Source organism: Thermobia domestica, chromosome 11 (assembly GCF_964235325.1).
Source record: "Thermobia domestica chromosome 11, izTheDome1.hap1.1, whole genome shotgun sequence".
Lineage (NCBI taxonomy): Eukaryota > Metazoa > Arthropoda > Insecta > Zygentoma > Lepismatidae > Thermobia > Thermobia domestica.
This window is the reverse complement of record NC_137464.1, coordinates 142292437-142436615: the sequence shown is the minus strand read 5'-3', so window position 1 is coordinate 142436615 and position 144179 is coordinate 142292437.

Below are 144179 nucleotides of genomic sequence, written 5' to 3'. Positions count from 1 at the left end.
TGTGGTACTGAAATAAATGAAAATCACTTTTCGGAGCAGTAATGTGGTAGCGGAATATAGAGCATAAACAGGTGGTCCCTATATACAGGCAGGATCCGTACATGGTACATGATACTTCATTTCCCTCGAGATAGGGCTGGTTTTGGCTTGGCGTCAATAAATATAAACTAATTCACTTATAGTAAGTGGGGTTGGAGTCTGTGTTAGCTGTTGCTCCTTAGTTGTATTATTGGTATTAAATGTTTCCAATGGAATAGGAGATGAAATTTCTATGCGGTTCGTTCTAGATTTGTTTGGTAACGAGCGAAGACGACGATATAATATGTATAAAATAATAAGTTAGAATTATTAAAAAAGCTGCTATAGACACTGAGATATAAAGATAATTTATATTGGAAAGTTCTGATTCGAACGGCGTGATTTCTTGGTCACCCTGTATAAGGTGTAAAAGTTTCTAAAATATTTGCACTAAAGATATGTATTTCAATAAAATACTCCAATTTTAAATGTCAATGACAATAGTAATAATGGTCCTGAATTCCTGATCATCCTGTATAATGTAAAAGTGGTCATAACTTTTGGAACATCCTGTACAATATTTATGTTTCATAATGTCGGTGACAATATGTAGTTCACAGAAGAAAAGAAAAATGTATAGATGAAAATGTAGAATTATGTTAGCTGTCCTTGTAAAAGATCAGTTGCCTTTTTAAATGCGGAAATGCTAACGTCGGCATTCTTTCCATTAAGTTGCAGAATAATGATTCAGCTTTTTATAAAACAAAGAGGAAATGAATGTTTGTGTCGTTATGAAAAGTGTTTTTATCTGTTGAAGTCGTCTTTGTATTTCTTTCTTTCTAGTGTGAGTAGTGCACTTTTTTTTTTTTCATGTAGAGAATAAAAATAACTTATTTATCCTGTTCTATGTCTTGTATTTCTTGATAAAATGGCTTGATTCGGTCTATTGAGATTTCTTGTATTTTCTTCCGAAAAGAATTTGGAAATTCTATCTTATAAAGGTTAGGATTCAGTCTATCCAGGATTTGAACGGGTCCAACATAGGAAGCTGAAAAACTTTCCGGCACTCCTATTTCCCGATTAGGAAAGTAGACTAGTACTTTTTGTCCCTTTTCAAATTGAGTTTGTCGGTGTCTGCTATCGAAATACTTTTTCTGCTTATTATAGCTAGCGATCAAGTTATTCTGTACACTCTCACGTATTTTATTCAAATGTTCTTTGTTGACACATAATGTTGGAGTTGACGCTAACGCAATATCAGAGATGGTCTTAGGTTCATATCCATACATGAGGAAAAAAGCAGAATATTTAGTTCCGGCTTGCACAAATGTATTAATAGCGAATGTAATATATGGTATCAGCTTCGGCCAAAGATTTTGGTTTTCTTGCACGAAAAATTTAAGTGCATTCTGTATTGTCTTGTGGAATGTTTCCACTATGCCTAAGTTTTTATGGTCGTATGCGGGGCAAAATTTAAATTCAAAGTTATAGCATTTTGCCAAATTTTGTAGCCTCTTAGCGTTACGTACTGGATGCCTATCCAGATATAAATATGAAAAAGGTCCAAATTTGAGTATGATGTCATATATAAGAAATTGTTCAATTTCTTCCGCTGTTATGTTGTCCACCACCTTGGTCACACAATATCTTGTGGACATTTCTATGGCCACTAATATGTGTTTAAACTGTCCATTTCCCACTGTTATTTTCCCAATAGAATCATATTGCCAAGCTGTTGCGATCGGCTTAGGTGGGTGATGGAGTAATTGACCCGCTGGTTTAACTGGTAATTTCTTGAGTTTCTGACAGGAAATGCATGTTTTAATTCTGTTGGCAATGTACGCTTTCATATTAGGAAAGTAGTATTTCCTAAGCGCCGAATGATATGTTTTGGTATATCCAAAGTGTGGTGCCATTGGGTTATTGTGTAAGGCATCAAACCACTTACTTAATAAAGATTTCGGCACACAAAGTAGATATAACAATCCTAATTTGGGATGCTTCTGTGTTCTGTATAATATCCCGTCCTTTAGAGAAAAGTATTTTGCGGCTCGAAAAGTAGACAACTTATTAGGTTCCTTATTTTCCAAAACAGTGATGATGTCAGAGAATGAAGGATCTTTCCTTTGTTCTTCTCCTAAATTTGGTAGGATTATAGGTTGTTCAATTTGGAGAGTAGTGTCTAAAGAATGGGATGCAAATACTTTAGCATCTTCCGTGTCCGAGAAATTGTCAATTTCTTGTTTTTCTCCCTGTTTAATCTCCTGTTTATCTTCTAAACGACTAAAGATGTCCGCTGGGTGTAATTGACTTTTAATGTGTTGTATTTCGAAATTATAATCTGCTAAGAATATTCGGTAGCGACTAAATTTCCCAACTTTGTCCGCTTGTGTTGTGAGAGATGTCAAGCATTTGGCGTCTATAAATAATTTAAATCTTCTATTTAGTAGGAAGTATCTAAATTTTCCCAAAACATATATTAAGGCGTACAGCTCTTTTTGCCAAGTGGATGCTTTCCTTTCACTTGGTGTAAAACGTCTACTAGCATAGGCAACAACACGTTCTTGTTTCGTTTTTTGGTTATAACATGCTAATAAGCCTCCTGCGGAGATAGAGGAAGCGTCGGTATACACACGTATTTCCAGTGAGGGATCGAAGTGAAACAAAGATGGCGCGTGTATGATGTCCGTCTTAAGGTTCTCAAATATTTCGTCATGCTGAGAGGTCCATTTAAATTTTGAATTCTTGTCTAAAAGGCACTGGAATGGTTCTATTTTTTCCGAGAAATTTTTGATATGTGCTCTTAAATAGGAACATAATCCTAAAAAGCTTTTCAGAGTTCTTTTAGTAGTTGGTTTCTTAAAATTTCGAATCTTGTTAGCAATTTTGGGTGAAATCTTGATTTCTTTCCCACTAACTGTGAAGCCTAAAACGTCCAATTCTGTGTATAGTAAGTGGGTCTTCTTTGGACTGGCACGAAAATCATGCTTTCTTAATCTTTTAAAAAGTAATTCTAAATCCGATAACTGTTGTTTCCAATTTTTACTTCCTATGACCAAATCATCAGCAAAGGCAGTTATACGGGGTGGTAGGCCCTCTAAAAGCATGCGTACAGCTATACTGAGTCCGGCGGCGGAACTGGAGTGACCCATGGTACACCTCTGGAATTTATATGCCTTTCTAGTATGGTTGACCTCAAAAGTCATGTATTTTTGGCTTTTGGGATGCAACAATAGCTGGAAATAGGAGGATTTTATGTCAATTGTGGATATAGAGTTTTTTCCTCTTAAAACGTGAATATCCTCCGTAGTTTGAAATGGTATACTTAGGTAATGTGAGAACCTATTACAAGCCTGGAGGTTCAAGACTAACCTGAATTCCGAAGTCCCTGGCTTCTTCACAATGAGCAATGGCGATGAAAACGAACTATCGCTAGTTTCCTTGATAATATTAGCGTCTAAGAGTTGCTTAATTTGTAAGTCAATTTGAGGTCTGACTGCTAATGGAACCGGAGGAGATCTTTGATGGAAGGATGCTCCTTTGTCTATCCGTATTTTATGTATATAACCTCGGAAATATCCAATGTCTGTTGGTGTGTAGGAAAAAACATCTCCATATTTAAAGAGTAAATCTTGTACGGCTTTCTTTTTTTCTTCTGATAAATCCGGGTTTATGTCAAATAAATTAATGTCAAAAAATTATTTTGTTTCTTCTAATCGATCCTGAATTTCTTTTTCTGATCTATAAAAAGTTTCGTCATCATGGCCATTATCTTGACAATTACCCTGTAAATCTACTTCTTGAAGATTCTCTTCTACGTAAGCAATTGGGGTGCTCTTTACTAACGTTACCGGTCTACTAGTAGGATTTGATATTAATAAAGTCAAATTATTCTTAGGTACCTTAGTAGGCAACGTTTGTAGTCCGTATTTGTCCAGCAAATTTTCTAATGGAGAGATGAAAAAATATTTATTATTCTTTTGCCGATTCTTGACACTAATTGGTAAAAAGAAATGTGACCTGGCTGGTATGGTAACCTTCCGAGTTGTAAAAACATCAGCCGACTTGTGCTGTTTTATTGTATGCATAGCGTTAGCAGATAATTTTTCCTGGGTATCAATTTCAATTGGATACTGCGGAGGCCGTGGTTTCTTGTATACTGACAACATGTTATTCTTTAAGTCAATTTTGGTCTGTAATCGATTTAGAATGTCTTCACCGAATAAAGGCAAAAAATCTACATGCTCTAAAATTCTGAAATAATGAGAAAATGTTGTTGAGCCAATTCTAAATGTAATCAAAGCTATATAGCGTAAATTTACGACAGAATTCTCAATTCCTCGTAGATTAGTGCTAAAAGGAATCAATTTTGTGTTTGGTGGAAGCCAATTTTTAGGCCAAAGACTCAATGAACTGCCAGTGTCTATGATTACAGGATACTTTTCTTTATTAATTGTTACATTAATTAATAATTTATGTTCCTGATTTAACATTTTAATGTTCTCCCTTCTATCTGATAACGGAGCTACTGCATAAAGTGATGTATTTGCCAATTTTTGTTGTTCACTTATTTCCTGTTTCTCGGCCCTCAGAACATGTTCTTGAGAGGGTTTGTCCTGGGGCCCTCTTAGGCGTTTCCCTGCTGATTATTCTTATAACATGTACTGGAAGAATGACCTTTTTTATAGCACGTACCGCATACCGTAACTGTTTCCGGCCTAGGATTACTATTATTATTTTTAGAATTGTTCTTATTTCCATTTCTCTGCCGATTTTGATTTCCATTATTTGTATTTTTCGACCTATAATTGTTACGTCCACCTCTCCTAAATTGTGAGTTCTTAATGGCATTTTGAGATACAAGAAGAGATAGTTCAGCCATTTGATTTGCTAATTTAGTGAAATCTAATGAATTACTTGCACTGGAATTACTAGATGTACTAGGCGCGGGGGGTTCGGGAGGGGGATTCGGATTAGCAACTTGGGGGGAAGGATTTGGAATTATCTGATTTTGTGATGCACCCTGTAGTTGTGGTGCTGAAGGTGTAGGAAAAACTGAAGCTGGTTGCTGGTATTGATTCCAACTAGGTGTTGGGTTACATATTGGATAGGTCAGTTGTTGTTGATGCACAGGGAAGGAAGCGCCAGTGGCTGCTGATGAATGTAAACTGCTGACTGGTGAACTCTGATCGCAGAGTGAATAGAATGCCTGTTGTAATTCCACATAGTCACGTTTCTTCATTAGGTCATTTGCTTTCTCGAGGTTGTGTAAATGCGTTTGTAAGGCGTGAACAGTTGTAAATGTTTCTAACGCTATCTTTTGCAAAAAAGTTTTCTTTAAACCTAAGGATAAATAATTTATTTTCTGCTCCTCGGTGGCCTGAGGCAAAACTTGTCTAATGACCCTTAATTTTCTGAGAAAATAAGCATCTACTGGCTCGTTTTCACCTTGTTGGACTTGAAAAATTTCAAATTCCTCCCGGTATGCCGGTAATCTTGGTCTACTCAGTGCAACTAATTTGTCTTTTAATTGTTCATAATTAAGCGCGTCTAACTGATTCTGGGCCTTTAACTGTAGAACTAAGTCAAGTGCTACGTCTTGTAAGTACATAGGTAATAGTTCTTTCTTCTTTTGTTCATTCCATGAATGTAATAGTGCCAGATGGTCAAAGAGCATAAAAAATCTATCGGGGTCTTCCGTAACGTGTCCCGAATACTTAGTGAGGTGTGGTATATTAAAAGAAGGGCGCGAATTCTGCTCCATGTTAAAATTGTTTTCTGGGAAAGTGTTTTTACCAGTTCTAGTTTGAGGCATAAACAAAATTCACTTCACTAAAAGCACTAACCCTTAAAAATTCACATACCTTCCAAAAGAAAAAAGTCCACTTCCGATTAATAAAAATACTGTCCGGTAGGGGAGTATTCAGAGCTTATTCTGAGTCGGTCAAGCCTCTACCATGTAAAACTTTGTGTAATTTCGTCTCATACAAGGAAGAGGTAGAGCAGTTAATAAAAAGAGTGTCCGGAATCGACTCCCACTACCAGTTTTTATTATAAAAATCCACTATAAGAGTATTTGTACAAAAATACTATACAATTTGTTCTCTACTTTAAAAGGGTAAGTGAAAGGTAGTCTTTGACCGTAAGGTCGCAGACAGGATCTCCAACAGAGCCCCGAAGCAGGCAAAGTGGAGTGGAATTAGGTTCCCAAAGCTCCGAAGCAAGCAGTGGGTAGGTTAGATGGCCAACAGAGCCCCGAAGCAGCAAAGTGGCCGAGGTTTGGATTCCCAGACAGAGCCCCGAAGCAGGCGAAGCCAGGAGAAAGGATAGGCGTAGTCCCGTAGCAGACTAGAGGCCCTGGGATAGGTTACTCCTAAAGTCCCGAAGCAGACAGTAGGAGGGTCACCAGAAAACTGGTACTGAGCTGGATTCTTCTGCCCAATTTACAGCGTCCCTTGGGTGGCGGTGGCGCTTCTGCTTTGATTTTGTCTTCTGCTCCGTGGGAGGGACTAAATGTCGTCTGCAGGTGATTGCAGGTCCTCCTGGTGGAAGTTCCTCTGGTGGAAGATCCTCTTGCCGAACCATGTGGTGTTGTTTGTAAACATTGAAGCGTGGAACTGCTTGTTTACGACATCACATAGGATATTACAATATTGTTGTAGAACTGGGCAGGGAACTCCATGTTACCTATTTCGACCGTTCATCGCCATCTACAGGATCTTAAGTACGTGTGAAAACTCGGTAAATGAGTATCCCATGCACTAACGCCTCAACAGAAGCAGCAGTTAGTGACATTTACAGTTTCTTTTCATCTGTCAAAGACATGAGCCATTTCTGGACACAATTGTGACAAGGAATAAAAAGTTAGGCCTCTACCTTAACATTACACGTAAACGTCAGTGAGTACCTAAAGAGGAGATGACCACAGGAACTGGGCCAAAACAGGACCTCCATCCCTGTGAAGTAATATTGAATGTTTGGTGGGATATCCATGGTATAATCCATTTTGAGTTATTGCCACGTAATAAGATCCAATCAATGCAGGTGACTACTGTCAGCAACTTGAATCCATACGGACTGCATTGTTGAAGAAACGTCTTACTCCGGTTCTTGGCATGGTGTGCTCTTCCACGCCCACTCACGTCAAGGAAGACCTGTGATAAGATCGAGAAATGTGTTTGGAAGAAAATCCCCATGCGGCGTTTTTACCACATCTTGCACCAACAGACAACTATGTATTTTGCAGCCTATAAAACCACCTTTCAGGTGAACATTGCTAGATAAGGATGGCGTGCGACGAACTGTGACCCAGTTATTTGCCTCCAGGACTGGTGATTTCTTTCAGCGGTGGATTCGACAACCGGTTGACAGGTGCCAGAGTGTTGTGGAGTCCGATGGAAACTATTTTCCTAGCTAACGGTAGTGTTATCGTTGTTTTCCTCACGGTGCAATTATATGCCATTGCTTATGGGATGACGCAGTAATAATGTGCCCATATCTCAGAATCTCTTAAGATTAGAGGCCTGAAATTTTGTATTTGGACTTCTCATTTTAAATAAATAGATACGCGTTTTAGCGTTTTCTTTTTTCCATATTTGATTTAGAAAAGTAGAAAAGAGGTTGGGAATAAAAAGAGACGGGGATTATAATTATTATAAGGAATCCATAACTCGAATCTATAAGGTTAGGGACATAAAATTTAGTATTTACACCCCTCACATAAAATAATAAGTCATGTACTTTAGCGTTTTTCTTTTAATATTTCACCTAGAAAGGAAGAAAACAAAGTGAACAAGAAACGAAACCTGTGGGATTACAATTACTATCATAAAAGTCCCCTATATGATAAGATGGCCATATCTCGGAGTTTCTTAACGTTAAAGGCATAAAGTTTGGTATTTAGACTTTTTATTTAAAATAATTTATTACATGTTTCGGCGCTTTTTCGTATTTGTCCTAGGAGGCAAAAAAAAAAAAAAAAAAAAAAAAAGAGAGAGAGAGAGATAAGAAACATATCTCGGATTCCTTTAATGGTATAGACATGAAATTGAGTGTATGGACCCATCATTCAAAATAACTGAATAGGTGTTTCGTTTTTTCATACTTGTCGTAGAATAGAAGAAAAGAAGGGAGAAGAGAAAGGAGTGGTGCTTTTTAATTTCTTTTACTCAGATATCCACATTTCGGAATCATTTAAGGTTAATGATATGAAATTTCAACAATTATAACTCCTCACAAAATTCAGATAGAAACCTCATTCTGATCAAACTATAATGAATGGTAAAAGTATCTTTGGTTAGTACAAATCTTATATAGTGTCGCCATCTTTAAACATGGTGTTATTATACTTGCTTTGTGACGCATAACTTAAACTATTAGAAATAAGGTAAAAACGCCTAGAAGTAAACGTTATTGAGAAGAATCTCACTTTTCTAACTAAATTATAATAATATTATTTCCCTGACTTTGAAACTCAGGGAACTAGTTCATTTTATGTACAGTATGCGGCAAAATAAACAGTACTGAAATTCGCGTACGGGTGGCGCTCAGATGGAATGTGGTATGAGCTGTGTGTGCCACATGTGTGCTCTGTTGTGTGTGGACTAGCGTAGTTTGCAGTTGGTGCGAAGATAATGTTGCTCACAACAGAGGAGAAGGTACTTAGTTTCGAGCAATATTTCCGCTCATAAGGTGAGGGGCAGCGTCTCACTGCAAGAGATTAGCGTGGACGTCTACTGTATTGCTCTGGAGTGTTAGCTATGGCATATGAAGATTAAGATTTCATAAGTAACATATGGTTCAGTGATGAAGAGCCATGTGTACTTTGATCGCCATATCAATCGACAGTTGATTATTGACTCTGTCTTGTATGATTTGTGCGGCTTTTACCACACAAAAATCTGTCTTTAACAACAATGGATGCAGCAAGACGAAGCTATTGCCCACACTGCAAGTGAGTCACGTACCCTTCTGCTCACAAGCGTTTGGACATCGCTTGATTTCCTGTGGAACGGATTTTCCATATCCTTCCCACTCCCCTCACCTCATGACTCGAGATGCCTACATACGGGGTATACTGAAGGATTCAATTTTCCTAACAGATAACTTCTTACCACTATACCGGAGTTAAGAGAAAAGAGTCGGTCATTTGCTTTGTCATTCCACCAAACCGTGTTCACTAACATTTTCTTCGATCTACAGGACCGCTATAAAGAATATGTGCGACATAATGTTCAACATTTTGAATACACAATGTACAAAAATGCTTCCTTGTAAATTTACTATAAGTGTTGAGTAACATTTAATTGACATCCAGTTGCCAACCTTTCTTATGTTTCATTATGTTGTGCAAAAAATAAATAATTGTCAACGATGTGATTTCAGTGCCGTTTGTTTTGCCGCATACAGTAGAACAAAATGTTAAAGTTTGTGACGTTGGGTTACAATGAAGCCTACTTTGCATTTTTTTAAAGAATAGATTTTACAATTGATTGAAATGAAAACAATATTGAAAAGGTATTGAACATATATATTACCGTCCTATGAAAACGTCTGATAATCACTTAAAAAATAAATAAATAAATAAACACGATATGGGCGCCGAGTAGCCAAGGGTGGACATTGTGAGTAGGGATGCGCTCGAGTCGAGACATGTCTCGAATCTCGACTCGACTCGACTCGAATTCGAGTCGAGATTCGAGTCGAGACACACTTTGTAAAACTCGAGATGAGTCGAGACAAACGTATTTCTCGACTCGAATTTTCGAGTCGAGACACGAGTCGAATCGAGACGGCTCTTAAAAATCTCGACTCGACTCGAATGTCTCGAAAATCTTTCTATAATTTTTAATATTATTTTGAAGAAAGTATTCACTCAGAAACAGCCTTGAAACCAATTCCAGCTTTTATTCTTCAGAAAGGTACAGAACGCATAAAATTAATAGTTAATCTTTAAAGATCAAGATTTAATTTTCAGCTCAATTCAGTTAATTAGAACTAATAGTTAATGTCGTTGTATTTGGTTGTACTGCAAATATAATGATAATAATAATAATAATTGATTATCTAGTTTGTATAAAAGTATTGTATAAAACTTCATAAATTCTCTGAATGAGCTGTTGGTAGTCTATAGTAATTTAGCATAGTTATAATTATTGTGTTTTCGTTCCCATGAATGCAATAGGGTTACGTAAATTTTGGATTATTCGCTTGCCCAACTATTCTGAGGCTTTAATGTGTTGCAGCATATCACGAGCTACGGTTGTACATCACATATTATGATACGAGACTATTTTACATAGTATATCTTATCTAATATAAATAAAATAAAGAGTTTGTTTGTGTGTTTGTCTGTCTGTCTGTGCGACCTGGGGACCAGACGAGTGGACCGAGAGTTCCCAAAATTTGGTCACGGGTACCTTAGTCCAGGCCCCAGATCAAGACGAAGCGTTTTTTTTTAATTTCGAACCAGGGGGGTCTCGGGGGGGGACGTTTACTGGGACCGACCTGGGGACCAGACAAGTTGACCGAGAGTTACCAAATTTTGGTCACCGATACCTTGGACCAGGTCCCAGTCTAAGGCGAAGCGTTTTTGTCAAAATTGGAACCAGGGGGTCTCAGGGGGGCGTTTAGCGAGACATGTAGTAAAAGTAATCCAAATTGATCGACATTAGTGTCAAATCCATAGTTTTCACGGTCGCTGAGATCAATGGTGACACTTCCATCAGCGATCATTTGCAAATTCAGCAACTACTGTATGTGGGCAGGGTGTCAGCGGGTGAGGAATAGCGAGACATGTATAAATAGCGCATATTGATTGATACCAGTGTCAAATCCATAGTTTTCGCGGTCACTGAAATGAATGGTGATACTTCCACAGGTGTTGACTTCCAAATACAGCCCCCATGCGAAGAATGGGTATATTAAGCTAGTATTACAATAAATGGACTGCTTGAATGCCAAGAACTAGTACAGATAAGTACCATTCACTTCTATGAATAGGTATTTTTTAAAAGGATTTTTGTAATGGTTCCCAACATAAAAGAAATATGGATTGTTCATGAGATATGGATACTTCAACTTTCACTCCTGGAAAATTTCAATTTTGGAGTTAGGCCACTTGGCATCAAAGCAGTTCACTGTAAGATAAATACATTCCGCACATTAGTAACATAGTTGTTCAGGGGCCTTCGATTTCCATCCTCTCAAATGAAAGCTGAACGATTGCTTGATACATGCTGACTATATAGGAGAAATAGTGTATTAAGTTTTCGAGCTTTGGTGCGTATCCGTATTTACACTCTGATATAACTTTAAGTTCACACTCAAATCGAGCTAATTGTTTAATTTATTTCGAAAGCTTTTGTTTTTATGCAGCTCATTAAGGAAAATCTATTTCATAATCGTAACATTTATGTACTAAGAAACTATGAACGTAAAGTGGACTCGACCTAGCCCCGTGGCCGCTGTGACTCAGTGGCACAGCTCTCACCCTTGGAGTGTGAGGACTCTGATTGTGTGTGTGTGTGAACTCCGCGGCTAGTGTATGCGTCTTTGCCGTGGAAGACTCGGGTTCAATTCCCGGCGCGAGCTCATGTAGTTCGGATTTCACGTTAATCAGTAGGTCTACATTTCATATATCCTCGCTGCTGAAAGAGACGGTAAAGTCAACATCAACTCAACAATATATATGTGTGTGTGCTTATGTGAATTTCCTTGTGGCTGTATGGTTAACACATACGCCTTGATCGCGGGAGACTCTGGTTTGATTTACGGTGGAAGCTCATGAAGTTGTTACCGGTATCCCACTTTAAACTGTAGATCCATACCTCATATAACCATACATATAATATATATGCCTTTGATACACTTATTTTCCGACTTGGAAGCCATCGAAAATTTCCGGACACAGAGTCCCGTAGACCGAAAATGAGAAACATGGGTACAGAGTAAAACAGCCATAGAAATTTAATCCTTACATATAATGCAACTAGCTTGGCCAAGTTATAATGGAGGAAATGCTATCATTGCAACACTCTGAGAATAGAAAATGTTCGTCAGGTATTACTATCCCCCCCCTCTCCTGCAGAATGAAAACCCTGACTAAAACTCAATATATATATATATATATATATATATATATATATATATATATATATATATATATATATAACTATTTTGTGTAATGTAACAAACAGTGGCGGATAGTATTCATGTTTCCTTACGAGGGTTCGCTTCCATCTTCCTCTCCCCAAGAACTAAAATAAATTTAAAAAAATGCTATTACTTGTTAATCTTGTACAAAGGACGCAATTAAAGTCCCAGTGTAACACCCCTTCACATTTAGATTTTTCCCCTGGAAGAAAACCAGTTATTATTGTTTCTTGATTTCTCAATCTCACCTACATAAACATACGAATAGAATTACAGGATAGGACATGTTTAGAGTGCTTGCACGTGACATCTAACTATATTTCTCATCAAATGTGTCACAGATGAAAATTTCCGTTTGTACTGCCTCTATTTTCTGGTGTTTCATTTATGTTATGTTGCTAAAATTCGTTAGGAAACAAGTACAGATTGCGCCTGTGTGCCTGACAATACGTAAATGTACTGGATAATTATTTCTTCACTTTCTTCCAGAAAAAAAAGTAACCCATCTCATGTCGGCTAACAAAAGGAGGTAGCGGACCAAAGATAGCCGTTGTTTACCTAAGGTCGTTACACAGTAGGGGTTTCATTCAGTCAGAGGGAAAAGAAAAAATAATTTAAGGTTTCTACATTTGTTTTGAACTGCAATACACTTCTTCCTTTTATTTTAAGAACCATTTCCTTCTCATTTGTCTGCATCAGAAAAAAAATGCAAAAAAATCACTAGAATGTGCCTATTTACCCAAAGTACGTACTAGATCACTAGTTCAATAGTAAAATCAGTAAATCTAGTACGAAATCATAAATGTGGCATCCCTGGGTTGGAGCGAAAGTAATGGTTGGAGTAAAAACTAGTCCGTATTTCTACTGCGTTCTGTTGTTGAATTCACAGAAATGTTCAAAAATAAATTCAAGAAGTAAAACACGATCCTACAAAAGACTGTTTACTTGCTCACTGGTTTTAGTGTTGTGAACTGAAACTCAAGTGCGCAGTCATGTTGAATACTTCTGTCCCTTTCTACTTTACAACTTGAGGTGGGATGAGGGTCAGGATAGATCTAGTGATATACCGCTAAAGGAAGTGCTTCAGTACAGAGTCGGAAGCGGTATGTATTGTTTATACTACTTACAACGTTACCCCCCACATAAAATATAAATTCACCCTTTCTCCCTTCCCTTTTTCGAATACAATGAACCGACTCTTTTGCTGAAGAAAGATGCTAAAAGAAAATTGAAACATCTGTGCCTAAACTTTCTTTGAAGCGCAGTCTTTTGTATTTGTAAGGTTTTGCGAGTGTTTTCGAGATAGCCAAATCTTTTACCATGGACTCCTGCTGCGAACTGACCGTGAGTAAACACCCGATCTCGCTGTGCTCAATTTCTCTCGCACACGTGAAATGGGTTTGTTGTTTCCAAAACAAATAGGAAGTTACCTTGTGCTTTTGCATTTCTTCACGCACACATTTACCATTGTTGTTTTAATGATCAGAAGAAATATCAAAACCATCCGATATATATGATATAAAACAGCTAACAGAGGGAGGCAAAGATAAAAGTAGGCCTATACCAAGTTTTCCGCGTAGTACCATTATGGAGAATAAATATTTGATAAAGTCACGTAGATGCGCTTAAACCTATTCCATCTGTCCTTATAATTTTTCTGGTCTCATCAATTCTCAGGAGAATACGTACAACATATGTCCAAATTCCATATATACTCTTTCTAAACTAATGAGTAAACTCATTAAGAACACCAACTCATATCAATGAACAGGAAAGAAAACAATACTTTATACTTCTATCATTTGGTACACATCTCTATGAAGCACAGCTTGTTTCTTTTCGAAATAGCTCCTTCGTGTCACAGCTGTGGTTAGTTTTGTTTTGTGTTAGGATGAAAGAGAGAAATGCAACATTTGCTTCGCGGTGAAGTTATATATATTATTAAGATGAGCGGTGATAAGCGAGGTTTAACAAAGAGTGCCTTTCGGATGCACAATTTAACGGGTAGTTGCAGTCCGTGTTGAGAATCGAACCAAAGCTATGTAAGACATGTTAATATTGAGCTCTTTTGTGGTAAAAGTGAACTTCAGAAACACACAAAAGACTTGAAACATCAAGCTAATGTAAAGTAATTGAAAAATAGCCTACCTATCGCTGCATCTTTTCTGTGGCTAGGAACATGCAGTGTGTAGCAACAAGAATCGTGTTAAGGACTTTTTTTTCGAACATAACATTTCCTTCCACACCATAAAAGACAATATAATGTTTGTTAAAAGAAAGTGCCCATAATATTTTTAAATTTTGTTTGTGATCCTATCATGCATAATTATAAATAATGCCTTTCATACTACGAGAATGAGTTCAACTATACGTCATAGCCCCTCTAAAGCGGGGCCGCGGTGGCTCAGTGGTAGATCGTTCACCTCTGGTGCTTGGGGACCCTGCTTCGATCCCAGCTCGCACCAAGTGAACTTTGTGGTGGACAAACACCGTGTGCGTGGGTTTCCTCGGGGTTCTTCCGTTCCTCTCACTTTCTTCATCCCACGATTTCACTAATTCTCATCATTACCCCTCTCCTTTAGCCTAACCGGCATAATCGTGGGACGTAAAACTCAAAGATTTCACTTCATTTTTTCCATCGAAAGCGATATCTTTCAAAATTATTTATTGTTAGATATTGTAAATTTACGGTATCTATTTTAGTGGACGGGAAATTTTGCATCTAATCGGATAATTTCATGGCTTCTAACAGGAATTCGCAGTTACGAAATTTGCATCACTGTCTTTTGAAAGGATGCCTAGAAAAAATACTACTAGAAAATAACTGAAAACACAAAATGGATTTGATAGCCAAATTCACGTCATCTTAGTGCGTCATCATTTTTCTTTAAATATTTGTATTTAGTATTAGATTAGAGTTTAGTGGCCCTTTCAGCATCAAAGCTATATGAGACGTGAACTTACAAATTAACGTGGGTTCAGAACCACAGGAGTTCCCATCGGAAATCGAACCTAGGTCTCCCACACCAACGACGCGTACACTAATCATATGGACAAGGGTGTTCGATATTTAGTAATGTGTACATAAAGTTGTGAAATTGCGCTTGTATAATGGAATGCAATTCCTTCTACTGACATAAACCTTCACAATACTTAGCTGGACAAAGTATCTTTAAAAAGAAATTGTCACTCTTTATGTTTCAGTTCCTGGTTCGACTGAAGGATGGAACAAATTGCAATGAGCGTTTTTGGATCCTACTTTGTGTAGTTGATTCATCATAAACTTGGTATTTGATATGGATATGAACTATTACACTTATTTGGTGTTTATTTCTAAATAATAAGTCCTAATACAATTTCGTAAAGTTGTAATTCTTCTTTAGTTTGTATCACTTTACACAATGACAAATCCAAAAGGTGTGTTGTATCGGTGCAGTACCAGTTTTTCACGTTTTTGAAAATGTTCCAAAACCCAAAGAATAATCTTTAATTTCTGATATTTTAGTCGTCACAAATTACAATTTTATAATGTAGTCAATGTTTATAATTACTGGGCAGTTGGGCGTTTAAACTAATGACATCATAATAAAGTCAAAACCATAATTTTGAGTTGAATTGATTCTGAGTTTAACGTCTCGTTCAGCAGCGAGGCTATGTGTGACGTGGACCTACTGATTAACGTGGAATCCGAACCACATGAACTCCCACCGGGAATCAAGCCCAGGTTTCCCACGCCAAAGGCAAGTATGCTAACCGTTAGCCACGAAGGAGCTCCACCATAATTTTAGTGGGCGATAAGAAATATCTCGCCAGTGCTTTTACAATAAATAAAATTTTATAAGTATTAAAAAATAGTGGTAAGAGATTTTATAATAGCTCTTTTATTTATGATATATGAGTATTTTAAAAAAAACAACTAAAGAATAGGTTGGCGGAACCACAAAAGACTCGTAAAATAAACTTTCTTATAAATACATACGCACCTTACTCACCTTTTATAATTGCTATGCTTACGTTCTCCATAAAAACAGAAATTCTCTTTTAGTGATACTTTACACAAGATCATGAAGTGGGTTCAAATTTAATTAAAGGCAAAATACAATACAATAATCCACAAATATTGCCTCAAGTGAGTTTAAAGATTTCTAAACACTAGTGCGAAACCGGGCTCTGCCGTTGCATCGATTTACAGGTCTTGAGACGAAAGTAAGAAGGGGCTTACGCACACAGTAAGTAAAAACAATTAATATGCCTGTAACTTTCCCCAAAATGGGTGTATCTTAAAACTAACCTCACCATTATTTTTCTAATTAAATTCTAGCCCGAAATTATGTATCATATTACCCTATTCCCATTTTGAAAACTTGACCTTAATTCAAAATGGCGGATTTCAAGATGGCTGCCATCAAGGTCATATCTACCATACGACTTCCCCCCAGGACTTATATGTATACGCATGGTTTTTCTTCACTTTTCTTCATTAACGCTCCGTTTACAAAGGGTAGCAAGGGACTTCTGTAGTAATCTCTAATAACCACATCACAACTCTTAAAAGTTATTTAAAAAAAATAGAAAACATGCACCATGGCAAAAATTTGTCATCACAAGTAATGATGCATACATGCCTTCTATCAGCAAAAAAAGTTTCATTGAAATTGGAGCCGGACATTTGAGTGATGTCCCTTGTGGGATGTGATTGAACGTGACGTCAGAACACATAGCCCCCCTTCCCGGAATTTACGGGAATTAGGTGACCTGAGTGAGCACATGTGGTGCCAGCTCTCTCCAGCGACCTATCAAGGATCATTGCGTGTATGCCAAGACGTGTCGCCGTTTTTATCCATGCCAAAAGTCGACATAGTGACAATTAGGTAGGTAGTCATGATGGTCTGGCTGATGTGTGCGTATATTTTAACTCGTACATTTTGTCTCGACTCGAATTTCGAGACGTCTCGACTCAATTCGAGTCGAGTCGAGACAGAGACTGTCGAGTCGAGACACGAGTCGAGACAGAAACATATTTTCGAGTCGAGACAACATTTTCTCGAGACGAGTCGAGACAGGCTTAAGTCTCGACTCGACTCGACTCGAATGCATCCCTAATTGTGAGTAGCAATGGTTTGTACGACAATGTTTGTTCTGCATGAAGTTATAAAAAATAAAATTTCGAACAACAAATAGTTACAAATATACTGAGAGAAGTTTATTTACTGTTGTAAATTTCTTAAGAATGTAGTAATCAATAACCGATATTAAAACTTCACATTGTTTGTTAGAATATTTGGTGCTGCAATATCACAGATATTTGCTCTATGCTTACTTTCAAAATAGTTATCATAGTATGAATACACAGGGATAAAGATGGAATAAGGACTACAATGAAATTAGTAATACAAACTGATCAGTCATTAGAAGAATCATTGTCACGAGGTGGATCCGGTGACAGAGAACGTTCCTGGTTTTTACATAATACGCACGCACAAACATCAATATATTGAAGCCTCTGTATGACACATACACATGGACACTCCTCTGTTCTAAACATTTTGGTCTCTGTGCAAGAACAGCTAACCGTTTCCAATATTTCTTCTTAAGTAATATTTTCTGTTGTCCATTTTATTTGGGCCACTCACCACTTGTACATTAACACTAAGGATGCATTTCTTGATTCTAAATATTTCAGTGCTTTTCCTGCGAGGATTTCTTTTTGGAATATATCTACAGTCAATATATCCTACAACTCTAGGAAAACTAGCCATTTGATGAAATTGAACTTCAGGAATGGGGAATCAATCACATATATCAGGCGACGAGCAAAGACTGATAATACTTTCCTCACAATCTGGCAAATTGTTGGGTGGCTCATGAAATTGGTTATCTTCAATGTGTATCTGTAAAACAAGCACAGAAATACGTTACATTAAAAAAACATCAGGAATATTCTTACTGAAATTTTTTTGCTAATTTTGCAACTTCAAAATTTATTCAGATGCACCTTTCCCGTGTGAAACAACGCTACCTATAATTATGGAAAGTCACATTTGTGTCTACTTTTGATTGTAGGAATGAGTAGATGGAAAATGGTAAATATTAGCTAATTTTTAATAAAATCCCTTTTGGAGCAGCCTTACTGCCATTAAGTTTAACAACCCTAATTTACAGTTGTTTTTGTTTATTATCTGTAAAATAAATTAAATTAATCAGAAAATGAAAATTATAACTAAGTTTCTTAGATTATGTTATTTTGCATCAAATGCTGTAGGTAAGACTCACCTACATAATTTTATCAATTATGAGGATGCAATGGGAGAATAAACTAGTTTTATTATTCTCGAAAGAGAGTTTGCTAAAATCCGAACAAGAACCTGAAGGTATAATCTTGACATCATTTCGCGGATTGTTGATAGGAAGAAATACCTACGTGTATATTCTTTTCTTTAACAACTTGTATAGTTCTTTATCTTGTTGAAAATCATGGAACTATGAATAAATTGATTTATTCTGTTGTTATTTTTGTTCTAAGCTATTTTCTAAAAGTATGATATAAATTAATTACGAAAGTGACTTTGATATTAACAAAGAGTATTGCGAATTATGCGATTGATTCATCGGAGATAAATTTTGATATCTACCACTGAATCGTGGTTTTCAGCTGCAAAACTTTCAAGAAAAGAAAAGAGCAATTATGGAAAAGATTGAAATATTGATTATTAGGAAAGATAAGACAAAGATAAGAACATAAACCTTTTTTGTATAATTCGCCATTAAAATATAATCACATAATCGCTGGTACCTACTGTTTATGTGACAAATAAAATTTTGCTGTGAAATGTTCAACACCATTAAATAATCGAAATTGTACCGTGTGTTTGGTGCTGTAACATTTTATTGGGGACTACAAAGTTCTATATTTTCTATTATACGAAGTGTAACCCAGTACGAGGGTCACAACGAAAGTTTTGAGATACGCATTGTTGTGGCACAGTGTTTGAATTCCAACAACTGCGTTCGGTAGCGGTATCCAGAGCGAAGAAGCGAAGCAAGTTTCAACTCACCTCGCCTATCGGCGTGGCCATATCGCCTTCGCTTGTTTGTTGATGTGAGCAGTATATTCGGCTGTCTAGAATGGAGCTCGAAAGGGAACATTTTCGGGCAATGATCCTTTACGATTCCAAAGGTGGTATGAACGAGACACAAAGCCTTGACCGTTTGCAGGGGGCATTTGGGGACCTTGCTACTTCCCGTGCTACATTTTTTCGGTAGTTTGTTGAATTCAAAAGAGGCCGAACATCGCTTAAAGATGAAGAGAGAGCTGGACGTCCGGCAACAGCTGTGTCAGATGAAAACATTGCTGCTGTGGAACAAATGATTCGAGAAAATCCTCGAACAACTTTCAAGGATATTGAATCTACAGTGAACATTGGATCGCCAGCAGTAACAAAAATTCTTCATGATCATCTTCGGCTCAGGAAGGTTTCATCTCGTTGGGTGCCTCACACTTTGACTGAACAGCAGAACCGCGTTCGTGTGGAATGGTGTGAAGAAATGCTTGCAAGATTCGATGGAAGCAATTCTCGACGCGTCTCTGGCATTGTTACTGGTGATGAGACTTGGATCTAACAATTTGTCCCTGAAAATAAACGCCAGTCTACAGTTTGGATCTTTCCAGACGAAAATCCACCCACGAAAGTGAAGCGACCGCGAAGTGTGGGGAAGAGGATGGTCGCAACTTTCTTTTCCAAATCTGGCCATGTAGCAACTGTTCCACTTGAAGAACAAAGGACTGTTACTGCTCAGTGGTACACCACTGTTTGCCTAACAAAAGTGTTCCAGAAGCTTCGGGAACGGCGTCCAAGAACTGGATTGCGTGGGATCCTGCTTCATCATGACAACGCGCCCGCACACACGGCCAACATCACAATTTAGTTTTTAGAATCTACGGAGGTCAAACTTATGACTCATCCGCCATATAGCCCTGACCTGGCCCCGTGTGACTTTTTTCTGTTCCCCAGGATCAAAGATCGCATGCGTGGGAAGAGATTTTGCAGCCCTGAAGAAGCTGTAGTGGCTTACGAGAATGAACTTCCAACACTTGAAGAAAAAGACTGGCGACACTGCTTCCAAAAGTGGTTTTCGAGGATGCAAAAGTGTGTACAGTGTAAGGGTGAATACTTTGAGAAAATGTAAGTGTTAAATTGATTTTAAGTATGTAAGTTATTTCATATTTCAAAGCTTTCGTAGTGACCCTCGTATATAATAGTATGGTCTGAAAATAATGAAACAAAAACATGATTTTACTACTGGTAATATTCAGCAATAAAATATTAAACTAGTTTTTGAAGAAAACATAGTGAAAATGGCAGACTACATTTTTTTTAATTCATATGTTATGTGGTTCAAAGAAAATAGCGGCTACCTGATAGTTCCCATTTACATAGAATCTTAAAACCGTGAGTACTTTCAGAATTGCTGGTAGTGAACGTTCCCACAAAATAATATTTTCTAAATCGTCTCCCAGTAATGGAAAAATTTATCTCAGAAATATTACTTTCGAAAACCTGGAACGAGAAAAGAAAACAGCTTAAAACCAAAACCTGAAACGAGAAATGAATACAGTTTGAAACTAAAACCAAAATCGACACACTTTGTGTAATAAACCTATGATCAACAGAAATAAAACCTAACCTAAACATTTCTAGTTAATACTTGAAAATCAAATGAGCGTGTTAGCGGACTTTAAAGGTGGAAGACAGGCCATGACCAGTATGGAGCACGAAAGTAAGTGTGGCGTTAGTAGCTAGGTTAGGTTACTGTCGTTTTATTTCATACTTTAAAATTCTACATGAAATTCTACTTCTGCGTAGAAGTCATGCTACAGAAATGACTAGGGCGAATATATGAACAATGGAAGCGAGACCTGTTTTTGAGTACATGAACCTTTGTACAATACGCATGTGCAGGAGACATGTTACGGAAATAACCAGGCGCGGAGATATGGATTACCGAATAGGCATTTATGTCCGCTCCTCATAATTTCCTTAACATTACTCCTACACAGGTGTATTCTGTGAAGGTCCCTGTATCCCTGCTGAAAATGAGGAATATCACAATGGTAAATGACACTCAAGTCGAGCAGCGTATATTTGACGTACAAGAATATGGAGCAAACCAAAGCTTCAAAAACTACCAACCGTCACTGACGCGCCTGCTCCCTTCGGACGTAGCCCCTTGCTACAGAGCGGGGCCATTAGTTTCGCCCTGCCCTGACTCGTTTAGATAACATTCGTGCTTTTTAAAGGCTATCTAGCACAAATTGATTTTTGATTTTTGAACTGTCGTTTTTACAGCATGTCTGCACAGAGTATGTCATATAATGTTTAAGTCCCCCTAAAATTAATCTACACATATGAATGGAATTCCTTCCATAAGAAACAATTTACAAGAACCATTTCCTGAGCAAAAGAAGTCATAATTAATGAATTTAAACATGGATACTTAATCTGGAATAGTACCAAATTATGAAAATTTTACATTGTGTACAATTAATGCCTACCTAACCTAATATTGTGTCTACTTCGGTAACAAATCGTAAACATTTTACATTTTATGTAATTAGTGTCTGCTTCCCTTCTATAACACAATTGTTTTATACTTCTTGGCTAAAAACAACAAAACACTACATCCTTAATCTAATTATATGAACGTGCCGATATATTGAGATACAAGTTGAACACGTAAATAAATTTCCTTCTGACAATTTAATTTTACACAAACACAAATCGGTATCAAGTATAAGATTTGTTTATACAAGTAATGAATTTTGGTAATAGGCTATATATAAAGTCCTACTTCCTTTTATCTTCATGTTCCCTGGCTCCTGAGTTGCATGATTTTCTGTCTTAACCTTGTGCAGCACCCATGCGTATGGTTCTTATGTTATTGTATCTTGCACTAGATGTATTACAAGGATTTACTGTGAAAATTAATAAAATAAGCTATTCTAACCTAAACCATCCCAACCTATTTTGTTATTGCAGTTAAATTTTAAAATAATATGTAGGTAAACTTGAAACTATAAATTATATTAGGAATTTTTTTTTACACATGGCTAAATAAAAATTATGATTAGAGCAATTTAAAGCCTGTGTGAAGTTGGCCCCCCAAAAGTTTGGGCTACACGAGATATTTATTGGGCCAGAAAGTACTTCATTTGGGCTGTTTGGGCTAGCAACTTTTAGCGTTTGGGCTACTCTGGAAACAAAGTTACAGCCTCCCAAAGTTTGAGGGGCCAACTTCACGTTAGCCCCCCAAGTGTTTGGGCCAGACGAGATTTTTATTGGGCTGGGTAGTACTTCGTTTGGGCTGATTGGGTCAGCAACTTTTAGCGTTTGGGCTAATATAGTTTCCGAAATATGGGCTATTAAACTTTTTGAAAAGTGCTTTTCGTGCTTCTTTTGTCGGGGCCAACTTCACTAATATGACATTTCTGACAAACATGTTTATTGGAATTGACAGTACTTTGTGTCGACTAGCAGTATAGGTAGTTTCAAGATATGGGCTGTTTTCGAAACAGAATTAGAGCTTCACAATGTTTGGGGGGCCAACTTCACATTAGTCCCCAAGTGATTGGGCCAGACGAGATTTTTATTGGGCTGGATAGTACATCGTTTGGGCTGATTGGGTCAGCAACGTTTAGCGTTTAGACTATTATAGTTTCCGAAATATGGGCTATTAAACTTTTTGAAAAGTGATTTTCGTGCTTTTTTTTTTTTTGTCGGGGCCAACTTCACTAATATGACATTTCTGACAAACATGTTTATTGGAATTGACAGTACTTTGTGTCGACTAGAAGTTTAGGAAGTTTCAATATTTGGGCTGTTTTCGAAACAGAATTAGAGCTTCACAAAATTTGGGGGGCCAACTTCACATTAGCCCCCAAGTGATTGGGCCAGACGAGATTTTTATTGGGCAGGTTAGTACTTCGTTTGGGCTGATTGGGTTAGCAACTCTTAGCGTTTGGGCTATTATAGTTTCCGAAATATGGACTATTAAACTTTTTGAAAAGTGATTTTCCTGCTTCTTTTGTGGGGGACAACTCCACTGATATGGTATTTATGACAAACATGTTTATTGGAATTTACAGTACTTTGTGCCGACTAGCAGTTTAGGAAGTTTCAAGATTTGGACTGTTTTCGAAACAGAATTAGAGCTTCACAAAGTTTGGGGGCCAACTTCACATTAGCCCCCAAGTGATTGGGCCAGACGAGATTTTTATTGTGCTGGATAGCACTTCGTTTGGGATGATTGGGTCAGCAACTATTCTAATATGATATTACTGACAAACATGTTTACTGGAATTTACAGTACTTTGTGTCGACTACCAATTTAGTAAGTTTCAAGATTTGGGCTATTATAGTTCCCGAAATATGGGCTATTAAACTTTTTGAAAAGTGATTTTCCTGCTTCTTTTGCCGGGGCCAACTTCACTAATATGATATTTCTGACGAACAAGTTTATTGGAATTTACAGTACTTTGTGTCGACTACCAATTAAGTAAGTTTCAAGATTTGGGCGGTTTTCGAAACAGAATTAAAGCTTCACAAAATTTGGGGGGCCAACTTCACGTTAGCCCCCAAGTGTTTGGGCCAGACGAGATTTTTATTGGGCTGGATAGTACTTCGTTTGGGCTGATTGGGTCAGCAACTTTTAGCGTTTGGGCTATTATAGTTTCCGAAATATGGGCTATTAAACTTTTTGAAAAGAGATTTTCGTGCTTCTTTTGTCGGGGCCAACTTCACTAATATGATATATATGACAAACATGTTTATTGGAATTTACAGTACTTTGTGTCGACTAGCAGTTTACAAAGTTTCAAGAGTTGGGCTGTTTTCGAAACAGAGTTAGAGCTTCACAAAGTTTGGGGGGCCAACTTCACGTTAGCCCCCAAGTGTTTGGGCCAGACGAGATTTTTATTGGGCTGGATAGTACTTCGTTTGGGCTGATTGGTTCAGCAACTTTTAGCGTTTGGGCTATTATAGTTTCCGAAATATGGGCTATTAAACTTTTTGAAAAGTGATTTTCCTGCTTCTTTTGCCGGGGCCAACTTCACTGATATGATATATATGACAAACATGTTTATTGGAATTTACAGTACCTTGTGTCGACTAGCAATTTAGGAAGTTTGAAGATATGGGCTGTTTTCGAAACAGAATTAGAGCTTCACCAAGTTTGGGGGGCCAACTTCACATTAACCCCCAAGTGATTGGGCCAGACGAGATTTTTATTGGGCTGGATAGTACTTCGTTTGAGCTGATTGGGTCAGCAACTTTTAGCGTTTGGGCTATTATATTTTCCGAAATATGGGCTATTAAACTTTTTGAAAAGTGATTTTCGTGCTTCTTTTGTGGGGGCCAACTTCACTGATATGATATTTATGACAAACATGTTTATTGGAATTTACAGTACTTTGTGTCGACTACCAATTTAGGAAGTTTCAAGATTTGGGCTGTTTTCGAAACAGAATTAGAGCTTCACAATGTTTGGGGGGCCAACTTCACATTAGCCCCCAAGTGATTGGGCCAGACGAGATTTTTATTGGGCTGGATAGTACTTCGTTTGGGCTGATTGGGTCAGCAACGTTTAGCGTTTAGACTATTATAGTTTCCGATATATGGGCTATTAAACTTTTTGAAAAGTGATTTTCGTGCTTTTTTTGTCGGGGCCAACTTCACTAATATGACATTTCTGACAAACACATTTATTGGAATTTGCAGAACTTTGTGTCGACTACCAAGTAAGGAAGTTTCAAGATTTGGGCGGTTTTCGAAACAGAATTAGAGCTTCACAAAATTTGGGGGACCAACTTCACGTTAGCCCCCAAGTGTTTGGGCCAGACGAGATTTTTATTGGGCTGGATAGTACTTCGTTTGGGCTGATTGGGTCAGCAACTTTTAGCGTTTAGACTATTATAGTTTCCGAAATATGGGTTATTAAACTTTCTGAAAATTGATTTTCCTGCTTGCTTTGTCGGGGTTATCTCCACTATTTTGAGTGTTCTGATAGATATCTTTAGTGAACCACACATGATTTTTATTGTGGAAGATAGTACTTCGTTTGGGGTGATTGAGTTAGTAACTTTATACGTTTGGACTATTTTAATTCCGATATATGTGCTATTGCAATTTTTAAACGTGATTTCCTGTTCATTTTATCGAGTCGGCTCTCGGTACTGTCGCTACTAATATCACTATGTATTACATTTATTGGGCTTAAAATGCTTTCCGTATACTAGTAGGGTAGGAAGTTTGAAGAATTTGGCTGACTTTGAAATAACCACAGTTTCAGAAATTTTTGGGCTAGACATGTTTTTTGTTGTATTGAATAGTACTCCACTTGGACCAATAGAGCTATTTTTTGTATTCGACATTTGGGCATTGCTTTCCATAAATGGGATATTATGTCTTTTAAATATGATTTTTTTTCACAGGTATCTTCACTAATATGATTTGTCTACCAAATAGTATATGTTTATTGGTCTTGATCAAGGTAGTATTTCAGTCTTTTTTTATTCATTCATCTGTCAACTATTCTTTAACATTTTATTTTCTCATTACAAAGAATAACCATTATTTTTCTAATTTAAACTCTTCATTGTTAACCTTACATTTCTTTAACATCAGAAATTCTTAACTAGAAGAACAATCAGTGAATGTAACACAGCCTTTGAGCTTACACTTATCCAGTAAAATTATAGTTTTATTAAATCGAGTATAACAACAATCTTAATTGGATTGTGCGAGTAGCTGCTACTGGATTTGATTTCATTTTAGTGTCATCTATGTGTTCCCATCTTGTATTCTTTCGCCGACAAAATGCTGTATAGTGGGCAGATTTTTCTTCTATACATCCTCTTAAAGTAAACCTATAAAAACAAAAATATGATTGAATTACTTATTTACATTGAGTTCCTTGGACAGTATTAATTTATTTGGATGAAATTGTTAACTACTTTTTCGTGCGAACGTAAGGAAGAGACATTAGGTCTACTTTCTTGTCTACTTTTTAATAAAAGGCCTTGTATAATATTTCATTAGCTAAATACCGACAAGTGTGGTTGAAGACAATCACGCATAGACAGAGTTGTAGATGAGAATGACAAAATATATTTTCTACTGACTCCCCATTTCGGGATGTAATTGTAGTAGTGAAAGTGTGACCAGCCAAAATCAACTGAAATACTCATTTGTATACTCGCTACGGAGTAATTTTTTCCGCCATTGGGTACTTTATATACTTTTGATATACGTAGAGGTAAGAAAATTCGATAAGGCTGATGGAAATTCGATAAGACTTCTCGAACTTCGGTTTTGAAAATTTATTATCCGGCACTCGAATCCTTTCTAGTATTTAAGATTGTCGAAATTTCGTGTCATATCTAAACTTCCAGTATCATAGAAACAAACTTTAGAAATTTTGGATGAGAAGCTCCCTATAGATCGTGCTGTCTGTTTGTATGTAACGTCCGACGATAACTTTCGAACAAATTGTACAATTTTGACGGATTTACTTTGAAATGCTCCTCTTTGCCTTCATCATTCACATGGGTGCCCAAAGGGGAGAGGGAACGCCCCCTGGCTCACGAAAATATGTACGTAATATAGCAAACCACGTATATTAAATACCAGATGTAATATTGCAACCATGGAGATGCTCCCCACAGAAAATCTTCTTAAGGCGCCCATGATCATACACCTATTGTTTTTCTTTGTCTTTCGACAAGGAGAACTCTCTTGAATCCAAGCATTTTTCCTACTTTGAGCTTATTCGTGATGTTACTACTATTATTAATATTACTATTTTATCACTATTAATAGTACTGCTACTTCTATTACTATTACTACTACTACCACATAATCTTATACTGTCAGTTTTGCAACTGACATTTGGTACGTTTCAGTAGTCTTTTTTTCTTTCTTCTTTGTCGACTTATGGTATTATATAGGCTATGTGAAGTAGATAGATTTTACAATAAATTATTGATATGGTTTACAATAGATCTCTTTTCTCCACATATTTGCTGCATGTGCGGGTAAAACAAGCTAGGTCTGCCCAGGCCCGTAGCCAGCCCAAAAATTTAGGGGGGGGGTGGTAGAAGTTAGGAGGAGCCCTACCCAATCATATTATACTTCATCACCATATTATAGTTCATTTGTAAGCCTACCGTGAAATTTTATGGGGGCCAGCCAAGTTTAGGGGGGCCGTTCCCCTTGCCCCCCTGTGGATACGGGCCTGGGTCTGCCCTTCCGTCAGTGTTCGTATTTTCTTTTTTGCCTTGAGGCCACAGTGGCTCAGTGGTAGAACGTTCACCTCTGGTGCATGGAATCCCAGCTTTGATCCCAGCTCGCGCCAAGTGAACTTTGTGGTGGACAAACACTGTGTACGTGGGTTTTCTCGGGGCTCTCCCTTTTCCTCTCACTTTATTCATTCCAGCATTTCATTCATTTCTCATCATCACAGTCTCCTTTAGCCTAGCCGGCATAACCGTAGAACGTAAAACTGAAAGATTTCATTTTTTCCTTTTTGCCATCATTTTGTTGCCCGCCATTTTTTCTTTGCTGTCATTTTGAAATTCCTATAATTACGTACTGAATATGTAACGATTAGAAATCGGGACTTGAAACCGCCTTTCTATTTTTAGCGCGCTTTTCTATGGTCAAAATTTCCGTCTTGAAACCATCTTGAAATGCATATGACTACATACCACAGTAATCGGATCCATTCCCCCCTCCGATGTGAAAGTCGCAGAAGAAACCTTAGTTTTGCCGTTTTTGAACATTTCTTTTCGCATCCGACGGAGAACTCGCCTCATGAAATTATAAGTCTCTAACCTGTAGATGACTAATGTCAGTAATCGTGCAAAGAATCATTCGATTCGGTTTACTAGTTTAGAATATTAGCGCAATTATACATCGTCACTTTCCCGTTGCCTCCATTTTCTTTTGGCCACCATCTTGAAATGAAATGGCGCTACTGACGACTTACCGTGCGGATTCTGTTGTCTGTGGCACTAATTTACAATGTTAGATTGTGAGCAAAAACGCATCACTCTATCTGGTGCCCTTTGCATGGCACAAACACACACATACACGGCCCGAGCAATTACATTAGCCGGTCTTTTCTTATAGGGCGGACTAAAAGAACAGAAAAAATGAGTCAGAGTGGAGGGTTCGACTTCTATAAGGTTTGGATCTGAACCACCCATTTTTTCGGAAAGCAATATTAACATCTAGTATTCACTCTGTCCTATAGGGCGACATTGATAAATTCTAATTGTTTCAAATTTCAGGTAATATGTGAAGCATTAATAAACACTTTTTTCCTCCATACCTGACATGCTAATTTTCACATTAATACCAGCATTTAAGATCTCATGCCGATCTTGGTAGCAGAGGGGGTTCTCTTGCTGCACTTCGAAGCTAGGAGTCCAATATTTGAATATTAGTCAGGCATGTACATTTTTTTTTTGGGGGGGGTATTAGCATTGCGCATAAGAGGCGTTCCTGAAACCACTTTTAAAAAGTCATAGTTGACAAAATTTGGTGACATTCAAAAATTTTCAATATTCGACGAATGAAGTTTAGTAATGTTTCGACAATAACCAAAATGTCACGATAACACCCGAAGTTTCGAGAATACTAGAAATTTTGTTCATATTTGAAGTTTAGAATATACCCAACATTTCTGTAATAATCAAATTTTCAAAATTACCTGATATTTTTATGACACTAGGACCAGAAACGTATTTACGACTTTGTTTCGGGGGGCTTTGCTAACTTTATTTCTGGAAATGTAAAAATTCTGCAAGATATTTCATTTGTTTAAAATAGTAAATAAAATTTCGGGAGATTAAGCGGGAAGCCCTCTTACATACGCCACTGACTAGAACTTTCAAATACCCGAAACTTCGACAATATTGGAACTTTTGATAATACTCAAACTTTAGATAATACCCGAAACTTCGATAATACTGAAACTTCGATAATTTCAAATACTCGAACGGTTTCGAGTAACCGATGACAACTCGATAAATTTTCACTCTCGAAATTCGATAGGTCCTCAGCCTTATCGAACATCTCTATTCAGAACGAAGTGACAAATTGGAATAGAGTTTGCGACAATAGAAAAAAATATCTCTAAACTGAATACCAACGTTTACCATTAACACTATCAGCAGTGTGTAAAATCAGTTAACTGGAGCACCTATTTCAAAGGTTTTGAGTAGTTTTGAAAAAATAGGAAGAGTAATTTTTTTTTTTTTTCTGAAAGGAGTGGTTGATGCATCTAGAGCAACCAGCCTAAAGCTCACAGAATCATCATCCAAATTTATAAACCTATTATTTTAGTTTCACAATATGAAGCTTCACATTAAATATGGGTCACCAAACATCATACTGATAAAATCGAGACGTCTGAGATGGGCGGGACCTTCGCTCGCATGGGAGATATCCTTGGTTTGTATAGAGTTCGAGTGGGTAAACCTGTGGGAAAGAGACGTTTAGAAAGGCCAAGAAGGAGATGGAAGAATAATATAAACAAGATCTTTATAAGGTGGGTCGTACGAATTGAGATTGGATTGGAGTGTTCAGGGTAGGATCAGATAGAAACGTTATTTCTGCGGCGGTGAACCTTCGGGTTCTTTAATCCATAGAGTGAGTGACTGAGTGAATTATTTTAGTTTCCGTATTGATGACGAGATAACCATATTAAACTTTTATCACGTACTCATGAAACGAAAATTTACGTTCTTTTTCTTTCAGAATGAAAAAAATTAGATCATTTTTTCCCACAAAAATGCTGTAATTATAACTTCATGCATTTAGAAATTTATCATTTATTTTTACATGTATGCTATGGCATACAACAACACCACAAGACTAAAACTGTATCATTGATTGTAGTTATTTCACTTTATATAATAATATGGAAGTTTCCATAAGTGTATTCCTCTTATACATACAGGGTGTCCCAAAAGTAATGGTAAAAAATGAAACCACAGATTCCTATCACCAAAATAAGAAAAAAGTTTATATGACCTAAGGTCCGGAAGTGGTCAGAGGCGGAGCTAGACAGCTTTCAATGCGTGGAGAAAGGAACTTTACACTTAGAGAATGGAACTTGTCGACTTACAAAACCGCATTGAAGATGCGTGTGAACAGTTACGGAACACACTGGCAGTGGTGGAATGCATTCAAAACTCACGATTAGCACGTTGCATAGGCGTAGGAAGACAGCACTTTGAACATCTGTAGGTACGTTTATTATTTGCACGTATTACCTAGCCTACTCTGCGTAAGATACTACGCTATAAACAAAGTACGTCGTTGTGTATTCCGCCTGTTAATTCATTACATTACATGGCTAGTTATACTTGTTTTTATTTCTACCTCTATCTGCAAGTTTCTATCTGGGATACCAGTTTCCATTGCCCTCTGATATTATGTAACCATGCTAAGTGGTCTTTGCTTTGATTTCCATTGTACATGTGCGCGCCATCCTGCCACGGATAACTACTTTTTCCTGCATGGTTTCCATCTTTATTGCACCCTTTCAATACCTCTGCCGTACAAACATTCGCTGAATCCCTAAATGACGTATGGAGAATCTCTGATGCAGTTATGTAACATGTGTTTAACATATCAAGTCAAGATGATCTTTATGTATTTATGAACCCCCTTCCTAGCTCCTATCAATGGCAGGTGTGAAGTTCTTTTCCCTCCAATCTCTAAGCTATCTACTTCCACCCCTGTCCAGTTCCGGATTATAGGACATATAAACTTTTTTCTTGTTTTGGTGCCAAGAATCTGTGGTTTCATTTTTTATCATTACTTTTGAGACACCCTGTATAGTCAGTGAAAAGATAAATTTTGAAAAGCATCATACACTACTATTCGGGATTATTGTATAATTTAGTAAGTTAACTGTTCATAACAAATGTCTTCTACGCAGATAATACGCAGCTGAAGAAAAGTATAAATGTTCAATGTTAAAATATATCCAAGAGTTGATTACAATGTTTTAAACTTCGCTTAAATGCCTAGATACAGGGTCGTAGTTACAGTAATACGTTCATGTTCTAAACATTCTGACCCTTACAGATTAATTCAAGGATCTAATCTTTCACCTCTAGCTTATAATATTTAGTATTTTACCCCTTGCTTGTTGTAGTATAATATTTAGGAATAAAATTAAAATTTCTAATAAATTAAGAAATAAATTATTTTGCTTGTCACAAATTTAATTTCCGCCCAGAAGCGTTAATATAGAACTTAATTATTGTGATATAAGTATGAGAATAAAAGGAATAGTTACCTTATTTATAGCGATTTCCAAATTGGTTGGTATTGTGCTTAGCTTCGTAGAAATTGGAGTTTCACTTATTGACGCCTGCTCTGGTCCAACGTGAATAATAATTGGTGGGATATTTGATAGCAATAACTTTACAGTGCCAGGACATACAAGTCCTTTGTAATTCTTGGGATCAATCAAGTATGTGTCATGTGGCAAATATTTTACCTGTTCACTTTTAAATGGCCTGCCACAAAAATCAATGTTTTCATCTCTTAGAAGTTCAGTACACTTTCCCTGAAGATTCAATAAATCTGTTTCATCTTCAATATTCACACCAATAGTTTTTTGATGTATAGTTTTCTTTTCATCAGGGCAAACGAAACTCGAACATTGCCTCGACCATTCTACATTTATATCACTAACGCGAGTTGCCATAGCATGTAGTGTCATATAACCTGTAAATGTATGTATATTATAATAATATAACTTTATTTTTTATGAAAGTTGCACTACATCTGCTAATTACTCTCTTGCAAATGAAGAATTTAAAATTAAGACTCCGTCACTATACTAATGCTTAATCAATAACATACACAAACAATTCCCCCACGCACATACACAGGGTATATAAGAATTGCATCTATGTACATACGTTGAGAGATGGTTCCTTACATCAAATGGAGTAAAAATCCCTAATTAACATTTGTTGAAACCATCAGTTGCTAGAGTTTCAGTTCAGACACCGAAACTGAAAAAAGGTCAAATTTGAAATCGCCAACACTTCTGAACTATGGGACTAGATGAAGCAGTTCAAAGAATCACATAGGAATGGATAAGAGCTCTATCTAAATATCTATGTTTCAATATCCTACAGTACCTGCTTATTAAAATTTCTAAAGGAGGTCTGAGTATTGAGAGGCACTATCAAGTATTAATTAGGCATAAATATTAATTGTTTTCATAAAATTTAAATTTTAACTTATTTAACTGTTGCTGATAACAAATGATTAATATCACGTTCTAATTTCATGTTAAATATTTTTCACTTCAGAGTTATGCAACCACACACAACATTATTAAACATCAAAGTAGTGCCTTTTCTTTGTCCGACTGCCTTTATAGAAGTTAATTTGCAGGTACTGTAAGACACTGAAACATGGATATTTAGGTGGAGCTCCTACCAGTTGCTATGTAATTCACTGAACCGCTTCAGCTAGGTCTCATGGTTTAGAAGTGTTGGCGATTTCAAATTTGACGTTTTTTCATTTTCGGCGTTATATAACTGTGACAGGTGGCGTTTTTCAACAAATGTTCATTAGGAATGTTTACTCCATTAGATGTAAAGAATCATATCTCAACGTATGTACACTCATGTCCAAAATGATTTCGCATATCTATGACTGTCTTCTTGTAAGAATATAATTTGATAGTGATCTTGCAGGGTACTTTTAATACTGATACTACGTGTATAATCGGGAAATGTATATTTGTGGTAAATTTCATAGGAAAAGAAGTATAAATACGAAAATTAGAATGAGTAAAACAAAATGACGCTAAATGAACAAGAAAGTTTTATTTTCGTTTTATTGTTCTTATTTACTGCTCTTTTAACATGAAATTTGCCACATACATGTCTTTGCCGATTATACACATACCAACATATATAAGAAATACCGGGCGAATTCGTTATCAAATTATATCCCTACAACAACATATTTATAGACATGCGACAATAATTTTGGATATGACTGTTCATGCAATTCTGACACACACGGTTCAACTATTTTTCTTTGGCGTGATTACAAGATTCTTGTCATTTTTATATAATAGAAATATTGTGTCAATAACATAACACTGCGATTTAAGAACTGTTTTAAGTACAGAAAACCTTAACTGGGACATCGGTCCTACCCATCCCAACCGTGTGTGCTTCCATAAAATTCAGTTATGTTGTAGTACAACTTACGGGAAATACGTTTTGAATTTTGTACATCACAGTCTTAAGAATTTCCATATAGGCCTATAAAAATATCTTAAAATACTCTTAAGTAGACCTTCGTTATTCAAGCTGAAATTACCTTTTGCAATGAAAATAATGAACTAAGACAGGCAGGATCAATTCTCTCCTATTATGAAATATATTTAAAATTTACTGTAATTATTACGAATTTATTTGCATTACATATGCTCATTTTAACGTATCGTTTCCCTAGAGAATTGTATAACACATAACTAACTAACTCTATGGCGTATGGAACCCGGAGGTTCAATGCCGCGTTCACAAAAGCTCTCCACTGACTTCTATCCTTAGCTAACTGCATCCAGTTTCTACTTTGTATTCCAATCTCTGCGGGATCCATCTTAATATTGTCCTCCCACCTGCGCCTAGGTCTTCCTAATGGTCGTTTTCCGATTGGTCTTCCTGTCAAGACTTTGAAAGCGTTGCTACTTTCTTCCATTCTAGCTACATGACCCGCCCACCTAAGCCTCCTAGATTTCACGACCCTAACAATGTTGGGTAAACCATATAAATTATGTAGTTCCTCGTTATGAAGTTTCCGCCATTCCCCATTCCCGTTCCTCTTGGGCCCGAATATTCGACTCAGGATCTTGTTCTCAAATACTTTCAGTCTATGTTCTTCCCTCAGAGTAAGTGACCATGTTTCGCAGCCATACAAAACAACGGGCATGATTATCGTTTTGTACATTTTAAGCTTCAAATTCCTCGAGAGAATTCGCGATGACAAGAGATTTTGAACCGAATAGTAACACATACTTTTGTTTAAAACTAACAGTTGCACAATATTGATGTATGAACAAACGCAGAGTGAGTAATCAGTTCTTATTTCTACTGCTGGTGCGCTGTGCGCTCTCGTTTTCATTAATCTCTAAACTGAATTCAATGTCTATGTGAGATTGCAAGAGCGGATCCAGGAAACAGGAAAGAACCGGTGTAGCAGGAAAATCAGACCCCAGGAAAATTGTCACCCCAGGGTGCTATTTTCCCAGGAAAATAAGACCCCAGGAATCACCTTTACAGGGGGAGATACTTTTCCTAGGAAAAATATCACCCCGTGGTGCTAATTTTCCCAGGAAAATTGTTACCCTAGGGCCATAAATTTCCCGAATATCAATTAAAAATGTACATATGAGGGTATAATTTTCCTGGCCAGAAAAAATAGACCCCCCTAACATACACTAAATAAAACCTAAAAATTCAATCTTTTGTAATTTTATTGGTCTTTTGAAAGGAGATTTGTTCACACAGTAAGTTGGGGGTATAATTTTCCTTGCCAGGAAAAATGGACCCCATCTAAAAAACGCTGTAAATAACCACCAAAAAATTCAATTCTTTGTCATTTCATTAGTCTTTAGAAAGGAGATTCGTCCACAGAGTAGGGTGGGGGTATAATTTTCCTGGCCGGGAAAAATGGGCCCCCACCTAAAAAACGCTGAAAAAAAACACCAAAAATTTCAATCTTTTGTCACTTCATTAGTCTTTAGAAAGGAGAATTGTCCAGACAGTAGGGTGGAGGTATAATTTTCCTGGCCAGGAAAAATGGACCCCCCTAACAAATACAGTAAATAGAACCTAAAAATTCAATCTTTTGTAATTGTATTAGTCTTTTGAAAGAAGATTTGTTCACACAGTACGTTTTTGGTATAATTTTCCTGGCCAGGAAAAATGGACCCCCATCGAAATAATGCCGTAATTTACCACCACAAAATTCAATCGTTTGTCATTTTATTGGCCATTAGGAAGGAGATTTGTCCACACAGTAATGTGGAGGTATACGTGGCGATCCATTTTTACTGACCAGGAAATTTATACCTCCATCCTACTGTGTATACAAATCTCCTTCCTAATGGCTAATAAAATGACAAAAGATTGAATTATATGGTGGTTATTTACTGCGTTTTTTCGCTGGGGGTCCATTTTTCCTGGTCAGAAAAATTACACCCCCAACCTACTGTGTGAAAAAATCTTCCTTCAAAAGACCAATAAAATTACAAAATATTGAACTTTTAGGATTTATTTACTGTACTTGTTAGGTGGGGTTTTACTTTTCCAGGCCAGGAATATTATACCCCCACCCTACTGTATGAACAAATCTCTTTTCTAAAGACTAATGAAATGACAAAAGATTTAATTTTTGGTAGTTATTTACTATGTTAGGTGGGGTTCCATTTTTCCTGGCCAGGAATATTATACCCCCACCCTACTGTATGGACAAATCTCCTTTCTAAAGACTAATGAAATGACAAAGGAATGAATTTTTTGGTGTTTATTTTCAGCGTTTTTTAGGTGGGGGTTCATTTTTCCTGACCAGGAAAATTATACCCTCACCCCACTGTATGGACAAATCTCTTTTCTAAAGACTACTGAAGTGACAACAGTTTTATTTTTTTGGTGGTTATTTACAGCGTTTTTTAGGTGGGGTCCATTTTTCCTGGCTAGGAAAATTATACCTCCACCCTACTGTCTGGACAATTCTCCTTTCTAAAGACTAATGAAATGACAAAATATTGAATTTTTGGTAGTTATTTACTATGTTAGGTGGGGTTCCATTTTTCCTGGCCAGGAATATTATACCCCCACCCTACTGTATGGACAAATCTCCTTTCTAAAGACTAATGAAATGACAAAGGAATGAATTTTTTGGTGTTTATTTTCAGCGTTTTTTAGGTGGGGGTTCATTTTTCCTGACCAGGAAAATTACACCCTCACCCCACTGTATGGACAAATCTCCTTTCTAAAGACTACTGAAGTGACAACAGTTTTATTTTTTTGGTGGTTATTTACAGCGTTTTTTTTTAGGTGGGGTCCATTTTTCCTGGCTAGGAAAATTATACCTCCACCCTACTGTCTGGACAATTCTCCTTTCTAAAGACTAATGAAATGACAAAAGATTCAATTTTTGGTAGTTATTTACTATGTTAGATGGGGTTCAATTTTTTCTGGTCAGGAAAATTATACCCCCATATGTATATTTTAAATTGATATTCGGGAAATTTATGACCCCGGGGTGACAATTTTCCTGGGAAAATTAACACCCCGGGGTGACAATTATCCTAAGGTCTGGTTTTTTGCTGCTACACCGGCTCTTTCGGGTTTGTACGTACTTGACCTACTCCCCCATTCTGCAGATTCGATTTTAATTGATAGTTAAAAGTTTACGTTTTATACGTAAAATATCAATGTGAGTCCAACTGCCACATCAAAGTGCTTAACATTTACATTGTTGATACTCTTTTTAATTTATTCATGCCAGAGGTACAAATACACCAAGGTAACGCTTAACGCACATTTGCCGAACTCAACTGAAAAGGCGCTCGCCATAGTGAGAACCAGTGAAACTACCCCTCCAAAACAACAACTGACTGAACCAACCAACAAAATTAAAAAGCAAGAGGGCGGTTCGCGAGTGAGCGACATACAAGATTCACGTTCTCCAAACATTGTCACTCCTAAAGAATCGTCCCTTCCAGAGAACAGTGGTTCAAAAAGAACCATGACTCCTGAAGAACTACGACTCCCCAAGAACAATGACGGATCACGACTCCCAAAGAATCATGATTCCCGAAGATCCACGACTCCCAAATAACAATGACTCTCGAAGAATCGTTGCTAATTTCTAGTGAACAACGACTCACTCACTCATCCAAAAGAGTTAGTCACAAGAGTCGGCTCATTCGCGAGCGATACATCACTACTCTTAACTCCAATAACATATGTCAGACCGGTCATATTAGTAAAGTTAGCTTCCAGAATATGAGCAGGAAAATCACTTTTCAAAAAGCTTGATAGACCATATTTCGGAAACCATAATAGCCCAAACGCTAAAAGTTGCTGACCCAATCAGCCCAAACGAAGTGCTATCCAGCCCAATAATAATATCCTCTGGCCAAATCACTTGGGGGCTAATGTGAAGTTGCCCCCTAAGTTTGTGAAGCTCTAATTTTGTTTCGAAAACAGCCCAAATCTTGAAACTTCCTAAACTGCTAGACAACACAAAGTACTGTAAATACCAATAAACATGTTTGTCATAAATATCATATCAGTGAAGTTGGCTCCGACAAAAGATGCAGGAAAATCACTTTTCAAAAAGTTTAATAGCTCATATTTCGGAAACTATAATAGCCCAAACGCTAAAAGTTGATGACCCAATCAGCCCAAACGAAGTGCTATCCAGCCCAAGAAAAATCTCGTCTGACCCAATCACTTGGAGGCTAATGTGAAGTGGCCCCCCAAACTTTCTGAAGCTCTAATTCTGTTTCGAAAACAGCCCAAACCTTGAAACTTTGTAAACTGCTAGTCGACACAAAGTACTGTAAATTCCAATAAACATGTTTGTCGTAAATATCATATCAGTGAAGTTGGCCCCGACAAAAGATGCAGGAAAATCACTTTTCAAAAAATTTAATAGCTCATATTTCGGAAACTATATTAGCCCAAACGCTAAAAGTTGCTGACCCAATCACCCCAAACGAAGTACTATCCAGCCCAAGAAAAATCTCGTCTGGCCCAATCACTGAGGCTAAAGTGAAGTTGGCCCCCCCAAATATTGTGAAGCTCTAATTCGGTTTCGAAAACAGCCCAAACCTTGAAACTTTGCAAACTGCTAGTCGACACAAAGTACTGTAAATTCCAATAAACATGTTTGTCATAAATATCATATCAGTGAAGGTGGCCCCGCCAAAAATGCAGGAAAATCACTTTTCAAAAAGTTTAATAGCTCATATTTCGGAAACTATAATAGCCCAAACGCTAAAAGTTGATGACCCAATCAACCCAAACGAAGTACTATCCTGCCGCGTAAAAATCTCGTCTGGCCCAAACACTTGGGGGCTAACGTGAAGTTGGCCCCCCAAACTCTGTGAAGCACTAATTCTGTTTCGAAAACAGCCCAAATCTTGAAACTTCCTAAACTGCTAGTCGACACAAAGTACTGTAAATTCCAATAAATATCTTTGTCAGAAATGTGATATTAGTGAAGTTGGCCCCGACAAAAGAAGCAGGAAAACCACTTTTCAAAAAGTTTAATAGCCCATATTTCGGAAACTATAATAGCCCAAACGCCAAAAGTTGCTGACCCATTCAACCCAAACGAAATACTATCCAGCCCATTAAAAATCTCGTCTGGCCCAAACACTTGGGGGCTAACGTGAAGTTGGCCCCCCAAATTTTGTGAAGCTCTAATTCTGTTTCGAAAACAGCCCAACTCTTGAAACTTTGTAAATTGCTAGTCGACACAAAGTACTGTAAATTCCAATAAACATGTTTGTCAGAAATATCATATTAGTGAAGTTGGCCCCGACAAAAGAAGCACGAAAATCTCTTTTCAAAATGTTTAATAGCCCATATTTCGGAAACTATAATAGCCCAAACGCTAAAAGTTGCTGACCCAATCAGCCCAAACGAAGTCCTATCTAGCCCAATAAAAATCTCGTCTGGCCCAAACACTTGGGGGCTAACGTGAAGTTGGCCCCCCAAACTTTGTGAAGCTCTAATTCTGTTTCGAAAACAGCCCAAATCTTGAAACTTACTAAATTGGTAGTCGATACAAGGTACTGTAAATTCCAATAAACACGTTTGTCACAAATATCATATTAGTGAAGTTGGCCCCGACAAAAGAAGCAGGAAAATCTCTTTTCAAAAACTTTAATAGCCCATATTTCGGAAACTATAATAGCCCAAACGCTAAAAGTTGCTGACCCAATTCGCCCAAACGAAGTACTATCCAGCCCAGGAAAAATCTCGTCTGGCCCAAACACTTGGGGGCTAACGTGAAATTGCCCCCCCAAACTTTGTGAAGCTCTAATTCTGTTTCGAAAACAGCCCAAATCTTGAAACTTTGTAAACTGCTAGTCGACACAAAGTACTGTAAATTCCAATAAACATGTTTGTCAGAAATGTCATATTAGTGAAGTTGACCCCGACAAAAAAAGCACGAAAATCACTTTTCAAAAAGTTTAATAGCCCATATTTCGGAAACTATAATAGCCCAAACGCAAAAAGTTGCTGAACCAATCAGCTCAAACGAAGTACTATCCTGCCGCGTAAAAATCTCGTCTGGCCCAAACACTTGGGGGCTAACGTGAAGTTGGCCCCCCAAACTTTGTAAAGCTCTAATTCTGTTTCGAAAACAGCCCAAATATTGAAACTCCCTAAACTGCTAGTCGACACAAAGTACTGTAAATTCCAATAAACGTGTTTGTCAGAAATATCGTATTAGTGAAGTTGGCCCCGACAAAAGAAGCACGAAAATCTCTTTTCAAAAATTTTAATAGCCCATATTTCGGAAACTATAATAGCCCAAACGCTAAAAGTTGCTGAACCAATCAGCCCAAACGAAGTACTATCCACTGCAATAAAAATCTCGTCTGGCCCAAACACTTGGGGGCTAACGTGAAGTTGGCCCCTCAAACTTTGTGAAGCTCTAATTCTGTTTCGAAAACAGCCCAAATCTTGAAACTTTGTAAACTGCTAGTCGACACAAAATACTGTAAACTCCAATAAACATGTTTGTCAGAAATATCATATTAGTGAAGTTGGCCCCGACAAAAGAAGCACGAAAATCTCTTTTCAAAAAGTTTAATAGCCCATATTTCGGAAACTATAATAGCCCAAACGCTAAAAGTTGCTGAACCAATCAGCCCAAACGAAGTACTATCCAGCCCAATAAAAATCTCGTCTGGCCCAAACACTTGGGGGCTAACGTGAAGTTGGCCCCCCAAACTTTGTGAAGCTCTAATTCTGTTTCGAAAACAGCCCAAATCTTGAAACTTTGTAAACTGCTAGTCGACACAAAGTACTGTAAATTCCAATAAACATGTTTGTCAGAAATATCATATTAGTGAAGTTGGCCCCGACAAAAATGCACGAAAATCTCTTTTCAAAAAGTTTAATAGCAAATATTTCGGAAACTATAATAGCCCAAACGCTAAAAGTTGCTGACCCAATCAGCCCAAACGAAGTACTATCCAGCCCAATGAAAATCTCATCTGGCTCAAACACTTGGGGGCTAACGTGAAGTTGGCCCCCCAAACTTTGTGAAGCTCTAATTCAGTTTCGAAAACAGCCCAAATTTTGAAACTTTGTAAACTGCTAGTCGACACAAAGTACTGTAAATTCCAATAAACATGTTTGTCATAAATATCATATCAGTGAAGGTGGCCCCGCCAAAAATGCAGGAAAATCACTTTTCAAAAAGTTTAATAGCTCATATTTCGGAAACTACAATAGCCCAAACGCTAAAAGTTGATGACCCAATCAACCCAAACGAAGTACTATCCTGCCGCGTAAAAATCTCGTCTGGCTCAAACACTTGGGGGCTAACGTGAAGTTGGCCCCCCAAATTTTGTGAAGCTCTAATTCTGTTTCGAAAACAGCCCAACTCTTGAAACTTTGTAAACTGCTAGTCGACACAAAGTACTGTAAATTCCAATAAACATGTTTGTCAGAAATATCATATTAGTGAAGTTGGCCCCGACAAAAGAAGCAGGAAAATCTCTTTTCAAAAAGTTTAATAGCCCATATTTCGGAAACTATAATAGCCCAAACGCTAAAAGTTGCTGACCCAATCAGCCCAAACGAAGTACTATCTAGCCCAATAAAAATCTCGTCTGGCCCAAACACTTGGGGGGCTAACGTGAAGTTGGCCCCCCAAACTTTGTGAAGCTCTAATTCTGTTTCGAAAACAGCCCAAATCTTGAAACTTACTAAATTGGTAGTCGATACAAAGTACTGTAAATTCCAATAAACATGTTTGTCAGAAATATCATATTAGTGAAGTTGGCCCCGACAAAAGAAGCAGGAAAATCACTTTTCAAAAAGTTTAATAGCCCATATTTCGGAAACTATAATAGCCCAAACGCCAAAAGTTGCTGAACCAATCAGCCCAAACGAAGTACTATCCACTGCAATAAAAATCTCGTCTGGCCCAAACACTTGGGGGCTAACGTGAAGTTGGCCCCTCAAACTTTGTGAAGCTCTAATTCTGTTTCGAAAACAGCCCAAATCTTGAAACTTTGTAAACTGCTAGTCGACACAAAATACTGTAAATTCCAATAAACATGTTTGTCAGAAATATCATATTAGTGAAGTTGGCCCCGACAAAAGAAGCACGAAAATCTCTTTTCAAAAAGTTTAATAGCCCATATTTCGGAAACTATAATAGCCCAAACGCTAAAAGTTGCTGAACCAATCAGCCCAAACGAAGTACTATCCAGCCCAATAAAAATCTCGTCTGGCCCAAACACTTGGGGGCTAACGTGAAGTTGGCCCCCCAAACTTTGTGAAGCTCTAATTCTGTTTCGAAAACAGCCCAAATCTTGAAACTTTGTAAACTGCTAGTCGACACAAAGTACTGTAAATTCCAATAAACATGTTTGTCAGAAATATCATATTAGTGAAGTTGGCCCCGACAAAAATGCACGAAAATCTCTTTTCAAAAAGTTTAATAGCAAATATTTCGGAAACTATAATAGCCCAAACGCTAAAAGTTGCTGACCCAATCACCCCAAACGAAGTACTATCCAGCCCAAGAAAAATCTCGTCTGGCCCAATCACTGAGGCTAAAGTGAAGTTGGCCCCCCCAAATATTGTGAAGCTCTAATTCGGTTTCGAAAACAGCCCAAACCTTGAAACTTTGCAAACTGCTAGTCGACACAAAGTACTGTAAATTCCAATAAACATGTTTGTCATAAATATCATATCAGTGAAGGTGGCCCCGCCAAAAATGCAGGAAAATCACTTTTCAAAAAGTTTAATAGCTCATATTTCGGAAACTATAATAGCCCAAACGCTAAAAGTTGATGACCCAATCAACCCAAACGAAGTACTATCCTGCCGCGTAAAAATCTCGTCTGGCCCAAACACTTGGGGGCTAACGTGAAGTTGGCCCCCCAAACTCTGTGAAGCACTAATTCTGTTTCGAAAACAGCCCAAATCTTGAAACTTCCTAAACTGCTAGTCGACACAAAGTACTGTAAATTCCAATAAATATCTTTGTCAGAAATGTGATATTAGTGAAGTTGGCCCCGACAAAAGAAGCAGGAAAACCACTTTTCAAAAAGTTTAATAGCCCATATTTCGGAAACTATAATAGCCCAAACGCCAAAAGTTGCTGACCCATTCAACCCAAACGAAATACTATCCAGCCCATTAAAAATCTCGTCTGGCCCAAACACTTGGGGGCTAACGTGAAGTTGGCCCCCCAAATTTTGTGAAGCTCTAATTCTGTTTCGAAAACAGCCCAACTCTTGAAACTTTGTAAATTGCTAGTCGACACAAAGTACTGTAAATTCCAATAAACATGTTTGTCAGAAATATCATATTAGTGAAGTTGGCCCCGACAAAAGAAGCACGAAAATCTCTTTTCAAAATGTTTAATAGCCCATATTTCGGAAACTATAATAGCCCAAACGCTAAAAGTTGCTGACCCAATCAGCCCAAACGAAGTACTATCTAGCCCAATAAAAATCTCGTCTGGCCCAAACACTTGGGGGCTAACGTGAAGTTGGCCCCCCAAACTTTGTGAAGCTCTAATTCTGTTTCGAAAACAGCCCAAATCTTGAAACTTACTAAATTGGTAGTCGATACAAGGTACTGTAAATTCCAATAAACACGTTTGTCACAAATATCATATTAGTGAAGTTGGCCCCGACAAAAGAAGCAGGAAAATCTCTTTTCAAAAACTTTAATAGCCCATATTTCGGAAACTATAATAGCCCAAACGCTAAAAGTTGCTGACCCAATTCGCCCAAACGAAGTACTATCCAGCCCAGGAAAAATCTCGTCTGGCCCAAACACTTGGGGGCTAACGTGAAATTGCCCCCCCAAACTTTGTGAAGCTCTAATTCTGTTTCGAAAACAGCCCAAATCTTGAAACTTTGTAAACTGCTAGTCGACACAAAGTACTGTAAATTCCAATAAACATGTTTGTCAGAAATGTCATATTAGTGAAGTTGACCCCGACAAAAAAAGCACGAAAATCACTTTTCAAAAAGTTTAATAGCCCATATTTCGGAAACTATAATAGCCCAAACGCAAAAAGTTGCTGAACCAATCAGCTCAAACGAAGTACTATCCTGCCGCGTAAAAATCTCGTCTGGCCCAAACACTTGGGGGCTAACGTGAAGTTGGCCCCCCAAACTTTGTAAAGCTCTAATTCTGTTTCGAAAACAGCCCAAATATTGAAACTCCCTAAACTGCTAGTCGACACAAAGTACTGTAAATTCCAATAAACGTGTTTGTCAGAAATATCGTATTAGTGAAGTTGGCCCCGACAAAAGAAGCACGAAAATCTCTTTTCAAAAATTTTAATAGCCCATATTTCGGAAACTATAATAGCCCAAACGCTAAAAGTTGCTGAACCAATCAGCCCAAACGAAGTACTATCCACTGCAATAAAAATCTCGTCTGGCCCAAACACTTGGGGGCTAACGTGAAGTTGGCCCCTCAAACTTTGTGAAGCTCTAATTCTGTTTCGAAAACAGCCCAAATCTTGAAACTTTGTAAACTGCTAGTCGACACAAAATACTGTAAATTCCAATAAACATGTTTGTCAGAAATATCATATTAGTGAAGTTGGCCCCGACAAAAGAAGCACGAAAATCTCTTTTCAAAAAGTTTAATAGCCCATATTTCGGAAACTATAATAGCCCAAACGCTAAAAGTTGCTGAACCAATCAGCCCAAACGAAGTACTATCCAGCCCAATAAAAATCTCGTCTGGCCCAAACACTTGGGGGCTAACGTGAAGTTGGCCCCCCAAACTTTGTGAAGCTCTAATTCTGTTTCGAAAACAGCCCAAATCTTGAAACTTTGTAAACTGCTAGTCGACACAAAGTACTGTAAATTCCAATAAACATGTTTGTCAGAAATATCATATTAGTGAAGTTGGCCCCGACAAAAATGCACGAAAATCTCTTTTCAAAAAGTTTAATAGCAAATATTTCGGAAACTATAATAGCCCAAACGCTAAAAGTTGCTGACCCAATCAGCCCAAACGAAGTACTATCCAGCCCAATGAAAATCTCATCTGGCTCAAACACTTGGGGGCTAACGTGAAGTTGGCCCCCCAAACTTTGTGAAGCTCTAATTCAGTTTCGAAAACAGCCCAAATTTTGAAACTTTGTAAACTGCTAGTCGACACAAAGTACTGTAAATTCCAATAAACATGTTTGTCATAAATATCATATCAGTGAAGGTGGCCCCGCCAAAAATGCAGGAAAATCACTTTTCAAAAAGTTTAATAGCTCATATTTCGGAAACTACAATAGCCCAAACGCTAAAAGTTGATGACCCAATCAACCCAAACGAAGTACTATCCTGCCGCGTAAAAATCTCGTCTGGCTCAAACACTTGGGGGCTAACGTGAAGTTGGCCCCCCAAATTTTGTGAAGCTCTAATTCTGTTTCGAAAACAGCCCAAATCTTGAAACTTTGTAAACTGCTAGTCGACACAAAGTACTGTAAATTCCAATAAACATGTTTGTCAGAAATATCATATTAGTGAAGTTGGCCCCGACAAAAGAAGCAGGAAAATCTCTTTTCAAAAAGTTTAATAGCCCATATTTCGGAAACTATAATAGCCCAAACGCTAAAAGTTGCTGACCCAATCAGCCCAAACGAAGTACTATCTAGCCCAATAAAAATCTCGTCTGGCCCAAACACTTGGGGGGCTAACGTGAAGTTGGCCCCCCAAACTTTGTGAAGCTCTAATTCTGTTTCGAAAACAGCCCAAATCTTGAAACTTACTAAATTGGTAGTCGATACAAAGTACTGTAAATTCCAATAAACATGTTTGTCAGAAATATCATATTAGTGAAGTTGGCCCCGACAAAAGAAGCAGGAAAACCACTTTTCAAAAAGTTTAATAGCCCATATTTCGGAAACTATAATAGCCCAAACGCCAAAAGTTGCTGAACCAATCAGCCCAAACGAAGTACTATCCACTGCAATAAAAATCTCGTCTGGCCCAAACACTTGGGGGCTAACGTGAAGTTGGCCCCTCAAACTTTGTGAAGCTCTAATTCTGTTTCGAAAACAGCCCAAATCTTGAAACTTTGTAAACTGCTAGTCGACACAAAATACTGTAAATTCCAATAAACATGTTTGTCAGAAATATCATATTAGTGAAGTTGGCCCCGACAAAAGAAGCACGAAAATCTCTTTTCAAAAAGTTTAATAGCCCATATTTCGGAAACTATAATAGCCCAAACGCTAAAAGTTGCTGAACCAATCAGCCCAAACGAAGTACTATCCAGCCCAATAAAAATCTCGTCTGGCCCAAACACTTGGGGGCTAACGTGAAGTTGGCCCCCCCAAATATTGTGAAGCTCTAATTCGGTTTCGAAAACAGCCCAAACCTTGAAACTTTGCAAACTGCTAGTCGACACAAAGTACTGTAAATTCCAATAAACATGTTTGTCATAAATATCATATCAGTGAAGGTGGCCCCGCCAAAAATGCAGGAAAATCACTTTTCAAAAAGTTTAATAGCTCATATTTCGGAAACTATAATAGCCCAAACGCTAAAAGTTGATGACCCAATCAACCCAAACGAAGTACTATCCTGCCGCGTAAAAATCTCGTCTGGCCCAAACACTTGGGGGCTAACGTGAAGTTGGCCCCCCAAACTCTGTGAAGCACTAATTCTGTTTCGAAAACAGCCCAAATCTTGAAACTTCCTAAACTGCTAGTCGACACAAAGTACTGTAAATTCCAATAAATATCTTTGTCAGAAATGTGATATTAGTGAAGTTGGCCCCGACAAAAGAAGCAGGAAAACCACTTTTCAAAAAGTTTAATAGCCCATATTTCGGAAACTATAATAGCCCAAACGCCAAAAGTTGCTGACCCATTCAACCCAAACGAAATACTATCCAGCCCATTAAAAATCTCGTCTGGCCCAAACACTTGGGGGCTAACGTGAAGTTGGCCCCCCAAATTTTGTGAAGCTCTAATTCTGTTTCGAAAACAGCCCAACTCTTGAAACTTTGTAAATTGCTAGTCGACACAAAGTACTGTAAATTCCAATAAACATGTTTGTCAGAAATATCATATTAGTGAAGTTGGCCCCGACAAAAAAGCACGAAAATCTCTTTTCAAAATGTTTAATAGCCCATATTTCGGAAACTATAATAGCCCAAACGCTAAAAGTTGCTGACCCAATCAGCCCAAACGAAGTACTATCTAGCCCAATAAAAATCTCGTCTGGCCCAAACACTTGGGGGCTAACGTGAAGTTGGCCCCCCAAACTTTGTGAAGCTCTAATTCTGTTTCGAAAACAGCCCAAATCTTGAAACTTACTAAATTGGTAGTCGATACAAGGTACTGTAAATTCCAATAAACACGTTTGTCACAAATATCATATTAGTGAAGTTGGCCCCGACAAAAGAAGCAGGAAAATCTCTTTTCAAAAACTTTAATAGCCCATATTTCGGAAACTATAATAGCCCAAACGCTAAAAGTTGCTGACCCAATTCGCCCAAACGAAGTACTATCCAGCCCAGGAAAAATCTCGTCTGGCCCAAAAACTTGGGGGCTAACGTGAAATTGCCCCCCCAAACTTTGTGAAGCTCTAATTCTGTTTCGAAAACAGCCCAAATCTTGAAACTTTGTAAACTGCTAGTCGACACAAAGTACTGTAAATTCCAATAAACATGTTTGTCAGAAATGTCATATTAGTGAAGTTGACCCCGACAAAAAAAGCACGAAAATCACTTTTCAAAAAGTTTAATAGCCCATATTTCGGAAACTATAATAGCCCAAACGCAAAAAGTTGCTGAACCAATCAGCTCAAACGAAGTACTATCCTGCCGCGTAAAAATCTCGTCTGGCCCAAACACTTGGGGGCTAACGTGAAGTTGGCCCCCCAAACTTTGTAAAGCTCTAATTCTGTTTCGAAAACAGCCCAAATATTGAAACTCCCTAAACTGCTAGTCGACACAAAGTACTGTAAATTCCAATAAACGTGTTTGTCAGAAATATCGTATTAGTGAAGTTGGCCCCGACAAAAGAAGCACGAAAATCTCTTTTCAAAAATTTTAATAGCCCATATTTCGGAAACTATAATAGCCCAAACGCTAAAAGTTGCTGAACCAATCAGCCCAAACGAAGTACTATCCACTGCAATAAAAATCTCGTCTGGCCCAAACACTTGGGGGCTAACGTGAAGTTGGCCCCTCAAACTTTGTGAAGCTCTAATTCTGTTTCGAAAACAGCCCAAATCTTGAAACTTTGTAAACTGCTAGTCGACACAAAATACTGTAAATTCCAATAAACATGTTTGTCAGAAATATCATATTAGTGAAGTTGGCCCCGACAAAAGAAGCACGAAAATCTCTTTTCAAAAAGTTTAATAGCCCATATTTCGGAAACTATAATAGCCCAAACGCTAAAAGTTGCTGAACCAATCAGCCCAAACGAAGTACTATCCAGCCCAATAAAAATCTCGTCTGGCCCAAACACTTGGGGGCTAACGTGAAGTTGGCCCCCCAAACTTTGTGAAGCTCTAATTCTGTTTCGAAAACAGCCCAAATCTTGAAACTTTGTAAACTGCTAGTCGACACAAAGTACTGTAAATTCCAATAAACATGTTTGTCAGAAATATCATATTAGTGAAGTTGGCCCCGACAAAAATGCACGAAAATCTCTTTTCAAAAAGTTTAATAGCAAATATTTCGGAAACTATAATAGCCCAAACGCTAAAAGTTGCTGACCCAATCAGCCCAAACGAAGTACTATCCAGCCCAATGAAAATCTCATCTGGCTCAAACACTTGGGGGCTAACGTGAAGTTGGCCCCCCAAACTTTGTGAAGCTCTAATTCAGTTTCGAAAACAGCCCAAATTTTGAAACTTTGTAAACTGCTAGTCGACACAAAGTACTGTAAATTCCAATAAACATGTTTGTCATAAATATCATATCAGTGAAGGTGGCCCCGCCAAAAATGCAGGAAAATCACTTTTCAAAAAGTTTAATAGCTCATATTTCGGAAACTACAATAGCCCAAACGCTAAAAGTTGATGACCCAATCAACCCAAACGAAGTACTATCCTGCCGCGTAAAAATCTCGTCTGGCTCAAACACTTGGGGGCTAACGTGAAGTTGGCCCCCCAAATTTTGTGAAGCTCTAATTCTGTTTCGAAAACAGCCCAAATCTTGAAACTTTGTAAACTGCTAGTCGACACAAAGTACTGTAAATTCCAATAAACATGTTTGTCAGAAATATCATATTAGTGAAGTTGGCCCCGACAAAAGAAGCAGGAAAATCTCTTTTCAAAAAGTTTAATAGCCCATATTTCGGAAACTATAATAGCCCAAACGCTAAAAGTTGCTGACCCAATCAGCCCAAACGAAGTACTATCTAGCCCAATAAAAATCTCGTCTGGCCCAAACACTTGGGGGGCTAACGTGAAGTTGGCCCCCCAAACTTTGTGAAGCTCTAATTCTGTTTCGAAAACAGCCCAAATCTTGAAACTTACTAAATTGGTAGTCGATACAAAGTACTGTAAATTCCAATAAACATGTTTGTCAGAAATATCATATTAGTGAAGTTGGCCCCGACAAAAGAAGCAGGAAAACCACTTTTCAAAAAGTTTAATAGCCCATATTTCGGAAACTATAATAGCCCAAACGCCAAAAGTTGCTGAACCAATCAGCCCAAACGAAGTACTATCCACTGCAATAAAAATCTCGTCTGGCCCAAACACTTGGGGGCTAACGTGAAGTTGGCCCCTCAAACTTTGTGAAGCTCTAATTCTGTTTCGAAAACAGCCCAAATCTTGAAACTTTGTAAACTGCTAGTCGACACAAAATACTGTAAATTCCAATAAACATGTTTGTCAGAAATATCATATTAGTGAAGTTGGCCCCGACAAAAGAAGCACGAAAATCTCTTTTCAAAAAGTTTAATAGCCCATATTTCGGAAACTATAATAGCCCAAACGCTAAAAGTTGCTGAACCAATCAGCCCAAACGAAGTACTATCCAGCCCAATAAAAATCTCGTCTGGCCCAAACACTTGGGGGCTAACGTGAAGTTGGCCCCCCAAACTTTGTGAAGCTCTAATTCTGTTTCGAAAACAGCCCAAATCTTGAAACTTTGTAAACTGCTAGTCGACACAAAGTACTGTAAATTCCAATAAACATGTTTGTCAGAAATATCATATTAGTGAAGTTGGCCCCGACAAAAATGCACGAAAATCTCTTTTCAAAAAGTTTAATAGCAAATATTTCGGAAACTATAATAGCCCAAACGCTAAAAGTTGCTGACCCATTCAGCCCAAACGAAGTACTATCCAGCCCAATGAAAATCTCATCTGGCTCAAACACTTGGGGGCTAACGTGAAGTTGGCCCCCCAAACTTTGTGAAGCTCTAATTCAGTTTCGAAAACAGCCCAAATTTTGAAACTTTGTAAACTGCTAGTCGACACAAAGTACTGTAAATTCCAATAAACATGTTTGTCATAAATATCATATCAGTGAAGGTGGCCCCGCCAAAAATGCAGGAAAATCACTTTTCAAAAAGTTTAATAGCTCATATTTCGGAAACTACAATAGCCCAAACGCTAAAAGTTGATGACCCAATCAACCCAAACGAAGTACTATCCTGCCGCGTAAAAATCTCGTCTGGCCCAAACACTTGGGGGCTAACGTGAAGTTGGCCTCCTAAACTCTGTGAAGCACTAATTCTGTTTCGAAAACAGCCCAAATCTTGAAACTTCCTAAACTGCTAGTCGACACAAAGTACTGTAAATTCCAATAAATATCTTTGTCAGAAATGTGATATTAGTGAAGTTGGCCCCGACAAAAGAAGCAGGAAAACCACTTTTCAAAAAGTTTAATAGCCCATATTTCGGAAACTATAATAGCCCAAACGCCAAAAGTTGCTGACCCATTCAACCCAAACGAAATACTATCCAGCCCAATAAAAATCTCGTCTGGCTCAAACACTTGGGGGCTAACGTGAAGTTGGCCCCCCAAATTTTGTGAAGCTCTAATTCTGTTTCGAAAACAGCCCAACTCTTGAAACTTTGTGAACTGCTAGTCGACACAAAGTACTGTAAATTCCAATAAACATGTTTGTCAGAAATATCATATTAGTGAAGTTGGCCCCGACAAAAGAAGCAGGAAAATCTCTTTTCAAAAAGTTTAATAGCCCATATTTCGGAAACTATAATAGCCCAAACGCTAAAAGTTGCTGACCCAATCAGCCCAAACGAAGTACTATCTAGCCCAATAAAAATCTCGTCTGGCCCAAACACTTGGGGGGCTAACGTGAAGTTGGCCCCCCAAACTTTGTGAAGCTCTAATTCTGTTTCGAAAACAGCCCAAATCTTGAAACTTACTAAATTGGTAGTCGATACAAAGTACTGTAAATTCCAATAAACATGTTTGTCAGAAATATCATATTAGTGAAGTTGGCCCCGACAAAAGAAGCAGGAAAATCTCTTTTTAAAAACTTTAATAGCCCATATTTCGGAAACTATAATAGCCCAAACGCTAAAAGTTGCTGACCCAATTCGCCCAAACGAAGTACTATCCAGCCCAGGAAAAATCTCGTCTGTCCCAAACACTTGGGGGCTAACGTGAAATTGGCCCCCCAAACTTTGTGAAGCTCTAATTCTGTTTCGAAAACAGCCCAAATCTTGAAACTTTGTAAACTGCTAGTCGACACAAAGTACTGTAAATTCCAATAAACATGTTTGTCAGAAATGTCATATTAGTGAAGTTGACCCCGACAAAAAAAGCACGAAAATCACTTTTCAAAAAGTTTAATAGCCCATATTTCGGAAACTATAATAGCCCAAACGCTAAAAGTTGCTGAACCAATCAGCTCAAACGAAGTACTATCCAGCCCAATAAAAATCTCGTCTGGCCCAAACACTTGGGGGCTAACGTGAAGTTGGCCCCCCAAAATTTGTAAAGCTCTAATTCTGTTTCGAAAACAGCCCAAATATTGAAACTCCCTAAACTGCTAGTCGACACAAAGTACTGTAAATTCCAATAAACGTGTTTGTCAGAAATATCGTATTAGTGAAGTTGGCCCCGACAAAAGAAGCACGAAAATCTCTTTTCAAAAACTTTAATAGCCCATATTTCGGAAACTATAATAGCCCAAACGCTAAAAGTTGCTGAACCAATCAGCCCAAACGAAGTACTATCCAGCCCAATAAAAATCTCGTCTGGCCCAAACACTTGGGGGCTAACGTGAAGTTGGCCCCTCAAACTTTGTGAAGCTCTAATTCTGTTTCGAAAACAGCCCAAATCTTGAAACTTTGTAAACTGCTAGTCGACACAAAATACTGTAAATTCCAATAAACATGTTTGTCAGAAATATCATATTAGTGAAGTTGGCCCCGACAAAAGAAGCACGAAAATCTCTTTTCAAAAAGTTTAATAGCCCATATTTCGGAAACTATAATAGCCCAAACGCTAAAAGTTGCTGAACCAATCAGCCCAAACGAAGTACTATCCAGCCCAATAAAAATCTCGTCTGGCCCAAACACTTGGGGGCTAACGTGAAGTTGGCCCCCCAAACTTTGTGGAGCTCTAATTCTGTTTCGAAAACAGCCCAAATCTTGAAACTTTGTAAACTGCTAGTCGACACAAAGTACTGTAAATTCCAATAAACATGTTTGTCAGAAATATCATATTAGTGAAGTTGGCCCCGACAAAAATGCACGAAAATCTCTTTTCAAAAAGTTTAATAGCAAATATTTCGGAAACTATAATAGCCCAAACGCTAAAAGTTGCTGACCCAATCAGCCCAAACGAAGTACTATCCAGCCCAATGAAAATCTCATCTGGCTCAAACACTTGGGGGCTAACGTGAAGTTGGCCTTCCAAACTTTGTGAAGCTCTAATTCAGTTTCGAAAACAGCCCAAATTTTGAAACTTTGTAAACTGCTAGTCGACACAAAGTACTGTAAATTCCAATAAACATGTTTGTCAGAAATGTCATATTAGTGAAGTTGGCCCCGACAAAAGAAGCACGAAAAGCACTTTTCAAAAAGTTTAATAGCCCATATTTCGGAAACTATATTAGCCCAAACGCTAAAAGTTGCTGACCCAATCAGCCCAAACGAAGTACTACCCAGCCCAATAAAAATCTCGTCTGGCCCAAACACTTGCGGGGCTAACGTGAAGTTGGCCCCTCAAACTTTGGGAGGCTGTAACTTTGTTTACAGAGTAGCCCAAACGCTAAAAGTTGCTAGCCGAAACAGCCCAAATGAAGTACTTTCTGGCCCAATAAATATCTCGTGTAGCCCAAACTTTTGGGGGGCCAACTTCACACAGGCCAATTTAAACATGGAATACAACGCCATGAAGTGAATGTCTCTTGGTTCAAAAAATAAGACGAAATAGTTAAAACGAAAGGTCCGAAGAGAGAAGTGCCCAACGAAAGTAGGATCTACGACCCATAGAGAATATAACTGTAAAAACTCCCAGAAAAGTAATGGAAAATAAGTGGAACTACTCATACTTTGTGTGTACAATGAATATTTGTTATTTTTGTCACTATGTTACTGTTATTAAAATTAGCATAAAAGTTAAAATCAAGATGCATAGTTCACTTACCTGAATCTCTCAAAGAATTGATTATCGTCTCTCAAAGAATTGAGGCCTATATTTAAAAACACTCCTTAAGGCTACCTTAACTCAAGGATTCCTTGAGAAGCCTCCCTTGACTGAAATCGGTATTTATAATCCTTCCTTGATGTCAAGGAACCCTTGAGTTCAAGGAAGCCTTAATGAAAATCTCTCCTTGACTCAAGGTAGCTATCGACTAACCTTAAGCCTTCCTTGAGTTCTTTAACAGTATAGAAATTCGTTTTCTGGCATGGAAGTAAATGATTTTGTTGAATGTGTCATGTATGCGGAAGAACAAATATTAAAAAAAAATATTACTTTGCGATGACTAATGATGCGTCAAGACATACGAGGCACATGGAAAATCCACTTGAGCTGTATGACGATAATCAATTCCTTGGGAGATACAGGTAAGTCAACTATGCATCTTGATTTTAACTTTTATGCTAATTTTAATAACAGTAACATAGTGGCAAAAATAACAAATATTCATTCTACACACAAAGTATGAGTAGTTCCACTCATTTTCCTTTACTTTTCTGGCAGTTTTTACAGTTGTATTCTCTATGGATCGTAGATCCTAATCTCGTTAGAAACTTCTCTCTTCGGACCTTTCGTTTTAACTATTTCGTCACATTTTTTGAACCAAGAGACATTCACTTCATGGCGTTGTATTCCATGTTTAAATTGCTCTAATCATAATTTTCATTTAGCCATGTATAAAAAAAATTCCAAATATAATTTATTGTTTCAAGTTTACAGCAAACTTCTTAACACAATACCTACATATTATTTTAAAAATTAACTGCAATAACAAAATAGGTTAGGATGGTTTAGGTTGGGATAATTTAATTTATTAATTTTCACAGTAGATCCTTGTAATACATCTAGTGCAAGATACAATAACATAAGAACCATACGCATGGGTGCTGCACAAGGTTAAGACAGAAAATCATGCAACTCAGGAACCACGGAACATGAAGAGAAAGGGAAGTAGGACCTTATATATTGCCTATTACCAAAATTCATTACTTGTGTAAACAAATCTTATACTTGATACTGGTTTGTGTTTGTGTAAAATTAAATTGGCAGAAGTAAATTATTTACGTGCTCAACTTGTATCTCATCCTATCGGCACGTTCGTATCATTAGATTAAGAATATAGTGTTTTGTTGTCTTTAGCCAAAAAGTATAATGCAATTGTGTTACAGAAGGGAAGCAGACACTAATTACATAAAATGTTTACGATTTGCTACCGAAGTAGACACAAGATTAGGTTAGGTAGGCATTAATTGTAAACAATGTAAAATTTTTACAATTTGGTATTATTCCAGATTAAGTATACATGTTTGATTTCATTAATTATGACTTCTTTTGGACAGGAAATGGATCTTGTAAATTGTTTCTTATGGAGGGAATTCCATTCATATGTGTAGATTAACTTTAGGGGGACTTAAACATTATATGACATACCTTGTGCAGACATGCCGTAAAGACGACAGTTCAAAAATCAAAAATCAATTTGTGCTAGATAGCCTTTAAAAAGCACGAATGCTATCTAAACGAGTCAGGGCAGGGCGTAACTAATGGCCCCGCTCTGTAGCACGGGGCTACGTCCGAAGGGAGCAGGCGCGTCAGTGACGGTTGGTAGTTTTTGAAGCTTTGGTTTGCTCCATACTCTTGTACGTCACATATACGCTGCTCGTCTTGAGTGTCATTTACCATTGTAATATTCCTCGGTTTTCATGAAATTTTCAGCAGAGATACAGGGACCTTCACAGAATACACCTGTGTAGGAGTAATGTTACGGAAATTATGAGGGGCGGACATAAAGGCCTATTCGGTTGTCCATATTTCCGCGGCTGGTTACTTCTGTAACATCTCTCCTGCCTATGTGTATTGTACAAAGGTTCATGTACTCAAAAACCGGTCTCGCTTCCATTGTTCATATATTCGCCCTGGTCATTTCTGTAGCATGACTTCTACGCAGAAGTAGAATTTCAGTTTGAAGTATGAAATAGAACTACAGTAACCTAACCTAACTACTAACACCACACTTACTTTCCTGTTACAAACTGGTCATGGCCTGCCTTCCACCTTTAAAGTCCGCTAACACGCTCATTTGATTTTCAGGTATTAACTGGAAATGTTTAGGTTAGGTTTTATTTCTGTTGATTATAGGTTTATTATCACAAAGTGTGTCGATTTTGGTTTTAGTTTCAAAGTGTATTCATTTCCCGTTTCAGGTTTTCGTTTTAAACTGTATTCTTTTCTCGTTCCAGGTTTTCGAAAGTAATATTTCTGAGAAAAATTTTTCCATTACTGGGTGACGATTTAGAAAATATTATTTTACGGGAACGTTCACTACCAGCAATTCTGAAAGTACTCACGGTTTTAAGATTCTATGTAAATGGGAACTATCAGGTAGGTGGTATTTTCTCTGAAGCACATAACATATGAATTTAAAAAATGTAGTTTGCCATTTCCACTGTTTTCTTCAAAAACTAGTTTAATAGTTTATTGCTCAATATTACCAGTAGTAAAATCAGTTTGTCTTTTATTATTTTCAGACCATACTATTATATACTGGGTTACATTTCCTATAATAGAAAATATAAAACTTTGTAATCCCCAATAAAATGTTACATCACCAAACACACGATGCAATTTCGATTATTTAATGATGTTGAACATTTCACAGCAAAATTTTATTTGTCACATAAACAGTAGGTACCAGCGATTATGTGGTTATATTTTAATGGCGAATTATACAAAAAAAAAAAGGTTTATGTTGTTATCTTTGTCTTATCTTTCCTAATAATCCACATTTTAATCTTTGGCCTATGTTTAGCAGAAGGGGTCCAGCTCTTTTCTCTAAAAAATGTTACAATTTAGGTAATTTCTGTTCACATTCGGTTAGTTTAGGGTAGGGTTGGTTAGTTTAAGTTCGGTTAGGCTAGTTTAGGATACGTTAAGTTAGTTTAGTTTATGTTATATTAGTGTAGGAGTCTCGCATAATTTTCTAAAAACATGATAGATTTCGCTTATTTCCACTAATATTACATTAGTTTAGATTAGTTCAGGTTAGCTTACGTTAGTTTATGTTAGGTTAGGTTAGATTTGGTTACGTTATGTTACGTCTAAGTACTTGCATCACTCATTTCTCCTGTAAATTTTGTGTTTTTTACTTGCTTCTGGACCCCTTGTACTAAACATACCCCTAATCTTTTCCATAATTGCTCTTTTATTTTCTTGAAAGTTTTGCTGCTGGAAATCACGATTCAGTGCTAGATATCAAAGTTTATCTCTGATGAATCAACCGCATAATTCGCAATACTCTTTGTTAATATGAACATTACTATCGTAATTAATTTATATCATACTTTTAGAAAATAGCTCAGAATAAAAATAACAACAGAATAAATCAATTTATTCATGGTTCCATGATTTTCAACAAGATAAAAAATTACACAAATTGTTAAAGAAAAGAATATACACTTAGGTATTTCTTCCTACTCTCCCATTGCATCTTCATAATTGATAATTGATAAAATTATGTAGGTGAGTCTTAGCTACAGCATTTGATGCAAAATAACATAATGTAAGAAACTTATTTATAATTTTCATTTTCTGATTAATTTAATTTATTTTACAGATAATAAACAAAGCAAACTGTAAATTAGAGTTGTTAAATTTAACAGCAACGAGGCTGCTCCGAAAGGGATTTTATTAAAAAGTAGCTAAACTTTTACCATTTTTGATCTACTCATTCCTACAATCAAAAGTAAACACAAATGTGACTTGTCATAATTGTAGGTACCGTAGCGTTGTTTCATACGGGAAAGGTGCATCTGAATAATTATCAGTTTAAACATCTGAATAAATTTTAAAGTTACTAAATTAGCAAAGAAAAAAATCCAAAAAGAATATTCCTGACTTTTTTTATGTAACGTATTTCTGTGCTTGTTTTACAGATACACATTGAAGATAACCATTTCGTGAGCCACTCAAAAATTTGTCAACTTGTGAGGAAATTATCATCAGTTTTTGTTCGTCGCCTGATATACCTGATTAATTCCCCATTCCTGATTGTTTGAGGACAGTTCAAGTTCAATTTCATCAAATGGTTAGTTTTCCTAGAGTTGTAGGATATATTGACTGTAGCTATATTCCTAAAAGAAATCCTCACAGGAAAAGCAGTGAAACATTTAGAATCAAGAAATGCACCTTTAGTGTTAGTGTACAAGTGAAGAAATATTGGAAATGGTTAGCTGTTCTTGCACAGAGACCAAAACGTTTGGAACAGAGGAGCGTCCACGTGTGTGTGTCATACAAAGGCTTTTATGTTGATGCTTGTGCGTGCGTATTATGTGAAAACCAGGAACGTTCTCTGTCATCGGATCCACCTCGTGACAATGATTCTTCTAATGACTGATAATTCTGTATTGCTAATTTGATTGTAGTCCTTATTCCATCTTTATCACTGTGTATTCATACTATGATAACTATTTTGAAAGTAAGCATAGCGCAAATATCTGTGATATTGCAGCGCCAAATATTCTAGCAAACAATGTGAAGTTTTAATATCGGTTGTTGATTAGTATATTCTTAAGAAATTTACCACAATAAATAAACTTCTCTCAGTATATTTGTAACTTTGTTGTTCAAAATTTTATTTTTTATAACTTCATGCAGAGCAAACATTGTCGTACAAACGATTGCTACTCACAATGTCCAGGCTTGGTTACTCGGCGCCCATATCTTTTTTTTTTATTTATTTATTTATTTATTTTTATGATTGTCAGACGTTTTCATAGGACGGTAATATTTATGTTCAATACCTTCCCAATATTGTTTTCACTGCAATCAATTGTAAAATCTATTCTTAAAAAAAAAAAATGCAAAGTATGCTTCATTGTAACCAAACATCATAAGCTTTAACATCTTGTTCTACTGTATGCGGCAAAACAAACAGTACTGAAATCACATCGTTGACATTTATTTATTTTTTGTACAACATAATGAAACATAAGAAAGGTTGGCAAATGGATGTCAACTAAATGTTATTCAACACATATTGTAAATTTACAAGGAAGCATTTTTGTACATTGTGTATTCAAAATGTTGAACATTATGTCGCACATATTCTTCATAGCGGTCCTGTAGATCGATGAACATGTTAGTGAACACGGTTTGGTGGAATGGCAAAGCAAATAACCGACTCTTTTCTCTTAACTCCTGTATAGTGGTAGGAAGTTATCTGTTCGAAAAAATTGCTTCCTTCAGCATACCCGTCTGTAGGCATTTGGTGTCATGAAAACAGGGGAGTGGGAAGGATATGGAAAATCCGTTCCACAGGAATTCAAGCGATGTCCAAACTCTTGTGAGCAGAAGGGTACGTGACTCACTTGCAGTGTGGACAATAGCTTCATCTTGCTGCATCCATTGTTGTTATAACGACAGATTTTTCGTGCGGTAAAAGCCCCACAAATCATGCAAGACAGGGTCAATAATCAATTGTCGATTGATGTGGCGATCAAAGTACACATGGCTCTTCATCACTGAACCATATGTTACTGATGAAATCTTCATTTTCATATGCCATAGCTAACACTTCAGAGCAATACAGTAGACGTCCCCGCTAATCTCGTGGCAGGGAAGGAGGTCCTGTTTTGGCCCAGTTCCTGTGGCCATCCCTTCTTTAGGTACTCACTGACGTTTGCGTGTAATGTTAAGGTAGAGGCCTAACTTTTTATTCTCTGTCACAATTCTGTCCAGAAATGGCTCATGTCTTTGACAGGTAAAAAGGGAACTGTAGATGTCAGTAACTGCTGCTTCTGTTGAGGCGTTAGTGCATGGGATACTCATTTATCGAGTTTTCACACGTACTTAAGGTCCTGCAGATAGCGATGAACGGTCGAAATAGGTGACATGGAGTTCCCTGCCCAGTTCTACAACAGTTTACATTGAATTTGTCTTCACTGCTGTTCGCAGGGGTTCTTGCTCAGCTGCATAGATGTCCCTTCTCGTTGCTCATCGATGAGGCTATTGTGCTGCCAAAATGTCTTGAGCCATGGCAAAAATGCGAACTAAAGCACACACCTACGCGTTGAGCCAATAAGGGTTCAGCTGTTGCTAAGCGAGAGAAAGCGAGTGGAATTCTTTCAGCCGATAGCAGCGCTTGCAACGAAAGACTAGGGATCAAGTCAATGTGGTATATTTATAGTATCCTCAGACTAATGTGGTACTTCCGCACATCCAAACTATCCTAACTGTATACGAAATTGATGTTTCGTGTCGCTACGCTGACTGATATCCCTAGTGTAATTCATCCAACATAATATGCCGTATGTGATCCGGTCCTCCGACGCTGCCATAATCAAACACAAGCAACAAATCGTTCTTCTTCTGGGTGCTTGCCGTCATTTCTCGTGCCGACTACTTCACTAGTCGTCAGATGGCATTATAGCAGTCATCGAAAAGACGACATTATTTATGGAATAAGCCGTTGAAATAATTGTAATTCTCGTCCTTTTTCCTTCTCAACCATTTACTTCCCTTCTAGGTCAAGTATCAAAAAAACGCTTAAACATGTGAGTAATTATTTTCAATGAAAAGTTCGTATGACAAATTTCATGTCACTAAACTTCAGAGATTTCTTGATATGGGATCTTATTTCAAAAATTGTAATTCCTAAATCTTTTTCGTTCTCAGCACTTTATTTTCCCTTCTAGATAAAATATCAAACAAATCTGAAACACGTGTCTAATTATTTTAGATGAGAAGTTCACATAGCAAATTTTATGTCTCTAACCTTCAGGTATTGCAAGATGTTTTAGTATCATTTCTTTACTTTATTTCTCCCTCTTTTCATCGAATTTTCAAAAATTTTCCCTTATCGGTACCTTATGTCACATGTCTATACACGGGGCAAAGTGGCTCAGGTATAGAATACTCGCTTACCTCTTATGCGTGTGGTTTCTGGTTCGACTCCCTACCAATTAAGATTGTGGCGAAAAACATCGTTTTAGTGGGTTTTCTCACGGTACTCCCGTTTCCTCTTATATTCTCATTCCACCAATTCTTCTATCATCATTCATTTGCCTTAATTATTCCTCTCCCTTAGCCTAAAGGGTATAATCGTGGAAAGTTAAACTGAAAGACTTCATTCCATTGTCATTTCTATGCACTCTCAAAATTGGAAGTTTCTAGGTTAAGCGGTTTGGCCTAGGCGTTGATCAGTCAGTCTGTCACTCAGGACTACTTATTATACAAGGTGATACTTTATAGAGTTTAAAACTTCAATCAGTTATAATTCCATGGAACTACATACAGACTTAGTTTATTTCATTATACTGCAAAACATTTCAAGTTTTTTTTTTTTTTTTTTTTTTAATGACAAATCCAATATGGCTCAATGTGTGCACCTGCGGTCATCCTGGACACATTGCAACAAAAGTCGATTTCCTGCTAAACAGTAACCAGCATTTCGGGGGTAACGTCCGCGATGGCTGTTGTGATGCGATTTTTCAGTTCATTAACATTATCAGGCAGGGGAGGGGTGTACATTTTATCTTTCACAAACCCCTACAAAAACAAGTCAAGTGGCGTGTAATCTGTAGACCACGGCGGCCAGGCAATTGATTCACCACGACCTATCTACTGATTTGGGAAACGCTGATCAAGATATTCTCTTGCGTCTATCAGGTAGTGCGGCAGGGCGCCATCTTGTTGCCACCATAAGCGGCTATCGTGGTCATCTTCATCTAACTGTGGAACAACGAAGTTCTAGAGCATATCAAGATAGGCGATGCCGGTGATGGTGCTCTCAGCAAAGGTCTCATACACCTTTGCTCTGGAAACAGTGCAAAACACGTTCACTTTGGCCCTCAAACACGAACCAGCTCCACGTGCGCATGTGGATTTTTCGTGCCCCAAATACGACAATTGTGTGTGTTGACTCGGCCGGAAAGGTGAAAAGTTGATTCATCACTGAGTATCACATTTTTCAAGAATGACTCATCACCACTAATGCGATCCAACATGGTAACACAGAATTCATGTCGGGTATGTTTATCCGCTTCATTCAGTGCTTGAACCAAGTACAGTCTTCTTGTATGACTTCATGGACAAACGTCTACGCAATACGAGCCAAACAGTGGTCTGAGGGATACCAGTTTCTTTTAATGCACATCATGTAGAGTTTCGAGGACTGTGGACAAAACTGTCCCTAACTGCTTCCACCACATCGTCAGTCACGGGTGAGCGCCCTGGAGCCATTGTGTGTCGCACAGAACAACGTGTTTCAACATTTGCCTGGTGCCATTTGTACACTGTTGGTCTGCTTGGTGTTTCTTTGCTGTATTGTATGTGAAACTTACGCTGTACACTCGTTGCTGACTTCGTTCCTTCAAACCAAAACACGCACTTAGCTCACCAGCGAAAGTCTCCATTTTCAACGAGTGACCGGTGGCGCCGCGTGTGGTCACCTCCGCAACTACTCACTACGTGAGTTAAACTTGAAGTGTTTTGCAGTCTGTATAATGACACATAAACCAACTCTATATGTGGTTAAAATCAAGAATTATAACATTGAATTTGTAAACCCTATAAAGAATCAGCCTTTTATATATTCAAATAATAATGGCTATTACTTTGGCATTTGATCTGCCAAGATCTCTGGCTGCTTGAACTTAGGAAACTGGAAGGCACCATGTGTAAGATGTTTGCTATCACTTCGTCAGGGTAATTTTGATATTTTTGTTAACATTTTATTATTGTTATTATTATTATTTCGGTACAGAGGATTGCACTGGAAGTTCCGCCTCAAGGGATGCTGAAATAGATACTGTAGCTTTTAGGTAGAACGTCAATTTGAACTCGGCTGAAAGATCCTGCACACGTGAAACAAGCAACGGCGATTATGGTGCTCAAGTTTGTGTTTTCTTCAGAAGTTCGTTCCTCATGGTTTTTCCCGTCCAAGATTTAAAAAAAAAAAAACATATTGAGAGATTAGGAAGATGTACTAATAGCGTTAGTAGGTACAGCCGCAATTCAATATGAAAATTTATACCAAAAGAAGAAAGAACTGTGTTTAATGTGCATTATTATGTTCAGGAGAGGTAAAGGCACAAGAGATGCAGTTTGATTATTAAGGGTGATCGGTGAAAGATTTATACAAAAAGGGAAAGAGTTGTATGTGATATTTAATGATCTAGAAAAGGTTTCTTACCGTGTGAATTGGAAATACTGTTGTTGGAAATTCTAAAGAAAGTTGGTTGGAAAAGAAAGATCGAAGACTCATAATAAACTTATATATGAACCAACAAGTAAGTTTTAGAATACGGGAGAAAATGACAGCGGAGAGTCCAATTGGAAGGGGAGTTCGATAGGGATGCTGTTTCTCGCCTACATTATTTAATATCTATCTAGAAGAATAGTAGAAAAGAGACTACAAAATGGAGACGGCATTTCAGTAGAATGTAGAATGATTAGGTGTATACGGTTTGCAGATGATATGACGTTTGTAAAAGAATCTTAAGAGGAAAACAATAAGATGTTAGAAAACTTGAGGAAGGGCTGTGTAGAATATGGAATGAAAATAAATGTTAGGAAGACAAATCCCATGGTGACTGGAACGAAGGGATTGGTGTCAAATACACTAGTTAACAAATTTAAACTTTTTGTTTGTTATATGAGAAAAATCACCTGATCTTAAAGGAACTTTTTCCGCTGAATTCGAATATGCACTCAGTTTCTCTCCATCACGTACAGTTTTCTCGTAACAGAGGGATTTTCGGGAAATTCCCTCAAAAATTTCCCTTTTTCAGATATTTTATTCCCCTAGCTCCTGTCCCCTTACATATAGTAACATAGAAATTATACCTAAGTATACCTTGATTTATATTTAATAAACCCTAAAAGTTTCGTAAAAATCGCTTTGTTCTTTCTAGAGAAATAAATATATTTGTATGTATACTGTGTGCACTGTTTATTGCACCTGATAGTAATGCTTTCAGATCTCCTGAGTTGGGGTAAAAACGATTTGCTTTATTACTACAAACACAGACATAAAAATGAATATTTACAATAGTCAACAACACACCTGTATTGCTCTCTGTAAATTAGAAACGTGTATAAAAATAGAATGTACTTCCAACGTATATTTTTTTTAAACGTACAGTATATGTATATCTTAATACATATATATTAGGGATGGCCAATTCCGGAATTTTTACTTTCCGGAATCCGGAAAGTAAAATCGGAAAATTCCGGAATTCGGAAAAATTCCGGAATTCGGAAAAAATCCGGATTTCGGAAAAAATCCGGATTTCGGAAAAAATCCGCATTTCGGAAAAATTCCGGAATTCGGAAAAATTCCGGATTTAGGAAAATTCCGGAATTCGGAAAAAATCCGGAATTCGGAAAAAATCCGGATTTCGGAAAAATTCCGGATTTCGGAAAAATTCCGGAATTCGGAAAAAATCCGTAATTCGGAAAAATTCCGGAATTCGGAAAAAATCCGGAATTCGGAAAAAATCCGTAATTCGGAAAAAATCCGGATTTCGAAAAATTCCGGAATTCGGAAAAATTATTTTTTCTTTTTGTAATCCTAAGAATTTTGTTCAAATGCAAACGAACAAATTTCCTTTTTGTAATCCTAAGAATGTATGATGCAAGTTAAGCTGAAACTTACATCCTAAAGTATACACTACTCAATCTTCCCATGGTTAATGAGATGTAGTCCAAAAGTACGATGTACTCCTAATATTTAATTTTTGTTTTACTGTGATATTGTCCAGAGGTAAGACATATATCACACTGAGATAAACAACTTGACATAATGATGTTGTTATCATACGTAGTTTTCCAGAAAATCGTGAGAAACGATTTTTTATGAAGTTAAAATATGCGTCGCTTGTTGCCAGTGTGATGCAATTGATAACTTTTATGCTGGAATAGTCTTATTATTATTATTATTATTATTATTATTATTATTATTATTATTATTATTATTATTATTATTATTAATCCTTTATGTACTGTAAAAGAAAAATATGAACCGTTAAGTAGTTGATTTTATCTGTTGTTTTTTGATATCTTCTAACAGTAATAACAAATTGCTTGTAAATACGCAATGATTATCAAGGACAATGGCATATTAATGTAAAAACTACTCTGCAGGCTAGCAATAAACAATAAACAATAACAGATAAACAATAGTCCCCCCAAAAAAAAGTAACTAACTTGGGCACGTCAGAATGTTCGCGAGAATATAGGGACGCATTGAGACTAGCAAAAAACGTGGTGTTATTATTACTCAAAGGGCCGTACGATGGAGGCTTTAACGTTAATGTTAATGGCACCAATGAGCACTTACTTGCTCTAACGGTTAACCTCATTTTTGAGATGATTCTTAGAAGTGGGCGTGTTGGCATGCAGTTGGAGTACTAACGATTTGCGTCACTATCGAACACTAACGTAGCACTAGCGACGTTTAAAGTCGAAATTGGAGTCTGACATAAGTGGCTTGTCAACTTCACGGACATTATATTTTCCTTGAATGCGAGAATTTTGCGCCCGGGAAATTTGCGCCCTACCACAAAAATAGGAAAAAATGCGCTCGCAATATATTTGCACTGGGATGTTTGCGCCCTACCCCAAAAAGAGGGGAAAATGCGCCGGCTATATATTTGCACTGGGATGTTAGCGCCCTACAAATCAACTTATTATTGTATTGTGTAAAGTAACTTCCACTCGCACTTGAACTAGGCTTGCCTCTCATCGTCTCAGTGAGTTACTCCATCCGTTATAATATTCCGAACAAATGAAAAAAACACAATTTTAGTTCACTAAAGGGCAATCCATACAAATACAATTTTTCATTATACTACAAAATTTACAATAAACGTATAAATGACTGATATATAATTATTTATTAATATAATCAAAGAGTATAATTTAATCTACAAAAGGCTGTTTGGCTCTACCCAGATATCTCTGTTCACAATCCTTGCGAGTTGTTTGGCTTTTCAGGACACAAAATATAAAAAAGAAAATGTAAAGTGAATGTAAAATCAGTTCAGTAATATTATCAAGAAAACTATGTACAGTGTGTTTACTTGCTGGAATTACACTTCAAACACACAATTGCGTTCAGTCGTTCTTTCAGAAAAAATGTTCCGGGGGGCACATTTAGTATTCCGGAGGGGGGTCACTGCTGGTACTATTCTATTTATTATTATATTATAGACATATTATTTTGGTTTCCTCCGAGGGGGCACTCTGAGAGCTCTGGGGAGGCCAGTGTTCCCCCAAAATCATCTCTGGAAGAAGCAGTGATTGCGTTGATCCGTTGTGTTCTTTTGGCTTATATTGAAGTTTATTCTCCCCTTATATAGCCACAATGAAAATAAATCACAAATGGCATGGTTGTGGGGGGAGGATTTTTTATGCTGTAATGTCAGCCCCTCCGAGGAAATGCGTAAGCTCCAATAGGTTCTTTTATTTCGCAGGGCTCAAACTTCCCGGTGGAGGTACATCGCAGGCGCAATTTTCCCTGTTCTTGAGGTAGGGCGCAAATTTCCCAGACGCAAAATTCTCGACACCGTTCGAGTGACCTCGGAAGACGATATCTTTTTTAATACTTTTTTTATATTCTTTTACTCGAGATTTCTTCAAAGCTTCTTATTAAAATACTTACTAATATATCCTCATTTTATTGTCCTAACCAATCAATATGGGTATGTTGTCAGTAAAATATTTAGATTGATCGAGCCTCTGATCGAGCCGTAACCACAGTATTTCATATCATGCCCCCATTAGAAATCTTGGCTAAACGAACCAATATATGTTGCCAATAAAATAGTTTAGAATGATTGAGCCCCTGGTAAAAAACCACAGTATTTCGTGACAGACCCCCCCTTCCTATTACCATATTCTAGCTACGTGCCTGACTCAGCTAATTCTCTACATTCTTTACCAAGCACACATTTTCTAAAGCGGAAAATGCTCTCTAAATACCTAAGCTCATTATTTTCAGCAGATGCACAAACTGGGTAACATTCTATCTACATAAATGTTATATATGTCGATTACTGGAAACCGCTTCTCGCTATCTATTACCATATTTACTATATAATGATTAACGTTAAAACCGGAAATGGTTGATTTGTACCGCTTCCGGTTTGAATATTACATTCATCAGGAAACTCGATTCTTAACTATTGACTCTGTACATCATGGCCAAAATTGATTGGTAATCCATCAGATAGTTCTTGAGACTGTTTGTTTCACTGACGGACAGAATGAATATATGGCTATAGAGTTTTTATAAACTAAATTCGTTAATGAGTGATGATGGAACAAATATAAGAAAGGGAACCAAGAGTACCACCGGGAAAATTTTCGAACACAAAATTAGCCATCGAAAACCCACATGTTCTGGGTTAGAATACCATAGATGAAAACTCTACCACTGAGTCATCAATCACCCGCTTATTAGTTTTGTTAACTATTATATTAATATAAATTAATGAATGCCTGCTTATGTTAATTATTGAACAATTACATTGTATACTTCGTAAAGTCAAAAATTATAAATTTGTATTTACTGTACATACAGTGAGCGCAGAGTGTTCGTACACCTATGCTATTGAAACGAGAATGCCTGCGAAAAAGAAACAGAAAATTTAAGAAGTGTAATAACACACACAATATGAATAATGAAAACTAAGCTTTATGAATATATCAATAAAGAACCACAAAGACAAGTTTAATGGTCAGAAAGTAAATAAATTCCGTAGAAAATGTATAGAGTAGACGCAAAAAGTGATCGTACACCTGACGTACGAATACGAAACAAAGATACCACAACTGGGGTTCACTAGTATTCACCTGAGTATACACCTCTGTATAGCATGACGAGTAACAGAATGAGTTTAGTTGTGAATAGGAGTGAAAAAACTGCACGGTGGGCTGTCGAAATGGGAAGCAACCGAACAGAAACAAATGAGGAGACAAGAAAAGTAATTATTAAAGTGCATAAGAAGGGTAAGTCTTTGAGAAAGATAGCAAACCTCAGGGGCAGATCCAGAGGGGGGTGATCGGGGCCATCGCCCCCCCCCCACAAGAGGAAACTTTCTTATTTTATATATAAATAAACCCATCCATAACAAGTTTGGAGCTCTTAAAAGTAGCAGTATTACTGCCGACCGCCCCTTCCCCAGAAGTCCGTCCTGGATCCGCCCCTGTATAGAGTAGCCACAATCGAGTATTTTCCGCTGTATGTTTGGAGTCGTTGTCTTGCTGAACAATAAATTGTTTTCAAGAACCATCTTCTGCGCACTAGTATGGAGATATTCCTTTAATATGTTAATATACACTTTGTGGATCATCACTCCATCGATAAGGTGGAGACGACCCACTCCTGAGGCACTCATACAACCCCAGACGAGCACGGACCCTCCTCCGTGTCTTACTTTAGGGACGAGATTTTGAGGATTCATCTCTGTATTCACCTTGCGCCATACCATACGCCTCCCATTGGACTCGATAAAATTAAATTTACTTTCGTCCGAAAATATGACCCTATTCCAGAAAGAAGCCTGATCCCTTATCTTTATACTCTTTTTCAAACTTTAGTCTCTTTATACGATTTTTGTTCACCCAGAACATTTTTCTGGCTATCCGACCATGATACCCTGCAAATATTCCGCACTGAACTGGCTGATACTTTAACACCGCGTGTTTCCAGATCCGTTGCCAATTGCACAGCACTACTTTTTGGAACCTTTTTTCTTTCCCTAATAATGTAACGTTTAACTTGTTCACTCAACACTCTTGGTCTTCCAGTTCTTTTTTTTTTTAATTATTTTTTTTATTATTTTTTTTTTATGGTTTCGCACAGTGATAGAAACATTATACATCGCAATTATTGTTTGTACTGTTGAACGAGGCCTGTCTGCAAGGTTTGCCAGGGGCGGATCCAGGACGGACTTCTGGGGGGGCGGTCGGCGGTAATACTGCTACTTTTAAGAGCTCCAAACTTGTTATGGATGGGTTTATTTATATATAAAATAAGAGTTTCCTCTTGTGGGGGGGGGCGATCGCCCCGATCGCCCCCCTCTGGATCCGCCCCTGTCTCTATAATACCTTGAAACAGCTTCGCACACCTCCCCAATCCCCAGACATGAACCCCATAGAACATCTACGATCTGTTCTGGAGACAAGAATAAGAAGGCACAGCTTGTCTACTAAAGAAGGCCTAAGAAAAGCTATTCAAGAAGAATGGGACATAATCAGTCCCGAAGCTACAGAACTACGAACTACTACAGGTGAAATCAATGCCACGAAGACTACAGACAATCATTAACGCACAGGGTAATCCCACAAAATATTAAATAACTTAATATACTTTATAAGCATTAATTCAAGCATAAGTGTACGGTGACTTTTTGCGTTTACAAAAAAGGAATTCTCTCTTTTCTTCTGAACAAAACAGTGATTGTCTTTGTTTGGCCTTTCTCTTGTGTATAGAAATAAAATGTATAAATGTGTAGTCTTAATTCTGGTTATATATATATTTTCCACCTCCCGTTCTCATGCTAGCTGTTTTCAATATAAAGTATGCACGTTGTACGAACACTTTCTGCGCTCACTGTACGTATGTTGACAATAAGCGAATGTTATTGGAATATTTGTTAGAGATTTATTTTCCTTCACTGCCTTTCGCCTGGTTAAAAAGTAGTTTGCAGTGCTTTGGAGCAGCTGCAGGTGGGAACGCGATAATGTTTGAGACATACCGGCGACTTTTTTGTGTGTGAAAATAAGACCTTTCTCATAAAGTAATAAATAACTGCAGTAGCAATTGTCTACGTAAATGATAAAGACATATCCAACTACAAGAAATTAATACAGTATATATAGCCTATTCATTATTGTTTCTCTTTTAACAGCTACTAGCTAAGGATCGCCAATTCCAGAATTTTTACTTTCCGGAATCCGGAAAGTAAAATCGGAAAAATTCCGGATCTCGGAAAAATTCCGATTTTTTCTAAATTCCGGATTTTTTCCGAATGTCGGAATTTTTCCGAAATCCGGAATTTTTCCGAATTCCGGAATTTTTCCGAAATCCGGAATTTTTCTGAATTCCGGAATTTTTCCGAATTCCGGAATTTTTCTGAATTCCGGAATTTTTCCGAAATCCGGATTTTTTCTGAATTCCGGAATTTTTCCGAATTCTGGAATTTTTCCGAATTCCGGAATTTTTCTGAATTCCGGAATTTTTCTGAATTCCGGAATTTTTCCGAATTCCGGATTTTTTCCGAAATCCGGAATTTTTCTGAATTCCGGAATTTTTCCGAATTCCGGAATTTTTCTGAATTCCGGAATTTTTCCGAAATCCGGAATTTTTCCGAATTCCGGAATTTTTCTGAATTCCGGAATTTTTCCGAAATCCGGATTTTTTCTGAATTCCGGAATTTTTCCGAATTCTGGAATTTTTCCGAATTCCGGAATTTTTCTGAATTCCGGAATTTTTCTGAATTCCGGAATTTTTCCGAATTCCGGAATTTTTCCGAAATCCGGAATTTTTCCGAATTCCGGAAAGTAAATTTTCCGATTCCGGAAAACAAAATTTCCGGAATCCGGATTCCGGAAAATTTTGGCCATCCCTAATATATATACAATTCTCCAAGTTTTTTCGTTTTGTTCATGAAATGGTTATCAATATTTGTTATCAAATGTAACAGAATGCAAAAGAAAGAAAGAATGGAATACAGACTCATTGTTGACAACAATGAACTAATGCAGTCTGAATTTTCCACTACGGTATCGTTTCCCCCCTCCCCCCGCGCATTGCTTTCTTTCTTGTGTTCTTGACACCTGGTGAGGGAGTTTTGTACATTTTTATATTGACGTGTGGTTTAACACTACTTCACTTTCAAAGTTGTCTTTGCTGCTAAGAGTGCTTTCATGTTTGATCTTAACGGCATTATACCCAACTAAGACCAGAAGTTTAGTTTGTGATCAGTACAATGGCGTCAAGAGGACGGCGTTCGCGTGTTAATTCTCCAAATAGTTTTTGTTGTGTGTGTGGCCAGTTTGTAGTTAAAGGACAGTGTAGATCCATTACACCATCGGTGAAACTAGCATATTATATATATTTCGGATGTCGTGTGGGAGATCAGGACAAAACTTGGGCACCCAACATAATTTGTGCGTCGTGCTACGTCACTTTACTTGCATGGGCCAAAGGGAAACGGAGGTTCATGAAATTTGCTGTACCAATGGTGTGGAGAGAACCCACCAACCATCTGGATGATTGTTATTTTTGTCTCACAGTAGTTAATGGACATTCTAAAAAAAAGCAAATACACAATAAGTTATCCCAACCTTAAATCCGCAACTAGACCTATTCCGCACGGGGATGAACTTCCACTTCCCGAGCCCCCTACCAACTGGGAAGAGATATGGCCAAAAGACTCTGATGATGATCATGACCTTGATGAACCATCGACATCAACATGTACATCCAAGGATCCAACGTTCATCCCTGACTGTGTTCGCGAGCCACATTTGATCCGGCAATGTGAACTTAATGACCTAGTCCGTGATTTGCACCTGACAAAACAAGAGGCAGAACTTCTGGGATCAAGGCTCCAGCAGTGGAACTTATTGGATGCAGAAACGAACATATCAGTGTACAGGAAAAGGCATGTTCAATTTTCAAGCTATTTCTCAATGCAAGATAATGTGTGCGTATGTACGGATATAAATGGGTTGATGGCGGAGCTAGGAATTCCTTACGTTCCAGAAGAATGGAGGTTATTTATCGACGCGTCAAAGGTCAGCCTTAAAGCTGTCGTTTTACATAATGGAAATAAAATCCTTCTATACCACTTGCGCACTCAGTGAAGATTAAGGAATCCTATGACACCATGTCAACTTTGCTAAATCTTATAAATTACAAGGACCATTGTTGGCAAATATGTTGTGATCTCAAGGTAGTTTGTATTTTATTAGGACTGCAGTGCGGTTACACGAAGTACCAATGTTTTTTATGTTTATGGGATAGCCGAGCTGATGACAAACATTATGAAGTGAAGGAATGGGAACCTAGAGTGAATTACGTACCTGGAGAATGCAACGTCAAATACGCTCCTTTGGTAGATCCTAATAAGATATTACTACCGCCACTTCATATCAAGTTAGGACTTATGAAAAACTTTGTCAAAGCCATGGACACATCTGGTGAAGGTTTCAAGTATTTGCGAGATAAGTTCCCTAACCTGAGTAATGCTAAGATTTCAGCGGGAGTGTTTATTGGTTCCCAAATTAGGAAATTAATGCTTGATGATAGCTTTGACAGCAAGTTAAACAGTGCTGAGCTAGCTGCGTGGACAGCATTTAAGTGTGTTGTGCGCAACTTTCTGGGCAATAACAAAGCTGAGAGTTACACAGAAATCGTACAGGACATGATACAGTAATACAAAGAGTTTGGTTGTAGGATGTCTTTAAAAATCCACTTTTTGCACTCCCACCTCAGCTTCTTTCCTGCTAACCTAGGTGCTCTCAGCGACGAACAGGGGGAAAGATTCCACCAAGATATAATGGCAATGGAGAAAAGGTACCAGGGACGATGGGATCCTTCAATGATGGGGGACTATTGTTGGGGTCTTGTTAGAGAATGCAACATTTCTTACAAAAGAAGGAAGTAGTGTACGTTTTTGTAACCCAATGGAAGTTTCATATATTGTGATAGTTTTGATTGTCTTTTCATGACCTTTTGGTACATTTGTATTATTGTTTATTGTTAATTGTCACACTTGTAAATTATATTGTATTATATTTTATATATGTGTTTGTGGTAATAAAGCAAAACGTTTTACCTCAACTTAAGAGATCTGAAAGCATTACTATAAGGTGCAATAAACAGTACACACAGTATACATACAAACATATTTATTTCTCTAGAAAGAATAAAGCGATTATTACGAAACTTGGAGGGTTTGTTAAATATGAATCAAAGTATACTTAGGTATAATTTCTATGTTAGTATATGCAAGGGGACAAGATCTTGGGGTGTAAAATAAACGAAAAGGGAAATTTTTGAGGGATTTTCCCGAAAATCCCTCTGTTACAGGAAAATCGTACGTGATGGAAAAAAAACCGAGTGCATATTCGAATTCAGCGCAAAAAGTTCCTTTAAGAACAGGTATTTCCTTTTATGTAACAAAAACTTTGTTAACTAGTGATATAGAAGTAGGAGGTAAGAAAATAGAACAAGTGATTAGTTTTCGATACCTAGGTAGTATTATTAATAATGATATGAAATGTGAACATGGAAAAAAAAGTAAGGATAGGAATGACGAAAGAAGCATTTAGGAGGAAGAAAATACTATTTTGTGGAACCATGAATAAAGAGTTGAGAAAAAAAAATCATACGCTGCTTCGTATGGAGTATTATACTGTATGGGCAGAAACATAGACTTAGGCAAAAATGATGAAAAACGACTAGAAGTTTTCGAGATATGGTTGTGGAGAAGAATGAAGAGAATTAGTTGAATCGAACGAAAAACGAATGAAAGAGTGTTAGAAATGGTAGAAGAGAAAAGAACAATTTTAGATATTATTAAGAAGAGGAAGAGAAACTGGCTGGGACATTTGGTAAGAAGGAACTGTATCATGAGGGATGTGCTAGAGGGTATGGTGGCAGGTAAGAGAGGGAGTGGGCGAATAAGATTAAAATTAATGGATGATAACAAAACAGAGAAATCGTACGTGAAGGTGAAGAGATTAGCGGAAGACCGTGGAGCATGGAAGCTTTCAGTTGCAGGAAGTGACCTGCCAATAATGGCAGAATACCTGTGATGATGATGATCATGTTCATTTTTATGACATTTGCAGGATTATAATAAGTATTTGTTTATATTGCCTAAATTCTTTGTGTGTGTTTATATTGACGTCATTTTCTATGGAAATCGTATTTGGTATTAAAGTATATGTCTAGTAGTACAGAGTGGCCAGAAAGTCCCGTTACCCCTTGACAAACGCTAATCTAAGTTTTCCATTACTACTTTATAAATACAAATGTAAGGTTTTCCATTGTTTCAAATTGTGTGAACGATGACTGATACTTCCAGTTAGAGTATTGAAGTATGTGTTATCGCAATTTGTTGAGTGCATGAGAGGCACTCAGACCTCACTCCCTATGATAATGTGCTATGGGGGTTCATAAAGGGCATCGTTGCACAAAACCGTTACGATACTACTACCGGGCTGACAGAAACTGTGAAAGAAGCTTTTGCTCAAGTTACACCTGCAGAGCTCCTCAAAATGTCTCACAGAACCTGGCGGCGTATTATCCTTTGTTATGAGAATGGCGGTCGAGAGACTAATCCTTTAACTTAATGTTTCCTATCTCAGTAAAACTTCTAGAAAGCATTGTTTTTCACATCATTCAGTTGTATCCGTGTAGCTATTTACGTAGGTTTAGTGGTTTGTTATTTATTTTTTTTTTTCAAGTGTAAAGGAACTTGTAGTCGCCATGCATATTTTGATAATGATTTGTTTTCAGCACGGATATATAACTTATTTATACGTGACGATTTTTATGTGTAGTTTGTCCTATCTAGTAAGCCTAACAGAACATGGGAAGTTCATGTTTAACTATGTACTCCAGCACACAAAAAATTTGATAGTTGTAATACCATATTACATACAACTGAAAACACGAAAAAACACATTGAATATGGTCTTTAAAAACCTTAGAATGAAAAAGCACGGAGAACGAACCTCTGAACAACTAAACCAGATTTCAACATCAAAAATTGACGGGGTCCGCGGTGGCTCAGTGGTAGACCGTTCACCTCTGGTGCTTGGGGTCCCGGGTTCGATCGCAGCCCCCCCCAATGAACTTTTGGTGGACAAGCACCGCGTGCGCGGGTTTCCTCGGGGTTCTCCCGTTTCCTCCCACTTTCTTTATTCCACCGTTTTATTCATTACTCATCATCACTGTCTCCTTTAGCCTAACCGGCATAATCGTGGGACGTAAAACTCAAAGATTTCATTTCAAAAATTGACATGTTACTTCTCTTCGAGGTATTTACAAAAACTGCAAAATTTGTGGTAGTTTACTTTTGCCGGGAAAAATCTTATTAAATATGTAGCAGTCTTTGCTTTACTAGGCTTCTGCTTAAGTTATTTAAATATTAGATTGGACTGCCAAAGACTCCAATTGTAGATGCACATATTGTTAATAAGTTTTAGCTTGTTCATTCGAGCGTATCATATTGATTACTAGTGCAAGCACTGACATAATACAACAGAATATTAAACAAGAATGGAAGGTTGGAAACAACAAATCATTGAACAATCATAGTAGTTTGAAAGGAATAATTTATAAAATGTGAATTTCGTACTTCTTTTATTTTATGAGTGCTTATTGGCTGTTGGCTATGACCTCATCACTTCTATGACGTTTACCCTTGAGTCTACCTTGAACTCAACCTTCGATAAGGAACGGCCGAGGAAGGTTCATAAATATGACTTCTTTTCAAGTAGTCCTTAAACTTCAAGGAGCACTTATCCGAGGAAGCCTTGAAGTCAAGTCAAGGAACAGTTCAAGGAGTGTTTATAAATATGGGCCTTAATCTGTTTTGGGTACTTACTTGATACTGTTGATAAGCAGTTTTCTGTTCAGAGGTATTAACATGTTTATTAATTGAGGTTTTTGATCTGACTGTAGTCCACTTATTGTTTAAACCTTGCACTACTGTACAACATTCTTGTTGAGTAGAAATATTTCTTCTGTCGCACACTGGATTAACCTTCTGGTTCCCGGACGGTTTCTCTACACGAGCTGCTTTACTCTGTCTTTCCTGATTATCTTGAGGCGATGATTTGAGCAGCGGCGGAGGATTATTTTTAATACTGTTTGTGTTCGTGCACTTTCTGACAACGTCACTCCAAGTAGTTTGATGTTACTTTTCACACACTGTTGATTTCAGGCACTTCTGGTCTTTGTTCATTAGTGTACACATATCTTCCCTTAATAACATCACAATTTCACGGAGTGTTTCAATTTCTTCATGTAGTTTAGAAATCTCCAAACACATCGAATCAACAATTCTTGTGTTACGCTGATTGTCTTTTGTTTCATTTATACACAAAACGCAACTCCAAATTTGAGACTGTTTTTCATTACTTACACCGATGTTTTTATCAAAATCAAAATGTTTCTTACAGACTGAACACTGAATTCCATTTCTTGATATTCCATTACACCTACCACAAGTTATTTCTTCATTATTAGATACATCTTCTCCAGCTTTAGCTGCATGTAGCACAACACTTTCCGCCATCTTTTATATTCCTTCTGAATATATTATAGATTATGAAAAGCTGCCAAACGATCAACTGGCAAATTTGTAAAAACAAATTTCACAAACCGACGAATAGATTAAAAGCAATAAAATTCAGCTTACAATCTCAATTATAAAGCAAATATGCTATGAACTGTATTTTAAGATGTCATTCATTGATCTCTAGTAATATTTTTCATTTATGAAGTTTTACATAGATACGCCAAGGAATGAAGTTATCAATCTTTTAACTTCGATTTTCTCAGATCCATTGTTTTGCACATTCGCCAGTTCCTGAAAGCATGGAACCGCTCGCACCAGTTCGTGAAAACAACCACTATTGGCACCGACTTGCCAAAATTATTGGTGGTGCTCTGATCATTTAAATAAAGGAATGACCCCGTTCCATTCTTTTAAATATTATGAATATATAGTAGCATATATAATTCTTGAGTATGCTATACTTGAATATTCTATTATATATCTATATCTATCTATCTATCTATCTATATAAGCATATTCAAAGGGGGGGTTGTTAGAGGTTTTAGTCCATCCCATTGAGCTTTTCATGTACTATTAAAATGGAAAAGATATCAGCTTTCTTAAATCTTGGAACTGCAAATCTCTGTTTGTGAAGGAGGTTTAATGTCAAGTATGACGATTCATCCCAGAGGTGAATGGTAGAGTACATACTTATCCAGAGGGGGCAATGAGACGAAGAAATATTTTACTTAAATCAAAGATAGCCGTATGTCATTTCTAGTGATTAGAGTGTCAATCTAATCGTGCAGAGCGAACGAAGCTGAAAGAAAATAAAGCACCACACCAAAACTGCATTAGATGAGAGACCCAAGTGAGATGTACGATTGAAAATCTACATTTCCAGGGTTTACCAGAAAGAGATATTATGTTGCTCACTGTGTTTCTTGATCTTTTAGGTAGGGGAAGGGCTTAACTTCAAACACTATTATCTCATGTGAAAAAGGCAAACTATAACAAACTGACGCAATCCAAAGAAATTTACAGATAACGGGGAGACAGAAACGGGATCTTGAATTTGAAGCCTGAAGGTGCAAGAGAAGAATTATATATGTTGTGTTCAGAGCCACAATGACAGAGAAAGAAGTGAACATGTATTCTACTTAACACAAAAGAAAGAAGTAGATATTATTAAAATTAATATGGAAATATATCCTCTCCTATTCAATATTTCTGGCTACGCTTATGTATATTATTATTATTATTATTATTATTATTATTATTATTATTATTATTATTATTATTATTATTATTATTATTATTATTATTATTTTCTCTCTCTAAGGTTTTCTTACTCGCGGCACCCGAAAATTATTCAAGACCAGGAGCGCCAGGTTTTGACAATCAGTGAGGGCGTTCTAATTCAGAGTGCACAACCGGGAAGTTTTTGGGTCCTTCCTCGGAAATTTTTGGAAATTGTCTCTCTTGAAAATGCTGTTTTAGGAAGTTTTAAATGAAAATGCCGTTTCCTTTCTTTTTTTCCACATGGGAAAATATTCTTGAATGAAAGTATCCCGGCATATCTAGTGAGGTTCTAGGGTATGAGCCCACTATTGTAGTTTTTGTTGCAACATTCTGAACACTAATCTTTGGATTTACTGATTTTGAAAAGAAGGAAATAAATAAAATGAAGTTAGTTAAATATTACAAAATTAAAGCGCAAATTTTTGTATAATGATAATTGTACAATACAAGCAAATTGAAGTGAAAGGCTTGTATTTAGTTCAAACTGCGATGAAATAATAATAAGTTGACAATGAATTTCCAAAAGTAGGTAAAAGTTAGCGTCAAACCTTTAGTGTGGCGCGACACACCGGTTGCGGAATATTGAATGAGAGGAAGACATTTAGATTATAATTAAATATCGTACAGATCAATATTACCCAAAATTTGGTTGACGATCTCGAATGGTTCAAACTTGACTAAAGAACATACTGGTATAATCAGGCCCGGATTTACCACTTGGCCCACTAGGCTCGAGCCAAGGGCGCATGTTGTACCTAAGTTAAATAAACAGGCGAAAAAAATGCCAAAGTTGGAAAATAATAATAATAAATGACTAATGTTACAGTAATTCCTAGTAATAATTTATTTAGCAAGATTATTGGCTTCAGTAATGGGTAGTTGAAGTAAGAGATATTGCACAGATACAGGAATTACACATTGTACTTGCACAGACATATGCGTAGAGATAGGTGCATAATGATGTTGTGCTGCTGTGGGCTTTTCCTTGCGTAGCCCTCATGCGCATGCGTTTCTCACAACCTGTAACTATACCAATCTCTAGAAAAGTAAAAATGAAATGAAATCTAAGTTTTACATCTCTCTGTCACATCGGTTAGGCTAAAGGAGACGGTAATGATGAGAACTGACTGAAATGGTGGAATGAAGAAAGTGGGGGGAAACTGTAGAACCCCGAAAATACCCACAAGCGCGGTATTTGTCCATCACAAAGTTCACACGGCGCGAGCTGGGATCGAACTCTAGAAAAGTAAGTTTGAACGAAAAAAATAGAAAATTCGTTTAAATGGTGTTCTTATTGTTTGAATATCAGTACTACGTACGAAAATTGATTTTTTTACAATTATTACACCAATGATTATTTTAAAAATAAAACGAACCATTCTCTGTAACTTCATTATTATTTTAGAAACAAAACCGTAAATTTGGAACAATTTAAATGTTTTTTTTTCAAAAGAAGATTCAAAATTAAAATTTGTTAAAATTTATACAAAAAAAAAAAACATTGAAACGAAGGTAGACCCTACGTATAAAATAAGTTTATTTTTTGAAAACTTTTCTATTGCATTAGCATTTTGTACTTCAGAATGAGGGGGACAAACATTTTTGGGCCTAGAGGCGGCAGAATATTAAATCAGGCTCTGGGTATAGTTGTCATATAACTTCATAATTGACAGTCTTTTAAGTGAAAGTGTTAATAATTAATAACAAACTTAGCATATAGTAATAAGTTTCTAAAGTCATGCGTAGGGTACGTACCACCATACTACGATTTTTAATTTCAGTAAAAATCCCTTTGTTTTCTTGCCCCCAGGATAACTATACACTCTGCCAGTTAATATTTTCTAAACATTTGGAGTATTGTATCGTCATTTGTATAGATTAACCTCTTGCACACAGAGAATGTTTCTTTTCCAAGATTTAAATAAAATTGAAATGTTTTCCATTTCCATACAGAATTCAATTCACCTAAGATGTCCAAAGTTTGTGCGCTCACCTGCTCAGACAATTCCTTCCTCCACCAACGGTTGTGCTCGATTTGGCGGCCACGAGCCTGAACTATCGCCCTGCAATGCAATTGCCACTAAAGCATTGCGCGTAGAAGATGTGTGAGGGGAATTGTAGACCACACCGTTTGACAAGCTTACCAAAGCCCTCTATGGTAGTGGGACGCCTTTGTGTGAGTCCTTGTTTCAGAAGGCCAAAGGCGCGGAAATCCATTGGCTACGCATCTGGTGGCTCCACAGATTTGAACGAGAAGGGTATAACAGACACATCAGTCTCCGTGCCCATACGCCAATAATACGCGACAGAACTGCGAACATTATGACTGGATGCTTTGACCATGTGGATCCACACCTTCTGGGTGTCCCTGTCATACAACTGTAGGATGTGCGTTCTGTATAAGGGTTCTATGATGTTCGTTTGAAAGTAGTCTGCATTTACCTTGCCCTCGAAATTCACACGATGCATTGGCAACTTCCCACTGGCGCAGAAACCTGCCACCATCATGAAGCAATTCGAAAACTTCTCGCGACATTCACGGACGGACTCGCCGCGGCTATTCACATCACGTGGTGAATTAAAAATGGCTCTGGGCTTATTGGTGTCATCAAGGTAGATCAAGGCTTCATCCAGAGTGACAACCCACTACCATTTGTCATTTGAGAGGTACTGTTCATACAACCAGGGGCGGACTGGCAACCATAGGGCCCACCCTGCTAAACTGAAATGAGGGCCCACTGTATAAAAATGTAAAAAATATACTTGGCATTCTTCATATGTATTACATATAAAAGCCATCTTCGAACCCATAAATAGTACCCCATATATTCATACAAAAGCAAAACATAAATTACAAAAAAATCTGAAGTAGGAACTCATACAGTGTGTAATTGGCATTATCATTTTTTATTGTAAACACACACAATACCGGAATTGGTGCTTTCAGTTATTTATATAGTGCTATTGTTTTTTATGTAATGAATTTAAACCATTTATTTAAACAAATGAGTGTCATGTTTTAGAAAACCCAAAATATATATACATGTGCAATAAGTAAAAACTAATCTCAAGTCGACTTTGAAACACTAAATAATTAAAGCACTGACAGAAATAATGTAAGTTTCTTTCCTCATAAATCAGTTCTAATGTCAAATTGTTTGAAATTTTCTACCAAATTGCATACTGTAACCTAATATAATATAATATTAATATGAATGCCAGAAATGTATCCTAATATTAATATCTTCATTATGCCCTACAATTTCAAATATCTACCTAATTCTTTGGAGCTAGATAAGATCGTCAATCACTTTGTCGTAATCAAACATATATGATCTTTCTATGTATAAAAGAATGAAGTCTTCCAACAAATCTTGTCCAAGCGATGAACGCAACCGATTTTTGATCACTTTCATAATCTAGAAAATTCCTTCACATGATACTTGGGTACACGATAGAGTTAGAACATACATATTTATACGCTTTATACAACGATGGATATAATGGACCATAAAGATTTAATTCGTGAAACAGGTACAGTGCACAAACTAGACACACTTTACACTGTCGTGCAGGTTTGCATTTCCATTCATCTTCCTCCTCACTCTCAGTTTCATTATCTTCCTAGTAGAAAATAGCATAAATGTATTCAGGATATCCGGTCTGATAAGACTGATTTATCAATGTATTTCCGGTATTGGTATACACTATGTTATAGAGAGACCCTATGTTTTTGATATCAATGTTTTGCGGATGTTGATAATGATAAACGTTAATTGGATGTAGTGGAAGGGGGTGAGTGGTATGTTGTTGATAAGTAGAAAATGATAAATAGGAACAGGATGAAGTAGAAGAGGGGTGAGTATCATATAAATGATAATAATAAAGATAAGTTCCGGAAAACGCAAAGCAACGCGTGGGCGTACGTGAACGTTTACGCGAATGTTTGATGGCACGTACACATGATTACAATTCTAGGAATTTGTATTGTTGATAAGAAGTGATTGATTATTGTGTAGAATATACTTGGGAGAATATTAAAATTTGATAGGAAGCTTGTTTAATCAATGGACGCCATTTTGTTTGACGTAAACGCATAAATACTTGGTGTTAGGACCATGTTGTATGTATTTTTGCTATGGCTCCTGTACGAAAGCTAGTGTTTGATGACGATGAAGAAACTATGCTTTCTTCGCCATTGCTGCGGAAGAAATCGAAAACTGAATCCCCGTTGAAGTCTAACAGTTTGGACTCTGTAGAAGTTGTATATTTATCATCTTCTGATGACGAGAGCGGAGAATTAATGGAGAAGAAAGAAAAGAGTGCAGATGTTGTATACCTGTCATCTTCGGATGAAGAAGATGCATCATTAAATGAAACAGATATCGAAGAATTATTTTCACGAACATCACCTTCATCTCCATCGTTATTATCGAGGACATCACGATTTTGGCGATTAAATTGCTGTTGTAGTAATTATAAAGTGGATGTGAAGTGCATTGTGAAATCGATTAAAGAGTGGGAGACAGACAAAATTTTAATTTGGAGTTCTTGTACTGAAGGGATTGAGAATCAAATGGCACATGACTGTTTGTTTATGTCAAGAGAAGAATTAGAAGAAAGGGTAGTGACGATTTTAATGGATGTTGATATTGATGAAATTTTTTATACGTATGCGAAATCACATGTAATTGGCATTTGTATACAAGAAATTTTTTATGAGACTTATTTTGACTTAATTGAAGAAAGAGACGAAAAATTTATAAGTGAATTGATTGACATTTTTGAAAATAAAGACAAAAAGAAAGCATATGCAAAGTGATTGTGTAAATGTGCATGTACACTTTAGTGAGTGGATAACAATTTTGAAAAGACATGATAAAACCATATGTGAAGTGATTGTGTAAATACTTACAAAATGATTTGTTATATTAGTGGATATTTGTGATATAATATTCCAGTTATTGTTGTTTTACTCTTTAATCCAATTGTAATGAATACTGAGAACATTGACAATTGTGCAGTGCAGTATTTATCCAATGAAATAACTTTTATTGATTTGTTTGAAGAAAGACATAGTGAAATTTTAAGTATCACTGAATTTTGTTTGAAAAATTATTCCATTTTTATTGCAACGTAAACATGTGCTAATGAATACATTATTGACATACAAGGTTTCAAGATTTCAAATCATGAATTTATTATTTGTGAATTTTGTTTAACTGCATTGATTAATAAAATTACCAGTAGAATATAATTTACTGCCGTTAGGTTGTCAAAAACAAATTGATTGGTTAACATTACACTTACATGGACTAAGTTGGAATGATAAATGTGGTTATACTGTATCACACATACGTAACCTTGTATATCAACTTTGTAAACAAGATGCAACCTTTTATTCCAAAGGTGCAGAAAAATCAGTTTGGATTAAAAAAGATTTTTGCATTAGATAATGTTATTGATTTAGAAAGTAAACAATGTCCATCATTAAACACATTGCATGCGAACGTATTTAATGATCGTTTTATGAACAAAATATTAAACTTGAGAAAAAATCCGGATGTGCATTTCGTAATGCACAACAATTTATGTTTTTTGGTGAACAGCATTAACATTGCTTTTATAACTTTGTAATACTTTGCAGATTAATGTTTGTAAAATACTTTTGTTTTTAAATGATGATGTATATAAAGAAATAAACCTTATATTTTAGAAAATTATGTTGTTATTTTTTTTATCAATTACATATATAGAAACATAATAATAGGTAAAATGATGATAAGTAATACATGATATATAATCACTTTTTTATGCATTTACATATATTACTTGTTGTGTAGTATTGTATATGCATTATTTTACATTTTAAGAAAACGAGAAAAAAAAGACACGTGCAAAATATTTTTAAAAAGAAGAAACACAGACTGTACATAGTATTTGAATTTGAAATATCCGCTAGAGTGAGAACGTAAAATACATGTTTGTGTAGTAGAGGGCAGCAGTTGTAAGGAAAAGAAAGATATTGCGTGTTGAGAATATTTTGTTGTTTGAAGATGAGCATTAGTGAAAGTATGAATTGTGCGTGTGAGAAATTAAGTATTGACATTAATTGTATTAAAAAAGCTTTAATTAGCTGGATACCAAACAAAGTATTGCTATGCAAACAATGCTTTGATAATTTAAGAAATGACACTATTCATACGTGTATTTTGAAAAGTAAGCATGTGTTGGACTTGGAAGCTTTTAGTATTTTATCAAAAGATGATACGCGCAAGGAAATCATGAAAATATATAAGGAATCACATAATATTTATAGTAAAAAGGATTATATTCTTTTGCAGTATAATTTTTATATACTTTATGACAGCATTATATCTTATATGTTAATGTACGATTGTGATTTTGCAAGAAAAATATTATTACATAAAGATTTTTTACACGGAGCGTATACGATTACAAATAATTAATTTTTGTAGAACAGTATACGCGTGTTGTTGAACGCATGCGCCTATATTAAAATTGTACGCATGCGCAGTTGGTTTTATATTGTAGGAACATTACTTAAGTAGAACAGTATTTTGAAAATGTGTAGTAGACGAGTATTTGCTTGTGAGTGTATTTTCTCGAGAGAACATGAAAAGAAACGTATTTTAATACAATCATCTGATTTAAAGAAACTGAAAATATTACATTCTAATGATGAAGTAATTCAACCGTTTAGAAGATGTTATAGATATGATGATGAAATTTCTTTTGAAAAAGTGTATCCTAATTTACATATTGAAATTTCTGAATTAGACAAAGTGAACTGTAAATGCAATCGTTTTAAAGTAAGTGAACTGTGCATAAAGGAACTGTTTGAGAATTATAAAGTAAAAGAACTAATACTTTGTATTACCTGTTTATTAAGGATTTCAGATGAAGATGATTTATGCAGATTAACATATGAGAATAGATTGAAACGAACTGTTTGGGAATTTTTAATTAAGAAGACAACTCGTGACATAGTGTTTGAACTTTATTTAGCGAAACATTTATTGAATGAAAGTTATGAAAAGAACAGAACTCTTTTAAATAGATTTAAGTTATCATACGAATCACTTACGTTTTCTGATACTTATATTTACCAGTTAGTGGAACTGTTTTTAAACAAAAACTAAAAATGGCTACAGGAAACAGACCGTGTGTGTATAATTGTAGTTCTTTTTTTGTGAATGAACAGTGCGTGTTGGAATGTATTTCAAGATGGAAGCCAAATTATAAACTTGTATGCGAAGGTTGTTTTGAAAACTCCCGTATTATAGACCACCATGATTGTATTACTGGGGATTATGAAATGATGTGCTTTAATGCATGGCGTGTTATGGTACAAGGGGATACTTTTGATGAACTGTATGAAATTTTTTCATCATATCATCATATTGAAATAGATGATTGGACTTTTGTTTATGTATTATATAATATTTTATTAAACAAAAATTATGTTGATTTAATCACAGAGCTTTTCTTAGAAAAAGATTTTACTTATAATTTTTATAATTTGTAATTTGTTTCATGTGTTAATGAAGTAAGTAAACGAAGTGAAAGTTATAAATTGTAAATACATTTATATTGTATAATATTTATTAGTCATTTTTATAATAAACTTATTTACCCTTGTATGAATTTAAATATGTAAAGTTATAGTAGAATATAACATTTTATATTTTTTCATATCATATACTTTATTATTATAATCTTATTTATGATATATAATCATTTTTGTATATTATTTGAAAAAAAATGGTTTTGTTAATAAAATATTATTTGGTTAAAAGTATTTTTTGTTATTATTTACCTTTAATTTTGTACGCTGATGCATATAGTTTGTAACCTAGATGTTTTGAAAATATTTTAAAGTAACTCGTAGAATGTGATTATTTATAGGATCGTTTCTTATATTTTATATTCTCCTTTTCTTTGAAAAGTCGTAAGAACACTTACAGTGTGAATTTTAGTTGGATCGCTTCTGAAGAAGCTCTGAACAATCTTTGATTGTGATTTTTACGTATCGCTTGCTATGCAAACTGAGAGCAACATAGTTGCGAGAATATTAAAATTCTTATAGAAGTTCATAAAGAGAAACTACGTTTCGAAAATACTAAAATGCGAAAATATTAAAATTCTTATAGAAGCTTTGAACAATCTTTGATTGTGATTATTTATTGAATTGCTTCTTATATTTTATATTTTCCTTTTCTTTGAAAAGTCGTAAGAACACTTACAGTGTGAACCTACAAATAATTCGTGTTATTTATAATAACACTCGTTCTTAAAATTGATTGTGATCGAATAAAATTCTGTTTTGAACTTGTAAATAAATCGCTTTTTATATTTTATATTTTTCTTTTCTATTTTTACGGATCGTTTCATATATTTTATATTATCCTTTTCTTTGAAAAGTCGTAAGAACACTTACAGTGTACACTTATAAATAGTTGTGTCGCTTGCTATGCAAACTCAGAGCAACATAGTTGCGAGAATATTAAAATTCTTATAGAAGCTGTGAACAATCTTTGATATTGTTATACAAACTCATCAGAACACATACAGTGTGAATTTTAGTTGGATCGTTTTACTACGTAAACTTCTAAGAATAGCGCTTGCATTAATTTTTTACGTATCGCTTGCAGAGCAAGCTCAGAACCATCGCAGATTGTGATTATTTATAGGATCGCTTCTGAAGAAGCTCTGAACAATCTTTGATTGTGATCGAATAAAATTATACGTTTCGAAAATACTAAAATGCGAGAATATTAAAATTCTTATAGAAACTCATAAGAACACATACAGTGTGAATTTTAGTTGGATCGCTTCTTATAGAAGCTCTGAACAATCGTAGATTGTGATCGAATAAAATTATGTTTAATACACAGTATTGCATATTGTAAGCAAGATGTTGCAAATTACTGTTAATATTGCAGAAAAGGAAAAATACCTACGCGTCAGCACTACTGTGCCGTGGCACGCCATGTAAAATTTCCGCGCGGCCGGATGCCTTTCGCGACCGGGGCCCGCTTTGAGCCTACCGTTATTTTGCGCTTTTTTTACGCGCTGGAATTATAAACGGCTTTACGAGAGAAAATTGCACGCAAAAGGGGGAATATTTTTTTTTGTATATACAAAAAGTATATATTTTACATATGCCAACAGTATACTGACATTGAAATATTTTCCGCATTAGTATATGTATGTATGTAATGTGCGAAATATCATATAAGTGAAAACGTTTATATAATTGACCTATACCATTGATATGACCTTTTTAATGTTACTTATACGCGTTATTTATAATTTTGATGACATGTTTTATTTTTGGCGATATTTAAATATGTTTATATTTATTAGTTACATTATTATAAAATAAGTATTGTGTGAAGTATTTCACTTCTCTTGGTTTTATACTGAAAAGAAATATTTTTATTTTGAAATTTTTATTCATTTTGCTTTTGCCCGTTTCATATACGTAGATCTTATAATGACTGTATGTTTCATTATTTACTATAGAAATATGGTCTTTATATTATAGTATGACTTACATTCTTTATATAAGTAAAATAGTTAAGAGGTAACCCTAGAACTTCCAGTGGACCCCAAAGCTATGTTTTTACAGCACACAGTCGAAATAAACGGTTACTTTTACTGTTTTTTTATTTAAATGGAAATAATCTTTGAACAAAACAAAGACGAAAGTGAGATTTCGTAATTTTTTAGTGGTTTCATTAGTTTTCTGTATTGACAAGTTGCTCTTATGAATTTTGAAAAGACAGTGAGTACTTTCCTTAGATGATAAAAATAAGTCAGAATATTTTTCTTGGAAGACGTTTAATCATATTACTAAATTAAAGCAAGTTCCTAAAGTAACTGGTTTTCAACTTTAAAAGGGGGTATTTTATAAAATTATATATATAGAATTTTCAAAATTATTTTGGGATTGCCATTTACAAAATGATGATGTTAATTGTACTGTTTGAAAATTTTACGTATTTAAGCGAGGCGTCCCTGCTAAAAATCACGTTAATGCGAGTTATCCGTGCTGGTTTACCTATCATATAATTAAAAAATTAAACGGAAATCTTACCATTGTAAAAAGTGTAAAGAGGGGCATACCATTGTGAAGAGTTTTGGAACTACGAAAAGAAATTAAATTAGAAATTTCGAGAGCATTTATTTCACATTTTGAATGTAATGAGACCCACGATGGTTATGGTATTTTATTAAAAGTAAAACCAAGCGTCTTTCGTTAGATTTTCTAACATATAATGATAACGAGTTAAAACGTAAGAAAGAAATTTTTTCAGGTATTTGCGCATTATTTTTTTTAAGTTAGTATATAGTAGTGTACCCGCTAAGTACGACACGAATTATTTAATAACAAATAATTCGGAATGTTAAACACCTTTCATATAAAGGAAATACAACCTTTTGTATTTTCCAAAACAACTTGTACTATAAATGACATTCCACCGTATGTGGGGAAGGGCTGTTTACATATATTGAAACATTCACTTTACATTATCTTTAATATGTGCATTAAAACCAATATATTTTCGAATAAATGAAAAGAGGGTTTCATTTGCCCTATTCCTAAATCTGAAAACAGGAATCAAATAGAGAATTTCAAACCCGTAGGCATCCTATCTTCCTTTGCAAAAGTTCTTGAAAACATATTATAGAACAGAATTTTAAACCATGTAAAGCCTGTTATATCTAAACATCAACAATGATTTTTAAGGAATAAATTCACAACCATTATACTAATAATAACATAGTAAGAAAGTTAGATAAAGACGGTCAAGTGGACATTATTTATACGGATTTTAGTAAGGCTTTCCATAGAGGCTTTTGATATTTTTTTCTAAACGAGCAATAGAGCACTTTGCTTCCTACGTGTGCAATTGAGAGCAAGCTGTTTTTTACAAGGTATATATTATCACATTATCAGGTATTTTTTAAGGATTCCATTTAAGTCCGCTATTATTTCTACTTGTAATTAATAAAAATTTTTCAACCTATGTTAAAAAACTTTTACTTTTTGCTGTTTGCCAATAATTTCAAATTATATTCAAAAATAAGCACAATAGATGACTGCACACAACTCGAGGAGGATTTACAGGGTGTGCTAAAAACAAACTTTCATTGAATATGTCTAAATGCAAGTCTTTATTGTTCTCAAGGAAAGAAAATCATCTGTATATAATTAATGGTATATCTTTGTGTAAACCAAATTCAGTTAAAGATTTAGGAGTAATTGACTTTTTTCCCATCACATTGATGCAATCTTTAACGCTGCATTCAGAAACTTTGGTTTTATCTATAGAATGGGTTAAGAGTTTAGAAACGAGTTAACATTCATTAAACTTTATAATTTGTACGTAAGGTCCCGATTAGAATATGCGTGCGACACCGAATGTAAATGAATACTTACAAGGAATAGAAAACATACATTTTCTAAAAAATGCTTACGTAAAAGAAAACAGCTTTCTATCCCAAACTGATTCCCTATGTGCACTTAGTAAGGAGTTTGAATTTCCTAACATTAACGAAAGATGTTTGATTTACTATTTTTATATAAAGTATTAAATAATAAAATTCACTGCTACTTACGAAAATATATTTGAGCGTTCCAACAGGTAAAACAAGACCAGGAAATACTGCTATATTTTTGTGAAAGGACATGAACAAATATTTTCAGTAAATTTCTGCTGTGAAGAATGTGTGACTCCTACAATGAATTAAGTCATAAAACTGATGTATTAGATATATTCACTATGTCAAAATATGTATTTAGAAACAGGATTATTAACGAGTATCTGATAATAGAAGTGGTTTGATTAATTGTACGGGTATATGACACTATAATTAGGCATTAATCCTGTTGTGTTGTTTTCTAAATAAATGAAGAAATAAGAAAGTTGTAGTGATAATGGTTGAGATGGCAGCAGAAGACATTTGTCAACGAAGTACATTAGGTAATGAAGAATATTGCAGCGAGTAATAAAATTACACATGTTTAACTACATACAGAGATTCTAAGCAGAATGTCAAGTAAAAACTTTTTTTTTGCAGCTAGAGAATGTGACTCGAAATCATTTGCATTTATATTGCAGTTTCGCCCTCCGTTGCTGAAATTAATATAACAAACACAAAGGATAAAACTGAACTAAAGAAAGTTGTAGCTATGTTCTTAATTATTGGTGTCAATACTGGAATTGCTCAAATGAGCGTCCAAGATAGTAATAAATTTTACATTTCGATGTAATGCAGCCGAGAGACGCAAAAGAAAAAAAAAATTGCAAACTGGAAAATAATAGAATTAAAATTTAGGCTATATATGATAGTACAATAAAGCATGCCTCGAAGATGCAAATAAACATGAAAAAAGGTCAGAAAATTTCAGAAAAATTCAGAAATTAAAAACAGTGGCCGTAATATCACGTGCGTCACAAGTGCAAAACTTGCACAGGATTTGGTTTCAAGGCGCCTCACAGTTGTTATCATATGATGGAGAATTGACATTAGATTTCATGAGGAGAGAAAGAAATTTACAACCATGTTTGGATTTTAAAACAATGTTATGATAGTATATTTTTGTCACCTAAAGTTGTAGCTCTTTTTAGTAATTTTTCTCATATCTCAAATCTCAGAAGATTATAATGGAAAGAAAAAAGTGGATTCCATGAACTAAATGACCCATTCTACGATATTCTAGATGTAAGACCATTGAGTGGTTATATATTAGGGACTTTATTTACTTGCTGCCTTTAAGGACCCACTTGGAAAAGATGGCTTTCAATATAAAGAAATTTGTGACATTCCAATTACTCGTACGAATATAGTCAAGGATAATAATCACAAAACAAGTCCAAAGAAAATATGTGAAAGAGAAAAAACAGATAAACTGCAAAAGATGCAAAAACTACGTTTGAAATTCAATTATAGTCCTCGAATTCAATGGACCCGGCGGTCAGTATTATTTTCCGGGATTTTAACACTTGTAAAATATTCTAATGTTTTACCTTAACCTTAAGAATAAAAGGCAACCAGAACATAGCAATTAAATTCATTAAAAATATAGGAAACAAAGAATTGTTCTCATTATGTAATGAAATATATGAAACAGAAGTTGGGTAAGAAACCGATGAATAAAAAATCAAAAGCAAATACATGCGAGGACTATTAGTCTCATCTTTCATGCAGCTAAAATTCTTTTCCAAATACTAAATAGAAGGTTATATGAAACAACAAATAAAGAAGTTCAGGAGGGGCAAGTGGTATAGGTCAATTATATAAACGTTTTCACTTATATGATATTTCGCACATTACATACATACATATACTAATGCGGAAAATATTTCAATGTCAGTATACTGTTGGCATATGTAAAATATATACTTTTTGTATATACAAAAAAAAATATTCCCCCTTTTGCGTGCAATTTTCTCTCGTAAAGCCGTTTATAATTCCAGCGCGTAAAAAAAGCGCAAAATAACGGTAGGCGCAAAGCGGGCTCCGGTCGCGAAAGGCATCCGGCCGCGCGGAAATTTTACATGGCGTGCCACGGCACAGTAGTGCTGACGCGTAGGTATTTTTCCTTTTCTGCAATATTAACAGTAATTTGCAACATCTTGCTTACAATATGCAATACTGTGTATTAAACATAATTTTATTCGATCACAATCTACGATTGTTCAGAGCTTCTATAAGAAGCGATCCAACTAAAATTCACACTGTATGTGTTCTTATGAGTTTCTATAAGAATTTTAATATTCTCGCATTTTAGTATTTTCGAAACGTATAATTTTATTCGATCACAATCAAAGATTGTTCAGAGCTTCTTCAGAAGCGATCCTATAAATAATCACAATCTGCGATGGTTCTGAGCTTGCTCTGCAAGCGATACGTAAAAAATTAATGCAAGCGCTATTCTTAGAAGTTTACGTAGTAAAACGATCCAACTAAAATTCACACTGTATGTGTTCTGATGAGTTTGTATAACAATATCAAAGATTGTTCACAGCTTCTATAAGAATTTTAATATTCTCGCAACTATGTTGCTCTGAGTTTGCATAGCAAGCGACACAACTATTTATAAGTGTACACTGTAAGTGTTCTTACGACTTTTCAAAGAAAAGGATAATATAAAATATATGAAACGATCCGTAAAAATAGAAAAGAAAAATATAAAATATAAAAAGCGATTTATTTACAAGTTCAAAACATAGAATTTTATTCGATCACAATCAATTTTAAGAACGAGTGTTATTATAAATAACACGAATTATTTGTAGGTTCACACTGTAAGTGTTCTTACGACTTTTCAAAGAAAAGGAAAATATAAAATATAAGAAGCAATTCAATAAATAATCACAATCAAAGATTGTTCAAAGCTTCTATAAGAATTTTAATATTTTCGCATTTTAGTATTTTCGAAACGTAGTTTCTCTTTATGAACTTCTATAAGAATTTTAATATTCTCGCAACTATGTTGCTCTCAGTTTGCATAGCAAGCGATACGTAAAAATCACAATCAAAGATTGTTCAGAGCTTCTTCAGAAGCGATCCAACTAAAATTCACACTGTAAGTGTTCTTACGACTTTTCAAAGAAAAGGAGAATATAAAATATAAGAAACGATCCTATAAATAATCACATTCTACGAGTTACTTTAAAATATTTTCAAAACATCTAGGTTACAAACTATATGCATCAGCGTACAAAATTAAAGGTAAATAATAACAAAAAATACTTTTAACCAAATAATATTTTATTAACAAAACCATTTTTTTTCAAATAATATACAAAAATGATTATATATCATAAATAAGATTATAATAATAAAGTATATTATATGAAAAAATATAAAATGTTATATTCTACTATAACTTTACATATTTAAATTCATACAAGGGTAAATAAGTTTATTATAAAAATGACTAATAAATATTATACAATATAAATGTATTTACAATTTATAACTTTCACTTCGTTTACTTACTTCATTAACACATGAAACAAATTACAAATTATAAAAATTATAAGTAAAATCTTTTTCTAAGAAAAGCTCTGTGATTAAATCAACATAATTTTTGTTTAATAAAATATTATATAATACATAAACAAAAGTCCAATCATCTATTTCAATATGATGATATGATGAAAAAATTTCATACAGTTCATCAAAAGTATCCCCTTGTACCATAACACGCCATGCATTAAAGCACATCATTTCATAATCCCCAGTAATACAATCATGGTGGTCTATAATACGGGAGTTTTCAAAACAACCTTCGCATACAAGTTTATAATTTGGCTTCCATCTTGAAATACATTCCAACACGCACTGTTCATTCACAAAAAAAGAACTACAATTATACACACACGGTCTGTTTCCTGTAGCCATTTTTAGTTTTTGTTTAAAAACAGTTCCACTAACTGGTAAATATAAGTATCAGAAAACGTAAGTGATTCGTATGATAACTTAAATCTATTTAAAAGAGTTCTGTTCTTTTCATAACTTTCATTCAATAAATGTTTCGCTAAATAAAGTTCAAACACTATGTCACGAGTTGTCTTCTTAATTAAAAATTCCCAAACAGTTCGTTTCAATCTATTCTCATATGTTAATCTGCATAAATCATCTTCATCTGAAATCCTTAATAAACAGGTAATACAAAGTATTAGTTCTTTTACTTTATAATTCTCAAACAGTTCCTTTATGCACAGTTCACTTACTTTAAAACGATTGCATTTACAGTTCACTTTGTCTAATTCAGAAATTTCAATATGTAAATTAGGATACACTTTTTCAAAAGAAATTTCATCATCATATCTATAACATCTTCTAAACGGTTGAATTACTTCATCATTAGAATGTAATATTTTCAGTTTCTTTAAATCAGATGATTGTATTAAAATACGTTTCTTTTCATGTTCTCTCGAGAAAATACACTCACAAGCAAATACTCGTCTACTACACATTTTCAAAATACTGTTCTACTTAAGTAATGTTCCTACAATATAAAACCAACTGCGCATGCGTACAATTTTAATATAGGCGCATGCGTTCAACAACACGCGTATACTGTTCTACAAAAATTAATTATTTGTAATCGTATACGCTCCGTGTAAAAAATCTTTATGTAATAATATTTTTCTTGCAAAATCACAATCGTACATTAACATATAAGATATAATGCTGTCATAAAGTATATAAAAATTATACTGCAAAAGAATATAATCCTTTTTACTATAAATATTATGTGATTCCTTATATATTTTCATGATTTCCTTGCGCGTATCATCTTTTGATAAAATACTAAAAGCTTCCAAGTCCAACACATGCTTACTTTTCAAAATACACGTATGAATAGTGTCATTTCTTAAATTATCAAAGCATTGTTTGCATAGCAATACTTTGTTTGGTATCCAGCTAATTAAAGCTTTTTTAATACAATTAATGTCAATACTTAATTTCTCACACGCACAATTCATACTTTCACTAATGCTCATCTTCAAACAACAAAATATTCTCAACACGCAATATCTTTCTTTTCCTTACAACTGCTGCCCTCTACTACACAAACATGTATTTTACGTTCTCACTCTAGCGGATATTTCAAATTCAAATACTATGTACAGTCTGTGTTTCTTCTTTTTAAAAATATTTTGCACGTGTCTTTTTTTTTCTCGTTTTCTTAAAATGTAAAATAATGCATATACAATACTACACAACAAGTAATATATGTAAATGCATAAAAAAGTGATTATATATCATGTATTACTTATCATCATTTTACCTATTATTATGTTTCTATATATGTAATTGATAAAAAAAATAACAACATAATTTTCTAAAATATAAGGTTTATTTCTTTATATACATCATCATTTAAAAACAAAAGTATTTTACAAACATTAATCTGCAAAGTATTACAAAGTTATAAAAGCAATGTTAATGCTGTTCACCAAAAAACATAAATTGTTGTGCATTACGAAATGCACATCCGGATTTTTTCTCAAGTTTAATATTTTGTTCATAAAACGATCATTAAATACGTTCGCATGCAATGTGTTTAATGATGGACATTGTTTACTTTCTAAATCAATAACATTATCTAATGCAAAAATCTTTTTTAATCCAAACTGATTTTTCTGCACCTTTGGAATAAAAGGTTGCATCTTGTTTACAAAGTTGATATACAAGGTTACGTATGTGTGATACAGTATAACCACATTTATCATTCCAACTTAGTCCATGTAAGTGTAATGTTAACCAATCAATTTGTTTTTGACAACCTAACGGCAGTAAATTATATTCTACTGGTAATTTTATTAATCAATGCAGTTAAACAAAATTCACAAATAATAAATTCATGATTTGAAATCTTGAAACCTTGTATGTCAATAATGTATTCATTAGCACATGTTTACGTTGCAATAAAAATGGAATAATTTTTCAAACAAAATTCAGTGATACTTAAAATTTCACTATGTCTTTCTTCAAACAAATCAATAAAAGTTATTTCATTGGATAAATACTGCACTGCAAAATTGTCAATGTTCTCAGTATTCATTACAATTGGATTAAAGAGTAAAACAACAATAACTGGAATATTATATCACAAATATCCACTAATATAACAAATCATTTTGTAAGTATTTACACAATCACTTCACATATGGTTTTATCATGTCTTTTCAAAATTGTTATCCACTCACTAAAGTGTACATGCACATTTACACAATCACTTTGCATATGCTTTCTTTTTGTCTTTATTTTCAAAAATGTCAATCAATTCACTTATAAATTTTTCGTCTCTTTCTTCAATTAAGTCAAAATAAGTCTCATAAAAAATTTCTTGTGTACAAATGCCAATTACATGTGATTTCGCATACGTATAAAAAATTTCATCAATATCAACATCCATTAAAATCGTCACTACCCTTTCTTCTAATTCTTCTCTTGACATAAACAAACAGTCATGTGCCATTTGATTCTCAATCCCTTCAGTACAAGAACTCCAAATTAAAATTTTGTCTGTCTCCCACTCTTTAATCGATTTCACAATGCACTTCACATCCACTTTATAATTACTACAACAGCAATTTAATCGCCAAAATCGTGATGTCCTCGATAATAACGATGGAGATGAAGGTGATGTTCGTGAAAATAATTCTTCGATATCTGTTTCATTTAATGATGCATCTTCTTCATCCGAAGATGACAGGTATACAACATCTGCACTCTTTTCTTTCTTCTCCATTAATTCTCCGCTCTCGTCATCAGAAGATGATAAATATACAACTTCTACAGAGTCCAAACTGTTAGACTTCAACGGGGATTCAGTTTTCGATTTCTTCCGCAGCAATGGCGAAGAAAGCATAGTTTCTTCATCGTCATCAAACACTAGCTTTCGTACAGGAGCCATAGCAAAAATACATACAACATGGTCCTAACACCAAGTATTTATGCGTTTACGTCAAACAAAATGGCGTCCATTGATTAAACAAGCTTCCTATCAAATTTTAATATTCTCCCAAGTATATTCTACACAATAATCAATCACTTCTTATCAACAATACAAATTCCTAGAATTGTAATCATGTGTACGTGCCATCAAACATTCGCGTAAACGTTCACGTACGCCCACGCGTTGCTTTGCGTTTTCCGGAACTTATCTTTATTATTATCATTTATATGATACTCACCCCTCTTCTACTTCATCCTGTTCCTATTTATCATTTTCTACTTATCAACAACATACCACTCACCCCCTTCCACTACATCCAATTAACGTTTATCATTATCAACATCCGCAAAACATTGATATCAAAAACATAGGGTCTCTCTATAACATAGTGTATACCAATACCGGAAATACATTGATAAATCAGTCTTATCAGACCGGATATCCTGAATACATTTATGCTATTTTCTACTCTTCCTCTTCTTCATTTTCCTCTTTTTCACTACTATGAGCATATTGCTCGCTGCCATGCTCATTTCTTAAAGTATCCTGCTTTTTACATATTGGTGGATTATAGTCCTTATAATGACGAGCAAATTGGAGCAGTTCCTCTTGAATTTGTTCTCTTTCCACTTTGCAATAATGTGGTAGAGTATTGAGAGCTGAATCAGGTAGTTCTTCTAAAGTACTTATCTCATGGAAACGGGTAGGATCCAGCCGTGCAATGTCCTTCATGAGACTGTCATTGCAGATAAACCGAGAATGTAATTGCTCAATTGCAGTATCGAAAATAACGTTGAAAACGTTTATCTGAAACACTTTTGATGGAGAATCTAAAATTCTTGCCTCATCATAGGAAAGCTCGTCTGCTTGAAGAGTTGCTACTGGTATTCTCTTCGCAAGGAGAGAAGTTTCAACTACAACATCGTATCATGCATCCTTCAATTGTCTTTTCAAGTCCTTTGCAAACTCCATAGCTTTAGTTTCAATAGAACAAAACACGTTCCGTTTTTGCTTTAAGTCTGACTGTAACGTACAAATCATTTTTGTAGCCGTTAGATAATCCAAACCAGATTTTTGCAAATACTGCGAAGTAGGTGTACATAGGTGAAAAAGTTGGCTGAAAACAAAAACCACAAGAATGTTTTCAAATTTACACCAGTTCTGAACCAAACACTTGGCTTTAAATGTGACTTCTGCTTGAAAATCACTCATACTTGCAATAGTGAGTAGACATTGAAGCAGCGTCATGAATATCTTCCGATCTTACAAAGGTGTCGAAAAATCATCAAAGATTTTCTTTAGAGCTCGATCTATACTCCACCACCTTGTCAGATTTATTTTTTGTAATCGGCGAAGTAGCTGTCTACCACTTGAGGTTTCTTCATTGTACTTAATCCACACTTACATTCTTTTATATGAATCGCAGATGAAAGTAACTGTCATTTGAAAGTAACTACTATATTTAACTACTATATTTTAAAAAGTAGTAGTTAACGTGCTCGTTTTTAACAGCTGCTGTATCACAAACCCTCCAATGTTTTAGGCCTGATTGTCTCATAGAAGGAACCTTTTCAAGTTGATAAACGTGAAGAAGAATAAGGTCTGTTCATGAAAGTTTAACTTTACGTCTTTTTTATGCAAAACACAAGTTTGCGGGAGTTACCCTGCCATATTTTTGATGCTGGTAGGTTTAATTGAACAGGTCTTTTTAAAATTGGTGGAGGGGGCCCACCTGTTTGGGGGGCCCACCCTGCATTTGCAGGGTAGCAGGGTGGGCCAGTCCGCCCCTGCATACAACTTTCTTTAATCTCTCTTGAATGTACCTTGGTGATAACTTATGACCCATCGCCTTATGTCGTTTTTTTTTATTTGCAAATTGTCTTTTATGAATCAACACATTGTGCTCTGTGACTTCCTGCATGAGATGGCAAGTTTGCTTTGGGTGGGTGGGTTCTTCTTCACAACTGCTGCCCTGATGTTTCTCACAACGCGTGGTTTCCTGGCTGGACATGCCCGTTTCTTATTCACTCTCACGACTTGATCTTGACATTTAGGGCCGGTGCTTTTACAGCGCTATTACCCTTCCTGCTGCACGCCTGATGATATTGGTGCTGCTTGCCGCACACATTTTCACAATCACTGACTCATTGCATTTTGCATCGGGAAGTGCACATATGTGACCTTCGCAATAAGGTGTCTCTTTAACAGAAATACTAGCTGTTCACCACAACAACTTCCACAGCGGTGTACGTGACTCTACTGGATTTACGGGGTACTGACTTCTGGTTCCTTCTCCTACGCTGTGCTCGTTATCAGCTCTGTAAACCACCTTAGGTGAGCTGACCTTCTGTAGTATATGAAGGACTCAATGGGAGGGGTTACAAACCCCCTCCAACAAAATGGAATGAAACTTTATTCGGCAGGCCTGTACACGGGATTGAACCAGAAAACAGAAAGTCAGCACCAATATCGAATGGTAATATTTAAACCTATACATGTGAGCATTGACATTCATTTATGAAATACTAGCTGAAATGCTCGGTGTGCACAGGGAAATATAGTTATAGGAAATGTCTCAAGGTATACTTGAACTTAATTTCTCCTTCCTGAAATATTTTATTTTTGACATAAAGTTTAAACCACTCCCCATTGAACCCCGCCCTAGGATCCGCACCCAAAAAGATTAAATATAAGCCTACTACAGTCTTTTCCAGACTATTATGTCCTTGATGAATTTACCTAGAAGGAACTTATATATTAAGTTTAATCTTCCTAACATAAGTGTCTCGACAGATATTCTCCCGAGTTCGATCTCCGGTGGGGTAGATCCACGTCTTACATAGAGTCGCTGCTGAAAGAGACAGTATTCTATATATCACCTCACCTCGTAAGATATTATAATTTTGCATTACTTCTTACCTCCTTTTCCGTTTTTAACCTTTTCCTTCCCCTCTTTCTCCCCTCTCCGCAAGATGCGCACCAAAAATTCTAAATAGTCTACGTTTTCTTCCAGACTACGATATCTTTAATAAAGTTACTAGAAACGAGCTTATATATCAAGTTTCATCAACGCCTTAACCTTTGACCTTGAATATCTCAAAATACCGCCTCTTCAATTTATTTAAAAAAAAAAAAAAACATTTTATAAGTCCAATATAGTAGCACCGATATGACAAATATAAAGATGGCACACCAGGGGCATCGTACAAAAAATATTTATCCACATCGCTGCATCACCAAAAAATCATGAAAAAAGCACTTTAATGTATCTTAAGTACCATTTACTCTTATAAACTTGAACATTAATTTTACTAACAAGGGATGTATCTGGACTCGGACGGAAGAATCTAATTTAAACCATGTAGGTTATATAAATTATTGGACACAAAAACCATGGGGTCAGCCATTCCCATGTAAAAGTCTGTGTTTGTCGACAGGCGACATCTTTGTGTTCGGATATAGGGTGAACTATTCATCCTGATACGCCTTTATAACTTTTAAGCGAATAGATATATAACGCTGGGATTTTGAACATACAAATATCGGCAGGGTGACATTTTCTGGCTAGCTCTTCAATACCACCAAATTAACAGTGTTGCCAACCCATCACAAAGTTATATTTTTTTATTGGCACTACGTCAGGTTATTATACATTTCAAATCTCCATTCAAAGCAAAAAACAAACCAAACCAAACTTGTTGTTCATTGTTGCAAACCGAGGACGCTACAGCATCACCAATATTCACGAACATGAAAATTTTGGAGGCCTCTACAATACTAATAACTGAAGTAAGACGGACGGAACAGTTGCAAGGAATTGAAAATTGCATTTCCAAGGACTATTTCGAGAAAAAAAATAGTGCTTAGATACGTACCATGTCTAATTACGTAGATTCTTTTTAAAGGTTGTGAAGATCATAATACTGTTTACGGCAATTTGATATTTCAAACCGTTCTGAAGGTATAATAATTATTGTTAGTTACCAATATTTCCTAAAATAACGTAGTCCTAGTTGCGAGAAATTTTGAAAATGACATTTTTCTTCCCGATCAAAATGTAATGTTCAAAACCCTGTCAATAATTTTCAAAATGTACAAAATATTCCTCTCACACACAAATTCCACATAAAAGTTGTGCAATTCATATTTCCTTTTCTCAATTTAAAAAAGCATTACATTTACCATGTTAATAAAATATTGTTCACGAAACCAGTCAATTAAAAAAATAACAAAATTTACAATATAATTAACCATATTTGCAGTGTAAAAAACATATTTACAATATTTACCATAGCCAATTACATTCGGCATCATTGCTCATAATTAGGGATGCGCACGAGACGAGTCGAGACACGGCTCTTCTAATAGAGAAATATACATTTTTCGAGTCGAGACATCACTTTTACAGCACATTTTCGAGACGAGACAGCCACAAATCTTGTCTCGTGCGCATCCCTACTCATAATTCAAATACGTATTAAGGTAAAATAAATTGAAATGTCCCTTAATTTTTTTAAAAATCCATATAAAATATACATTCACTAACATAATGAAGATAGCAATTTGACATTTCAATCGTAGACTTCAAAGCAGCAAAAACAATTTTCTTTTGAGTGAATTTAGGCACCCCAACTTTCGTAAACACGTTTCTTGCAACGTGTGTTTTAGCTCCCTTGGATCCTATGACCAAGGGGAGAACCTCAAATCGCTTGTTATCATGGACCTGATGTTTAAGTCTTCCATACTTAGTTAGTTTCTCTTCTTTCGCCCTTACATCCATGTCATTTCCTTCAAACGTAATGATAATGTCAATTACATACTAACACAGTTATTCTCAACAATTAAATCTTGTTTCAATTGTACATTCTCAATATCAAACTCTAGCTCTTTACCCGTCTGATAGCGTCTTAACGAGCAATGTCTTTCAATAATTTGAACAATCTGGTTGTGCCTGACTATACGTCTGTTGGCATGAAAAGTGATTTGGAGATACGCTCAATTTTTTGAAATTCTTAGAACCCCACTTCCTCCCCCTCTTCCCCATCGAATTTCCAAAAACCCTTCCTTAGTGGTACCCTACGTCATAAGTTATACATACTGTGCACATTTCAAGTTAATACCTTAAGCGATTTGGCCTGTGCGAGGATCAGTCACTCGGGGGGGGGGGGGAGTTGTTCATGCAGAACACCAATGTAATGTATTTCTATAAAACTACATATAAGACAAAACAACTGGAAGTTTCAAACAATAAGTAGAAGAGATTTAAATTCAAACAGATGTACTGATGCCATTAAAAATCAAAACAACATTACACTACTACAATTATCCATATTTACAGTGATCTCCATATATATATATATATATATATATATATATATATATATATATATATATATATATATATATTAAAGGCGCTGACTCAATGGGGCTTAGGGGGGCCGGAGCGCCCCAATATTAATGATGTGGGGAAAAGCCACCTCAATATTAACGGTGTCGGAGTAGGGCCTCCTAATAAATTTGTTTAACATATTATTTCTCTTGTATTATAAAGTTTACTTTGAAATGTGCTACATGAATTTAACTTTAAATATACATTTGAAATGTTATATTTATACCATCAACTTCAGGGGACTTAAGACCGCTACATCTTCAGCTTTTAGAGGACCGACTCGGAGATAGCAAAGCACATAACTTATTACTATTGCTTAGTTTGTTATTAACTATTAATACTTTCATTTAAAAGACATATGACGACATAAGAAGTTATATGACAATTATACCCAGGGCCTGATTTAATATTCTGCCGCCCCTAGGCCCAAAAATGTTTGTCCCCCTCATTCTGAAGTACAAAATGCTAGTGCAATAGAAAAGTTTTAAAAAATAAACTTATTTTATACATAGGGTCTACCTTCGTTTCAATGTTCTTTTTTTGTATAAATTTTAACAAATTTTAATTTTGAATCTTCTTTTGCAAAAAAAAAAAATTGTTCCAAATTTACGGTTTTGTTTCTAAAATAATAACGAAGTTACAGAGAATGGTTCGTTTTATTTTTAAAATAATCATTGGTGTAATAATTTTAAAAAAATCAATTAGTTCACCCTATATCCGAACACAAAGATGCCGCCTGTCGACAAACACAGACTTTTACATGGGAATGGCTGACCCCATGGTTTTTGTGTCCAATAATTTATATAACCTACATGGTTTAATTTAGATTCTTCCGTCCGAGTCCAGATACATCCCTTGTTAGTAAAATTAATGTTCAAGTTTATAAGAGTAAATGGTACTTAAGATACATTAAAGTGCTTTTTTCATGATTTTTTGGTGATGCAGCGATGTGGATAAATATTTTTTGTACGATGCCCCTGGTGTGCCATCTTTATATTTGTCATATCGGTGCTACTATATTGGACTTATAAAATGTTTTTTTTTTTTTAAATAAATTGAAGAGGCGGTATTTTGAGATATTCAAGGTCAAAGGTTAAGGCGTTGATGAAACTTGATATATAAGCTCGTTTCTAGTAACTTTATTAAAGATATCGTAGTCTGGAAGAAAACGTAGACTATTTAGAATTTTTGGTGCGCATCTTGCGGAGAGGGGAGAAAGAGGGGAAGGAAAAGGTTAAAAACGGAAAAGGAGGTAAGAAGTAATGCAAAATTATAATATCTTACGAGGTGAGGTGATATATAGAATACTGTCTCTTTCAGCAGCGACTCTATGTAAGACGTGGATCTACCCCACCGGAGATCGAACTCGGGAGAATATCTGTCGAGACACTTATGTTAGGAAGATTAAACTTAATATATAAGTTCCTTCTAGGTAAATTCATCAAGGACATAATAGTCTGGAAAAAACTGTAGTAGGCTTATATTTAATCTTTTTGGGTGCGGATCCTAGGGCGGGGTTCAATGGGGAGTGGTTTAAACTTTATGTCAAAAATAAAATATTTCAGGAAGGAGAAATTAAGTTCAAGTATACCTTGAGACATTTCCTATAACTATATTTCCCTGTGCACACCGAGCATTTCAGCTAGTATTTCATAAATGAATGTCAATGCTCACATGTATAGGTTTAAATATTACCATTCGATATTGGTGCTGACTTTCTGTTTTCTGGTTCAATCCCGTGTACAGGCCTGCCGAATAAAGTTTCATTCCATTTTGTTATGTCTCATGATGGAGACATATTTCTGAACCTACATTTACTTACCTGATAATGACCTAACCACAATTTGTAAATTGAAAATGCAATAAAGAGAGTTTGCGAAAAGATCTTTTCTATTACTCAACACATCCCATTTAAATATGTCATATACCTATGCAGTGGCGTACCGAAGAGGGGGGTTTGTAACCCCTCCCATTGAGTCCTTCATATACTACAGAAGGTCAGCTCACCTAAGGTGGTTTACAGAGCTGATAACGAGCACAGCGTAGGAGAAGGAACCAGAAGTCAGTACCCCGTAAATCCAGTAGTGAGTCACGTACACCGCTGTAGAAGTTGTTGTGGTGAACAGCTAGTATTTCTGTTAAAGAGACACCTTATTGCGAAGGTCACATATGTGCACTTCCCGATGCAAAATGCAATGAGTCAGTGATTGTGAAAATGTGTGCGGCAAGCAGCACCAATATCATCAGGCGTGCAGTAGGAAGGGTAATAGCGCTGTAAAAGCACCGGCCCTAAATGTCAAGATCAAGTCGTGAGAGTGAAGAAGAAACGGGCATGTCCAGCCAGGAAACCACGCGTTGTGAGAAACATCAGGGCAGCAGTTGTGAAGAAGAACCCACCCACCCAAAGCAAACTTGCCATCTCATGCAGGAAGTCAAAGAGCACAATGTGTTGATTCATAAAGGACAATTTGCAAATAGAAAAGAACGACATAAGGCGATGGGTCATAAGTTATCACCAAGGTACATTCAAGAGAGATTAAAGAAAGTTGTATGAACAGTACCTCTCAAATGACAAATGGTAGGGGGTTGTCACTCTGGATGAAGCCTTGATCTACCTTGATGACACCAATAAGCCCAGAGCCATTTTTAATTCACCACGTGATGCGAATAGCCGCGGCGAGTCCGTCCGTGAATGTCGCGAGAAGTTTTCGAATTGCTTCATGATGGTGGCAGGTTTCTGCGCCAGTGGGAAGTTGCCAATGCATCGTGTGAATTTCGAAGGCAAGGTAAATGCAGACTACTTTCAAACGAACATCATGGAACCCTTATACAGAACGCACATTCCACAGTTGTATGGCAGGGACACCCAGAAGGTGTGGATCCACATGGTCAAAGCATCCAGTCATAATGTTCGCAGTTCTGTCGCGTATTATTGGCGTATGGCCACGGAGACTGATGTGTCTGTTATACCCTTCTCGTTTAAATCTGTGGAGTCACCAGATGCGTAGCCAATGGATTTCCGCGCCTTTGGCCTTCTGAAACAAGGACTCACACAAAGGAGTCCCACTACCATAGAGGGCTTTGGAAAGCTTGTCAAACGGTGTGGTCTACAATTCCCCTCACACATCTTCTACGCGCAATGCTTTAGTGGCAATTGCGTTGCAGGGCGATAGTTCAGGCTCGTGGCCGCCAAATCGAGCACAACCGTTGGTGGAGGAAGGAATTGTCTGAGCAGGTGAGCGCACAAACTTTGGACATCTTAGGTGAATTGAATTCTGTATGGAAACGGAAAACATTTCAGTTTTATTTAAATCTTGGAAAAGAAACATTCTCTGTGTGCAAGAGGTTAATCTATACAAATGACGATACATCACTCCAAATGTTTAGAAAATATTAACTGGCAGAGTGTATAGTTATCCTGGGGGCAAGAAAACAAAGGGATTTTTACTGAAATTAAAAATCGTAGTATGGTGGTACGTACCCTACGCATGATTTTAGAAACTTATTACTATATGCTAAGTTTGTTATTAATTATTAACACTTTCACTTAAAAGACTGTCAATTATGAAGTTATATGACAATTATACCCAGAGCCTGATTTAATATTCTGCCGCCTCTAGGCTCAAAAATGTTTGTCCCCCTCATTCTGAAGTACAAAATGCTAATGCAATAGAAAAGTTTTCAAAAAATAAACTTATTTTATACATAGGGTCTACCTTCGTTTCAATGTTTTTTTTCTTTGTATAAAATTTAACAAATTTTAATTTTGAATCTTCTTTTGAAAAAAAAAAAAAAACATTTAAATTGTTCCAAATTTACGGTTTTGTTTCTAAAATAATAATGAAGTTACAGAGGATGGTTCGTTTTATTTTTAAAATAATCATTGGTGTAATAATTGTAAAAAAATCAATTTTCGTACGTAGTACTGATATTCAAACAATAAGAACACCATTTAAACGAATTTTCTATTTTTTTCGTTCAAACTTACTTTTCTAGAGTTCGATCCCAGCTCGCGCTTGTGGGTATTCTCGGGGTTTTGCCGTTTCCTCCCACTTTCTTCATTCCACCGTTTCAATCAGTTCTCATCATTACCGTCTCCTTTAGCCTAACCGGTGTAACAGTGAGATGTAAAACTTAAAGATTTCATTTCATTTTTACTTTTCTAGAGATTGGTATAGTTACAGGTTGCCAGGAACGCATGCGCATGAGGGCTACGCAAGGAAAAGCCCACAACAGCACAACAGCATTATGCACTTATCTCTACGCATGTCTGTGCAAGTTCCTGTATCTGTGCAATATCTCTTACTTCAACTACCCATTACTGAAGCCAATAATCTTCCTAAATAAATTATTACTAGGAATTACTGTAACGTTAGTCATTTATTATTATTATTTTCCAACTTTGGCATTTTTTTCGCCTGTTTATTAAACTTAGGTACAACGTGCGCCCCAAGGCCCGAGCCTAGTGGTAAATCAGGGCCTTATTATACCAGTATGTTGTTTAGTCAAGTTTGAACCATTCGAGATCGTCAACCAAATTTTGGGTAATATTGATCTGTATTACCCAAATTCTCTGTATTGTATTGTATTTAATTATCCTCTAAATGTCTTCCTCTCATCCAATATTCCGCAACCGGTGTGTCGCGCCACACTAAAGGTTTGACGCTAACTTTTACCTACTTTTGGAAATTCATTGTCAACTTATTATTATTTCATCGCAGTTTGAACTAAATACAAGCCTTTCACTTCAATTTGCTTGTATTGTACAATTATCATTATACAAAAATTTGCGCTTTAATTTTGTACTATTTAACTAACTTCATTTTATTTATTTCCTTCTTTTCAAAATCAGTAAATCCAAAGATTAGTGTTCAGAATGTTGCAACAAAAACTATAATAGTGGGCTCATACCCTAGAACCTCACTAGATATGCCGGGATACTTTCATTCAAGAATATTTTCCCATGTGGAAAAAAAGAAAGGAAACGGCATTTTCATTTAAAACTTCCTAAAACAGCATTTTCAAGAGAGACAATTTCCAAAAATTTCCGGGGAAGGACTCAAAAACTTCCCGGTTGTGCACTCTGAATTAGAACGCCCTCACTGATTGTCAAAATCTGGCGCTCCTGGTCTTGAATAATTTTCGGGTGCCGCGAGTAAGAAAACCTTAGCGAGAAAAATAATAATAATAATAATAATAATAATAATAATAATAATAATAATAATAATAATAATAATAATAATAATAATATACATAAGCGTAGCCAGAAATATTGAATAGGAGAGGATATATTTCCATATTAATTTTAATAATATCAACTTTTTTCTTTTGTGTTAAGTAGAATACATGTTCACTTCTTTCTCTGTCATTGTGGCTCTGAACACAACATATATAATTCTTCTCTTGCACCTTCAGGCTTCAAATTCAAGATCCCGTTTCTGTCTCCCCGTTATCTGTAAATTTCTTTGGATTGCGTCAGTTTGTTATAGTTTGCTTTTTTCACATGAGATAATAGTGTTTGAAGTTATGCCCTTCCTTTACCTAAAAGATCATGAAGCACAGTGAGCAACATAATATCTCTTTCTGGTAAACCCTGGAAATGTAGATTTTCAATCGTACATCTCACTTGGGTCTCTCATCTAATGCAGTTTTGGTGTGGTGCTTTATTTTCTTTCAGCTTCGTTCGCTCTGCACGATTAGATTGACACTCTAATCACTAGAAATGACATACGGCTATCTTTGATTTAAGTAAAATATTCCTTCGTCTCATTGCCCCCTCTGGATAAGTATGTACTCTACCATTCACCTCTGGGATGAATCGTCATACTTGACATTAAACCTCCTTCACAAACAGAGATTTGCAGTTCCAAGATTTAAGAAAGCTGATATCTTTTCCATTTTAATAGTACATGAAAAGCTCAAAGGGAGGGACTAAAACCTCTAACAACCCCCCCCCCTTTGAATATGCTTATATAGATAGATTGATAGATAGATAGATATAGATATATAGTAGAATGTTCAAGTATAGCATATTCAAGAATTATATATGCTACTATATATTCATAATATTTAAAAGAATGGAACGGGGTCATCCCTTTATTTAAATAATCAGAGCACCACCAATAATTTTGGCAAGTCGGTGCCAATGATATATATATATTGTGGTTGTTTTCACGAACTGGTGCGAGCGGTTCCATACTTTCAGGAACTGGCGAATGTGAAAAACAATGGATCTGAGAAAATCGAAGTTAAAAGATTGATAACTTCATTCCTTGGCGTATCTATGTAAAATTTCATAAATGAAAAATATTTCATTTCATTTCATTTCATTTATTTGCCTGTTTCATTAGCTTACAAAGCATGAGAAATTCTCATGTAAGCATTACTGTTGTCAGAAAGAAAGAAAAAAACATACAATATTGTCAAGTACCAGAAGTATACATCATGCAATCTTTCTAAAAATACAAAACCACATAATTAGGTAACTGTTTCTACCACACCAGGCATGTACTCACGGGTGAGTATCTGTTTCCAACTCTTCAGTTAATGAGTCATTTAAATATTCTTTAATTGTGTAATAGCACTTTTCAGTGAGTAGATTATATAAAGTCTTACCAAGAATGGAAACATTGGTCATATTTTTCAAGTACAGAGGAAGTTTATTATACAATCTGACACAATTCATGTACACGGTTTTGCTTATATTAGCATATTTTTGATGCATCACAAATATGTCACTACCTTGTCTTGTATTATGGCTATGAACATTTTTATTAAAGATAAAAAGATGCCCTTTTTTCACAGTAAAAAGAATAGATTTATAGATGTATAAGCTGGGGAGTGTTAAAATTTTTGCTTCTATGAAAACCTTTTTACATGACGATTTTGTGGGTAACCCAAAAATTATTCTAATCGCTTTCTTTTGCAATCGGAAAGTGCTTAAACTATGTTCAGCAGATCCCCAGTGTATTATGCCGAAGTTAATTAATGAATTAAACTTGGCGTAGTTAAAGCTAAGAAGTGCTTCTCTCGATACAGTACCTTGAAGTTTGTATAAGGCAAAACACACGCTACTTAGTTTCTTGTTTAAAGTGGAGATATGAGCAGACCATGAAAGATCATCACTTATGATTACACCTAAAAGCTTTGTTATGCAAGAATATTGGAGTAAGTTAGAAGATATTTTTATTCTAGGTGATATACGCGGTTTTCCTGGAAAATGAAAATGTAAGAGGATCGATTTATCATGATTTATAATTAACCTATTCGCTGTTATCCATTTTACTAATTTGTCCGTAAAAATGTCAGATTTCCTCTCAACTTCTTCTATTGATTTTCCTGATATTATCATACTGATGTCATCAGCATATAGAATACATTTCGCTGGATGCATAAATTCTAACAAGTCATTTATATATATCAGGAAGAGAATAGGACCCAAAATGGAACCTTGAGGAACACCTCTGACTACAGTTGATAAAGACGAACAAGTTTGTTTGAAACCCATCTGCAGCTAATTTTGATATTTGTACCGCTTGTTGCCTACTGGATAAATAAGAGAGAAACCAGTAAGTGAGCTACTCCTCTAATACCATAAGCATACAACTTGCTTAAAAGAATAGCATGATCAATTGTATCAAAAGCTTTGGATAAGTCGATGAATAGGCCAACAACATATTTGCTGTTTTTTAATTCAAGAGCTATATTGGACATGTAATCAAACAAGGCTGTTTCAATACTTTTCTTATTTTGGAAACCATGTTGTGATGGTGATAGTAAGTGACATGACTTCAAAAAATTAAAGAGTCGTGACTTCATCACATATTCAAAAATTTTTGAAAACGTGGAAGGAATGGAGACAGGGCGATAATTTCTTACATCATGCATACTCCCCTTTTTATGGAGAGGAATTACTTTTGCCACTTTTAACACTGATGGAAAACATCCTTTCTCAAGAGATAGGTTAACTAAATAACAGAGATGATTTACAATGAAAGGAAAACAAAATTTAATAACAGTCACTGGAGCTTCATCAAAACCTGAAGATCCCGAATTAGAAATCTTACTCAATATTTTCCGTAACTCCTCTACTGTTGCTGGAATTAAAAAGATCGTATGTGAATGCATTTGAAAGTTCATCGAGTCGTCATAACTCGCTTGTATGGGGTCAGGTAATGGTACACTATCTAGAAAATAATCATTGAAGACATCTGCAATCCGCTTAGGTTCTTTAATAATTTCGTCCCCAACTTTAACATACTCAAAGTCGCTCTTTTTGTTGTTTGTTCTACCATTTAAGATTTTCCACATAGTTTTAGCTTTATTAGTAGAATTAAGTATTGTGGAGCTATTTGATAGTAATTTAGCTGTTTTAATTACTCTTCTGTATATTTTCCTGTACTTAAAAATATAATTTCGAAAGCTGTGAGGAAGTGATGTATTTATTTTGAGTAATCTATTATATCTAAATAGGTTACTTTTAGAAATTTTAATGCCTTTAGTTAACCACGATTTAGTGGACGACGTCCGGATTTTACGAGTAACTTTTGGAAACGCCATATTGAAGTAATGTAAGAAAGTTTCAAAGAAGTATTTAAACTTATATTCAGTGTTAGACGTATTGTATATGCCATTCCAAGACTCGTGAGAAAGCAAGAAATTTAGATATTCCATATTATGACTGGAGAAAATTCTCTTTGTAACTGTGTATACTTTAGACTTAAGAACAGTGGTATTGTTTAAAGTGATTTTTAAAATAATCGCATCATGATCAGAGAAACCGGTATCAAATACTTCAAGGTTATAGGCAAATTGATTTTTACTAATGATGAACTGATCTAGCGCACTTTTATTATGACGTGTCGGTACATCCACTAGCGCTCGGAGATTGTACACATTCAGCAGATCTCGTAGATCGGATTTCTTTTTTGCTTCCACTATCCAATTTACATTAATATCACCACAGATGATCATTTTTTTAAAGTCTTTTCGTATGAAGTCCAAAAGACTTTCGAGTTTCTTTAAGAAAACAGTAAATATGCCGGATGGCGACCTATAAATGCATATAATACAAATGTTAACACTTGGTAATTTAATGGCTACAGCTTCAAAGTCAAATTCACAGGTAAATTTTGTAATATCTATTTCAGAAGCTTTTAAACTGTTGTGAACAAAGATGCATACACCTCCACGTTCGTGTGAAACACGAGAGAATTTAGTGATAAGATTAAAGTTTTCAAAATCGACCTCCTTAATAAGTGTATCATTTAGCCAGTGTTCACCAAGACAAATAACCTTACATTCTTTCAAATCATCAGCTAAAAGTACATCAAAGTATTCGAGTTTATTCTGGATCCCTTGTACATTCTGATGAAAAATACTTCTTGTATTAGCTATCTTGGATTCGGATTTTCCATCTGGTGTGCTAAATAAGTTACATTTTTTACGTTATTTTGTCCGGCTGCAAACGATACTGTATTATCATTGCTAAGACCTGTACGGGGGAAAGTAAGAGGAATGGGATCCCTGTTCCTGTTCTGAGCCTTAATCATATTACTTAAATTTTCACATACATGACGCTTTCCTAGATTATTCAAATGTAAACCATGATGGGTGTGAAATTCTCGTGGAAGACTACTTACATCTAATAACTGTACATTTTTAAATCGACTACAAACTTTACTAATGATGCTATTTGTTTTATGTACTTCTGAGTTAACACAAGAACTCTTCAATAGATCATGCCGGTGTGGCAGATTAACTACTATTACATTTGTATGAGTAAGAGTGCCGAGCGTAGTCTTCAAAACACGGACAGCATCTTCAGACTCATTTTTTGACACATCATTAGTGCCTCCTATAAGTACAACAGTATCAGTATCTGAGAATCATTTCTGGTCCACACATGAATTTACAACGTTATTTAGTTTTGCACCAGGCTTAACAATACCTACTACGTTCATATCATCACACTCCTGCATTAATCTGGAAGCAAGACCACGACCGTGACTATCTCCTACAATGAACACCTTCCCTTGCACTTTTTTTTACCCGATTTACTGAAATTGAGTTTCCATTTTCAACACCAAAACATGACTTACTGCTTGAATCCTGTGACGGAAATCTTGGGCGATCCTGCTGGTTTAAACGATCTACACGTCGCACTTGAATAGGCCTATTTCCTAGGCTAACTTGCTTTACATTATCACACTGGCCACTTAACTCACTGAATCTGTTTTTTGTTTCAATATTATAATCGTATTGTAGACCTGATACTTTATTACCCAGTAGTTTACCCTTAGTATTTGAGTTGCACACAGTGTCGTGTCTCTCTGCAGCTTTGACACTCCATTGGCAATTTGCTCTTGCACTTGCGTTGTGGATAGGGCTACAAATGATTTTCGGAGGGCTAGAATTTCCACTATATTGTGATTTCCAACTGGAAAAAGATGGTATCTTCGCGCTGTTATTAGGTTCACTAGTAGCATTTGGGACTTCGGCCGTAATTCTTACGATGTCGCTCCAGGTCTTTCTATTTTGCTTTGTACTTAACGATTCTTGACCCAATTGTTGATATTTATCTTGGCGTTGTAGTTGCTGGATATCTTGCGCTAAGAGTTCGACAACTTTACGTAATGAATGTAGTTCCTCAAGAAGATTTGAAACAAACTCAGCTGAAATTGATACCTCATTAAGTTGATTGTCATTTGTTTTTTCACAGCTACTACACGAGATGCAAGACCAGCTTAAAATATTGGAATTTTTGTCAACTGCACTGCACTTGCCAAAATGAAAGAACTCCTTGCATCTTTCACACTTTATGCCGTTTTTCATTACTCTTTTACATTTACCACATTTAGTATTAACTGTAAAATTACCTGACATATGGGACCCATTTATACTGTCCAACACACTGTCCGCCATGTTTTCCTATCACAATCTATTACTATCACAATCTATCCTATTACTAGAGATCAATGAATGACATCTTAAAATACAGTTCATAGCATATTTGCTTTATAATTGAGATTGTAAGTTGAAAATTATTGCTTTTAATCTATTCGTCGGTTCGTGAAATTTGTTTTTACAAAATTGCCAGTTGATCGTTTGGCAGCTTTTCATAATCTACAATAGCAAATTCGTATTTTCCGTAATTCGTAGGACACTAATAACGTAAATTTCGAACAGTACAACAACAATCATAGGCGTGCGCAACGTGGGTGCCATGGGTGCCTTGGCACCGCCATTAGACAAACTTTTTTATGTAGAATTATTACAAACTGAGAAGAGATTACGCGTAAATTATTTCCCGTCTGCATGTGTGCCGTTCGTCGCCGACTCTGCGTCGTGTGCAATGACGCTATATTTTCTTAGGGTAAAGGGGGGGAGGACGACATTCGATATGGTGGTACTTTAGATCTGGCACCCAATGACTCCCAATGTCCTGCGCACGCTAGTGACAACATTGCTTCAATTCAAGTGCCTACGCTACTACTGTACACTATTAATATATACAAGCAGGTTTTGAGTAGCGTTATTAACATCAGAAAATGAAAGTACTGGACGCATTTATTGAAAGTAGCATACACACCAATATTTAAAGTTTCGTGAAACATCCTTAAAATTGAAAACTAATTTATAATTACACACATTTACAAGGGAAATAAGGATAACAATATTCACTTACATTCATTGAGTGGACCCGCCTTGCGTAGTTGCTAACGCTTTCGGCTCTGGTGCGAGTGGTTCCGGGTTCGATTCTCTGTGGGGCCACTCGGTCGAAAAGGTGTAACAGGAGAGAGGAAAGCCCAAGTTTTCCTGGCTTTTAATTACTCACACCAGGGAAATGCCGGGATGACGGCGTATACCCGCCTAAAATTTTCTAAGTCCAGCGTATTCTCAACTTAAATTTACGAAAGAATGGGTCTATATGGGGATATATATATATGCTATGTTTATGAAAACAGTAAAGTACAGAGAAACAAAATGCCATCATAAGATAAGAAACATTTTCATTTTGTAACAAGTCATGGCGAGCATAGTGAAACAAGAACTTTTGATTGCAAGTAAGAAGAAAAAAGTAAAAATGAGGAAAAGTTATTTTTGCTACAGTTTGCTTTATTTACTTTCGTAAATGCAACCACGATTGCTCTTTATACGTTTAACAAAGAGAAGACTTTGCATTCGCCAGTTCGTGAAATTGTGGTTTTCATTTTCTCAGTATTCGCCAATATAATATTGCTAATATCTCAAACACTAAGCAGACTTCGGGTCTAAGTTTTCGCTCACAAATAGTACACATGTATCTACGAGTTTTCGTAGCACAAACTCAAAATATGCATTTTTTCACAATCACCGATTCCTGAAAGTTTGGAGAGACTAAATTCGCCAGTTCGTGAAAATAACAACGATATATATGTCGTAATGATTTGAATAATTATCTTCATAAGTTTCTTCACATCTATTTCGAAGGTCTATATGCATTTAATACATTTCATCAAATTTAACAAATACTTTCAACAGTAACAATAGGGTTGCAGTTTCCATTAATAACTTTACCGATCACGAGATTTGGTCTAAGGTCCAATCAGGTGAAACTGCGGCTGAGTGGAACTTCAGTAAATTCCCGTGTCACACCAAAGTATTAGAAAGATGCGTGAAGCTGGTAACTGAGGCGTCACAAAAGGTCGTCGGTTTCAATTCCAGGGATGGTTTTATAAGATATTTAATACCAAGTTTTCAAGCAAATCATTTTTCAAACTAACAAAAGAAACTAAAGACAAATAAAGGACTGTATTTCATTACAAAATTAAGTTTAATAAATTGTAAAATGTATTCCTTATACATTTATTTATCTTTTCTATAATTTTCACTATTGAAATATGACTATAGGAACTTGTTATAGAAGTTATCTGAATTTTCTCCATGTATTGGAAAAGTTACGAAAATCGTATATTTTTTTCAAGGTTTAGGGTCGTTACGCTACCGCCAGACGTAAACAAAAAGACATATTTCTTTTGCATTTTATTTATCTACCACAGGGGCAAGTTTTCCGCAGTATAGCGTTTCAAACAAAGAAAAAAATATTTTTTCGGACCACCCTAATATATGAGGGTCACTACGAAAGTTTTGAGATGTGAAATAACTTACATACTTAAAATCAATTTAACACTTACATTTTCTCAAAGTATTCACCATTACACTGTATACACTTTTGCATCCTCGAAAACCACTTTTGGAAGCAGTGTTGCCAGTCTTTCTCTTCAAGTGTTGAAAGTTCATTCTCGTAAGCCACTACAGCTTCTTCAGGGCTGCAAAATCTCTTCCCACGCATGCGATCTTTGATCCTGGGGAACATAAAAAAATCACACGGGGCCAGGTCAAAGCTATACGGCGGATGAGTTATAAGTTTGACCTCCGTAGATTCTAAAAACTGAATTGTGATGTTGGCCGTGTGTGCGGACGCGTTGTCATGATGAAGCAGGATCCCACGCAATCCAGTTCTTGGACGCCGTTCCCGAAGCTTCTGGACACTTTTGTTAGGCAAACAGTGGTGTGCCACTGAACAGTAACAGTCCTTTGTTCTTCAAGTGGAACAGTTGCAACATGGTCAGATTTGGAGAAGAAAGTTGCGACCATCTTCTTCCCCCACTTCGCGGTCGCTTCACTTTCGTGGGTGGATTTTCGTCTGGAAAGATCCAAACTGTAGACTGGCGTATATTTTCAGGGTCAAATTGATAGATCCAAGTCTTATCACCAGTAACAATGTCAGAGACGTGTCGAGAATTGCCTCCATCAAATCTTGCAAACATTTCTTCACACCATTCCACACGCATGCGTTTCTGGTGTTCAGTCAAAGTGTGAGGCACCCAACGAGATGAAACCTTCCTGAGCCGAAGATGATCATGAAGAATTTTTGTTACTGCTGGCGATCCAACGTTCACAGTAGATTCAATATCCTTGAAAGTTGTTCGAGGATTTTCTCGAATCATTTGTTTCACATCGGCAATGTTTTCATCTGACACAACTGTTGCCGAACGTCCAGCTCTCTCTTCATCTTTAAGTTATGTCCGGCCTCTTCTGAATTCACCAAACCACCTAAAAAATTGTAGAAGGAAGGGGCAGGAACCACCAACCTTTCAATCACTAGCCGCGTGCTCTTCCGACTTGGCCACGAGGAGATGAAAAAACCGTCGCTTGTAGAGGGATAAATTCTTGAGGTCTTTTGAATTTGGCTAATCAGAGTGCTCCTTTAACCCGTGTATATTCGACGATAATCGTTCGGGATAAAATCTGCTCGCCATGTAGACCTAATTTTATAACAAAATGACGACTGTCTATTTACTTTATTTTATAGTTCTTCCATATTCACTTTCAAATGATCGGCGCCAGTTGCCATCTAATAAACTTGATGCGTTTGTTGCTTCTAGTACACAACCGCTTAGAAAAAGAAGCAATAAATGCATCAAATGTGGGAGATGATAGAACACCTAAATGGCATATGCCTAGCACATCTTGTGCTGTTAGGGTTTCTTCAGAAACAGTTTGTAAAACAACTGAAAACACATTGCGCGGTTTGTATTTTGAAATTTTGCGTATACTTGGATTTGTTTAAGTATTTCTTTCTACTGTGTTTACCTGCAGCTTCAGTTCATAAGCCTTTATAATTAGATGCCCAACATATTTGGCAATCACGCGGAAAACAACACCGAAGATTCTACACTTGTGTTAATGTAACACACAGGCTGTGTGTCATTTCAACTAGCGGCATTTGACACACAACTCCAAACGGAGAGTGAGTTGTTCTAACCTCTTGTTTGTGTTATATTTTAACACAATCATGTTAACACATAGGCATGTCGTTGAAATAATACGATTTTTTACAGTAGAGGCACTTCCAGTAGAACTACAACGATTAAATTTGGCAAAGTTTTTAGCTTCCTGGGACTATATAGAAAATTTCCAAAAGTGAATATTTTCCATTTTTAGCAGTTTTAAAGAGACAAAAAACTGTGTAATTTAAATAAACTTTTTGGATGTATAAAATTTCATATTTTAAGTACCGTAATTGAAATCGGAATAAAAACTAGGAAGTTTGCTATATTAGTAGGTTTATGAGGCACGACGCTGTAGGATGAGAAATTTTGTATCTGGCGACAAATTCCCACCTACTTAAAACTAGACTAATTATATAAACATTCAATTTTGCCAATTGCCAAGTTCATAAAGAAATTGAAAATCACAGCAACTGGATAAGTAAGAAAATGCTAATCCAAATGTCAATTGAAAGTAACGGCAGTCTTTTAAGCAAATATTGGCAACAACGCATTCTAATTTTCCAACTTGGTCAGAAGTTAGCAGGGTTGGAAAAAATACAGTTTTTTTTTAAAAAAAAAAAAGAACAAAACGCGTGTTTAAAACATGAAAAAGGTGTTTAAAATGTTTTAAAGATGTTTTTAAATACACACGAAAAAATACATCTTTTAAACATTTTGAACAGTTTAAAACATGATTTTAAACATATTTTAAAATCGTGTAATCACGTATTTATTAAGACTTTTTGCTCTTGCAACCGATCTTTTCATTATTTTATTCTCTTTAAGTCTACACAGTGTTGGGTACAAAATATTTCAGTATAGATTAGTAATTCTCAACTTATTTCATATAGCGACCCCTTTTATTACACCCTCTTGCCAGTGACTCTCATAAGTATTTTCTTGGATATAGTAAACTTTTAAGGTAGATTTTAAAATTTATCAACTATAGAAGTTTCACACAATCTATCAATATACATGGCAAAACAAAAGTCCTCACCATCCTTGTGCGTTGAGAACGGGTTGAGATAGAATGATGAAACATAGAAGTGGTCTGTCACATCAGATTGTGCTATCAAGCATCATGGCGAACATTTTGCTTTGTATTCGAAATTTCAAATACAAATGGTGTCACGTTACAAGAGGGCTAGAATTTTACCAGAAATGCTGTTGTGCGGTTATTTTAACCATAAAGAAAATCATTTCGAGTTACCGCTTCTAAAAGTTTTGTAATTATGTCTTTAGGGGCTAAGCTAGCGTTTCGTGGAGGCGGGTGAGATTTTTGTTGCAAAATTTGATTATCATTTCATAACACTGATGCTAATAAAATTATTTTATAATAATAGCGCTACGTTTTCGAAAAGTAATATTTGAAGCACACTTCATATTGTGCTAACTTTATATTTTCTGCAAGTCTGTAATTGGTTGTTTTTTGAGTCAAAAATTTATTGACGAAAGGTAATATTTGGGGCGTTCAGAGCACAATAGATCCAAATCCATTTTCAATAAATTTCAGTTTCCCTCAGCAAATGAATTCTATTTCAAAAAATAATACTTCGCAGTCAAGAATCCAAAACAAATGTAACTAAAACCATGCGAAAAGGCGTGGGATAGTTTCATATGACAGCCGCTAGTAGGGGCGTCAGTGGAACAGGAGGGCAACCGCCCTCATCCGCACCCTGCATTTCAGATTTTGGGGACAGTAAGACAGTTTTAGAAATCTTTTGATAAGCAAAGTCCAACAGAATAAGCTTGAGGTAATTACACCGAATAAATACGAAGAACATACAGATGATTAAAACTGGGAAGTTGCTTAGGTCCAATTTCCTGAATTTTAAGCAGGCCCGAAACTCGAAAGTAGAGCCACCTTTGAAATCCTTGGGTAAAAAAAATATACAAGAAAGTAATATAGGCCTATAGCTCCTTACGGCCAATGATCAAAATCCGTATTTATTCGGTGCAAGGACTTCAATTTTTAAATGTTGGACTTTGCTAAGCAACATGTTTCTAATCTGCATTACTGCCCCAAAAATCTGAAATTCAGGGTAGAAGGCGGATGACTTCTAAACGAACGCCCCTATCTAGCGGCAATCATTCAAAATTCTAGATTCCTTTTTTTTCATGTAGTTTTCCTTTCTTTCATCTCGGATTCGTGGTTGTGAAAATATGACATTTTACGTCGATGTATTCTTTTGGACACATTCTGCATTTATGTAACGTAATTATGCATCATTGACTATGACATTCGGAGCTTGACTTGTTAATCATTCCAACGCTGCAACATACACAATACAAGTATAATGTTAATATTTTAAATGTATGAGCAAGGAGGGAAAAGGGAAAATTAGCCCTCCTCCCCATTCCGTCGATGCCCTTGTCTAGCGGTTATCCTATGAAACTCTAGTCCACACGCTTTCCCGTGGTTTTTGTTTTATTTATTTCATAAACTATGCTACGAAGATATTACGTTTGCTGAGCAAAAGTGAACCTTTCTGAAAAATGGAACTTGGATCCCTTGTGCTCTAAATGTTGAGTTGGAGCCAAATTTATCCTGGAACCCAAGTTTGTTCGAAAGATATAAAATTAGTTTGTTTAGTTTGATTGATTACAACTTGCATCAGTAGCAAGTCTATATGAGACAGGGCTTTTTGTTTAAAGTGGGATCCGACCCACTAATTTTGAAATTTTACGTGGGATCGCAGTCAAAATCTATACAGCGAATTCCGACGTCTCGTGTCTCTATCCTCAAAAATTAATGTTAAAAGACTGAATGTTGTACCCTGTAGCGTAGTACATACATACAAACAAACAAATTGAGATCAAATTGTCCCAGACCTTGACGTTCAGCACTAACGTTATAATAAGTATCACACTAGGTTAGTTACACGAGCGACTGCCATACCTTGCGTTTCTCGCCTGGTCTCTTCATACAAGCTATGCCAAGTTGTAAAGTTTCAAAGAAAATTTAGAACTGTGGTGGGGAAGAGGTACGAAATAAAATTTTCATAATATAATGAAAAATATATTGTTGATACAAAATTAATTGTTAACTGAAGTTTCCAGTTGCATCTCAGCCACACCACTGACGTTAGATTCATCAGAAGCAATTTTCGGATCAACATTTTTACCATGTGTTTGGGTTTCCATTTTTTACCAAGCATTGCATTTTTCATAATGATTTTCGTTCTTGGAACTAAACCACCCATTTCTTTCTTACATGTTTTGCAACAAACTCCTTTGATCGGAGTAGTAGTGGTCCCGTTATGGCTCGCCGAGTCAGCAAAAATTTTAGTGACGTCATAGGTCAAAGGTCAATGACCTTGGCCCGGGGTCAATGACCTAGGGGTACCTAGGACCACCCCCTCTAAATTTTGGCAGGGGTACCTTGGCCCACCCCCTAAATTTTGGCAGGGGTACATAGGACCACCCCCCTTAATTTTTGGAAATTGCCAAATCTAAAAATTGGGTGTGGTAGCCTAGGACCATAGTATGTACCTCTATCAGTATTGGGTGTCTATGTCGTTCCCTTTCATGGGTAAAAAATTGCCAAAAATTGAAATTTCGGGGGTTTTTGACCTAATTTATCCCCTTTGATGAGGTATTATTACCTTATATAGTTATATGGGCGTATACAGGGGTTCATTACCTTTCATAACATATGGGTATATTAATGCACCCCTTGAAAAATTTGGGAGGGGTACCTTGGCCCACCCCTTAAATTTTGGAAATTGACCAAATTAAACATTGGGTATTATAGTACAGGACCCTAATATGTATTATGATAAATTTGGGCGGTCCACCTCGTTCCCTTCTAGGGGTACAAAATTGCCAAAATATAAACGTAAGCAATACGTTATACCACGTGGTTGGTTTTTGGTCGATTTATCCCCTTTGATGAGGTGTTATTACCTTATATGGTTATATGGTCATGTACAGGGGTCCATTACCTTTCATAACATATGGGTATATTAATGCACCCCTTGAAAAATTTGGCAGGGGTACCGTGGCCCACCCCTTAAATTATGGAAATTGACCAATTTAAACATTGGGTATTATAGTACAGGACCCTAATATGTTTTATGATAAATTTGGGTGGTCCACCTCGTTTCATTCTAGGGGTACAAAATTGCCAAAATATAAACGTAAGCAATACGTTATACCACGTGTTTGGTTTTTGGTCGATTTTATCCCCTTTGATGAGGTGTTATTATCCTATATAGTTATATGGGCGTATACAGGGGTTCATTACCTTTCATAACATATGGGTATATTAATGTACCCCTTGAAAAATTTGGGAGGGGTACCTTGGCCCACCCCTTAAATTTTGGAAATTGACCAAATTAAACATTGGGTATTATAGTACAGGACCCTAATATGTATTATGATAAATTTGGGCGGTCCACCTAGTTCCCTTCTAGGAGTACAAAATTGCCAAAATATAAACGTAAGCAATACGTTATACCACGTGGTTGGTTTTTGGTCGATTTTATTCCCTTTGATGAGGTGTTATTATCCTATATAGTTATATGGGCGTATACAGGGGTTCATTACCTTTCATAACATATGGGTATATTAATGCACCCCTTGAAAAATTTGGGAGTTGTACCTTGGCCCACCCCTTAAATTTTGGAAATTGACCAATTTAAACATTGGGTATTATAGTACAGGACCCTAATATGTATCATGATAAATTTGGGCGGTCCACCTCGTTTCATTCTAGGGGTACAAAATTGCCAAAATATAAACGTAAGCAAAACGTTATACCACGTGTTTGGGTTTTGATCGATTTTATCCCCTTTGATGAGGTGTTATTAACCTATATAGTTATATGGTCATGTATAGGGGTCCATTACCTTTCATAAGATATGGGTACATGTGTGCACTCCTTTAAAAATTTGTGAGGAGTACCTTGGCCCACCCCTTAAATTTTAGAAATTGCTCATTTTATATATTTGGTATTATAGTACTGGACCCTAACATGTATTATGATAAATTTGGGTAGTTCACCTCATTCCTTTTAGGGGTACGAAATTGCCAAATTTTAGTACAACCACGTGTTTGTTTTGGCTCAATTTATCCCCCTTGGATGAGGTTCTATTACCTTATATGATTATATGGTTATGTATATTGGTCCATTCCGTATTATAAGACATGGGTATATTGATGCACCCTTTAAAAATTTGGGAGGGGTACCTTGGCCCACCTCTTTATTTTAAAAATTGCCCAATTTAAACATTTGGTATAATAGTATAAGACCCTAATATATATTACTATAAATTTGGGTGGTTCATCTCGTTCCCTTTCATGGGTACGAAATTGCCAAATTTTAGTACAACCATGTGTTTCGTTTTTGACCTAATTTATTCTCTTGGATGATGTTCTATTACCTAAAATGATTATATGGTCTTGTATAGGGTCCATTTTCTATCATAAGACATAGGTACATTGATGCACCCCGGGAGGTGTACCATAGCCAATCCCTTAAATTTTGGAAATTTTTCAATTTAAGCATTCGCTATCATAGTACATGACCTCAATATGTATCATGATAAATTTGGGTGGTCCACCTTGTTCCCTTTCATGACTAAAAAAAATGCCAAAATATAAACATAAGCAATATGTTGTATCACGTGTTTGGTTTTTTGGCCCAATTTATCCCGTTTGATGCGGTCTTATTACCGTATATGTTTATATGGTCATATATATAGGTTCATTTCATATCATAAGACATGAGTACATTGATGCACCCTTTAAAATTTGGGAGGGGTATCTTGACTCATCCACTCAGTTTTAGAAATTGTTTAATATAAGCATTTGGTATCTTCGTACAGGTCTTCAATATGTACCACTACAAATTTGGATGGTCCACATCGTTCCCTTTCATGGGTAAAGAACTACCAAAAATCAAATTTCGGAGGTTATTGACTCCTATTTAGCACGTTATATGGTTTATTACCTCTATATGTTTATGTTCTCTTTTAAATTTGGGAATTATAAAATAACATAATTTGGTAAACGTTTTCTAGGACCCATTGGTGTTTCTCTTATGGCCAAATATTCAAAATTTAAAGGTTATTAACCGGCTTTATTATTAAATGAGTACAGGATTTATTACTTTTTCATAAGACACAGGTGTATTTGTGTACCAATCTTAAATTTTGGGAGCGGTACATTTCTTATTGTCATATCAATAATTGGTAATTGTTCTTTGGGTAAATCATTGTGAAATATTAGTATGATCTCGTGATCAGTTATTGACCTATGATGGGATTAGGAGTCCAGGACATTGGTACATTTAAACTTTGTAGGATAATTTGAGAATGCGTCATTGGTATTGATTATTACAGCCAAATATAAACGTAAGCAATACGATGTACCACGTGATTGACCTTGATGAGGTAGTGTACAGGGATACATAGCTAACCTTATTGAATCTTATGACTCATAGTCTTAAGGGAATACATGCTACAACACTGGCAAAGTTATTGTTGATGTAATTTGATTGGTTGATCACTATCTTTCGTGCAATCTGATTGGCTGATCACTATCTTCCGTGCAATCTGATTGGCTGATCACTATCTTTCGTGCAATCTGATTGGTTGCTGATTTTCAAATCTTTGCTGCATTCAGTTTTAAGTTTTGTTTAACATTTAAAAATCTTGGTTTCGTTCAACATTTTGGACTCACTGATAAATATGATCAAAACCGTTTATTTGTTAATCGAATAGTTAAAAACCGGATAAAGTTTGACGGTTAACCGTGAAACGTAAAATTTTTTTAGTTTGAAATTTTTTGTTTGAATTTTTTTGTTTCAGAATTTTGTTTGAAATTTGTTTCAAAATTTTTTGTTTGAAAATTTTTTTGTTTGAAATTTTTTGTTGCAAAATTTTGTTTGAAATTTTTTTGTTTAAAATTTTTTGTTCGAAATTTTTGTTTTGAAATTTTTCGTTTCCAATTTTTTTTGTTTAAAATTTTTTTGTTTCGATTTTTTTTCGTTTCAAAATTTTGTTTGAATTTTTCGTTTCCAAATTTTTTCGTTTCAAAAATTTTGTTTCAAAGTTTGGTTTGACATTTTTAAAAGTTTGTGCACTCATTAGTAAAGAACCGGAACTGTTTAGAGCAAAAACCTCTGGCAACATTGTGGTGCAATAGTACACGTCAGAACCTGGGGTTGTACTTGAAATGAAAAAAAACAATTCATTGAAATGGATCATTTTATTACACTCCACATACATCCATACCAGATAGTGGTTCTGGATATTGTCGATACAATGTATTTTGAACTTCTTGCACTAGTTTGTCTTTAGCATATAATTTTAATTCCAATTGAAGTCTTTTAAGGTCTATTGCAATATCAATTGGTGGAAACTCAATGTCCATTTGATCACAAATAAACTGTTTATCAATACAGGTATGCACCCACGAACGATGTTGACAACCATCACAATATCTAGATACATGTTGTACAATATGCATAACACATTTTTCAAAATAGTACTTTTTCAGGAATATACTAGTTTTGTTGCACACTTCCACTGCATGTTTCACACACTGAAATACGCTGATGAATTTGTTCCATTCAGTTTGTGTTAGATACACCATATTGCGAGGGACATGAAATGTACCCTTTTTACGTAACAGCACCATCTTCTCTTCGAGGACTGTACGCATCACAACTTCATGATTTGAGCCTAATGATTTGACTATGGTCACATTTAGCTCATCATGAAAATAATCGTTCATTTGGTCGATTCGTGAACATAATATTTGCCATTCTTCACAGGTCAGTTGTACACCAAATTGTTCTGCTTTGCCCAATCGAATCACAGGTTCAAATGTTCTAGCACTGATACCAATCATCACATGTTTTGTTTGAAATATATTTATTGGATAATAGCTTGCGAAGATGAACTCTTTATCGTTAGAAGTACACATCTTTCCTCCTGAAAAGCACTTGCTCAAATGATTTCGTGAGATGACACTGTATTTGCTGGTTTATAGTTATTGCTGACGTCATTGGTAAGGAATGTGCTGACGTTTGAATTCATGATTTCATCACAGTTGCTGACGTCATGCCGACCAACCAAATTCATACAACTACGGCTGATGTGCTGACGTTTGAATTCATGATTTCATCACAATTGCTGACGAATCTGGCTGTGTACTAAATTCAAGTTGATGACTTCGACCCAAGAATCCTTTGTAACATAAAGATACAGATCCAGTATTTAAGAAACGTAACAGTTCTTCTTGTTTTGATGCTTCCATGGGTAAATATCTTGCTGGTAAAATTATATTCTTATCATTTTCAAGCTTCACTACGATTCTTAATCCAAACTTTGTAGGGATCATTTGGCTAGCTAAGATTCTATAAGGTACATTCTGTTGTAAATCAGTAATCTTGGTAAATGATTTCATCACATCACATGTGTTTAGAAACTGCAGACAAGTAGCCATGATGATGTTATCATGAATACTAACTCGAACGATACTTATATATGATGCAAAACTGATGACGTTGCATTATCATGTTCTGACGTGTACTATTGCACCACAATGTTGCCAGAGGTTTTTGCTCTAAACAGTTCCGGTTCTTTACTAATGAGTGCACAAACTTTTAAAAATGTCAAACCAAACTTTGAAACAAAATTTTTGAAACGAAAAAATTTGGAAACGAAAAATTCAAACAAAATTTTGAAACGAAAAAAAATCGAAACAAAAAAATTTTAAACAAAAAAATTTGGAAACGAAAAATTTCAAAACAAAAATTTCGAACAAAAAATTTTAAACAAAAAAATTTCAAACAAAATTTTGCAACAAAAAATTTCAAACAAAAAAATTTTCAAACAAAAAATTTTGAAACAAATTTCAAACAAAATTCTGAAACAAAAAAAATTCAAACAAAAAATTTCAAACTAAAAAAATTTTACGTTTCACGGTTAACCGTCAAACTTTATCCGGTTTTTAACTATTCGATTAACAAATAAACGGTTTTGATCATATTTATCAGTGAGTCCAAAATGTTGAACGAAACCAAGATTTTTAAATGTTAAACAAAACTTAAAACTGAATGCAGCAAAGATTTGAAAATCAGCAACCAATCAGATTGCACGAAAGATAGTGATCAGCCAATCAGATTGCACGGAAGATAGTGATCAGCCAATCAGATTGCACGAAAGATAGTGATCAACCAATCAAATTACATCAACAATAACTTTGCCAGTGTTGTAGCATGTATTCCCTTAAGACTATGAGTCATAAGATTCAATAAGGTTAGCTATGTATCCCTGTACACTACCTCATCAAGGTCAATCACGTGGTACATCGTATTGCTTACGTTTATATTTGGCTGTAATAATCAATACCAATGACGCATTCTCAAATTATCCTACAAAGTTTAAATGTACCAATGTCCTGGACTCCTAATCCCATCATAGGTCAATAACTGATCACGTGATCATACTAATATTTCACAATGATTTACCCAAAGAACAATTACCAATTATTGATATGACAATAAGAAATGTACCGCTCCCAAAATTTAAGATTGGTACACAAATACACCTGTGTCTTATGAAAAAGTAATAAATCCTGTACTCATTTAATAATAAAGCCGGTTAATAACCTTTAAATTTTGAATATTTGGCCATAAGAGAAACACCAATGGGTCCTAGAAAACGTTTACCAAATTATGTTATTTTATAATTCCCAAATTTAAAAGAGAACATAAACATATAGAGGTAATAAACCATATAACGTGCTAAATAGGAGTCAATAACCTCCGAAATTTGATTTTTGGTAGTTCTTTACCCATGAAAGGGAACGATGTGGACCATCCAAATTTGTAGTGGTACATATTGAAGACCTGTACGAAGATACCAAATGCTTATATTAAACAATTTCTAAAACTGAGTGGATGAGTCAAGATACCCCTCCCAAATTTTAAAGGGTGCATCAATGTACTCATGTCTTATGATATGAAATGAACCTATATATATGACCATATAAACATATACGGTAATAAGACCGCATCAAACGGGATAAATTGGGCCAAAAACCAAACACGTGATACAACATATTGCTTATGTTTATATTTTGGCATTTTTTTTAGTCATGAAAGGGAACAAGGTGGACCACCCAAATTTATCATGATACATATTGAGGTCATGTACTATGATAGCGAATGCTTAAATTGAAAAATTTCCAAAATTTAAGGGATTGGCTATGGTACACCTCCCGGGGTGCATCAATGTACCTATATCTTATGATAGAAAATGGACCCTATACAAGACCATATAATCATATTAGGTAATAGAACATCATCCAAGAGAATAAATTAGGTCAAAAACGAAACACATGGTTGTACTAAAATTTGGCAATTTCGTACCCATGAAAGGGAACGAGATGAACCACCCAAATTTATAGTAATATATATTAGGGTCTTATACTATTATACCAAATGTTTAAATTGGGCAATTTCCAAAATAAAGAGGTGGGCCAAGGTACCCCTCCCAAATTTTTAAAGGGTGCATCAATATACCCATGTCTTATAATACGGAATGGACCAATATACATAACCATATAATCATATAAGGTAATAGAACCTCATCCAAGGGGGATAAATTGAGCCAAAACAAACACGTGGTTGTACTAAAATTTGGCAATTTCGTACCCCTAAAAGGAATGAGGTGAACTACCCAAATTTATCATAATACATGTTAGGGTCCAGTACTATAATACCAAATATATAAAATGAGCAATTTCTAAAATTTAAGGGGTGGGCCAAGGTACTCCTCACAAATTTTTAAAGGAGTGCACACATGTACCCATATCTTATGAAAGGTAATGGACCCCTATACATGACCATATAACTATATAGGTTAATAACACCTCATCAAAGGGGATAAAATCGATGAAAACCCAAACACGTGGTATAATGTTTTGCTTACGTTTATATTTTGGCAATTTTGTACCCCTAGAATGAAACGAGGTGGACCGCCCAAATTTATCATGATACATATTAGGGTCCTGTACTATAATACCCAATGTTTAAATTGGTCAATTTCCAAAATTTAAGGGGTGGGCCAAGGTACAACTCCCAAATTTTTCAAGGGGTGCATTAATATACCCATATGTTATGAAAGGTAATGAACCCCTGTATACGCCCATATAACTATATAGGATAATAACACCTCATCAAAGGGAATAAAATCGACCAAAAACCAACCACGTGGTATAACGTATTGCTTACGTTTATATTTTGGCAATTTTGTACCCCTAGAAGGGAACGAGGTGGACCGCCCAAATTTATCATAATACATATTAGGGTCCTGTACTATAATACCCAATGTTTAATTTGGTCAATTTCCAAAATTTAAGGGGTGGGCCAAGGTACCCCTCCCAAATTTTTCAAGGGGTACATTAATATACCCATATGTTATGAAAGGTAATGAACCCCTGTATACGCCCATATAACTATATAGGATAATAACACCTCATCAAAGGGGATAAAATCGACCAAAAACCAAACACGTGGTATAACGTATTGCTTACGTTTATATTTTGGCAATTTTGTACCCCTAGAAGGGAACAAGGTGGACCACCCAAATTTATCATAATACATATTAGGGTCCTGTACTATAATACCCAATGTCTAATTTGGTCAATTTCCAAAATTTAAGGGGTGGGCCAAGGTACCCCTCCCAAATTTTTCAAGGGGTACATTAATATACCCATATGTTATGAAAGGTAATGAACCCCTGTATACGCCCATATAACCATATAAGGTAATAACACCTCATCAAAGGGGATAAATCGACCAAAAACCAACCACGTGGTATAACGTATTGCTAAAGTTTATATTTTGGCAATTTTGTACCCCTAGAAGGGAACTAGGTGGACCGCCCAAATTTATCATAATACATATTAGGGTCCTGTACTATAATACCCAATGTCTAATTTGGTCAATTTCCAAAATTTAAGGGGTGGGCCAAGGTACCCCTCCCAAATTTTTCAAGGGGTGCATTAATATACCCATATGTTATGAAAGGTAATGAACCCCTGTATACGCCCATATAACTATATAAGGTAATAATACCTCATCAAAGGGGATAAATTAGGTCAAAAACCCCCGAAATTTCAATTTTTGGCAATTTTTTACCCATGAAAGGGAACGACATAGACACCCAATACTGATAGAGGTACATACTATGGTCCTAGGCTACCACACCCAATTTTTAGATTTGGCAATTTCCAAAAATTAAGGGGGGTGGTCCTATGTACCCCTGCCAAAATTTAGGGGGTGGGCCAAGGTACCCCTGCCAAAATTTAGAGGGGTGATCCTAGGTACCCCTAGGTCATTGACCCCGGGCCAAGGTCATTGACCTTTGACCTATGACGTCACTAAAATTTTTGCTGACTCGGCGAGCCATAACGGGACCACTACTACTATCGGTTACTTACCTGATTGAGTTTGAGTTACTCTAATAAATTTGTACCAAATCATGTCCTTCTTTTCTTCCCGTATAACCCATGTTAAACGATTCCATGTTGTACGGAGACAGAACTAACATGTACTGTACAAACGAATGCTTGCGATATTTTAATTTCAGAACCTCAACGTTGCAATGAATACAACACAACAATTTGTTTCCGTGATAATTATTTTATTTATTTTTTAATATTAGTTTTATAAGTAGTCCAACCTTCGACTACGACACTTTCTCGCAAGTTAACTGAGAAGCATTTAAACAATACAATATATGTTAAAAAATAAGGGGGAAAAGAGACAAAATAAGTTGTAGATCACCACATTGACCTGCTGTAGCCACGAGAAATCAAACCATTCACATGGGAAGAAAATAGTCTTCTGATTGGGGAGCACTTTTGGACAGTTCTCTTGCTCTGGAAGATTTTTTTTTTACAAACATAAAATAAAATGCAAATAAACATATGTTTAAGACAAGTCTTCATAATACACGTGTTTAAAACAAAAAGTTTTAATCATTTGTTTTAAATATTTTGTTTTAAACTAAACAACCCTGGAAGTCAGTAAATTTGGGACGAAGCCCAAACTAGCAAAAACTACATGAACTAATTACATGAACCTTCGATTGTGCCACCTGCAAAGTCTATAAAAGAAGTGACAATTCACAGCAACTAGGTAACTAAGAAATTGTTAAGCTGAATCAATTGAACGTAACTGCCATCTTCTGAAGAAGGAATTTGCCAACTTGATCACAAGTAGTGGCTTTTGGGGGAAGGCTTCTCCTTTCTCCCCCTTTCTTCCTGCTGAGACAAGACTTAGATTTTTCGGCCCTCCTGAATAAGTCATAGTCCCCCAAGGAAAACTTCCTGGGTACACCCCTGTATGATTATTTAATTATATTTGTCACTATTTTATTTGTCAGTTTCGTTTCTATGCAGTTTGGATCGTATGCAGTTTCGATCGTACGCAGTTTGGATTCTACGCAGTGTGGATGCTACGCAGTTTAGACGCTACGCAGTTTCGGTCGTATATAGTTTTGATCCTACTCCGGTTTTTCCCTATATAACTTCAAAAAAATACTATTACTTAATATTCTGTGATTATAAAATAATTGTTTTTTTATTGTTCGATCATATGACCTTATCTGTTTTGGATCCTACGCCGGTTTCAGTTTGGATCGTACGCAGTTTCGATTGTACGCAATTTGGATTCTACGCAGTGTTGATGCTACGCAGTGTCGATCCTACGCATGTAACCCAAACTGGTCACGGGGCCTACAGGTTAACATTCTATCCGAGAAGACGAAGCCTGTTTAGTGGTGCATTCCACTGAACCTTAAATGAATTTGGTGATTCCTTTCTTGACAAACTATAACAAAATTACTTAGGCCGCGCCTCCATTGCTTCCGAATACGAATGCGAATTTCCCAGGACGTGTAAATAAATAGGAGTGCCTCGACTAGTTCCGACCTGCGAATTGCGAAAACCGACGAAAAGATGCGAATGCGAACGATCCCAACATGTTGGGATTGTTCGTCCGAACTCGTGCGAACGGAGAGTCGTCTGGAGGGAAATTGAGCGCTACGTGAGAGAAGAAAATTTGTTTTGCGTGAAAGCAGACGACGTTGCGAGGTGCGGAGATAGAAATAAAACTAAAAATGGAAATATATATTGATGCTTTAATAAATTGTGTATTTGATAAAGTTCCATTTTGAACCAAGCTCATCCAGATTACCACAAACGACAAATCGTGAACAAATTATGGGAAGATGTAAGTAAAGAACTTGGTTTGGAAGGTATATATATAATTTTCTTTGTTTTCTGTTTAAAATATGAAGATTTAGTTAATACACGAACCGCAACTTTTTATTCAATTTATATTTTCTCTTCGTTCCTCAAATAATGATTTTACGAATACATGTAATTATTCACTAATATGTGTGAAACAGCAAAAATGGGTTTTTTACTCCTGGAGAAAATTTTCTTAGAAAGTTGGTTGATTTTGCAATCTCTAATTTTATTTAATTAATTTATTTTAAAGAGAAGATAGCGGTTACCACAGAAGCATAATAATAACAGGAGCGACATTCACTCTATTTTGCACACAAAGGAAATTTTATTATTATTATTATTATTATTATTGGTCTGAAAGCATTAAGATATGAATTTTAAAGCAAAAATATATTACATTGAGGGATTGAAAAGAAGGTAGTGCTTATATCCACACCCCCTCAAGAGTGGCAAGAGGATAGAAACTATCAAACTTTGGGTGCTGTATGATGTCACTATTCATAGCAGCCAATCACTTTTTCCGTATCAAAAGCAAAGGGTGAACAAAGGTTTTATGTCATATGCGCGGACATATTTGAATGAAAAAAATAATAATTAAGTGCTGTTTGTTTGTTCAGTTTTATCACCTTGTATGTTTAAGTTATTAGTAGGTATGCTTATTATTTCGTGTTACTTTTTTGGTCTTTGGTTAAGAATAATTCGTCAATATTAGGGAATTTACGGTTAAAATGAGTGAGTGCATATGAAAGGAGAATTGAGAGGATACTAATTGCCATTGTAGGATTTCTGCAGCATGTAGGAAACCCTTAATTTCTGTTTACAAAGTTTAATGTTACTGTTGTGAAACCATTACAAAGGCCATGGTAGGGTTTATATGGGTGATTACAAAATCAAGTGTTTTTTGCACTATCTTAGTTTTCTGCATATGCAGGGTGGCACGGTGGCTTACTGGTAGTCTTATTTTTGGTGCGTGGGCTCCTTCGATCCCCTTCCAACTCAGTGTGGTAGATAACATCGGGGCATGGTAATAGTATACAACAGTGCCTCATGATCTGTGCGCGTGGATACTTCCTACTGTTGCATTACGTATAAAAATGATTTTATTACACTTAGAAGTAGTAAGAAGCTTCCACATGCACGTGACATGCGATATGTGTTTCAAATCCCCCACATATACTCATACACTACGTACAAGGGCATATTATTATTTTTCGCATACCATAAAACGCAACGCAAACCGACGTACATTTTATTTTATATTACTCAGTAATTAAATGAAAGTCGCATTTTTACCTCATTTTCAAGTTCCTATATCCTCAATGAATAATCCTTAAAAGACTGCACTTCGTGAGTCCTCGCTAAATGATGAGGCACTCTCGTATACTATTTATTTTGAAGTTGGTCGTCTGTCTGGTTCTCCACCGAAAGACTAATAAAAGCTAAAATTTAAAATTTTTACTTCGTTTACTGACTTTCTGTTCGCTTTCGTTACCTCGCGAGGTGGAAGAAAGCTTTGGTTCAGTTTAGTTAGGTTGGGAAGGTTCTAGAACACAGGTCCCGCCATTCTGTACCAAACTTCAATATTTAATTCGCATGGTGTTGCCGGGCGAGTGTTAGCGAGTCAAGGCGGGTTAGAGACCCGCAGGGCATTTTGTTTTCTATCTTTATTATAGTTAAATGGGAAGGGAGACTATTATATTAAAAAGTATGGCTTAAGTTTTAGAGTTGCCCTCCAGTTTCAAACCTACAGAAAAGCAGTAGAAACATTAAAACGTGCAGTTTTGTTATACAGATCCATAGTATAAGTAGGAGTAGTAGTAATAGTAGAAGGAGGAGGAACGGATTAGAAGCCCCGCAGGGGTTCGTTGGGTTCTGCTCTCGACATAAAATGGGCATGCTGCTGAATCATGAAATCTTCCGCGTCTTCCAAATAGTACCAACTTCCACTCATCTTTCCTCGTATTAAACATAACTTCACTACCAAATTTACACATCTAAACATAACACAAGAACTACAAATCATAATTTCTTACCTCATTTCTCCTGTAAATTTTCCTAATTTTTATGAAAAACGGACGGGCAACTCTAAACTTAACCCAAAAGCATAACTTTCCTCGCGTTTCTTCGCACTTACTTCCTTACCACACTTTCTGCAATTTGTTTTTAGATTCATTTGTCCATGATTTTCACAAAGTTTTAAAAGATTACTCGTTATTTTTACACATTGCAGCGGCAAGGTTCTAGAACACAGGTCCCCTTTCCCATTTAGCTGTAATAAAGACAGAAAACAACATGCCCTGTGGGGCTCTGACCCACCTTCAGTCGCTAACGCTCGCTCGGCAACACCATGTGAATTTCATATTCAACTTTGGTACAGAAAGGAACCAACCTAGCTACTAACCTATATAGGGGGGACCTGTGTTCTAGAACCTTACCCATTGCAACTATTCTGTAACCTTGCGCGAAGAAGTTCCTTCCGCTTGTTAAATAGTTCCATGTTTACAACCACTTATATCTGACAAATAAACAAAATTTTCGATCTCCTTATATATTATCAACCACACGAACGAGCAGATTATCCATTTCTTCCCGGTAGATTTTCAAAATTTTGCTACAAACGGACGACCAACTTTGGAACTTAACCCACCATCGGTGTCCGTAGTTTTTTCGGATGCTCGCGTTGTGTCCCACATTCTCATTTCATCACTTCTTTCATCATCATTCACTTGCCTTATTCATCCGTCTGCCTCAGCCTAAAGGGCATAATTGTGGGATGTTCAACTGGAAGATTTCTTTCGGTCGAACAGGCGTTGGGATTTTGTGTAGAAAAACAATGAATTTTGAAAAAGTTTAGGCTTAACAACTGAAAATGTGTTACTACGAATACTCAAAAGTAGCCTAGATGAGTATTCTAATGGGGTTCAGAGATTCCTAATTTACTCATTTTTAACCTGTTTTGAGGCTAACCTTCCGCAAATGGCGGCCCCGGATGAAACACAAATGAACATGTTTTCAACTTTGTATTACTAATTACTTATCTGTTGTTACATCATTATACCTTAACTACAATTACTCCTGTTTCATTTCCAGTGATTACTTTTCAATTTAATCACAAATATTTCTTACTTTTATGCTTCCTTTGCTATTTTCTACATCCGTATCCATTTATATAATATTACAGCGCAAAATTGGTACCCTCCAACTGTTAAACATTGTAAACAGCGCATTACTCAGAAATTAGTAAGGCAATGAATCGTTACAATATTACGTAAATAAATGTTTAGTGATGGTTTCGGCGTGGTGCCCTCTGTCAAACACATGCCCTTGTAATAGGGGCCTATGTTCAGCAAAAGGGGTCCAGCTCTTTTACTAAAAAAAAAAAAAAAAAAAGTGTTACGATTTTGCTAATGTCTGTTCACATTAGGTTAGTTAAGTTACATTAGGTAAGGTTAGATTAGATTAGTTTTTCATATTATGTTAATGTAGGGTAAGGGTTGGCTAGTTTAAACCAACTTTTTTTTAAAAAAAAAAAAAAAGAAACGAAATATGTTCGTAAAAGTGTAGATGTTCGTGAAATCTTGGTGAACACACTTTTGTGGGTTATCACGTTTCACTCCCATATAAAATATTATTCATATTATATTCAGACATAAATTCCCCATTCATTACTCAGAGATTATACTGCAAAAGCAACTTTTTAATAAGTTTATGAATGTTTCTTTTGTAATTTTTTATAGTTTATTATTATTGTTGTTCAATTGCAAGGAAAATCTAAATATTGTTTCGTTTCAATAATGTTTACTTTTCATAAAATACATCGAAATGCCGTACTTTCAGGGGGGGGGGGGTCATACAAACTCCACGAGAGGCATTTATTGAAATCAGAAGTATCTTTGGTATCTATTTATGTATAAATGGGTCAGAACCAAAGTGGACTTAAATAATTCGTATCTTTATTCACTTTTCTTACTGATATGCAAATTAAGTCATTGTATTTCTTTAACGTGGACTAATAACAGTCGTAGTAGACTAACTTGGACTAAATTACTTTGCAGTACTTTAAAAGTGTCCATATGTGATTCTTATAATGGTTTCACTTGTGCAATTGTTTATCTTCTTGTCTTCCTGAAATGATTCTGGACAATTATAGTATCAAGTATGTAAAAATCAGTACAACATATTTTTATTAGAAGTCTTCCGTGAGTGAGTCGGCAGACGTATCGCATTTGTGGCCAATTAGTCCCGGTTTCGAGTTCAAATGGGGGACAGTTTCTCTCGGATGTAAGCGGATTTGGATTCCGCTTTAAGCTTATGTGACTCCTTCCAGCATAACCTGGTTGTTGCATAATAAGGAAAAACAAACTTATTTCTGCCATATGTGATATACATAGAGCAAATTATTTAAACCAAACACGTGGTGTACTGTAAATTAGAAATGACCAATAACATCGGTAGAGGTATAAAGCAGATTCATTTTTTATGTTATTCGTATTGATAATATAAATTTTTAGATGACTCCGATGATAAGTAGATAGAAACTTCAAACACGTACACATTGGCGTTGGCTTGACCTATGCTTGAAAGTGGTCGCTTTGATGAATATTATTCATACAACGTAGTAATCATGTACAATTAGAAGAGAGAGAGAAGAAAAGCAAGTGTCTTAATTAAGTAGTGCACTCTTATGTAAAAATTGCAATGTTCACACACAATAACAGGCAAATTACAATTTTGTACGTGTTTTACACACGTTTCTGATTAAAATACACATACAGTATATTAATTTCTGCGCAAATCCTGTTTAGAATCTATATTCTGTTGCTGCTTCAAATTAGGTTAAAACGTTGTTGTTATCCACGTCTGCTTTAGTCTACACAGAATAACCGTTGGACGTAAAACTCAGATGTTTCATTTCACTTAGATTAAATTTCCAAACGGTGTTTCTGTGGGCCTGAAGTTATTTGCAATATGTGTAGTATCATAAATGGCATAGGTCATTTTTTCTTTCTCCTAATTGGAGACCTTATTCTTTTATCATTTAATACATGTGATTATTTTTTCAGACATGAAATTTACATGCAGCTAATTACCATCGGCTAATTACATGCAGCTAAAGTTGACTTCAAAAACTGGGAGTAATAGAGAAAACGGTATGGAAAGTTCAGCCACCAAGAGATACATGCTACCGTGAAAGGACAAAACTAAAGCTAATGCATTGGAGATTACTAGGATAATTCGTCAAATGCGTACTTCATTTTTTTAAAAAAATAAATATGTATATATCTGCTCCGTAATCACTGTATAATTAAATAAATCCGTCTTGGAGGGTAGTATTTAATATTTTCTTATGTATTGCAGAACATAATTTTATGGTAATAAAGTATGTCGTTGCCCAGTTCATTGCATTTACATCTACTTTGTTTTATCGTGCACAGGAATGAAAGTAATATATGTGAAACTAGTATCATTGCTATCCCATTTACCAGTACCGCACATGATTCGTATGTTCGTTTTCATGCCTCTATTGTTATATTTTATATATTATAAGTATTTATTGCATATATTTCTAAACAGTAATGATTCACATTCTTAATAGACAAGTATAAAAATAACTTACACAATTACATAGCATGAACGATTTAAACTCATATGGGCAAATTGTCTAAATTATTTGCCAAATATAAATCTCTTATTAAGATTGCGAATCCGTTTAACTGTTGCGTTGGTTTATTAATGTTATTGCTTGAGAGTGATGTATCAGTTGTATATTGAACATTATTTGTGAGTTACATACACTAGCGGATCCAGAAGGACCGTTTGGGGGGGGCGGTTCGCTTCCTGAAAGATGATCGTACCCTCATAGTGATCAGAATTTTTCTTTTGCAAGACTCGGACGCTTATGAATGCGGGACTGGAGGGGGGGGGGGTGCAAACTTGATTCCCAGATTCTATTTTCGTACCCGAATTTGTAAGTTTTTTAAATGAAAGTATATTCTTTCTGTAGACTTAAATTAAATACGCACTTTCGTTTCGGAGGTATGGAGGTGTCATAATTCACTAATCACTGCTTTGTATCAATGCGCTGTCTTGCACAGTACTTGCACAAAAGAAAATACTGTATTGACGATGGCATTCATTTTAACGAAAGAACATAAAATTTGCTCTAATTATTTATATTTTGAATAACAATTGCAGGAAAACAGATGAAATAAAAGACAGACTCGGTCTACGCAAAAATAGATAACAAAAATATACATGAATAAAGAATAATACAAAATGTCAACAAACAACAAAAGACACGATATTTCTATGTCAATTTCTTGGTGTAATAAAATAATACAATAATTAATTATAAAGTAATGTTTAATAGTGTATTGCACACATTGTTCCAACTGGGCCAAAAAATAGGGGAGCAATCTTTACATATTGCTTTCATTTCTGTTTATATCAGAAATAATTAAGCAAACTGAAAATTGAAAAAAAAAAAATCAAACTGAACTCCAAGGATGCTTAGTGGTTCCGTGATTATTACCCATAATAGTGATTGCCGAAACATGAATTTCGTGGCTTTCCCCGTAAATAAGAATGTTATGGTTTTTGCCTTAAAAGAACTAGCCTGCGCACTTGCAAATAATGTAATAACAAAAATATCAATACTAAACTTTCTCTTACACAAACTCAACAGAAATTTTGTCTGATGATCTAGCACGAAATGTGTATAAATTTTACATGAATTAAAATATGAATTACAATTATATAGAATCACAATATAAGCCATTATAATGATAAATAGTAAAAAACAAAATGAAGGAAACAAGATCTGAAATGTAAAACCAAAGTGAAGTTTCCGTTCATTACTGCACACAAACTATATTTCCTTTAACATTTCGACTGGCGATATTATTTGACAATATCAGGTATTTGAAAAAAATTCAAATTTTATTTTGAAAAATTCTCACCTTTAAATGAAATCACCAATGCAGAATAAAGTACAGAAACAAGCTTGTTGTTTTTCTTTAATCTCAGATATAATAAGGTTTGATCTAATGGCTAACATGCTTGCCTTTGGGTTTGATTCCCGGTGGGGGTACAGTTGAACGAAAAAAGTGGTTCGGATTCCACTATAATCAGTAGGTCCATGTCTCCTTTAGCCCTCCTGGCACAACCGTGGGTCGTTAAACAAACAAATACCATATGTATTGTTTATTAAAAATATAATATAGTCTATATACCGGTACACATTTTTTAGATTGTTGTTGTGCCCTTTTGTTTCAGTTAAATATTTAAAAATCTTGCTTTTGTTTGCGATTCAGATACAGTAGATACATAGAAGGAGTTCAACGTTAGACTCATACCCATGATTTTTGGGGATTGCCCACGAATTGAAAATAATTACGGGCAAAAACCACGACGGGTCAAAACCACACCACGGCCTTAGTCACCTTGCAGTCTATCTCTGTGAAAGTTACAACACAAACTCAAATCTACGTCCTTTTTTGTTCCTAGCAAATCTGTCGATGACATCATCGTAATCTACGTTTGTCTCGGTACGTATATAGTAGTGCCAGGCTGTTAAGTCGATCTGCACCCATCCGGGATCGTAGCCATGTCTTTAACCTTTTTAGTGTTGAAAATGTTCTTTCGGATGATGCTCTGTATACGGTATTTTGTCCGAATACACCTCTATTGCAGTGGTATAATTGAGTATGTAAAGAAAAAAGCATTAGACCAGACTAGGACTGGGAAATTGGCTCTATTAGGTAATTTCTTAAATGCAGTTCTTAGAAACATAGTATAATTATAGCCATACTTACAACAACAATAAAATTATATTATACTAACCTTCGGCCTAGGTAGAGCTTCGCTCCCAGACCGCCAATTTGCTCTACATACGGCCTCGCACGATATGTATAGCAAATGCCCCTACGCGCTATTGTGACACGCGCTATATCTTCCTTTCGTCTCGTTTAGAATATAGAATTGAGCTATCATATAGAATATGGAATTGAGCTATCATATAGAATATAGGATTGAGCTATCATGTAGAATATAGGATTGAGCTATCATATAGAACATAGAATTGAGCTATCATTTCAATCATATAGAATTGGATTGAGCTAAAACTCTGTTACGAAATCCAAACACCTCGAAAGGCATTTTAGTGAATCACCCGCACCTCTTTTTCTCCCCTTCTACGTTAAGTGGCAAAAACGCTCAAATACATGTTTAATACTTTTAAATGCAAAATTAAACTACCCACTTTCATGTCGGAAAGGGATCCCGAGATATGGGCATTTAATAATAATAATAATAATAATAATAATTTTCTTTTCCTTTTCTTTTGTTCTAGGTAAAATTTTAAAGATGCTGAAATACGTATTGAATTATTTTGAGTGAGAAGTCCATACACCAAATTTCATGTTTCTAACCTTTAAAGATTCTTAGATATTGATATATTATTATAATAATTGCAATCCCGTAACCTTTTCTTTTCAACTCTTTTTCTCCAATTTTACTAAAGTATCAAAAAACGTTGAAAAGCGAGTCAAGTATCAAAGTTCAAGTCTCCATCCTTAAGGGATTTGGAGAGATGGCCACTCCCTTCCTTTCTCCGAATTTCCAAGAAATTCTTCTTTAGTAATATCCTACATCACAAATCTTATCTACTGCCCAAATTTCAAGTTTCTAGCTTGAGCGGTTTGGCCTGTGCGACCAGTTATTCATTCAGGACTTCGTCTTTTATATAACAGTTTGTGTTATTTCCCAAGGAAAGAAGAAATGACATTAAAAGTCACAATGAATCCCTGGTTCTTTCCTAATGTTTTCATGTTGAACCTCAAAAGTCACGGCCCTCTTTGTTGATCTAGTAGCTAGCGAACGTATCTTTGATGTTTGATGCATGAGGTTGTGTGGTTTGATTCCCGGTGAGTAAGCATCGAAAGTACTACAATGGTTAAGATCCAACTTTAAACTCTAGTTCTCGTTCTGTAAAGCATCGCATTTGACAAACAACGTAAATACATATCAATCAATCAACCAACTGAAAAGTCTCAGATTCAGAGAGCTTTCCGGTAAGGAGCGCTGAAGATTCTATATTTCTCTTTATTCAAGGTAAAGATACTTGAAGTTTCAGGACCCGAATTCCATTTACATATCCCTTTTCTAGGACACAATTTTAAAATATAGCTTTTTAGCTCAAAGAGTGAGCCGTTACCGTCCTTCCTACAGCTGTTCGTCCAATGAATGAATCATATTCTCGCTCGTTTGAGGCTTATAGTGACCGCCTCAAGGTACTAGGGACAGAAGTATTCACATTTCAAATATGTCTGTATTAAGTACTATTAAGTACCACACATTTTGATTAGACTCTGCTAGGCATGTCACACAGAGTGAATCTGTCGGGAAAAGACCATATTTGTATTTTCCAACGATAAATGCTGAAAGAAAAACCAGACCTTTGGGGGGGGCGGTCGCCCCCTTCGCCCCCCCTTGGATCCGCCAGTGGTTACATATGTCACAACAATACTCAGAGAATGCAAGACGAGAAACTTTCCAGTATGAAGAAAAATAATATATACTGTGCTTTACTCATTATTGTTCGTTTTTTTTAAGAGATAATTACAATTAACATTTTGCGTTAATACACAATTCATTTATTACGATCAGAATTGAAAAACAATTCATATATTTATGTATGCATAAGTAAATGTAATTTTATTTGACCAATATTTATTGTGCAGCCTAACGTAACAGTACTCAAGCTGTTATTTTACGTAATTGGTATAGTGGGTTTAGGGCAATCTCAGTGAATTTCATTAATTGTTAGTGGGTTGTTGCTTACCACAGGTCACCAATTATTGTTAACGATCCATGCAGAAAAATTTACTCCCAAGATGGAATCGCGTTCTCTTTTAGAGGAGGATCACTGAAGCATATATTTAGCTCGATATGAACTAATATGTGGTGGCCAGAGTGTTGGTTAAATGTATGAATCTTCCACAATAAATGTTAAATGGCTTAAATGATTTTCGAGGTGGTTAGGGCATTAACTTTTGTACACTTTGCATTACGTACACTATTTGCTGTGTTTGCATTGTTTTGTTTTGTTGTTGGAAAATATATTCATGGTGTCAGTTTGAAGTGTTTATTGTATTAATTGTCACATATATTTTGCACAACTGGGAGTGATGTCTGCCAGTAAACTTGGTATTGAGATGAAGCTGAGTTTCATGAAACAAAGGCAGTTGGAAATCATGATGTGGTGCTTGTAATTAGAATTGAGCATCCTTTGTGATTACTTCTTGCGCTTTGTTTATTTCTTCAAAGTTAGAGTAGATAATTATAAGACATCTGATCCAAGATAAAAGAAGAAAAAAGATATATATATATAGCAACAATTAGCCGGACAACCGACAACGAATAGGACATCTGTAGATTTTAAAGAGATCGATAACTGTGGGAATAGACAGAAAATGATGAGAGCACTATTCTAATCTGTTTAAACAATTTATGTGGCCACCTACGCTGTACTTCAAATCTGAGCATTTTTTATCATTAATATCCTTTTATGTCATATTTGTGGCTATAATACTATGAATACTGTCTTACACTTGTTTTAAATATGCATTTCCTTTCAGGATATTATACGAAACGAAGTCTGATCCCTCCAACTCAAATTTGCATCACTGTTCTCCAGAGTGAAAATATGAAACATGTTTAAGGAAAGATCTGTTGCGTGGTTGCGCACAGCTTGATATCGCAGAGACTCATGTTCGTTTCTAATCCCAATCACACTTTTTGCTCTTTGAAATTTGGTCTGTCCATTATTCTCGTTCATCTGTGTGTATTACCCATAATTGTAATATTGAAAGTAAATTTTAGCTCAATTCTACCAAATATATTTAATGTTCAGAAACGGAGCATAACAAAGTTCTATTAAGCTATTTACTAAGTTCAATAAAATAAATAACTAACCCAAATGTTTAGAAATATGTAAGGATATGTAATCGAACGTATTTTTATGTGATAAAGACATACGAAAATACGTAGTACTGCAGAAGAGAAAACGAAGGTATTATGACATAAGGTATACTTCACTTGTAATACAAGATGTCCAAGAACTTCTTGTACTCCTAGGTTTGAATATCACAGAGAACAATTTCAGTTGTAGTGTTGATAATACTGCTTTTATGGTCACAACCAGCACCGTGTCACAGCTCTTTATTCATTGTAATATGGAGATTTTCAGTTGTAAGGCCATGACTGATGTGAGGGGTTGCAGTTACACAATTTGATCCCATTGAAATGGCCCCCACGAAGCCCGGACCTTACACCAGATAACTCGTTGTAGAGCATAATCAAGACATATGTCTTTCATCGTTGGTACGCGAGAGGCTAAGAATTCGGCGAAATTGTGGAGAACAGCTATCGAACGATGACTCATTAGATGCTCCGCAACATGTCAAGGATAACATGGAGACGCACACATCTGTGCGTACATTACAATGGAACACATACAGATCTACTGGATTTGTAGTTCCTATATGTGGACCTAAATACTCAACTGTAATATGTAGTAAATAAATTAACTACAATGACACCGACATTGCTCTCTGTGATGCCCACACCTAAGGATAGAGGCACTTCTCAGACATCCTGTAACATGCAGCGAATAAAATTTGGTAAACATAAGGTAAAAAATGAATGAGAAATGTATATATTCAAAAAAAAAAAAGAAATGTTTGAGTTTTACCACGCTTTTGCCGGTTAGGCTAGAGGAGACGGTGATGATGAGAAATGAATGAAATAGTGGAATTAAGAAAGTGCGAAAAAACGGGACAACCCTCGAGCAGGGTGTTTGTCCACACGGCGCGAGCTGGGATCGAACCAGGAACCCCAAGCACCGGAGGTGAACGCTCTATCAATGAGCTGTGTATATATGCATATTGAGGTATGTTTCAAAAGAATGAATTTAGTCATATATATAATACGAAGTATATGATATTTAACGTTGTAGCATATCTAATATAAAAATCATAGCTAAATCTTACCATATAGGACGTACACCAAACTGTGTTAACTCATTGTCGCTCACTACTTTTCCCTAAGACATTATTCTATGTTACAGAATAAATTCTGCAAATGACAAAACTTGCTTGTTATCTTTGTGTAATGAATCGCTCAATTCTGAGAATGAAATTACACAGTTGTATTTTTCAAATTTGCATAAAGTTTCTTATTTAATCGACTAATAACTATCCCTTTCTTTTCTTTTATTCTTTTCTAATCCCTCTTGCTGCCATTCCCGATACTGATTTATTAATTAACTACTCAATGATATTATCGGACTTAAAAAGTAATGAAACATTTAGCATCTGTAGAGAAACACGGACAGTTAAGTAAACAGTTAGTGTATTAATATGGGATACAACTAAAATAATAATAATAATGAAACTGCCAAGGTTTTTGATAATTCATGTGATTCCATTAATTTTTTATAACAACTACCCTTTTCTAAAATAATTAAAACAAATTATACAGGTAATATATATCTGCTTAAAGTTTATGTTTAGAGACAAAAGTTTGGGAAGACAGAAAGATTCCAAACTTACATTTGGTCAGGGAAAATGGAAATGTTGTTTGTTTGATGATTGGAATTAAGCACCTTTTTTCACTATCAAGCCTACGTGCGACGTGGACCTACAGTTTAAGATTGAACCCGAAGCATCATGACGGATACAAATTTCAGTTCTCTCCCACCGAGAATTGCACCCAGAACCACGTCAACTTTCCTATTTCAACTAAATTTCTTGGTGTCACCATTAGTTCGAAACTAACTTGGAATGAGCATATTTCTCAACTCAACAAAAAATTTAGTATTTGTTCCGGCCTCCGTAGAGGTAATGTCACAACACAGTCTTTAGTTTCAGTGTACTATGCAAAATTCCATTCTTTAATAACTAACGACATTATTTTTGGGGGTTATTCTACTGAGTATATTAGCACGTTCCGCTTACAAAAGAAAGCACTAAGGGTTGTGTTTGGATTGTCACCAAAGTCTTCTTGAAAGCCAATCTTTCGAGAACAAAAAATATTACCATTATCTTGTGTGTATCCAAATAAAATTTTGTTGTTTACCGTAAGTAACAAACACTTATTTATTAAAAACAGTTACGTCCATAAATACAATACTCGATTCGTTAATAATTTGCATGTTTTTCCCCAAAATTCCCCGTTTTTTTGAAAAAAAAAGCGCATATATTAACTGTATAAAAATTTTCAATAAGTTACCTGACTTTCTAAAGCAGAACAAATCATATTCTATGTTTAAATCTGATCTTCACAAGTTCTTAGTAGATAAATGTTACTACTCGGTAAATGAGCTTTTTTGTAGACAATCTATAAATGTTTTTTGTTAATTATATTATGAATGTGTAAGCTTATAAAAGTCATAGTTATGTATGTATTACTCTATGTGTAAGTTTTTTTTTTTTTTTTTTTTTTAAATAGCATATATGTAATTACTTTGTAACTTGGACTACTGTATGCGTGCTCGAGAATACTCTCATTTGTATGCAAAACAGGCAAATAAATAAATAAATAAACATGCATCAAAGACACACACTAACCACTACAAGTGGGTAATAATGAAAATACCTGTAGTCAGCAGGCATATATACAGTACGTCTTCTAAACGTTGAAAATGCATTACCTCACAAGTTGAAAAATCGTAATTTAACCGTCTATTCACTAGGTGAGATGTCGCTCTTGGCGGTTTATTTAAAGTTGAGGGCCAGGGTGGCAAAGTGGTAGAGCGTTCACCTCTCGTGCGTGGAATCCCTGGTTCGATCCCTTGCAACAAGCTCAAGCAAGATGGCTGCCGTCAAGGTTACCCTTACCGTACCACTTCCCTCTAGGCCTAATATGTATTACCGAAGCTTTTATTCACTTATTATCATCATTAATACGAGAGTTAGAAGCGCAGGTAAGGGACTTAATGCACACAGTATGTATAAACAATTAATATGCCTGTAACTTTTCCCCAAATGTGCGTATCTTGAAACTAACTTCACCATTGTTTTCCTGATTAAATTCTACCCGGAAATTATGTATCATATTACCCTATTCCTATTTAAGAAATTTGACCTTAATTCAAAATAGCGGATTTCAAGATGGCTGCCGTGAAGGTCATACCTACCATACGACTTTCCCCTAGGCTTTATATGTATCTAGTGGTTGTTTCTCACTTTTTTCATTAACAATCCGTTTACAAAGGATAGTACGGAACTTCTGCAGTAATCTCTAATAACCACATCACAACTCTCAATTTTTCTTTAAAAAAAAATAGAAAATATGAACCATGGCAAAAATTTCTGTCATCACAAATAATGCATACATGGCCTCTATCAGAAAAAAAG